General features: G+C 45.7%; 1 long non-coding RNA gene across 1 annotated transcript; it reads left to right on the top strand.

Moving 5' to 3' along the window:
* The first annotated feature begins 33,867 nt into the window (after window positions 1-33,867).
* Window positions 33,868-94,001, top strand: LOC147709527 (uncharacterized). The gene is made up of 2 exons (XR_015296700.1): window positions 33,868-34,095; window positions 92,477-94,001. It is a non-coding gene; the product is annotated as an uncharacterized LOC147709527 (long non-coding RNA).
* The last annotated feature ends 50,178 nt before the right edge of the window (window positions 94,002-144,179 follow it).

Below are 144,179 nucleotides of genomic sequence, written 5' to 3'. Positions count from 1 at the left end.
TCCTGAAAGCGGGACAACCTACTCCAAGCTGAGTCGCTGGGTTTGTGAACTTAAAGGTTGCCCTAACTGTGATCAGCAGTGGCCTGTGGGCCAATTGCTTCTCACTGCGAACAAAAGTTGGAGCTGCCCAATAGGTCACTTAAAGCTACATCACCTTCGGACTTGTATGGATCGTGCAGAGGTGCCTCCTTACTACTGGAGGACTGAGCAGCCTCTCTCCTCAAAGCTAGGTCTAACCACTCTCCACCATCCGCGGGAGCCGTCTAGCCTTCATCACCAGTGTCAGGGGAAAGTAATTTGGATGCTGATGTCTCAGCAATGACAAGCTGCTCACTCTCTCTGGTGACTACAATTACCGCACACTCACTCCCTATTTCCACCCAATGTGGTTCAGAGTGAAAAGAAGCCAGATAAGGATGCTGTGTTGATTCATAACTGGAGAAGCAAACAGTGCCCAGAGAGCAGTTGCCATTCCTTCTGCATATGTCCCTCATCCTCATCCCAGTCATCACTATTGAGGTTTGACACTCTACGGGGTTGGAAACAAATCTGGAAATGTGCTACAACTAATTAATTATCAATTAAATAATTATTATTAACTAAAAACTAAATATTAATTACTTTACTTCCCACCCTATACCCCTATAGACCCCACAACCCCAACCCTAAAATTCTAAATAAAAGAAAATTACACACATAACATAATTATCAATGAAATAATGAATATTAATTAACAACACATTATTTAATTAGAATTAATTTACTTCCACCCTAGTACCCATTCAAACCCCACAACCCGCACCTGAAATAAAAATTAAAAAAATTGCATATGTAACATAATTATTAATTAAATCATTAATATTAACAACTAATTATTAATTAATTTGGATTAATTTACTTCCCACCTTGTACCCCTATAAACCCACAAACTGCACCTCAAATTAAAAGAACGATATTTACACAGTTAACAAAATTAATTATCAATTAAATAAATAATAATTAACAGTGCATTATTAATTAATTAAAATTAAATTACTTAAAATCTATATTCTTGACAACGATATTCTTGCAGACGATATTTCCATATCAAAGACATTTTTGACATGATACTTTGGTAGGCCGATATTTTAATTTTTATATTTTGTCTGAATACCCTTTAAAATGACGTAGTGCAGAGGGACTGGACACTGCTACAGTCATTGTAATCCTGTAGACTCAGCCCCCTCGACCGCTTGTGCCAACTATTGCCCCATATCCTCAACGGTGAGGTCAAAATGTTCGCCCCGGTTCTGGCACCCACCTTAGGCAAGTCCTCCATCTCCTTATACACCCAGATCAATGTGGCCTTATGCCCGTCCGCCTTACGAGACACTGCCTTCGATGCCTCAACGTCACCATGGCACACCATCATCTGTATTCCCTCTAGCCTATCCTTGCTACTCAACGATTTCGAAAAGGCCTTTAAGACTGTGGACTGGGGCTATTTGGAGCTGGTGCTGACCTAAGCTGGGTTTGGACCCCGGTTCTGCAGCTTTGTCTGAGCATTGTACTCTAACCCTACTGTGAGTGTTCAGATCAATGGCATGCTGTCAAACATCTTTCTCATCTATAGGGTAATGAAGCAGGGATGCCCCCTGTCTCCTCTCCTCTCTGCGCTGTTGATCTAAGTGTGGAAGGGTATACTCAGATGTGAGTCCCTTGCTCATTGCACCATCAGGATTCAAGCAAGCCGGACTGAGACGGCTGAAATGCCAGAAACCGGTCCCCGGAAGCTTGTTTCCTTCCCAGTATAAGAATTGGCTTGGTAGTTTGGTCTGCCCTGTTCCCATGATGCACTGGGCCAGGGTCAGACTAATTTGCATGTAGCCAGGTTCTGAGCTGGGATGGTGCAGTGAGCTAAAAAACGGTGATGGGTCTAGCCCTGATCTTTGGACTGGGTAAGAGTGGTCTGCTTAATTCAGACACTCTGTTCATCACCACCCCCTTTTCTGAATCGTTTTTGTCCACCATAAGCGTGGAAGGGTATACTCAGATGAATTGAATCAGGATTCAAGCAAGCCGGGCCGAAGACGGTTGAAATGCCAGCAGCCGGTCCCCGGAAGCTTGATTCCTTCCCAGTATAAGAATTGGCTTGGTAGTTTGGTCTGCCCTGTTCCCATGATGCACTGGGCCAGAGTCAGACTAATTTGCATGTAGCCAGGTTCTGAGCTGGGATGGTGCAGTGAGCTAAAAAACGGTGATGGATTTAGCCCTGATCTTTGGACTGGGTAAGAGTGGTCTGCTTATTTCAGACACTCTGTTCATCACCACCCCCTTTTCTGAATCGTTTTTGTCCACCATAAGCGTGGAAGGGTATACTCAGATGTAAGTCCCTTGCTCATTGCACCATCAGGATTCAAGCAAGCCGGGCCGAAGACGGCTGAAATGCCAGAAACCGGTCCCCGGAGCTTGTTTCCTTCCCAGTATAAGAATTGGCTTGGTAGTTGGTCTGCCCTGTTCCCATGATGCACTGGGCCAGGGTCAGACTAATTTGCATGTAGCCAGGTTCTGAGCTGGGATGGTGCAGTGAGCTAAAAAACGGTGATGGATCTAGCCCTGATCTTTGGACTGGGTAAGAGTGGTCTGCTTAATTCAGACACTCTGTTCATCACCACCCCCTTTTCTCAATCGTTTTTGTCCACCATAAGCGTGGAAGGGTATACTCAGATGTGAGTCCCTTGCTCATTGCATCATCAGGATTCAAGCAAGCCGGGCCGAAGACGGCTGAAATGCCAGAAACCGGTCCCCGGAAGCTTGTTTCCTTCCCAGTATAAGAATTGACTTGGTAGTTTGGTCTGCCCTGTTCCCATGATGCACTGGGCCAGGGTCAGACTAATTTGCATGTAGCCATGTTTTGAGCTGGGATAGTGCAGTGAGCTAAAAAACGGTGATGGATCTAGCCCTGATCTTTGGACTGGGTAAGAGTGGTCTGCTTAATTCAGACACTCTGTTCATCACCACCCCCTTTTCTGAATCGTTTTTGTCCACCATAAGCGTGGAAGGGTATTCTCAGATGTGAGTCCCTTGCTCATTGCACCATCAGGATTCAAGCAAGCCGGGCCGAAGACGGCTGAAATTCCAGAAACCGGTCCCCGGAAGCTTGTTTCCTTCCCAGTATAAGAATTGGCTTGGTAGTTTGGTCTGCCCTGTTCCCATGATGCACTGGGCCAGGGTCAGACTAATTTGCATGTAGCCAGGTTCTGAGCTGGGATGGTGCAGTGAGCTAAAAAACGGTGATGGATCTAGCCCTGATCTTTGGACTGGGTAAGAGTGGTCTGCTTAATTCACACACTCTGTTCATCACCACCCCCTTTTCTGAATCGTTTTTGTCCACCATAAGCGTGGAAGGGTATACTCAGATGTGAGTCCCTTGCTCATTGCCCCATCAGGATTCAAGCAAGCCGGGCCGAAGGCGGCAGAAATGCCAGAAACCGGTCCCCGGAAGCTTGTTTCCTTCCCAGTATAAGAATTGGCTTGGTAGTTTGGTCTGCCCTGTTCCCATGATACACTGGGCCAGGGTCAGACTAATTTGCATGTAGCCAGGTTCTGAGCTGGGATGGTGCAGTGAGCTAAAAAACGGTGATGGATCTAGCCCTGATCTTTGGACTGGGTAAGAGTGGTCTGTTTAATTCAGACACTCTGTTCATCACCACCTCCTTTTCTGAATCGTTGATCTAACCACTGGCATGCCTCCTCCGCAGCGATGCTCGGATGCCATTGGGGTGAGGAACATGAAGACCACATATCCCTCTATGCATACGATGTCCTTCTCTCTCTGGTGGATCCTGTGGTCAGTGGACTTCACTGCTTCTATCTCCTTCAGTGTTTCGGTGAGGCCTCCGGCCTCGGTGTTAATCGATTCAAATCAGTGCTGGTGCACCTGACCCAGTCCCGCAATTGCTTTGATTGGCAAAATAATATCCCTCTACTCCATCTTGCTTTTATAAACCTAGGTTTCTGGGAGGCGCCCACCGTGAGCTTACCTGGTCCCTTAACCTCTGACTCCTGATGTGGAAAGCTAAAGAGTACCTTGCCAAATGGCATCCCTCAGGCTGAATGTGATGGACCGCATTGCATTATATAAAATGATGATCCTGCCGAAGTTTATTTACATCTTCCAGAATCTCCCCATATCTATGCCTATGACCTTGTTCCGCTTTCTGGATAGGGTCATGACATCCTTTTTGTGGTACGGATCCCAATCTTGCCCCACTTTTGCTCACTGCCAGCGGCCCCATATGACGGGGGCTTCGGTATGGCCAATTTATATCTTTATTACCTGGGCTTTCAACTTCTGGTGATACACTACTGGTTTAATGGGTGATGGTCAGACCCTGTCTACAGACTGGAACTCTCTATTTTGGGATTACGCCGGATTTTGGCCCTGCTCTACGGATTCCTGATCCCCTGTGTCGTTCCCGCAGTGACCACAGTGGTCCTTCTGGCATTGTTGGCTGCACTCTGTCATACTCATTGGACTACAATCCTGATGCAGCAAACTCCCTCTGGCACAGCACCTGGTTGCAGGAGGTGGCGGTGCTACAAGACTTTGGGTGGTGGACCTCATTGGTATTTCACAACTGGATGATGTATGGTCGGCATCACACTTGCGATCATTTTAAGTGCTCCAGAGCATTTATGCACTTACCTCCACACAATTTTACAAATATCTCCAGCTGCAGCACACACTCCTCATTCATGTACCTCAAACCGACACGATCTCAGAATTAAGTCCACTACAGGCCAATCTTCTGATGGGGCAACTATGCAGGGGTGGGGTCTCTAAAATCTACTGTACACTGATAATCAATGCCCCAGGTACCCGTGACCATCTGAGGTCTCCCTGGAAAGGCTGCTGGGTCCCTTGAAGATGATGACTGGCAGGACACAATGATGGCACCCTGGAACATCACCATATCCTTTAATTTGAAAGTAATCCAGATATACTATTTACACTGTGCCTACCTTTCCCCAGTTTGGTTGCACAGAGAAGCTCTCCTTCCTGAACCCACTTGCCCCCATTGCGGGACGCCGCTGCTGATTTTTTCCACATGGTGTGGCTGTGCCCCAAGATTCAGGAGTTCTGGACTGTGGTGGTGGGTCACTTGACTGAAGTCCTAGGTTGGGAAGTTGCACTTTCACTTTTGGTTATCTTATAAGGAATTGGAGGGAATCAGAGGCTCATGGGTGGATTGCACATAGGTACTGCCCTCATGGCCATGTCTGAACTGGGGTGGCTTGGTGAACAACATAACGATGGATTAAACCCAGGTCTGTGACTGGGGGTGAATGTTTTGCCATTGTGCAACATTCCGTCCATCATCTTGTGTGTTTTGTTGTTCACTCTATGTGGGAAGGGTATGCCCAAACGTTGGTCCCGTGCTCACTACGACACTGGAGTCAAGCTATCCTGGCTGAAGACGCCTGATAGCCAGAAACCAGTCCTAGGATGCTTGATTCCCGTCCAGGAAAGACATGGCTTGGCAGTTCGGGCTGGACTGTTCCCATGAGGCACAGGGTCAAGACTGATTTGCATATGGCCATGTCTGAACTGGGGTGGCTTGGTGAGAAAAATAACGATGGATTAAGCCCAGATCTGTGACTGGGGTTGAATGTTTTGCATTGTGCAACATTCCGTCCATCATCTTGTGTGTTTTGCTGTTCACCCTATGTGGGAAGGGTATGCCCAGATGTGGGTCCCGTGCTCACTACGCCACTGGAGTCAAGCTATCCTGGCTGAAGACGCCTGATAGCCAGAAACCAGTCCTAGGATGCTTGATTCCCGTCCAGGAAAGACATGGCTTGGCAGTTCGGGCTGGACTGTTCCCATGAGGCACAGGGTCAAGACTGATTTGCATATGGCCATGTCTGAACTGGGGTGGCTTGGTGAGCAAAATAACAATGGATTAAACCCAGATCTGTGACTGGGGGTGAATGTTTTGCCATTGTGCAACATTCCGTCCATCATCTTGTGTGTTTTACTCCCCTCATGGTGGCCAAGCGAGATGTTGAGACCTGCTGGAAGATCCATACCCCCTCCACTCACTCGCATTGGCAACGGGGGGTGGGTGGGGGTGATTGGTGCACGCAGCTGGAGTGCCCTGACTATGAGGCCCGGAGAAGTCCCTTGAAACACAATTGTGTTTAGGGAAATGGCTGGGACAGATTGCCTAGGGCCCTACTTTTGTATGTGTGTTTCAATGCTGAATCTGTTCCCTGTGATAGTACTATTCCTCTGGACTATAGCGTGGTTCACAGCTGCATCATCTCCTACAGTCACAATTATGTGCCTTGTTATTTCCTTTGTGAAAAACCCAATAAAATCTATTTATCAAAAAAAATCATCCTTTTGAATAATCTTTATTCATCACCATGAAACGATGTTACGTTTGAGAAGCCGATGAAGTGCTTTGTTTCTTATTTAGGTATCTGTCGTAGTGATGTGCTTGAGGCTGTGGATATCCTTCCTGCCAGTGTAGCGGCTTCCATCGCCTGATTCATTCTTTTCCAGCTGTTAATAAGCGGGAAACTATTTTTTCGGTTATGCTTGTTCTAGGACTCTTTTACACCCCTTTGCCATTCTTATATCTTCCTGATAATTACTTCCAAAGGGGTCTATTTCCTATTTCAACAGAAGTAGGAATTCTTGTCTGCGTACTACTCCACTTCTTGTCCAGGATGCATGTGAAAAGAGATTAGCTTGGAGGTATTTGCTTCTTTTTCATAAAGATACTCTACTGAAGGTGTTGTGGAATAGTGCACCGCATTCCTTTTCAATTTTTTTCTTTCTCATTACTTGACAGTTATCTCTGTATGGATATTTCTGCAGCCAATCTTTATTAACATATTTTCTTTCAATATCAATTATCCTGCTGCTTCTAAACATGATCTTTTACGTGCTTTCATCACTTTAGTTCTTACAACGTTGTTTTATCTGGTTATCTACTCATTACACAGTGCTCTGACTCTTGGTGCAATAACACTTCTCACTACTTGTCCTTTGCTGTTTTTAATTGCCCCACTCATGGTCTTTGTTAAGTTCCTTGGTACACTGAACCAGCGTCTACACGTTTCAACTGGGTAGTCGTTTGAAGTGTAGGTGACAGCATCAAAGGTACTAGGGAGAAATGCATCTGTTAAGTTTAACGATGTCTTTTCTAACCTAAATGTGTCCTCAACATCCATCTGCCTGTTCTTGCACGGGAGCTAATGTTCATCACCTCCTGGTACATCAGATTTGTGACTCTGCCTTGGCTTGCCTCATGATCACCTCTGCTACATCTGTCATTGGGTTACCCCAACATGGATGACCACAAACATGTTATTGTGTAAAGTCTGAATGTAAAATGGAGAGTGGAACTGCCCATGTAATACAACCGGCTTAGAGCATCCCCACATCTTCCGCTTTCTTCTCCAACAGCTGTCTCAAGAACACACATGTTTTTCTGACAGAGAAGCCCCCTGAATGCATCTTCTCATCAGATGTTGTAAGGTATGCTTGGAACAGGACATGCCTGCTCTGCACAGCAACATATTCACCTTCCTGAAAGTGGGACAACCTACTCCAAGCTGAGTCGCTGGGTTTGTGAACTTAAAGGTTGCCCTAACTGTGATCAGCAGTGGCCTGTGGCCCAATTGCTTCTCACTGGGAACAAAAGTTGGAGCTGACCAGTAGGTCACTTAAAGCCACATTACCTTCGGACTTGTATGGATCGTGCAGAGATGCCTCCTTACTACTGGAGGACTGAGCAGCCTCTCTCCTCAAAGCTAGGTCTAACCACTCTCCCCCATCAGCGGGAGCCGTCTAGCCTTCATCACCAGTGTCAGGGGAGAGTAATTTAGATGCTGATATCAGCAATTACAAGCTGCTCACTCTCTGGTGACTGGTGACTAAAATTACCGCACGCCCACTCCCTTTTTCCACCCAATGTGGTTCAGAGTGAAAAGAAGCCAGATAAAGATGCTGTGTTGATTCATAACTGGAGAGGCAAACAGTGCCCAGAGAGCAGTGGCCATTCCCTCTGCATATGTCCCTCATCCTCATCCTAGTCATCACTATTGAGGTTTGACACTCCACAGGGTTGGAAACAAATCTGGAAATGTGCTACAACTAACTCTACCCACCTTTAGCTGAGAGCTATAAGGCACTGACATTCCCACAGCACTTACTGTTTTGTGTCCTGTCCAGGGCCTGGACCAGAAAGAGGGAGTGCTGAAGGGCTAGCTGGGCTGGCGTCTCTTTCGTGGAGCAATGATTTTTCCATGCTGGGATTGTGGAGAAAGCTTGCTTCCTCAAAGGTAAGCAAGGGAAGATGGGGGAAAGGATTCTCAGCTCAATTTAAAAAATACAGATTATCAGTAATATTGACGGTACTTACTGTATTTTTTGTTCCTGTTGATGTGAGGAGATGCATGTAATAAAGTCTGTGTGCTCCTTTCTGTGTGTGCTATCGCCCCTAGGAGCCCGATAGTGTTTAATTCTGATTGTCCTTTTGCAGGAAGACTTTGTTGGGCTGGTAATTTGCCAAGAGTATTTGCCTATCACTCCTTCTTCAGCGTGGGAAAATGATCTTCAAAAAAGAGACGTCTCCTCTACTTCCTTGTCTTCCTTCATGTTCTCCAAGGGCACCTAGATCACAATCTCCATCTCCTAAGAAATCAAAGAGAGATAACATGGAGGGCAAAAGGATAAAGAGGATTATTATTGAGACTGTAGCTTCTCTAAAAGAATAGAAGTCTAAGGGTAAGGATAATATAGGCCCCGATATATATTCTGAAGTTTCAACATCAAGGGACTCTGTTGATTCATCTACTCCATCACCAGATTGTGAAGTAGAGGCTTTGATGATGAAATGAGGAATCTCAGGCTCAAGTTGTAATCCAAGTAGGAGGTTTATTCCAACAAATCCAGCATCACACGGGTGTGCCACTGGCCATTAGCAAGTACAATATAATTCTGACCAGTAGACATCAGTTTAGGTGAAACAGTATAATAACGGACATTGCATCCTCGAGAGATGCACACCTCAAACATAAACATGTTTGAAAGAACACTCTCTTTCGAGGATGCATATCATGGAACACAGGATGAGGATGTTACATAGCTCGTGAGTTACCACGAGCGGTGACAATGGTAGAAAGGGAAAATGTACAATACCTTACACAGATTTGAAAGGGAAATACTCCACAACACTAGATTCCATATTACCTCATAGAGATGCAGGATGCATTCCAAATGTGGAATGCAGCAACACCACATACTTCTCCAGGGAATTCTTACCACACACTTTTAATCATGTTAAAAACAATATTGGTTTTCCTTTGCAGGAGGCTCCAGGTATGTCTAAGTATACTATGTTTAGACAGTCTAAGAAAACACTATGTGTTGCAATGCCTATTCTTGACCATGTTACGGATGTGACTTTAAATGAGTGAAAAGATCCTGACAAAATTAATCTCCCAAGATTCGTAGCTAAATTATATCCTGTGGATAAAATAGAAGAAACTCTTTCTGACTCTGTACATGTGTATTCTGTGGGGGCAACTTTGATGGGCAGGACTGCAGGACTTTCATGGCGGAAAATATCTTGAAGGACCTTGCAGAAAAGAAAGCTCATGGAACTCTAAAGAAAGTTGATTCTGAGACTCATTGACGGTTGAGAGCTGGGATTCCTAGTGCCTACACCTCACAATCCTTGATATCAGACTTCAAAACTCTTTTAAAAGCTTTCCAAGGGAATCCAGAAGCACTAGATAAGGAAGTCACAGATTTGCTTGAAGAAATTGAACGCCAAATACATTTTTTAGCAGACATTCCCTTTGACACTGTAAGAGCCTCAGCCTTTGCTTGTGGTGCTTCTATGGCAGCTGAAAGATTGAAAACCTGATGCCGTTCAAAGAGCTACAGCATTGAGAATGCCTTTTGAAGGGTAAAGGCTATTCGGCTTATCCCTGGGGAAGGACCTGCATAAGATGCATACCGAGAGAAAGAATTCCTTTTTTTAATGAAAAAGCTATTCAAATCTCCTGATTCCTCTTCTCCCTACAAGAACATTGATCCTGCCGACAACCATCAAGAAGACAAAACTATGGGAGAAAACAGTCCAAAGCTTCTTTGGAAAGATATCCTAAGAAGCAGCGCCAAGACGTGAGTAACAAGGATCAGCGTTCCTGAGTATGAAGAGTGACAGGAAATGGTTGCACAAGTTTGTCATGTGAGAGGATCCACCATTTTCTGGAAGCTTGGAGAATAACAACAACAGATGCTTGGATCATAGACAGTGTGAGTCAAGGTTACCAAATACAGGAATTTCCAATCTGGAGAATTCAGGAACAATTCCAACCCATTATCCTTGGTCTACGGAAATTAAATTGACATTGCAGAAGGGGATTCAGCCACTCCTACGGAAGAAAGCAATTGTGCCAGTTCCTCTGTTCCAGAGAGGGAAAGGTGTATACTGTATAGTTTTCCTTGTGCCCAAACTAACGGGATGATTCTGGATTGTCATCAACCTGAAAGCCCTGAAAGAAGATACCATTCAAAATGGAAGCTCACTTCAAAGAATAGCCCTGTTAGTTCTGAAGGATCATTATATGGTGACAAAAGCCTTGATGGATGCATATTTCCATGTGCCAGAGGTTTTGCATCAACAAGAACCATCGGCAATTCATAGTTGTTCTGTTTTGTCTTTGGTCCGCCCCAAGAGTATTTACAAAGGTCGTAGCTCCATTGGTAGCTCTTTTTCACTTTCAGGGTATTCCAGTCTACCCATACCACGGTGCCTGGTTGATTCATGTTCCAACAGAATCAGAAGGTCTCCAATCATTGCAAACAACCATACATATACTAAATCAGAATGGGGTTCTCCTTAATTATCCCAAAAGACAAACTATTCCAAAGAAGGATCTATAATTAACAGGAGCTGAGTTCCAAAGACATTTGGACATGGTATTTCTACCCAAGGGAAGAATGTTTCGCCTACACCAATTGCTAAATACTCTCTGTTGTCTGAAGAAGGCCTCAGTGAGTTTATTTTCAATGGGCAAGGTACGTCTTTGACCTTTACTGTGGAATCTAAACAGGTACCTTTCACATTGTTGTGAAGACCTGGAGACAATGAGATCTATCACACCAGTGATCAAGGAGAACTTACAATGGTTGATGAATCAGAAACCAATGCATCCAGAGCAGCCAAAGGAGTTAACAATGGATGCAAGCACGATTGGAAGAGGAGCTGCGCTGGTAGGACAATCAGTACAAGCAAATTAGAATCACATGGAAGCTTCAAAATGTTCGAATTGGAGGATTCAGCAGCACCTCTTCAGGTCTAACGTGTTGGTAAAGACCAACAATACAGTGATAGCTGAGTACAACAATTATCAGGGCAGTAAACATTTAAGGTAACACAATGTGGGAGCATGGGCAGAGCAGCATCTACTCTCGATGACAGCAGTTGATATCAAGGGGGAGGACAATGTGGAAGCATTTCACCTAAGCAGAAGGGTCTCCTCATCACAGGAACTCACCTTATCAAAGACCAGTTGTGCAGGAAGTTCGGCACTCTATTCCTTGACCATTTTGGATCCAGAAGGAACCATCAACTTTCAAGATTTTGTACCAGATTTCAGGACGGAGGAGCAATCTGTGGTGGGTACTCTACTGCTGCAATGGCCAAAAAAGCTACTCTGTGCCTTGTCTCCTTTCCCCCTAATTCAGTGACTTATGTCTCTGGATTAGAAAGCAGAAATAATCTGGACTTCTAGGACTTTGTTTTCTCTCCTAAAGAGCATGTCCCTTCAACCTCTTTGGATACTACCTTTACAACTCACCCTTTTGAATCTTGGACACAGTGGACTAGAAATGTATTTGTCTAAAAGTATCTTTTCTTGTGACTATCAGTTCCGCACTGTGCCTGGGTGAGCTTTTAGCTCTTCTGTATTCTCCTACATTATTTACATTTCTAGATTATGCAGTAGGCCTGAAACCCGATCCCACTTTTCTACCTAAACTCAATTCAAAGTTTCTTTCTTGTCAAGCAATCATTCATTCTTCGTTCTTCCCTTCTACTACTTCTGAAAATTAGAAATTGTTACAGTTCCATTGACAGATCCTCCAGTAAGTACAGAAAGTGCAACAATCTGTTCGTCACTTTTGGTTTACGTGTTCAAGGTAAGAAAGCCTAAAAGATTACTCAAAGTTGTTGGTTAAAAGAGAATTTTTTTCTTGCTTATGCCACTCAAGATTTACAAATGCAAAATAACAGTCAGGGACATTCTGCCAGAGGTACAGCAGCTTCTTGGGGAGAATTACAAGGTGTACCACTCGAATAATTTTGTAGAGACAGAACTTGGGCATGCGATCACACATTTGTAAAGCATTATCAACTACAAAACATTTTCCTTGAAGGGAAGAGGCTTGGTGTGGGAGTTTTTCTAGCAGTAAAAGAGAAATAATGTGGCATTTTTGATCTTATAGAGTTTACTTTCAATATTATCCTCCTCCTATTCATCCTCGTCACAGTCATTACATACCCACCCTCCCTTCCTTGGATCAGGCCTTTGACGTTGCTTAGTATTTACAGGAAGTGCCGAGGTCATGCTACCCTCTTATAACCCCCTGCTGAGGGTGGGTCGGATTAGTTATGGAATTTCCTGTTTTGTGTCCTGTCCTGTGGAGGATCAAACTTAAATAGTGATGGCTGCGATAAGATTATCGGTAAGTAATGGGGACATTTGTCATGCCGCCAGGCTCTTCCCCAACACCCAGGGTAATGTGAGCTTCTTTTAACGTTAATTACTCCCAAAAAGCATAAGCTTAGCCTTCATTATCAGCCCTGCTAAGTGCTTTACGTCATGGGTCAGCCTAACACATTTGAGTTTAATCCCTGCTTTAACACAGGTAAACATACTTTTCACGCGTATCAGCTGATGTAAATTGATAACATATTCATTAACAATTCAGTCGTTCCTTCTTGTGGTATGCAAGCACTTTGTCCTGTCTCCAAGCTGCAACATCAGCCTTGCAGACTTTGGCTACCACAGCTGGATTAGCTACAGGTGTCTGACATTTATTACTTACAAGGTTTATGTGGCCACCCCTGGACAGATCAGTGTTTCTGAACCATATTGCCTCCAATCAGACCGAAGAAACAGTGTGTTGTGGCAGACTGAGTGACAGTTCAGGTGAGCTTTGCAGCAGCCCATCTCATCTCATTTTTTTATTTTGTAAATCTGTTTATTTTATTTTTATTTAAAACATGGAAAAAGGTAGTGACTAATACAAACGAACATTCAGAGCGGACCCCAAAACAAGGGGTGATTTAGATTTGTAAGGTATTGTACTTCAAATACAATAAGCAAGAAACAGTAAACCGGTATTACAGCGAGCTATGGATACCAACACCAGTGTATACACCTCTGAGCGTCACATGCATATGCATATAGTACAAGACCACTGTTCAACAAATACTAAACAGGGGAAATGGGGTACAACAAAATGAGGAGAAAGAAAGCAAGGAAAGGGTTACTGACAGTGTTATGCCTCCAACGAGACCCCCCCACACCCGGCACCGGCCATGTTTAATGAATATGTGGTCGCCGACTATGTGTGGGAAAATAAAAAATAATTGTTGAGGGGGCCTCATGATCCACTAGGGACGGATGTATGCCCCCAAACTTATGTTGCCACAATGGTTGGCTCCTTCTCAGTGGGTGCACCTACTGGATCCATGGATTGAACCTCTGTAGTGCCGCTAATATTGCATCCCAACTGGCGGCTAGAGGGAGTTTACGGAGACCTAGCAAATCTTCTCTGTGCAGGGGAATGCTTTCCGCCTTAACCCACGTCAGTAAGGAACAGCGTCACGCCACTACGTGATGGGGCATTAGAGATTTCCATCTCCTAGTAAGAAGGCGCTTAGCGATTGCCAAATCCAAATCCAGGAAGCGAGATGTAACTTCATACTTAATACCTCTCTTAAAGAGATGCAAAATATTGGTCTCCCATAGAAAGGGAATGTCACGCTCAGTGCAGTGAGCAAGGGCGCTAGCTACTGTTTCCCAGTATACATTAAGAGAGGGGCAGTGCCACACCTATGCAAGAGGTCGGTGTTAACCAATTGGCACCTGGGACAGGCGGTGTCAGGGCAATGGAAGTACTCATTGATTTTAGTTGGGGTGAGGTACACTCTGTGCAGTATAAAAAAACTGGATCTGGCGGAAGTGCTGATTACAGGGAATTCACGTGGGGCTCTCTAAGTTCCGAGAAGGAACAATCAAAGTCCTCCCAGTGAATCTTCAAGGGATCTGGCGTAATTGCACCGGGCTGTCTGAGAGAGGCAGCAAGCCACTGCGTCAGGTGACCCCCGGTGCCCATCATGTGTAAATACAGAATCGTGAGGTGTGTGGGAGGTTCTGTGGTCAGATCACCCCAATGGGCCGTTAGGGCTGTTATTAGGGAGCTGTGCAAAAGAAAGTGGCCAGGGTGTAGCCAGGGGCGGCCTCAGGCATGTGCAAGCTGTGCACCTGCACAGGGCCACCAAACCCCAGCGGCCACCACGCCAATATATAACCTTAATATAATAATCCTCTGAGGATGGATACATATTTGCGTGGTGGGCCCTGGCATCAATTTGGTGGCCTCCGGCTCTGTTCCACTTCCAAACACCCTGACCTCCCCCTTCACTGGCCTCCGCGCTCCGCCCCGCCCGGACCCCCTTTTCCGGGGCCCCCTACCTACGCTCCCTGCCCAGGGCCGCCATGAGCCTAGGGCCGCCCCTGGTGTAGCCCCTCCTCAGAGACAAGTGTAGTGAATGGTATGAGGGTCCCGTCCCGGAAAATAGCCCGATGTTATTATGTATGTCAGCCATTCCCCAGCTGTGAAGCTCAGTCGCAACAGTGACCCCCAGTCGCCTGGAGAGGAATAGCCCCGTGCATATGGTATTGTAGAGCGAGTAATAAAAAGGCTTCTGCAGAAGCATTTGTGCGCTACTGCGAGGAATAGTGAGTCCATGATCTTGGGACGTGAACGAAGGTGAAATAAATGGATTAGGGAGTGAAGCGGAAGAGGTGGGTGCAGAGTGGCTGTGTCATTGAGCTGGCGGGCGGGCGGGCAGCCACCGGGCGATTCATTGTAGCTGCGCAGCTAGATAGTAATGCTCTAGGTTTGGGGCAGCTAGACCTCCCTGTTCTGTAGACAGATAACGTTTTTTAATAGAGACACAGTAGCGAGAGATAGCCCAAATAAAATCTCTCACTGTACTCTCCAGTTGCTTAAAGATGGGGGTGGGGTATATAGAGGGGCTGGTTCGTGAAGTAGTAGAGATGCCAGGAAAGGATCACCATTTTGGTAAGGGCAATCCTACCAGTAACAGATAATGGAAGGGTGCCCCAAAAGGAGAGTTGGGAGTGGATTGCAGTCATTGCCCTACCTATGTTGACATCGAAGAGGTCAGGGTCATGCCTATAAATGCGAATGCCAAGATATCGGAAGGAGTAACGCACCACATTACTTGGTTCCTATTAAGGGGATATTTAGGGTCCTGAGTGAATCCCAAACATGGATATTAAGAGGACTTTAACACATTTACACGCAACCCAGCCACATTAGCAAACGACAACAGGGTATGAGCCAGCGAGGAGGGAATGGAATAAACATCTCTTATTTACAATATGATTACATCTGCATACAGCAAAATATTGTGTGTTACCCGTCACCTAGTGGTATGCCCATATCTACATGGCTTTGAACGCATTCTGCCAGCGGCTCCATTGCTGAGAAGAAAAGAAGAGGGGATAAGGGACAGCCCTGTCTAGTCCTGCAGCCCATAGAAATGGGATCAGATATGTAAGGACCTGTTTTCACACCAATAGTGGGATGGATATAAAGCAGTCTGGCTATGTTAGTAAAGATGGCTCCAAAACCAAATTTGGATAATACTGCAAAAAGATAATCCCATTCACGGGCGTCGAAGGCTTTCTCAAGGTCCAAGACCAGGCACCCAAGGTGTGGCCGCGGCCACCCATTTCATGATGCTGTCTTCCTTCAGCCCCAGGCTCTGCCTTTTTCCAGACTTTGGGTTGCCACAGTGTTCTTGGGAATCAGGACCAGCTCACTCAACTCTCTCACAGCAGATTAATTGCCATTACGGGAGAGCTGGGCCACAGCTACCATCACATGGTGGACAAGACAGGTAATAACTAACACAAACCTTTACTATTTTGAAGTACAGGTCTGTGAGGATGTGAGTCAATAGCCAAACCTGTGGAAAAAAGAGCATAGAATAAGTATAATTTAAATTGATCCTGTCATGATGTTGATCTACATAGGTCCTGCTGTTTGTCATACTGTTATTAAAGTGCCAAAGAAGTTCAAAAGCAGCATACACACAACACAAGGGTGATCTGGGCCCAGAGTCCAAGTACATTGCAGCAAAGTTCTGTAATCAGGAAGAAGTGCACTCAAGCAGAACACAGGAGCCAGAATGGTAGGTGTGCTACAAGAGCCTAATCCATAGCTGCCAGTTTACCACAAATAAGGCTATTCTTGAGCAAATACTGCTTTAGTCAACCACACTTGGTATTCTGGGACTTGTAGTTTTAATCTATAAACCACAGTATGCTAAGCGATACTGGCTACGAACAGCACTGGCTGAAATGTATTCTTATAAAACGGGGTCAGCTGACAGCTATAGTGAGCCACGAGAGAGGGATCCCTTATGACTATCGGTGTTTAATGCTGCCAGCACCCAAGTGGGGTGAGTGCTGCAGCGCTATGCATCAAGGTGAAATGTAAGAGTAGATTGAAAGAAGTGCTTGAGTGTTGCAGAAGCAGTGTGGTCTGCATGAGTCTGAAAAGAAGGAATGCTGGGGTAAGATGGAGGGAGAAAAGGAAGCAGTGCTGCAATGTTGCAGGTGTTGGGAGGGGTTTGCTGGTACTGGAGAAATCCTGGGGCTGGAGTTTCAAGAGAGGGAGCGTTGCAGAGAGTTTCACTACCTGGAGCAAAGAGATACAGAAGCCTGGGAGGATGAAGAGCTGCATGTGCTTGGCGAGGGGGGCATTCTGAAGCAGGCTGTGTACCAGCTTGATGGGAGGCTGGGCAGGGCTGCCAGCTAGTTTGTAGTGTAGGGATCGGAAATTTGGTGCAATAATAGCTTTATTGTATTTCGTTTTAGGAGAGTTACACAGCTCTTTTTTTTTAGGTTTCGTCTAAGCAGCGCACATGTGCTGCATAGGAGGAGAACTTTAGCCATCGGTCCCCTTTTTCACCCACAACCGTGCACGCGTTTCATTGCCTTCAATGGCAACGCATGCACGGGTGGAGATTCACTTGCGGGAGCAAGCGGCACCATATGGTAGCAATTATCGCTCCCGCAAGTAAATCGCGCAGGCCCCCCTCATCCCCCCTGCTGCCATGCGAGGCACGCACGCGCCTTCCCCTGCTGCCGGCCGCGCAAGCTTGTTAAATCTGTGATTGAGCTATTCTAATTAAAATGCAACTAAGCAGCTACGTGTTCTGCTGCGGTGGAGTATTTTTAACCATTAACAATTAAAAGCGATAGTGCATGGCAGATTTTGTTTTTTGGCCTGCACTAAAGCCATCCTTGGAGGTGATTCCAAATCCAAAACCTGTATTTCTGGGTACGGACGCTCCCTACATGGGACCAGGAAAGAATGTGTGAACTTTGCTCTCCTGACTCAGCCCTGGGCAGCAACATTGCCTCTATACAAGGCATAGCCACAGAAAAGGGACTCGCAGCTCATGAGCCGGCGCGCTACCTAGATCCTAGCGACAAGCAGTAAAGCCAAACCATTTAATGGTTGCTAACTCAACGCCATCTTAAAATACCTTAGTCTGTATTTATAAATCACGACGTGCCTAACAAAAATGTACTTTTCACCAAAATAAAGGGGTAACTTTTCTTATTTAAAAGTAGCATTTGTTAAGGTCATTGCTAAAACTGTTCAGAAATATTAAAAAAAAATATTTCAATAATAATTTCTTTTGAGAATAATAAATTAATTTGTCATGAGAATATAAAAAAGTAACGGTTGTTTTTGAGGTTAAAGATACACCTGGAGTTTCAGACAAGAATACGGTGTCATAAAAAGGAGATAAAGGGTGCTCCTTTCTTTTCCAACGTGTCGACTATTGAGCTTTTGCGCCCCCTATGTCGGTCGTGTCTTCAGCCGTGAAACTGTACAGCTTTATTAGTCCTTCTGTAGTGAAGTTAATGCTCCGGAGTTTATTGTCCGCCCCTTCCACAGACAGAGAATAGACCAGGGAAAGTAGAGGCAGAGGAGTAACGATCAGAGCAAAGTATCAGCAGCTGCAGTAGTACACCTTCAGGTAAGTGAACATCATATTTTAATGCAATAGCCAGGTACAGGCTACTTAAGGTATTTGCCGACTGACAGCATGCACAACATTGTTGCAAATAATCATGATTTAGTACATGCAAACGTTGAGTAGTATGTAAATAATCAAGGTTTATTACGTGCAAACATTAAGTAGTATGTTTTACAAACGTTTTACACGGCGGCTTAATGCAGGGCTTGTGTTTGCACGATGCAGAACCATCACCAAGGCAGGGAGTGGGTAGATCTGAAGGGTTATATTTATGCATACTTCCAATGCTAGGGTACTTGCAAACCCTCCCGCATGCATTGGTCTTGTGCTTGTGTCCCGCAGGCACCCGGAAAATGGCAGAGGAGGATGTCGAGCCCAGCACCAAAATTCTGCTCGAGATCTTTACCTCACCCCTCAACCTGGCCTGCAGGGCGTCATCCTCTACCTCATCTACAAGATGGTGTGGGGGACTGGCCCCCGAGGGGGAGAAGCAGTTGGCCAAGATGAAGCGGATGGACTTCACCATCGCCAAGCTCACGAGTTCGACGGGACGCGCAACCCCTGCATCCTGATGGCCATCAGCGGCAAGGTCTTCAACGTCACCAAGGGCAAGAAGTTCTACGGGCCGGGTAAGAGCTGAGACGCTGCTCCCCTGACTCACGAACATGACACATTGATCCAAGGGAGTTATGCAATACTTGGATCATCTGGAACCTCATATGACCTACTGCTTGGTGTCTGTCAAACAAGCTGTAGGAGAGTAGGGTCTGCTTCCTATGGTCACCCCCACTTTTTGCTGTGATTTTCTTTAGACTGGCTGTGGCCCTGCTAATCAGGTCCACAGCTTAGCTGTTCTCTCTCTAAATTGATACCATGTACTTTAGGTACATACCAGATTTGTTACTGGGTCACACTTGTGAGTCCCTGTATAGTGTACCCTAGGTACCCAGAGCATAGGCACACCCAAGGCCTACCAGGGGCGGCAGCATGTATTGTGCCACCCCTGGTTGGGCCTCCAAACTGACACCACAGGTCTGTTCATACAGCCTGGGTAAGGTGGTGTAATCACCCCTTACTTAGATATAGTATACCTATATCTACCTTATATATAGACACATAGTAGCCTATAAGTCAGTCCTATGGCACGCCTTAACAATCCTGAAGGCAGAGTGCTTGGTTTTATGTGAGAGGGTGCCCTGGCATTGCTGAGCCCCTCTGCAGCTTTCGGAACCATCTCCTTATAGCTGTTCTATGATATTTCCATACCATATACTCTTAAGTGCATTTAATCCTTGCGGTTAATGCTAACTTTGGTTTGGCTTTATCAAAACATGTCATGTAAGGTGTCAAACACTTTGGAATACTACCCCCCCCCCCCCACCAGTTCTGGTGGCGGGGGTAGCATTCCACTCTTCTGGAGGAAGAAGACATGTAGTTACTGGCACACCTGGTTAAAGTTAAACAGAGCCTCAGCATCAAAAAATGGATGCTGCTGTCACAGACACGAGTCTGACCTCCTGCTGCTGGATCAAACTCCGGCAGGGGAGGCTTGGACAATAGGTTTCCTGTTAGGGGAGGTGCTGGCACCACTCCAGACAGACGTTAGTGTATCGGGGCAAGGAGGGCTGCATTCAGAATGCATTTTCTAGACACTGCCTGGGGCACACAAGGTGCTCCATGCAAAGCCCGGTTCAAACCAGTTGCTGGGGCACTCCAGCCCCACTCTGGCGTGAAACTGGACAAAGGGAAAGGGGTGTAACCACCCCCTCACCAGGTTCACCCATAGGAGGACCTGTCAGGTAGTACAGACCCCAAACTTAGTATAAGTATAGGAGCTGTGTCCCTAGGACTTTAGATTACCCTGGATGAATCTTTGAAAGACATATCCAGGACCTTCGACGTTCCATTTAGACTGGAAGACGGAAGGCATCTCCCTTGTGGTCAAGGAGTGACCACCCTGTTCAAACAGGTCCTTGAAGCAACTTTGCCGGTCTGCATTGTCGAGGCTCCCCCGGATCCCGAAGACTCTGGGACACAGGACACGGACTTCCTGATATCTCTGACCCTGCTCGACGTTTCCAGCAAAGCTGAGACCCGTGGCGGACACGAGAGACGTGGAACCGGAACTCCTGGACATCCATCTTTTTGCAAGCTGCATCTACTTCCCGAGGTATTTGGAAGTTGTGCTTTGGGGTGCTTGAAGCCCCCGTCCCGAGCAACATTTGCACCGACGCTCAGGCCTCCACACTCCATGAGTGTCCCGTGGGGCACGCTCCTGCATTTCAGCTCGACGCGTCTTCCGGGTTCCTTGCCCGTTCGCTAGTGAACCCCTGGAAGACTTTCTTTTGAATTTAACCTGCTTTCCTGGTTGCTCCAGGCTTACTCCAACTTCTCCCCAAAGGAGAAGTCCCTCAGACCTTTCAGGTTTGCACCGAAGCCAATCTTCATCTCCTGCATGGATTGCGTTTGCCAAGGCTTGTTGGGTCCAATCCGGATACCGACCCCGCAGTCAACTAGATCCTTTGTCGGACAGCTTGAATCCAGCTCCTGGTCATTGTCGATGCCTCCTGGACCACGTGGCTGCATAGACAAGCTTCACCTCTCCACCTGAGATCAACGCAACATCGCCTGGTTCCTTCCTGGTCACTGGCCTGTGACCCAGACTTTGTCCCTTCTGCTTTCAGGTTCTTCAGATCTTCGATCCACCCTTGGCTCCACCCGGACACTTTTCCTCTGGTCGCCTGCAGCACTTCTTTGCAGATCTCCGTAGAAAACATCGATGAAACCTGACACCAAAAGGCACCTATGCACCCGGCTTCCCTGGGTGAGGTAACACAAGTACTCCGGTGCTCCCGTGGGTCTTGATGCTTGAAGTGTCCTAGTCTAAAGGGGTTTCATCGTAGTCCATCCGGAAGTGCCCTTAAATTTTAACTTTGTAACTTCTAGGTATCCCATAGAGAGTCATGGGTAACTCGCGGCTGTGTTTAGACACTGCACACGTCTCCCGTGGGCCTCCTACTTCCTAACCTTTGGTTGTTTAGAGTAGCACCGCGATTCCCTAGGCCCTGGGCCTACTTTCTATTTCTGTTGTGATTCTTATACCACTATTTTAGTATATGGTTTGTGAGGCCCCTAGGGCAAAACGTATACTGTGCAACTTATCGTATGCTAATTGAGAACCTTGTAATGTACTTTTGCCTCTGACCTCCTAAAGAGTCCAGAGGGGTTGTGTTTAGAATAAATACATATATATTTGATATATACCTTGTGTGGTGTACTTTCCTTTGGCATTCAAGGGATTATCATTGGTAAAACAACTTGCTTAACATGCTCTCTGAAGTCTTAGACTGATGACTGCTGGTCTATGCTACCACTAGGATAGCATTCTATAAGGTTGACTTTACAACCACCATCAATAAGGTCGTTTAGACTGGTGCAAGGTGACCACTAGACCTAGTGGACATCATATGCCAGGCTAACTTCTCACACAAGCATTGGTAGATGTTGAAGTAAGAATCTTTATAGGAAGCCAAGTTGTATGTTCCAAATGGTAACTTTATTTATAATCCAGTTACAGTAGCTTTAAATGCAGCCAAGATGATAATTGGGCCATAATGTACGCCCCACCAGGAGCAGCCTCCTAGCTGCTCAGCCTGCTGACATCAACTGACCAAGATCATGCACCCAACATTCTATGAAGTCATAACATTCCATACACAACTAGGCTGAACAGCAGGAAAGGAGTAAAGAAAGAGAGAAGATGTGAAATAACATCATGACGGATTGGTGTCAGTACAACGCGATGTATTACAACGCGTTCCGTTACAACGCGATTTTTACATCGCAAATACCATTACAATGCATGCCATTACAACGCATGGCATTACATAGCAGATACTTTTACAACGCATGGCATTACATCGTAAGTATAGGTAAGTATATCTTTTTTTTAAAAAAATGTAATAAAGTTAATTAATTTAATTTAAAAAAATAATATAACATTTTTAAAACAGTAATTAATTTAATTATAGTAATTTAATTAATATTAAAATTGATATTAATTTAATATATTTAAAATAATATAATTAATGAAATATAAAAAATTTATAAATAGTAAATAATATAATGTAATTAATTACAATAAAGATAATTATAATTTAATTAAATTATAAATAATACATAATATAATTATATTTAATATAATTAAAATAATTTAATCAATTAAACATTTTTAAATAATATAATTTAATTATAATCGTTTATTAATACAATTAAATTAATAATTGTAAATATAGTTATAAATGTAATTAAATTAAATAAAATTAATTTAATTAATTTAATTTATATAAAGTCGTAATACCCCTGTACCCCCAAAAACAAACCCAGCCCTAAAACATAAAAACACCCCTGTACCCCAAAACCCAAACCCTGCCCTAAAGCCTAAAAACACCCCTGTACCCCAAAACCCAAACCCTGCCCTAAAACCTAAAAAAACCCCTGTACCCCAAAACCCAAACCCTGCTCTAAAACCTAAAAACACCCCTGTACCCCAAAACTCAAACCCTGCCCTAAAACCTAAAAACACCCCTGTACCCCAAAACCCAAACCCTGCCCTAAAACCTAAAAACACCCCTGTACCCCAAAACCCAAACCCTGCCCTAAAACCTAAAAACACCCCTGTACCCCAAAACCCAAACACTGCCCTAAAACCTAAAAACACCCCTGTACCCCAAAACCCAAACACTGCCCTAAAACCTAAAAACACCCCTGTACCCCAAAACCCAAACACTGCCCTAAAACCTAAAAACACCCCTGTACCCCAAAACCAAACACTGCCCTAAAACCTAAAAACACCCCTGTACCCCAAAACCCAAACACTGCCCTAAAACCTAAAAACACCCCTGTACCCCAAAACCCAAACCCTGCCCTAAAACCTAAAAACACCCCTGTACCCCAAAACTCAAACCCTGCCCTAAAACCTAAAAACACCCCTGTACCCCAAAACCCAAACCCTGCCCTAAAACCTAAAAACACCCCTGTACCCCAAAACCCAAACCCTGCCCTAAAACCTAAAAACACCCCTGTACCCCAAAACCCAAACACTGCCCTAAAACCTAAAAACACCCCTGTACCCCAAAACCCAAACACTGCCCTAAAACCTAAAAACACCCCTGTACCCCAAAACCCAAACACTGCCCTAAAACCAAAAAATACCCAAAAACCCCAAAACATATACATCAGTACCCCAAAACATATACTCCTATACTCTTACTTATTTTAAAAAATACTTAAATTAATATATTTAATTTATATTTAAAAACGAAATAAATATTTTTTTATAATTAATAATAATTAAATCAATTATAAAATATTAAATAAAATAAAAATAAAAATTAAATACTTGCCAATACTTACGATGTAATGGTATGCGTTGTAATAGCATCTGCTATGTAATGCCATGCGTTGTAATGGCATGCATTGTAATGGTATTTGCGATGTAATAGCTGCGTTGTAACAGCATTACGTTGTAAAAGATGCGTTGTAGCAGTAACACACCCATCACAACATATCCTCTTCCCTTACACCAAAAGAATGAATAAAGGAAAGAACAAAACGCCGAATAAACAATGGCGTTACAAAGGAAGATGCGAAGCACCCAATAAACAATGGCATTAAAAGGGAGTTGAGAAATAACAACAGGTATAGCAATGATACAACACAAGTATAGACATGTACACGCACACCATCCCATTTTCTCACAAGGAGAGAACAACAAAAGTAGAGCGCATGCCAAATAAAGGGATCATTTGGTTGGCTAAAAACATACATACAAGGTAATGAGCATGAGAAATAAAAAGAATGCAAACACCGTACCACAACACGGGAAGGGACAAAAGAGTCTCAGGTAAATATGCAGAAAGGAAAAAGGCACACAATGTAAATCCTGCAATTCACAGCAAAACAGGTACGCAGAATCACAATGCAAAAGGATCTGTAACAGAACCCTGAAAGGACAAGGAGTCTCAGGAAGAAAAACAACACGTACAAAACTTGAAAGCCAGACGTCTATGGAAACCCTAGGATGAGTGAATCAAATCGGCCGTATAGCACACAGTGGACCAGCACGGTAAGTATGGCAGGACACCAAACACACAACATAGGAAAAAAAATGTTCGTACGTGATGAGCAATGAATGAAAGTAAACAACAGAATGGTACATAGAATGCACCTGAAAGAAACGTACCAGGATACACTCACCGATCAAGAAAACATTAAATGAGATATACTCACCCACAGGCAATATACAGGGATACACTCATCCATAAAGTAACATACCGGGATGCACTCACCCATCTAGTAAAGAAAACAAAGTGGGACACACTCACCGAAAAGTAAAAATCCGGGATACACTCACCCGTGAACAGGAAGTACAGGGATACACTCACCCATCAGCAAAATAACAACTCTGAAAAACTAGAGTTACACTGTGCGCTTGGCAGAACAAGTAGAATAACAGGAATGCACAGTAAGTATAATGCACAACACACAAAGCATATCATAATCATTACAAATAAAACAAGAATTAATATCACCGGTACTCGACCTAAGTACCCGAGTGTCAGTAAGAAATAAAGTACATGTGAAAATTATGTAGTGCACAGTACCAGAATATGCCAGAAGATGGCGGACTAAGTACAGTTTAAAGTAAATTGGCATCAATAATATTAAAACATACACATTCAAAACAAAATAGGAAAGCACGTAGCACCAGAATTTGAAATATGACTGAATCTTAACTGCGGGAAACAGACACTTGAAGCTGAATACAGAGGCAGAAGAAATGAAGGAAAGAAATGCCAACAGTAACATATTTAAAGAATAATGTCCAATCGTGATAGAACATCTAATCTGTAAAAATAAAAACAATAAACTAAAATAAGTAAGGTAGTGTTAAGTATCACTCACAAGACTTGCGTAGGTTGAAGTTTGCAGGTTTATTCATAAGATTAAATTCCATGCGAAAGCACCCACAACCAGAGCCGTCCAGTCGTGAGGAAGCCAACGTCCAAAGTGACGTGCGAGGACTCCTCACGACTGAAAGGCAGGATTCCAGAACCAACAAGAAGATCTCTCGTGCAGCAGCACGAGAGGGCAACAAAGGAAGAGTAATCACATTATATAACATCTTCCCCACTAAGGAGAGAAACAAAGCAAACATACAAATGCAAACAGGAGAAATTGCAGGAACAATGGAGAGGGGTTGCAGTGTAAAGCTAGATTACTCTAAAACATAGTCTCTCAATCTGCAGGATAACTGTTTTAAACGAAAAGCCCTTTTGGTTGCCACTTCAGGGGTTTCAGGAGTTTCCTGAGAAGTCGAATCATGTGGAAGGGAAGTTTCCTCGGATAAAGAGGACTGAGGGCTGGAGTGCGAAGTTTCAGCAACGGGATTAGAGGAATGTGGTTGGGAGTAAAGAAAATCAAACCAATCACAATGCTCAGAGTCTGAAGTGGCATGCTCCTTGATGACATGGGCTTGAAGTGGAGAGATCTTGACAAGAGCTCGCTTGTTCCACCATCCACTGTCATCAAGAAGGGCTGAGGTTTTACTAACTTGGGTGACCAAATTAGGGGAGGAAAATTTGGACATACCTTTGGAAACTCTTTTGGGATTTCTGACAAGAACCATATCCCCTTTTTGCAAAACGTGATTTCATTAACAGTTGCTTAGCAGACACATGATCTTGAACAGAAAAAGAAGAGTCAGATAAACCAGAATTCTTATGCAACCAACTGGGATTAAGAACGGAATGAACTCTTCTTTTTCTAAGTAAGCTAAAGGGTGAAACCCCGGTGGTCGAATGTGGAGAAGTATTGTAGGCCCACACTTTGTCATGAACAAAGGGTAAAGGGTCGAGTTGAGAAGAAATAGCGGTTTGGACACCTTCCTTAATGATGCGATTGCATCTCTCAACAAGGCCATTTGAAGACGGGGAGTACAAGGCAACTTTGTCATGAAAAATATCGTTACGTTTGAGAAAGGAACACATCTTTTGAGAGACAAAATGAGTTCCGTTGTCGGTAACGATGGATTTGGGAAAACCTTCAATGTCAAAAACAGACTGCAAAAAATTAATGGCGTTGTCAGTAGAAGCAGAATTGCAAAAAGAATAATAAAGCCATTTGGAATAATAGTCAACCAGGAGTATGAGAATCTTGTGTGCAGAGGGTAAAATATCATAGGGACCAGAAAAGTCCAAGGCTACTTTGTCCCACGGGCCAGCCGGTAAAGAGACAGGACATAAAGGAGTGGAAAGAGTCTTCCAATGTTTATCGGAAAGGATACACTGAGTGCAATTGTAAATCATATTTCTAATATGAGAATCCATAGAAGGCCACCAGTAAAATTGTTTGATGCGCTGACAGGTCTTAAATATGCCGAGATGACCCTGATGAGCAGAGCGAATGATATGATCACGAACAGACTGAGGAGGAACAAATAGATCGTTGCGCATGACCATATCATTGACCAAGGAAAGTTCTTCCGAAACATTAGCAAAACCCTTAAGATCAGAGGATAGGGTTCTAGGTTCGGGCCATTTGTTGACAATGAAATTCTTAACTTTACAGAGAACAGGGTCATTGGCATAAGCTGAATTCCATTCTGCTTCAGAAATGGGTTGACATTCGGCAACGGCATCAATGGTGGCAACAACACATTCAACATCATCATTAACAATTGAATCATCAGTAAGAGACATTCTAGATAGGCAATCGGCCCTGAAATTTTTACCTCCGGGAATGTGTTTGATGACAAAGTGAAATTCGTGAAGCTTGGAAAGGAGACGAACAAGTCTAGCAGAAGCTCTATTGGAGGCACTGTCAGAGAGCATGTGCATGAGGGGCTTGTGGTCTGTGTAAATTTCGAACTCGCGACCCCAAATATAGGATTTAAACTTTTGAATAGCCCAGACGCAAGCCAGGGCTTCTCTTTCAATTGTGCTGTACCTGGTTTCAGCAGGAAGAAGGGTTCTGGAAGCGAAAGCAACCGTGTGTTCTTTGCCCTCAACCCACTGACCCAGGACAGCACCCAAACCAGTGAGACTGGCGTCCACAGTGATGAAGCACGTAGAGCCGTCACAGAAGGGGTTCAAAGCAGGTGAATCTTCGATGATCTTTTTGACTTGCTCAAATACTCTTTGCAAGTCTTGGGACCAAACAAATTTTACACCTTTTCTTAAGAGTGTTCTTAAGGGTTCAACGATTTGAGCATAACCATGAACGAATCTGGCGTAATATTCAGATAAGCCAAGGAAGGAGCGAAGTGCGTCGCGATCCTTGGGAGGCTCAGCGTCACGAATTGCTTTAATTAAAGAAAACTTGGGTTTAATGCCATTGGGGGAAAGGGAGTGACCCAAGTAATCCAACTCTTGGACACCAAATTTGCACTTATCGTGTCTAACGGTCATGCCAGCTTTTTCTAGGACTTGTAGAACAGTATTAAGAGTTTGGTTGTGCTGAAAAGAGTCATTGGCGTAGACCAAGATATCGTCTTGGTACGCTTGTACGCCAGGGATACTTTGAAAAAGGTTGTCCATTAGTTTTTGGAAAATGCTGGCAGCAGAGGCCAAACCAAAGGGAAGCCTAAGGTACTTGAACGCACCGAAGGGGGTGACGAAGGTTGTTAACTCCTGAGACCTGAGGGATAAGGGAATTTGGTGATAAGCGGATCTGAGGTCAAGGAGGGAGAAGAATTTAGCCCCACCCAGATTAGCCAAAAGGTCGTGAATTTTGGGAAGGGGGTGGCAATCAACAATGATATTATTATTGAGGGAGCGTAAATCGGCACACAACCTAACCTCACCGGTCTTCTTGCGGACTAGAACAATGGGGGAAACCCATTCGGAAGAATCGCAGGGGGCAATGATTCCTTCGTCACAGAGATTTTTAAGGACGCTTTTGAGTTCATCTCTAGCGCTCAAGGGGAGAGGGCGAACCTTGTGGACAACCGGTTGAGCATTGGATTTGAGACGAATTTCATGTTTGAAACCAATCACAGTGCCAACCTTATTTTGAAATAAGTTTGGGAAAGAACTCAGCAAGGAGTCAATTTTGACAATGGGAAAAGAAAGATCAGAAACGTCAAAGTTCCCAGAATCATGACTGGTATAATAGTCATGAGGGATGTCACCTAAAGCAATGGGTTGGTCAGAACCAGGCTTGAGGATCAAGCCCATTCTGGCTAAGTCAAACCAGCCTACGACGTTCCTGCCCTTAATGGCAACATAGACTTTGGTGAAAGTGTATCTTCCAAGACAAGCAATGTTGGAATAAAAGAACCCCAACATATCAATGTCTTTTTCGCCAAATGCTTTGAGATGGAGATCAGACTTTGACAGAACAACTTTGGGCCAATTAGCAAAAAATGTAAGATCAGACAAAATGGTGATGGGAGAACCAGAATCAGCTTTAACCTGGAGGGTGATTGTACCGACTAGCAATTCACACAAAGGACTCTTAATTTTGGTAAATTCAAGAGAATCACATTCAATTGATAACATAACATCATTGAGTCTGGAAGAACAACAGTCTATATTTTCCTGGATCTCGATATTATTGACTCTAGTGAATCTCTTGCGACCCCTGCAGACAGAAGGAAAATGACCAATTTTCTTGCAGGAGGAGCACTTTTTACCAGAGGCGGGACATGTGGGAGAATTGCCAAGATGGTTCCTGGATCCGCATCTGTAGCAAATGAGGGGTTTTCTATTTGTTTGTCTTGAAGAACTGTTGACAAGGTCAATTGAAGTGAAACCAGAAGATTGTTCAACTAAATGAACAGAAGGTTGAGAAATGCTCTCTTGTAAAATCCTAGAAGAATAAGTTGCACGCTCAATTCCCTTGGCAATATCAATAGTCTCAGTTAAAGAAGGATTTTTGCAACTTAAGAGACGCTCCTGGATTTTTTTTGAATGGCAAGCAAATATGAACTGATCTCTAATAGAGGTATCTGTACTAGCACCAAAGTCACAAGTAGAAGCTAAGATTCTAAGTTGAGCGATGTAGTCCTCTACCGATTCATCAATACTTTGTCTTCGTTTGAAGAAGTTATGGCGTTCTAAAACAATGCTAGGCTCATCATCATATTGTTTATTAAGGCGAGCAATGGCTTCTTGAAAAGCATCCCAGTTGTCACCAGATTCACCAGCGGGAGAAGCAACAAGTGGTAAATTTTCGAAGACTTGTTGGGCAGCAACTCCCAGACAACCATAGAGAATGGCAACTTTGCGAGGAGGATCGTACTTAGTGGCGTCAATGGCTACTAAATAATTTTCAAAACCTTTTAGCCAATTGCGCCAAGCGAGAGTGGGTTTACCAGGAGTTTGTAGGAAAGGAGCTGGTGTTTGAAACTGTTGACCAGAAGCCATCGTTGATGAGATGAGGTTGAGAAGAGTGATAGGCAGAAAGCGTGCCTATCGCTGATGAAAATAAACGTGGCAAAGAGCGTGCCTATCGCTGTGATGGGTAAACTTGGTAGGCAATGAGCGTGCCTATCGCTGATGAAAATGAACGTGGTAGGCAAAGAGCGTGCCTATCGCTGTGATGGGTAAACTTGGTAGGCAATGAGCGTGCCTATCGCTGTGAAATATGAGAATGAAAGGCAATGAGCGTGCCTATCGCTGTGAAATTGATGAAAGTGCAGTAAAATTGATGGAAGCGCAGTGAAATTGAAGAAAGCGCTGTGAAATCGATGAAAGCGCTGTAAAATTGATGGAAGCACAGTGAAATTGAAGAAAGCGCTGTGAAATTGATGAAAGCGCTGTGAAATTGGTGAAAGCGCTGTGAAATTGGTGAAAGCGCTGTGAAGTAAATAAAAGCGCTGTGAAAATAGTGAAAGCGCTGTGAAAATTGTGAAAGCGCTGTGAAAATTGGTGAGAAGCGCTGTAAAATTGAAGGAAGTACAGTGAAATTGATGAAGGCGCAGTGCGTGTGAAACGCAAAGCGGTGGACGAAGGCTTTAAAAGGAGCAGAAAATGGCCGCCGGCGTAGTCGTCTAGGAGACGGGAAGACGTGGTTTTCTAGAAGCAGTGGAGCTTGTTTTGAGGCGTGGCGCGCGTGTGCGCGAGCAGGAAGTCGGAACGTTGCGCGCGTGAATGAGCGCGAGGCAGCAACCGACAGGCAGAAGCAGCGCCAAGGAGCAAGCCCAAAAACCAAATAAATTGAGGCAGGGAGGCAGGAAATGGACAGGAAAGGTGTCCAGAAGCATACGACCTGGTGTAGCAGGAAGCAGACTGGAGGCGAGCTGAGCAGAGAAGGCACAACGAGCAGTGGTCGAGTTCCGGTGAGTAGGCTGGCGGTGGGTGCAGGAAAATCCCGATCGTCGCCAATAATGTTAAGTATCACTCACAAGACTTGCGTAGGTTGAAGTTTGCAGGTTTATTCATAAGATTAAATTCCATGCGAAAGCACCCACAACCAGAGCCGTCCAGTCGTGAAGAAGCCAACGTCCAAAGTGACGTGCGAGGAATCCTCACGACTGAAAGGCAGGATTCCAGAACCAACAAGAAGATCTCTCGTGCAGCAGCACGAGAGGGCAACAAAGGAAGAGTAATCACATTATATAACAGGTAGTCACCGTAGTCAGCGGTGAAAGTATGCTCTTGGCAAGACGAAATTCTTCAAGATACTTCCTCGGAGCTTGTCAGTGGATAAAGTGTTGAGTTGACGTCCGGAGTCCTTGCACATCGGATTGACATGACAAGTGGAATTGCCAAAACAACGTTCAGGATGCTCCGAGATGAAGAGACAGTCAACATTAAAATGGCAGCACATAATTGACGGCGCTCAGAGTGGCTCACGGCACGCAGTGGCAGTAAAGCGTGCATTGAGCAGTAACAGCAACATCACAGAGGGAACCATGAGATGTAAGCACGTCCAGAAGATGAAGAAGGTGAGTGCGCCCTGGAGCTCGAGCCACATCTTTACTTTTTTTGAATTTTGAAATTAACAGTTGGCAATGTATGAGCAACAGATCGCAGCATAGCCACAGTAAAAATTAAAAAAGAAGTTGCACTTTACTTTATGGAAGGTCTGTCTCTCACATCACCAACAGGTACTTAACTTAACTTAACTTTCTTGAAATTTAGAGCGCATGCCCACAGTTGAGGGTAACATTAAAGACACAGCCGGAAAAGCTCACAAAGGCAGAGTTCAATGGGCGCGTAAACAGCATATTAAGTTCTTAAACTGGTTAAGTTAAGTTCATGGAGGAACGTGAAGTGCCCAGGGCAGGATGTCGAGAATGTGCAGTTTAATTCCCCAGAATGGCACACAAGATGCCTACACTGTGCTAGGAACACACCCACGCACACAAAGCGCTCCACAACACGGGCCCCGAATACCTCAACAGCCGCCTCTCGTTCTACACTCCCACCCGCGAGCTCCGCTCCACCAGCCTCGCCCTCGCCAGCGTCCCACGGAATCGCAGAACCACCACCGGAGGAAGATCATTCTCCTACCTAGCAGCCAAGACATGGAACTCCCTCCCCGCACACCTACGACTGACCCAGGACTATCTCACCTTCAGGAAACACCTCAAGACCTGGCTATTCGAACAATAGCAGCAGTGAGTAGCGCGCTTTACAAGTGTATTGATTGATTGATTGACAGAAGCCAGAAGTAGCACAGACACTGGATGAATGTAACATCAAAAGCAGAAACAGAGGGTAACTCACCAAGCTTAAGTGAATAGAAAAACTGGCACGCCCGAGTAGAGGCTGACCAAGGTCTTTATGTCTCTGGTGGGGCTGGGGCTGCCAAGTTCTTAAGACTCTGAAGATGCTGTATGCTGTAAGTTGCTGAAGATGCTGTAGCTTGAGTTTCTTTAAAGTTGCTGAATATTTTAATTCAGATAATTGCAGTGAAGCATTCCTTGAAGATCAAGTAGGTTCATAGTTCAATCATATAGTAGTTTCCAAGGGTTCAAAGACCAGATCCTCGCCAAAATGTTGAAGTAAGAATCTTTACAGGAAGCCAAGTTGTAGGTTCCAAGTTGTAACTTTATTTATAATCCAGTTACAGTAGCTTTAAATACAGCCAAGATGATAATTAGGCCATTATGTATGACCCACCAGGAGCAGCCTCCTACCTGCTCAGCCTGCTGGCATTAACTGATCAAGATCATGCACCCAATATTCTATGAAGTCATAACATTCCATACACAACTAGGCTGAACAGCAGGAAAGGAGTAAAGAAAGAGAGAAGATGTGAAATAATATCACAACAGTAGAACCAACAGGGCTCACCCAATTGACCCATTGGCTTTGCCAATGCTTTTTTGCCGATAATGTGCATTATCAGCAAATAAAAATCAGGCATTTGCATAGGTGATAGGCTGGAGTTTAACTTAGTAACACAAGAAAACGCCATGTGTGCTTACATGTGTGTACATGCTAGCACGTTAAAGTTATATCTTTGACCAATTGGCGCACACACCGTTAAAAACAAGCATTGGCATAGCCAATAGGTCTCGCCATTGGGGCCTTATACGTGTTTAGCCATGCAACAGTTGATGTACCAAGGATATTGTGTCGGATAACTAAACACTTATAAGGTCCCAAAGGCATGGCTATGCCAATGCTTGTTTTTTTTGTTGCCTATTTATATAGGGCGAACTTGACCCGAAGGTATTAGAGCGCTTTATATGAGCGCCATATTTACATTAAACAATAAGTCACAGAGAGATTAAGTGATTTGCCCAGAATCACAGGATGTGGACGCAACCCCGAGGCTCGAACCCTGGTCTCCAGCACCAAAATCAGCAATCAATCCAACGGACCACATCCTCTCAGGGTTATCCTTTCCTCTAGTAGGTAGTGTATCCATTCCATGTTTTTTGATTTCATTATGGTCTATGTAATCCTTATGGCCGCTTTACCTTCTGTTGGGGTAGTATATTACAGCAACTATCAGGGGTGCCGCTGCACCAATGGTAGCGCTGTCCCCGACTACGCTAGCTTCTTGGCACTCTGTCGGGTGTCATTTCACTGATGCTTATGTTGCTGGAACTGTTTGAAGCAATTTTAATTAATTGATATAATTACATGTATACCGTGTGCAGTAGTATACAACTAGTGTTTGTTTCTCTGCTTCAAGTCAGAAAATACCTTTGCAAAGATATGTGCCACTTGTGAAAATGTCACACACAGGCATAATATAAATATATAAATGCGGCTGCCTCCCATTAACAGACAGACAACTTGTAAGTTCTGCATGATTAGAATTTATATTTTACTTACTAGTCGTATTATTCTGCAAAGTTAACCTAAGGTTACCCATTTACTGAGGTCGACATGATTAAGGTTTGACTCGGAATTTGACAAAGGAACCAGTAAACAGCTTTCTGGTGCTATGAGGTGACGGCCCAGCCCCACCTCGCGCCGGGAGGAAGTAAGCACACACTTCCGCTCAAGGAGAGCCTGACGCAGAGGGGCGGAAGCAGCCCTCGCCACCCTGTGCTGACGTCACGAAGACCGAGTCACGTGACCCGAGGAAGTTTCCCTCTCGGATAATGGAAAGTGAAACTACAGCCGGGCCCTGGTCCCACTTCAGGGGCTAGCGGTGCACATCTGGAGGAGAGGAGGCACTCTGTCGTGAACTTGAGAAATATGCAGTCCCCGATCCGAGCAAGCAACTAATCCAAAGGAAGGTGAATTTATGTCAACAATAGGTTAGAATGATCACATTTCCGTTTTTCCCCTCAGTTTGTTTGGGCATGCTCTCGGAGGAATCATTTGATACTTTCATTTGTTCTTTAAGGGACGTAAGGTTGGTGGTAGGATTTCTTTCCTTCCTGGTGCATGCTTTTACTCACCTGACAATGATTGGTAGCTTGCGCTTCTTCCTGCCTATCTGAAATAGGTCTGTGTGAGAGCCAACACAATAATATAAGAGTATATATAATATTAATAATAGATAGAGTATATCCATTATATAGATAGAATACATTGTATAGATAGAATGATAATAGAGTATATCCATTCGTATCCCTTCCCTATGTATATAGAGATAACTCTAATCACTAGTATATGCAGTAGACCTTTATACTATCTACCATTCCTATGTGACTCTTAGAGTATATCCACTTGTATCTCCGCCTTGTGTGACTTTACATCTTGTACATTTGCAATTTTTTCTGGGTGTATCCTTTTTGTAACACATGTAATCCTAAGTCCTTATGTTTTTCAACTGGTGCTTATGTAAAGCGCTTTTACACCTTCGGGTAAAGTTTGCACTATAGAAAAATCGCATGAATAAATAAATAAATAAATAAATAAAATATGGGGACCATGCCTGAGCCGAGGCAACGGTCTGGCTCGGCTCTTTGAGCTTTGCACGAGCCGAGCCCTGAAAAGGTTTGTAATGTAAATCATACACCAAGAAATCACAAAATATGATAAAGCATCGTCCAAATAAAAATAAAAAACGGTGTATTTCTTTAACATGTGGAATCGTAGACATTAATACATCACATTAGAGATAACTTTTAAACACGAACCATCAGTGAACTAAGAGACAAGAGAGTTGTCCTGTAAACCCTCTAACTGGCCCACATTATTCTACCTAGAGCAACATTATAGTCTATCAATGAATGGTATTCTGAACTCAGATATTTGAAAGTGCTTTCTTACCTCATAATGAAGAGGAGGGAGTTTTGTGAGATACACATTTTGCCTAAAAAAAACATTTTAATCATGGAAGCCCCAAATCCAGGTTTTCATTTGTACAAGTCAGACAGTAAATGGGTTTATATAGAACCAGGTCAGCAGAGCCGCTCTAGAGCCAGAGAACCAGGTCAGCAGATCCGCTCTAGAGCCAGAGAACCAGGTCAGCAGAGCTGCTGTAGAGCCAGAGAACCAGGTCAGCAGAGCCGCTTTAGAGCCAGAGAACCCGGTCAGCAGAGCCGCTTTAGAGCCAGAGAACCAGGTCAGCAGAGCTGCTGTAGAGCCAGAGAACCAGGTCAGCAGAGCTGCTCTAGATGGAGAGAACCAGGTCATCAGAGCCACTCTAGAGCCAGAGAACGAGGGAGGCAAAGCTGGTCTAGAGTCAGAGAACCAGGTCAGCAGAGCTGCTCTAGACCCAGAGAACCAGGTCAGCAGAGCTGCTGTAGAGGGAGAGAACCAGGTCAGCAGAGCTGCTGTAGAGGGAGAGAACCAGGTCAGCAGAGCTGCTGTAGAGCCAGAGAACCAGGTCAGCAGAGCCGCTTTAGAGCCAGAGAACCCGGTCAGCAGAGCCGCTTTAGAGCCAGAGAACCAGGTCAGCAGAACTGCTGTAGAGCCAGAGAACCAGGTCAGCAGAGCTGCTCTAGATGGAGAGAACTCGGTCATCAGAGCCGCTCTAGAGCCAGAGAATGAGCGAGGCAAAGCTGGTCTAGAGTCAGAGAACCAGGTCAGCATAGCTGCTCTAGAGTCAGAGAACCAGGTCAGCAGAGCTGCTCTAGACCCAGAGAACCAGGTCAGCAGAGCTGCTCTAGACCCAGAGAACCAGGTCAGGCGAGCTGCTCTAGAGGGAGAGAACTAGGTCAGCAGAGTGACTGTAGAGTCTGAGAATCAGGTCAGCAGAGCTGCTGTAGAACCATAGAACAAGGTCAGCAGAGCCGCTCTAAAGCAAGAGAACTAGGTCAGCCGAGCCACTCGAGACCCAGAAAATCAGGTTAGCAGAGTCGCTCTAGAGCCAGAGAACCTGGCCAGCAGAGCTGCTCTCGAGCCGAGAACCCAGTCAGCAGAGCCGTTTTAGAGCCAGAGAGCCAGGTGGGCAGAGGTGCTGTAGATCCAGAGAACCAGGTCAGCAGAGCTGCTCTAAAGCCGGAGAACCAGGTAAGCAGAGCTGCTCTAGAGCTAGAGAACTGGGTCAGCAGAGCTGTTGTAGTGCCATGGTACCAGGTCAGCAGAGCTGCTCTACAGCCATAGAACCAGGTCAGCAAAGCTGCTCTAGAGCCAGAAAACTAGGTCAGCAGAGCCATTGTAGAGCCTATGACCCAGGTCAGCAGATCATCTGTAAAGCCAGAGAACCAGGTCATCAAGCTGCTGTAGAGCCAGAGAACCAGGTCAGTTGATCTGATCCAGCGAACCAGGCCAGCAGATCTACTCTAGAGCCAGACAACCAGGTCAGAAAGCTGCTGTAGAGCCTGGAACCCAGGTCAGAACAGGTGCTGCTGGGACTAGAGAGGTACAAACGTATTCAGACACAGAAGAGGTGCAATGATGCAGCGTACTGTACAGTGGTACTGTCTGGCCAAACGTTTCTCCTCATTAGCCGCACTCTAACACCTGAATACAGCTGTCAGCAACAAAATGGTGACAGTTAATCTTTGCAAAGCGTCTGTCACCACGGGGGACCACGGCTGATGCTTTATAAAGCCTCTTTTGATACATCTGAGCTAGAATCAATGTTTGCAACTGATACAGAAGATCTGAATCATGCGGCAAGTGTGGAAAATATGTAAATACTCAGAAAAAGCAGCGGCCACAATATTGCGTTATTCCAGTCGCCCTGCCTATGAGCAAAGACTTGTAGTGTAATGGGCTTGATCTACTGACTGTGTTGTAAATCCATGGAACTGTCCCCTATGAGAATATATGGGCAAAAAAGAACCTCAAAGTGCTGATTCTGTTGTACTGATAAAGTAAGGGTAAAAGTGGAGGCCATGCAAGGTCACTGAAGTCAGGAAGGAATCAGCAGTTCTGGACAGCATTGTCATTCTCCAGGTTGGAATTCCCATGCAGGGCACTGCCAAGTAGCTGGGATGAAACAAGCATTTGCAATGCAATAGGTTTCTCATTTACGCGAGTTGAAGCCATTGACATTGTAAATGACAATGTCTTTTATTTATGTTTTTAAAACCAAAAATATAAATAAAATGCATTGTTATTTACAATGCCAATAGCTCAAACTTGCGTAAAGTCCTATTGCATTGCAAATGCTTGTTGTTGACATTGGCCTTGCTATTATGGCTGGAGCAATGTCAACAAAAAATGAATGCTGGCCAGTCTGCCATGGGACCGGTAGTATTTTTTTAATTTTCAAAACTCGAAAGCAAGGCTTGTATTTTGTAGAACAAAAGCAGTGCCCCTGACACACTGGGAACTTTCCTCCCGCTATGATGGCCGCATCACTCAATGTCAGCTGATCACTGATGCTGTTCCATTAATGGGCCTCCATGTAACAGCATTGTGCATTCTGGGTACTGTAGTCTTGATTTGCTTCTATTGATTTAATTAGGCGCCCACCTGAAAACAATGATCAGTAGAATGAAATGCCAGGAATGGAACGGTGTCAGTGATGACATAGAATTAGATAATCACATTGTTTCCAACTTGTCTTTCATTTTTTCCCTCTCTGGTATTGGAAACACAAAACATAACAAGCAGAGGCAAATCCAGTAGGTCTGGTTCTTTTCAGTATACTGAAACCACAAGCAATATGGCTCTCACGCACAAACCTTCGTTACTGTTTTTTTTGTAAACATAATAGTGTCAAGCACTCACATGAGATCATGAAGGTGGTGGTAGTAACGGTCGTAGCAGTGTTGGTGGTGGTAGTAGTAGTGACGATGGCTGCAATAGTGGTAGTATATGGTAGGAGAAGGGGTTGCGGTAGTGGTCCTAGTAGTACTGACCGTGGTAGTAGAGGATTTATTGGTGATATATATTGCTGTGCAGTAGAGATGATGGAGGTTGTTCAAATGGAGATAGTTGGTAAAAGCAGTGCTGGTGAGTGCAATAGTGGTGGTAGTGTAGATGCAGCTAATAGCAGAGGTATTGGTGGTGACAGTAAGGGAGTTAGTAGTGGTAGCAGTCATCTTGGTGGCACTTGTAGTGATGGGGTAGCATGGAGGTACTGATGGTGGTTAGTGGTGTTAGTAGTGCTGATTGTCGTAGTAGTGTGCATTGTGTTAGTGGTGGCAGTAGTAGTAGATGTGCTAGTGTTATTAGGAGTGATGTTGGTGATGGTGGTCTCAGTAGTAGCATTAGCAGCACTTGACACGGTAGTGGTGGTAGTTATCTTAAAAGTGGGAGGATTGGTTATAGTGGTGCAGGTTACTTCTTGGTGGATGATTAGAATGACGTATGAACCCGGAAAGCCTCTTTAGAAGACGTTAAAGATATAATTTTTCAAACTCCACAACCAGCAAATGTACTGCACCGAGGTTTCTGTTATGGCGGGCACCATTGGCAAGTTTGTTGTGGTGATGTGCAAGTCATTCTCTTTCTCGAACACTCTGACCTTATCCCCAACGGGGTGGATAGCTATATCTAAGATGATAGGGCTGCTCTGTTCCAATTCTTTTTTTTCTGTACTGCCACTCATTATACACAGGGAAGTCTTTAAAGAGCTGCAGGCCTTTTTACCAGATTTGGGGGCATATTTACAAGCCCCCATCACCACCGGAGCACAACTTTTTTAGACGCTCCGGTGAGGTAGTGCCATTTTAAGGCACAGCCTAGACAGAGCTTGCACTGTCAGGCAATCTTTTGTACTTTGTGGGGTCTGACTCCTCCCACTGCTTTGAATTGGCTTTTGTCTGTGTCATTCAAAAAGGGTAGCCTGCAAATGACTAATGGTTGGGCAAAGACGTATTTATATGTGCTAGTGTTGCTAGTGAGGGGCACATTGTTTCTTGGCTGGCCACGTGTTGTCTGGTAAAGACGCACTGCAAACGTCCCGTGTCACTGGCAAAAAGCGCGTTAGCAGTGGCACATTACTTGTTCTTTCCTCATTTGGAGAGTCTGATGACTGCAGACTGCCATCTTGGGACGCCACAGCCATAGCTTTCTGCAGCCTCCTCCTAAGTCTGTCTATGCGATGATGTCTGCGCCTTTGTTGGCAAGGTGGACAGTGTCATCTATCCACTTCTGTGTCTCCTCGATAACGCTCAATCCAGTTCCAGCCCTTCCACAGGATCATCAAAAAGAGCGAGCAATCTTCCACTGTCAGTTTAACCCCTTGCCCGCGGCCGGAATTCCGCTCCTGAGCTGGACATTCCGATCAGGGGCGTGGTCATGACGGCTCCCGGCCGTCATCAGCACAGGAGCACTGTGACGCATGACGGACGGGAGCCGTCATCAGCACGCAAGGGATAAGTCGGGCCAAAAACAAAAACATATAGCAAAGACACAAGTCTCTAAGTGCTCTTTTGGCTTCCAAAAATGAGGCATGCCGTTATTGCGCAACCATGGTGTTGTAGTGGAATATGAACACTGGGCTTTTTTCAACCTGCAGCAGACCCATAGAACAAGCCCAATGGAGTAGGGCATCCCTGTCCCTGTAATATAGCCTGGCCACCACTGGCCTCAGGGAGCTTCTAGCTGAAGGGGTTGCACCAGCACTATGTGATCGCTCAAGCTCAGAAGAATGGGAGCGGTCGGGGGGGGGGGTGCACTGTGTCTTGTATCCAGCATTCCAGGTAGGTTACTGTGTCTTTGTCCTATATGCCATCAAGGAGGTCCTCTACCTGCATATTATTGCATGAGTTCCTGACCTCGGCGTCCTCCGCTGTCTTGTCCAGGAAAGTCACTTTATCCGTGAGGGTTGCTACTTGGATTTCAAATCGTCCACCAGTGGTCAAACACTAGTTAAGGTGGTATCGCTGAACTTCACTCCATTTGCCAGCTTCAGATGTTTGTCATTTGCTGCATAGCCTTTCTTTGTTTCCAGGACCTCTCTAGTGGCCTCGATGGCTTTCAGGATATGGTCCAACCTGTCTGGGGCCTCTAATCGGTCTTGCCCACTGCCATTTGTTTGCAGTACCTCATCTGTGTAGGGCCGGGTGGTGGTCTTGGCTAGATTGGGAGCCCCCTACATTGTCCTTCATGGACCTGGTATGGCCCCTTGCTGAGTAACTGCAATGTCACTGGGGAAGAGTTCTGCGTAGCGGAGGGCTGCTCCACTTACGCTCTACGTGCTCCCAGTTGGGAATGATGGCCGCAGCATCCCCTCGGGTGCGAGAAGAAAGGATTAATGGGAAGTGAGGGGCACTTCCCTTCCTTCAGGTGAGAGATATGCAGTTGTATGAGTGCTCCTCTAGGACCCCCAGGGTCCGCTTTTGTGCCCCAATCAGTCAATCTGTGGCTAGGGCTCTCTTCTGTGGGGTCAAGCACTCTCTAGGGTTTACAAGTGCAGTGAATGCCCCTGTTCATCTTTCTGGGTAGCTGGGGCAGCCCACTTTCGATGCAAGCACCGCCAGTGCATCTCCTACCCTGGCGGGTGCTCCAAAGCTTCATTGTCTGCAGTCAGAGCTGGGTGGCCTATGCGGGCCAGACTGCATGCTCGCTTTGGAAAGCGTGCCTCTTCCATCCACAGACGTCCATCGGCAGTGACTCCCGGGGCCCAGCCAACCTCCGTGGGATCAGCAAGACTTGCACTGTCGTCTGCATGCCATACCCTGCGGTCTCGTTTGGCTAGGGGTCCTGCAATTGTCCATAGTGGCCGCAGCTGTGCTCCGGCCCTGCGCATGTAGCCTCTACAGTTGGGGCATTTTTGCCTGCTCTGCCATCCAAGGAGCTAGCAAATGGTCCCACAGGGGCAGTTGGTCACCTGGCCTAAGCTGTGGGCGTTGATGGACCCTGATCACCCCAGGATCTCTGGAGGTGGTATGCTTGCTACCGGAACATTCTAGACCGCAGCCAAATTCCAGAACATCTAAACCCCACCCTCCTGTGTGAGCACATACTCACACATTGACCTTCAGAACCAGGGCAGTGATCGCAAGAAGGGGATGGTTAGGCCCACCGAAGGCAAAGGAAGGAGGCAGTAAGTTTAACAAAGAGGCTCTCTCAGAACCCCAATGAGGGAGTCAAGACCCAGCCCACCTCTTGCAAGGAGAGTAGTGAGGACACATGATTGAAGAAACTCTTGGAAAAAAGGTTGTGTTTTTGACTGTCAGCAGCCAGGACACCGGAAGGGTGATGCAGCATGCCTCAAGAGAAATGTTGACATTCAGGAGGCTAGTGTAGCTTTTTAGTGAGGAGACCTCAGATGAAGAAATCTTTGTAGCTTTTAAATGGGAGAAGGGCCCAGATAGTACGTTGGTGATCCCTGAGAGTGGTAGTAGTCACTTCTACCAGACCAGGTCACAGTGAATTGGAACCTAACCACTGCCCTGAGTCACACTGTAGTGGTGGTTTGGTTAGTGTCCCCAGACTAGTACCTGCCAGTAGCAGTAGTGAGGGTGAAGGCAATCCTAGGGCAAGTCACTGACCGCCTGTGGTCTTAGTGTACATAGAGGTAGGGAGCGCCATTATCCTGCATGTTGATATTCTCCTAGATTGTCTCTTAGGTAATGACCTCTTAGAGGTTGGTTTGGACCCAGAGGGGGTGGCCACCCAGGACGCCGCCAGCCCCAGGGATTCTGGAGGTCTTGTCCCTAAAATTAGGGAATGCAGGTCACAGATAAGAAGTATAGGTAGGAAGGGGAGGCCACCCTTAAGTGGAGACCCAGCGAGCCAGGGACAACCTACCCAGGTAGGGGAGGACCCCAAGAATGGACCTGCTGAGGCCCCTGCTGACCCCAGTGGAGACTGTGTCTCAGTCCTGGAATGTCAAGCTACTGATCAGACTCGTGGTGTCTCCCCTGAACTGACAGAAGGAGGAGTGAAAGAAATGTGTCTGCCACCTGAAGTTGGAGAGGCCTTAAGATTTTACAGTTTCCCCTCAAGTAGCACATCCACCTGTCAGTGGTGCGCGCATAGTGTGGTTCTGGATACTGATAGCTGTCAGTAGCTTCTTTGGGTGGTTGCCTTTGTTGGAACCCTAACCTTGACATGGGGACTATACCCAAGGAAACAACGAAGGCCCCCTGACCCTGTTGGTCATGGTGGGGATACTCCAGTGTTTAGTAACCTCTGTAGGTAAACTAGGTGTAACCCAAGCTAAAGTAGGGATAGGTGAGAGTAGTGCCCCACAGTCCCAAGAAGAAGGCGGAGGAAAGGTTAGCAGAGCCACAGTCTTAGCCAAGGCCATATTTAGGTTGAGGCCTGTCATAGTTGAGGCAGCTCAGCTCCCGTTAGGGAGTGACCCTAGCAGAAGGATGTGAAGCTGATAATGCACTGCAATGGTCAGATAGTTTTCCACATCCTTTCTTGCTGAATAGTCCAGAAGAACTGCCAAATGTCCGGGTAAATTCTTCTGGACATATTAACTGGGGAGGGGTTGTGAGAGGAAACAGGCTTTCACCCCACATTTTGCCCTCATTTTGACTACTCGGTACTAGTGTAATGACTCTGAAATGCCCTGAGCCCTGCTAATCTAGACTCTGCGTGTGCACTGACTCTTAAAAAGGTACTTGGTTGATTGGCTTATACCATATTGGCATAACTTCACTTACTTGTAAGTTCCTAGTGGGCAGGTCTGCTACACAAACTGCACCTGGGGCCTTCCTCAGAGTAATTTGTGGATCCTTTTAATTAGGCTGTATTTTGAAAAATATTCTTTGAAATTGTGTATTCTGTTGATGTGTTATATGCTAACTGAATAGGAGAAAATGAAGTCTGTAGTCCGTTGGGAAACAATTTTTTGGGGAGAACTTGTACTCCCTAGGTGGCCATCTTATTTGGACATTTCAGAAGAGTGGTTATCTCGCTAGCATCTTTCAGCCCTTTTCCTCGTTCCCGGCCTGCCTACCTAATTGTGGCCATGGCGCGGGCGCGCACCAAAGGCAAGCCTGTCTGTGCTCGTCTGCACCTGGATGGTGCCAGGTGCTAGTACCTTACTCCACCCGAATTAAACAGGTTAGTTTATTCCCCTCTTACACTTCACTCACAAAGGAAATCTTTACAGAACAGCTGTTTGCACCTGTGGGCCCCGGAGGAGATTTCTTTTGGATGTAAGACCTGCATATTCAAACCTACCATATTAGGTACTACCATTAAACCTACCTCTCATTCTCAACCACGTTCCACCATGTTTAGGTTATTTAGTATCAGTTGCCGGTCTTCGGTTCATCACCACGCCAACATCTTTCATTTTCTTCAGGACTCGTTACCTGACTTAGGGGCATATGTAGGTAATTCATATTTTGCGATTCTCAAATAGTGATTTTTAAGGAATCGCTATTTGAGAATTGCAAAATGGAATGTAGGTAAAAAATCCATTTTTTTTTTGCGAATCTCAAAAATTCCTTAATTGCGATTAGCAAATTGTGAATCGTAATTAAGGAATGAGTGTCCCATTCATTCCTATGGGCCAAGAGGCCAATAGGAATGAATGGGCATACATTCTCAAATTGCGATTTTCCAAAGGACACCTGTTTCACCCCTGCCCATGATTGCCTTCATTTAGTGTGTTGAATTGTGGGATTTGCAGGCCAATTTCTGTAGTTTGTCCCTCTCATTCCTTGGTGACAAATCTGTTTTCCCTCCAAATTTCTCCTTTGCTCTGTGCTTAGGCCTGTGTGCTGAAACAGTGCAGCCCCAGCCACCATTTTGTGTTCACAAGCCAGTGAGGCCAGCCCCCCTGCCCCCCCTCCCCCAGCAACAGGGATTTTCTACATCAGAGGGTGCTTCTGTGAGCTGTTGAAACTGTATTTACTGGGGCCTGTGCACTTCGTTTTTTGGCCAGCAGGGGGAGTAAAGCTTTATTCAAACAGTATTGTTAGATTTCGAGTTAGTGAAGCCTTTACCTGCTGAAGTCCAAAGTTGTGGATTGAGCCTGTCTGTCTCCTAGGAGATTCTGAACAGGAGCAAGCAGCTGCCCAGGCCCCACCCCCAGGCCAACAGACCATTGGCTATTCAGCTACCAGGCAAGCCTGAGCCCTCCTCTCACATCTGCCCAGGCCCCTGAAGGCCTTGCTGGGTGAACCCCAAATCAGTCTCCTCCATCTTGTGAGTTGCAGCCCACATGTGCCCCAGATTGCTTTGAGCAGAGTCCAGGAAGTGGTAAGGAGACAGACTAGTGCTGTCTCTTCCCAAGACAAAAAGTTATTTAAAAAACGATTTTCACTTTCTGTGTTTACTGTCTATGCCTGTGGTTGTTACAGTTAAAAATTGTAGTTTTAGCCTGCCTGTAATTGCATATTTTATCACCTGTGTTGTGTTTTAAATGTGTGGTTTTCCCTGCCCATGATTGCCTTCATTTAGTGTGTTGAATTGTGGGATTTGCAGTCCAATTTCTGTAGTTTGTCCCTCTCATTCCTTGGTGACAAATCTGTTTTCCCTCCAAATTTCTCCTTTGCTCTGTGCTTAGGCCTGTGTGCTGAAACAGTGCAGCCCCAGCCACCATTTTGTGTTCACAAGCCAGTGAGGCCAGCCCCCCTGCCCCCCCTCCCCCAGCAACAGGGATTTTCTACATCAGAGGGTGCTTCTGTGAGCTGTTGAAACTGTATTTACTGGGGCCTGTGCACTTCGTTTTTTGGCCAGCAGGGGGAGTAAAGCTTTATTCAAACAGTATTGTTAGATTTCGAGTTAGTGAAGCCTTTACCTGCTGAAGTCCAAAGTTGTGGATTGAGCCTGTCTGTCTCCTAGGAGATTCTGAACAGGAGCAAGCAGCTGCCCAGGCCCCACCCCCAGGCCAACAGACCATTGGCTATTCAGCTACCAGGCAAGCCTGAGCCCTCCTCTCACATCTGCCCAGGCCCCTGAAGGCCTTGCTGGGTGAACCCCAAATCAGTCTCCTCCATCTTGTGAGTTGCAGCCCACATGTGCCCCAGATTGCTTTGAGCAGAGTCCAGGAAGTGGTAAGGAGACAGACTAGTGCTGTCTCTTCCCAAGACAAAAAGTTATTTAAAAAACGATTTTCACTTTCTGTGTTTACTGTCTATGCCTGTGGTTGTTACAGTTAAAAATTGTAGTTTTAGCCTGCCTGTAATTGCATATTTTATCACCTGTGTTGTGTTTTAAATGTGTGGTTTTCCCTGCCCATGATTGCCTTCATTTAGTGTGTTGAATTGTGGGATTTGCAGGCCAATTTCTGTAGTTTGTCCCTCTCATTCCTTGGTGACAAATCTGTTTTCCCTCCAAATTTCTCCTTTGCTCTGTGCTTAGGCCTGTGTGCTGAAACAGTGCAGCCCCAGCCACCATTTTGTGTTCACAAGCCAGTGAGGCCAGCCCCCTGCCCCCCCTCCCCCAGCAACAGGGATTTTCTACATCAGAGGGTGCTTCTGTGAGCTGTTGAAACTGTATTTACTGGGGCCTGTGCACTTCGTTTTTTGGCCAGCAGGGGGAGTAAAGCTTTACTCAAACAGTATTGTTAGATTTCGAGTTAGTGAAGCCTTTACCTGCTGAAGTCCAAAGTTGTGGATTGAGCCTGTCTGTCTCCTAGGAGATTCTGAACAGGAGCAAGCAGCTGCCCAGGCCCCACCCCCAGGCCAACAGACCATTGGCTATTCAGCTACCAGGCAAGCCTGAGCCCTCCTCTCACATCTGCCCAGGCCCCTGAAGGCCTTGCTGGGTGAACCCCAAATCAGTCTCCTCCATCTTGTGAGTTGCAGCCCACATGTGCCCCAGATTGCTTTGAGCAGAGTCCAGGAAGTGGTAAGGAGACAGACTAGTGCTGTCTCTTCCCAAGACAAAAAGTTATTTAAAAAACGATTTTCACTTTCTGTGTTTACTGTCTATGCCTGTGGTTGTTACAGTTAAAAATTGTAGTTTTAGCCTGCCTGTAATTGCATATTTTATCACCTGTGTTGTGTTTTAAATGTGTGGTTTTCCCTGCCCATGATTGCCTTCATTTAGTGTGTTGAATTGTGGGATTTGCAGTCCAATTTCTGTAGTTTGTCCCTCTCATTCCTTGGTGACAAATCTGTTTTCCCTCCAAATTTCTCCTTTGCTCTGTGCTTAGGCCTGTGTGCTGAAACAGTGCAGCCCCAGCCACCATTTTGTGTTCACAAGCCAGTGAGGCCAGCCCCCCTGCCCCCCCTCCCCCAGCAACAGGGATTTTCTACATCAGAGGGTGCTTCTGTGAGCTGTTGAAACTGTATTTACTGGGGCCTGTGCACTTCGTTTTTTGGCCAGCAGGGGGAGTAAAGCTTTATTCAAACAGTATTGTTAGATTTCGAGTTAGTGAAGCCTTTACCTGCTGAAGTCCAAAGTTGTGGATTGAGCCTGTCTGTCTCCTAGGAGATTCTGAACAGGAGCAAGCAGCTGCCCAGGCCCCACCCCCAGGCCAACAGACCATTGGCTATTCAGCTACCAGGCAAGCCTGAGCCCTCCTCTCACATCTGCCCAGGCCCCTGAAGGCCTTGCTGGGTGAACCCCAAATCAGTCTCCTCCATCTTGTGAGTTGCAGCCCACATGTGCCCCAGATTGCTTTGAGCAGAGTCCAGGAAGTGGTAAGGAGACAGACTAGTGCTGTCTCTTCCCAAGACAAAAAGTTATTTAAAAAACGATTTTCACTTTCTGTGTTTACTGTCTATGCCTGTGGTTGTTACAGTTAAAAATTGTAGTTTTAGCCTGCCTGTAATTGCATATTTTATCACCTGTGTTGTGTTTTAAATGTGTGGTTTTCCCTGCCCATGATTGCCTTCATTTAGTGTGTTGAATTGTGGGATTTGCAGGCCAATTTCTGTAGTTTGTCCCTCTCATTCCTTGGTGACAAATCTGTTTTCCCTCCAAATTTCTCCTTTGCTCTGTGCTTAGGCCTGTGTGCTGAAACAGTGCAGCCCCAGCCACCATTTTGTGTTCACAAGCCAGTGAGGCCAGCCCCCTGCCCCCCCTCCCCCAGCAACAGGGATTTTCTACATCAGAGGGTGCTTCTGTGAGCTGTTGAAACTGTATTTACTGGGGCCTGTGCACTTCGTTTTTTGGCCAGCAGGGGGAGTAAAGCTTTACTCAAACAGTATTGTTAGATTTCGAGTTAGTGAAGCCTTTACCTGCTGAAGTCCAAAGTTGTGGATTGAGCCTGTCTGTCTCCTAGGAGATTCTGAACAGGAGCAAGCAGCTGCCCAGGCCCCACCCCCAGGCCAACAGACCATTGGCTATTCAGCTACCAGGCAAGCCTGAGCCCTCCTCTCACATCTGCCCAGGCCCCTGAAGGCCTTGCTGGGTGAACCCCAAATCAGTCTCCTCCATCTTGTGAGTTGCAGCCCACATGTGCCCCAGATTGCTTTGAGCAGAGTCCAGGAAGTGGTAAGGAGACAGACTAGTGCTGTCTCTTCCCAAGACAAAAAGTTATTTAAAAAACGATTTTCACTTTCTGTGTTTACTGTCTATGCCTGTGGTTGTTACAGTTAAAAATTGTAGTTTTAGCCTGCCTGTAATTGCATATTTTATCACCTGTGTTGTGTTTTAAATGTGTGGTTTTCCCTGCCCATGATTGCCTTCATTTAGTGTGTTGAATTGTGGGATTTGCAGTCCAATTTCTGTAGTTTGTCCCTCTCATTCCTTGGTGACAAATCTGTTTTCCCTCCAAATTTCTCCTTTGCTCTGTGCTTAGGCCTGTGTGCTGAAACAGTGCAGCCCCAGCCACCATTTTGTGTTCACAAGCCAGTGAGGCCAGCCCCCCTGCCCCCCCTCCCCCAGCAACAGGGATTTTCTACATCAGAGGGTGCTTCTGTGAGCTGTTGAAACTGTATTTACTGGGGCCTGTGCACTTCGTTTTTTGGCCAGCAGGGGGAGTAAAGCTTTATTCAAACAGTATTGTTAGATTTCGAGTTAGTGAAGCCTTTACCTGCTGAAGTCCAAAGTTGTGGATTGAGCCTGTCTGTCTCCTAGGAGATTCTGAACAGGAGCAAGCAGCTTCCAACTCCCTGACCAGCAAACCTTGTCTGAGGTTGCTGGGACCTTATATAGTGTGCTGATGGTTGGCACATATGTACACTGATTGGTGGTTGTATCTGGTGTTTCTATTGGGTTAGGGTTAATGTCCTCATTGGCTGGGTATTTGAGGGTTCTGATTGGTTTCTCGGTCTGTGATTCAATCATTGCAGGGTTGGGACTAGGGCTAGGGTTCGGATTTCTATAGGAAGTAGGGACTAGGGCTTCCAAAGTTATTGGTTGTTGGGAGTAGGGTGGGACTAGGGCTACGGTTAGACCTTTAATGGGAAGTAGCGATTTAGTGCTTCTGGTGTGATTGGTTTTTGGACCAGTTGTGGGACTAAGAGTAGGGTTAGGCTTTCTATTGGAAGTAGGGACTAGGGCTACTTGTACCATTGGCTGTTAGGGCTAGTGTTGTGATTGGATAGTGTTAGGGCTAGGGTTCCCATTGGCTGAAGGGGTCACCTGATTATTAGGGCTACAAAAAGGGCCAGGCTTAGGGCGTCTCAGCCCGGGCGTCATGGCTAAGGGTGGAGAGGACAAGGGTAGTTGCCTGTTTGGGCCTGTTCGAGACTGGTCGGGACTAGGGCCTGAAATGCTGCCCTTTTTCTCTTAAAAAAAAATCCTTCACTCTTTTATCCCTCCACTATCCTTTTTCTATCAAAATTAACAGACTAACATGTTCACTTCTCAAATTCCATGTTCCATATTCAACTATACTAATATACTGCCCAAATAACTGAATAACATATCTACTACTCAAATTAATTCATATTCATACTATACTCATTTTCAACACTAATCCTTTATGGGTTCCGGAGTGGCGTGCTACTCGCCAAAAAAGCGCTTCAACACCCATCAGGGGTAACATGTGCTATATGAATGCAAATCTTTCTTCCCTTTTATCCATCCTCTATCCTTCTCACGCCAAGTAACACACTAATATCCACCACTGAATTTACCTCATATTTCACCATATTAATTCACCACTAATCCTTTATAGGCTCCCTGAATAGCATGCGTCAACAAGCGAGCGATAAATAAATACTAACCTTTGTCCTACTCTATCCTTCTGCTATCATTCCAAATCCAAATAACTGACTAACATATCCACCACTTGCATGTTTCACTATACTAATTCAAAACTAATCCTCTGTGGGTCCCGGAGTAGCGTGCTACCCGCCGAAAAAGCGCTTCGACGCCTCGTCAGGGGTAGTAAGCGCTATATAAATGCAATTACAATACAATACAATGTGGAGCACAGGCATGCCATAAGGGCATGTCTGTGCGCCACATGGAACTTTGAATAAAAAAATATATATTTTTGAAAGGAAATCGCAAAATACCATCTACTTGGAGTAGGTGGTATTTTGCGATTCCTTAAGATATATTTGCAATGTCAAAGGCACTCCTACATAGCATTTAAGGAATCGCAAAATTGCGATTCCTTAAATGCTTGAGCAAAATAAGGAATCGCAATTTTTGCGATTCCTTATTTTGATATGTGGCACCTACATACTAAAAGGCTGTTTGCGATTCGCAAATGCCTACCTACATATGCCCCTAATTGTTTCTAAAGAAAACTTGTCTAGGGCAGTCTACGGAAGCGGAACCTGCTTTAGTGCTCCTCCTTGGTTATTATTTTAAGAACTGCAACAGAGCCAACGGCATAGCCATTGTCTACAAAGACACGCTAGTCTGCAGCATAACCCAGGGAACGATTCAAGATTGCGCTAGCGCCCTTTTTTAAATCTCCCTCACCAACAGTTTCGCCTTCTCTGGGCTGCTGATCTACCGCCCAACCCAGGCCCATCTGAAGTTTTCAAAGAAGCACTTGTCAACTTCATATCCTCGCTAGTCATAAAACATACTCATGTTAATCTCATTGCTGACTGTAACCTTCATTTTGACGCAACCCAAGACGGTGAAATTGGCAGCTTCCTGGATGACCTTTAAGCCAGGCAATTAATCCAATTAGTTACAGGCGCAACACACACTGCTGGTCACCTCCTCAAACTCGTTTTTTCAAACTTAAGCTGTTTACGGGTCTCATACTCTTTGCCTCGGACCTGGATGAACCACTTCATGATCCCTATGTCCATCTGCATATCGTGCCGGAATCCTGTCCTGGCCCTTGACACCACCCTGAAACTTCCCTGGCAAGACTTGCAGGATTTTGGCAATTTCATTCAGGCTAGCCGTCCCCAGATGGCCCCCGTGTGGAGGCTGCTGTTTACGTGCTAAAATGTCTCACCTTTGCTCTTGATGCTTTCATCCACGCCAGCCAGGTCCCGGTCAAAAAGAAACCTTCGGCCCCATGGTTCAGTGAGACCCTTGTTACAGCTAAAACACTGTAAGGTCCTAGAGCGGTCCTCGAGAAAAACCAACCATCCCTCCTCAAAAGCACAATATAGGTCAGCTATCAAAGCTTATCACAAACTAGAACCAAGTCCTCGGCACATGTTTCAGATTGATGGTTTCGGTGTAGAAATCGCTGTACCAGTACTATTTGTACAAATAGTACGCAGGTTGACATCCGGAGAATCTTTGTGAAGATATTTATATATCAAACCAAATCAATATAGAACAGAAAAACCAGCCGACACGTGTTTCATCACAACGCCGTACAATTGTGACTCTTCAGGGCTGACGTGTGGAAAAATCAGTGGTGTTCATGTCGCAATACCGGCTTTGGCCAGACCTCATGTAACAAATTGCCTCTCTCCCTCAGGAATACCCAGAACCATTTGCACTTTAGGAAATCCTACAGGCCTGGCTCTTCTCCAATAAGCCTCTTCTTTCACTCTTTACTCTCTGATGTATGCAGTCTCTGCGGGTTCAGCACTGGTAAGCCCCGTTGCTAGGGCAGCTATGCGCTATACAAGGTCTCTTAACATAACATATATAGTACCAGGAGTACTTAGGGCCTGTAAGTTAAAGTGTCACTCGTGGACTGCAGTACTAGTTGTGCCACCAGGAGTATTACAACTTAAACCTTGTCTCCCAGTCTGCCACTTCAGACTGCAGAGCAGTTTAAACCGCAAACTCGACATTGCCATTGAAAGCAATGGCAAATCCCAAACTTCCCCTTTTAATGTGTATATGTCACCCCTACTGTGTGTAAACAACAAGAGAGAAAGGGCAAAATAAAATACTCTCACACCCCTATGGATAATCAGTTCAAAACAACAGAAGAGTATCTAAAATTATGATCTATACAAAGCTCTAGAAGGGGGAAACGGTGAGACAGCCCGTCCACCACCACCTTTAAGTGCAGTATATCAGAGAGTGAACTGTGTCAAAGGAATAGTGACTTCCCAGTGTGGAACAAAAGGAACCCTCAGGCACCCCACATGCAGTAGGTAGCCCTGTTTCTTCATCGGGTTCCTGTGGTTAGTAGTGTGAGGGTATAATGAACCAAACAGGTGCAGGTTAAAATGGGTGTAGACCACTCCCTCAACCAACACTTTTAATAGAGGGGTGATTCGAACCCAATTAAAAACAGTGTGAATGTAAGGACAACCTGGGGTTAAGTAAATTTGAACCCCCTGTCCTAAGAATAGGTCGACATGTTTCAGCTTTAGGGTCCTGTTCGACCCAGCATTCCTCAGGACCAATGGTAAATTCTCTCCCAAATGGGCACGGCCAACCCTAAGTAGCCTATTCACGTTGGAAGGAAGATAATCAGCTTTACATATGTATTTTTACCAACTTGTAATCGCTGTTTTGATAAAAGCTCAGGTGCTCAACCTCCGTTTTGTAAGGGGTAAGGAATCTGTAATGAGACCAAATAACAAAACACCTAAATACAAAATAAATCAATATTTTTTCAAGAAATTGTATCTTCAATTACAGCTATAATTATGAACTACCCATCACACACCCAGTGACACAGAAAAAATGTGCATTTAATTATTTATATTCAAAACAATACCCTGTCTGTTATGATCCGGGCAAACTCGAAATTATGCTAATAACTACCATTTATGTAGTAGCATTCTCATTTTTGCGTTACATGTAGTCTCGCGCAAAAACCGGGGAACTTCTATATGCCCCGTATATAGAGATTAAGGCTTTATTTCTTTATCCAAAATCTGTTTAAAAACAACAGTATTCCTTCGAAAAAATTACTGTGGACCAAATGTATAAAATATCCTATCACGCTTTTCAATTCAGGAAGACTCTGGTACATGCATTCAATAATATAGATGGACTCACTCAGTATATATTCCGAATGTTTCCCAAATCTGAGTAAAGGCAAATCTTTTGCCCTAGGATCTATTTGGAAAAAAGACCTGAAATCAAGATCTTTATTGGTATTTTCACAATGTAAATAATGTTATTCCAGCCTAAACTTTGCGACTATAGTGTATTCTGAGTAATGTCTAACTCATTAGAATGGTAATGTCATAGTTGACTTACTCGGTTGATCCTAAATATAAGGCTTCATGAGTCCGTGGTGGGGGAATTGTTCACGTCAGCATCTATCAGAATTAATGCAGAAATAAAGTTTATTCCCATTGACCTGTTATATCTGATTCTCCTTATTAGTCTCATTATTTATAAAATTGAGTTATTCTTTTACATGTCAAAACGCTCGTCCATGTTGAAAAATGTCTCATTGCTTAATCCGACACAAAGCTGTCTATCCCAAAACACGGAACAGAGCTGTCACTTTAAGTTTGCACACTGATGTCTTCGCGTTTAGAAACTAACTGGCGACTTGGTGCTATCTTAATGAATGAAACTTTAACGTCACTTCGCCGAAAGCAAAACGACAAAACAGGTCTGTGCAGAAAACAATTTGCGCGCATTTACATTCGTGCCGATTAGTAACTCGTGTTGCACATTGAACCCTCCGTGTGTGTCGAAGGTCTGAAAAAACATATATGGAGAAGTTTATCCCACTTACTCGCTAGCTGGCGGCTCCCCGTGCCGATTAGTGATTGGTGTTGCAACATGAACCCTCCGTGTATATTGAAGGTCTGAAAAAACATCTATGGAGAAGTTTATCCCACTTACTCGCTAGCTGGCGGCTCCCCGCATGGTACCTATTCCGGTCTCTTCCACGGCTCGAAAACAACTCGAGTCCCGGAAGTGACATATCTTTAACTTCCCACCGCCCTACGTGATACCCACGTGATCGGATAGGTCGTGTTGTTTCCAAAGATATTTAAAGTCACAATACTTTTATTTAGCAGGAGATAGGCAATAGCGGTCTCATTTGCCAGTTAATCTGGAGCATAACAGACTAGTGTAATCACAGGTATTTGTATTTAGCTCTCTTTCCAGTGATTTCTCTCAGGAAACATCCTGTTTGGCCATCACACAGTAGAGTGTGTGATGGCCCCTCCTTCTTCCTCCTGTATGGGCATTGCAGCCTGTAAAAATAGTAATAAAAATTAAGATTTGCTGCTCCAAGTTGAGTAAGAGAAGATAAGTTTATTGCAGAGTAAAAGATCTCATCCATCCAGTTCAATAAGTCAGGTGCAACTCTCTCTCTCTAACCACTTCAGAGTATTCCATCTCCATGGAGCTACTCAAAGCACAACAGGTTTATCAGTAACTAATCCTTAAAGGACACACACACCACTATGTACAAGATAAATAAATAAACAAATAAATAAGCGCATTATTACACATCTTCCTTCTTCATGAAACAAAATAAAGGAGAGAAAGAAACATGTACAACGTACTAATCTCTAATATAATCATTGAATTTGGTTGGTGGTCTTACAATCCTTCCACTTTTTCCTTTCAAAGAAATTGAAGGGTATTTAACACCTGGATCAAACCTTTTTTTTCCATGTTAATATTAACCAAAGGATTATCAATGACCACAACTCTATTGAGATTCCATATCCTAGAATCGTCAGCCTTAATGGCATAAGTGAGAACCTTTTTAACTGCATGTACCTTTTTAAAAAGCTCAGAAGACTTGCGACCAAAAGGTGCCCTAATCATTACCAAGTCTACTACCTTAACTTGTGTTTTCTTGACAGCCTTCTTTATGTCGAACCTCACCTTCCATTCAAAAATTTTGTCAGCCTCTTTTTCTTTTCCACAACACATGAGAATGCTTGTCACTATTCTTTTTAGACAATTTTTCATTCACCCAAAAGGGAGTGATGAGCGTATTCGGATGTATGTTTTGAAGAAGAAGAAAAGGAGTGCACCCAGTTGTTGCATGAGGAGTGATTCTATATATTTCAACAATTTTGTTAACACCCTCCTTCCAGTCCACATTATTCTCTTTGGATAATGTTATGGATTCTTTAAGCACCCGTACAAACCTTTCTACCATTCCATTGCTTTCCGGATGATACAAGGAACATCATTTGTGCTTGATAGAACATTTTTCTAAAAACTCCAATTGTACTCCATTAGCTGTAAGAAGGTTCCCTGGAAGACCCTCTCTAGCTAAAACTTCCATTAAAAATGAAATAACATGTTTAGTGTCAATACATTTCATGATCTTAATTTCGGGCGACCTTGAATACAGATCTATAAGGACAAACATGTAAACTTCCCCATCTTTGCATTTCACAGGACCCAATATATCAAGGGCTAATTCTTCCCATGGCACATTTGGCCTATCTCTTATAATCATTGGTTGAACTCTTGGTTTTAAACACTTCTCACTTAACGTGCAAGGAATACACTCTCGCACAAGTCTTTCAATATCTAAGTCCATCCCAGCCCACCAATAGTTCAACCTAACACTTTCTTTGGTTTTAGAAATTCCTTGGTGACCTGATGAGCTAGTTTGTTCAATTCTTCTCGGAAACACCTGGTGGAATTAGTCTAGTTCCGCGAAACATCAAACCATCAGACATAGACAACTCACTAATCACATTCCAGTATTTCTCTGAAACACCTTGACCTTTCTTGAACCACCCATTATTAACAAGAGACGATAATTCTTTGAGTTCTTCATCAATTTCACTTTCTTCTCTCCATTTATCTTCTTTGATGCCTCTACAATCAATGGCACACACCCACTCAAACTCTTCTTCATCCTTTTCCTCAACACCACCATCATCTTGTGTGACCAATCTGGACAGAGCATCTGCAGTGTAATTATGTACTCCAGGTAGATATTTCACATTAAAATTGTAACCTTGCAAATCCACAACCCACCTTGAGATCCTACTCGAGATGGTATCTGTCCCTTTCTTGTTAAAAACTTCAACCAACGGCTTGTGATCAGTTCGAACTACAAACTTGGTTACCCATAATAAGTTCTTCAACTTTTTCAAGGCCCTGTGCACAGCTAAAGCTTCCTTTTCTATCACAGAGTAGCGAAATTTGGCTCCCCTAAGACTCCTAGACAGAAAAAGGATGACATCTACTTTACCATCAGATTCTTGTTGAAGTGCAGCGCCCATACCCTTCATGCTAGCATCGGTAACTAGGACCGACTTAGCCGCTGGATCATAGCTCCTTAATTTGGGTGTACATTTAAGGTATTCTTTAATCTTAACAAATTCCTCTTCACATTCCTTGCTCCACACAAACTCCACACCTTTGCAAAGAAGAGTCCGCATGTGGACACACTTGTCAGCAAATCCTTTAACAAATTTGCTGTAGTATTCAGCCATTCCTAAAAATTTCATAAGGTCTTCCTTGCTTCTAGGAGAGGCTAAATTGTCTATAGACTTAATTAAATCACTCTTAGGTTCGATGCCTTTACCAGATATGGTATGTTCTAGATAGTCGATCGAAGATTTTCTAAATTTGCACTTATCAATCCTAACCGTTAGATTGTGTGAGTTGAACCTCTCCAAAACTTCTCTAACTCTCAAATCATGCTCAACTACATCTTTCCCGTAAATTAGTACATCATCTTGGTAAATCTTTACTCCCTTCTGACTTTTCCAAACCTTTTCAAGTGCCCTCTAAAAAACGGAAGCTGCAGAAACGAGCCCAAATGGTAGACGTTTAAATCGATACGTGCCAAAAGGAGTAATGAAAGAGGTATAGTATTTAGAACAATCTTCTAACTTAATCTGATGGTAAGCCTATTTGAGGTCAACTGTGGAAAATATCTCTGCCCCTTTAAGTAGCATGACCATGTCAGAATTTTTTGGAAGGGGATATTTGTCAACTACTACCTGTTTGTTAAGCTCTCTTAAATCAATGCATAGACGGAGACTGCCGTCCGATTTGCGAGCGGCTACAACCGGAGCCAACCATTGTGTGCCTTCTACTTCCTCTATTATACCTTCCAGTTTGAGTTTTTCCAACTGATTTTTCATCTCTTCCCTTACTGATAAAGGAACACTACAAACTTTACTGGTAAAGGGGATAGCTCCAGCAACTAACTTAATTTGGGGATGTAGTCTTTCAAACAACCCAGTTCATCTCTGAAAACCTTTGGAAAGGATTCCTTTAACTTTGATGTGTACTCTTCCCCACCATCTTTGAGTACAACTTTTATTTATACTAAAGTTCTCTTTCAGTAAAATATGAGGATCACTATTGGGATCCAGCATGACTCCCAAATCCCTCTGATGGAACCAGCTCAATATACTGTCTCCTTTACAGGATACATAGACCTTCCCAGAGATATATATTCCTTTATATTCAATTAATCCATTGAAATAACCCATTAATTTTATAGGCTCCCCACCATAAGAGTAGGGATTGATGTCTGCCTTCAATAATTTAATGGTATTCATTAGAGACTTTTCATAAAATTTTCTTGAAATGATAGTATTTTTCACCCCAGAATCAAAAAGAACACTCGTACTACAATGCTCCACCATTACCTCATCGATCGGATCCTTCTACGCCAATGCCCTGTACAACGGCATTCCAGCTTACAGCTTACGAAAGCTCCAACTGGTTCAAAACCAGGCGGCCCGACTAGTATACGGCCTTTCCCGCTCCCACCACTCAACCCCGCTATTGAAGGCGCTTCACGGGCTACCTGTCAGGGAGCGATCCCTCTTTAAAACTGGCTGCATGGTTTTCCAGGCGCGCCAGGGCTCAGCTCCCGCCTTCATCACCTCCTTGATAAGGGAGTATGTCCCTACCAGATAGCTTCGCTCATCCTCTCATTCTCTTCTGCAGGTACCCCGCTACAAGCGCAAACAGTGGGGAGGAGCCAACTTCGCATTCTTGGCACCCACATTTTGGAATTCCCTTCCCGGCACTATTCTCTCTTTCGTAAAGGCCTCAAAACTTTCTTATTCAAGCAGGCCTTCCCTCTTTAAATCGTCCTCATTTGTTCCTGCTCATTGTATCAGCTTTTTCTGTCTCTCCTCTGCTAATTTTGCATCCACAAGAAACCGTTTGGTGAACGCAGCGCTCTATAAATATTTTAAATTCAAATTCAAATTCATTCTTTTTGTCATCGGAAACTTGAGAGACAATTTGTCCACAATCAAAATCCGACACTCAATCACTTTCATCATTCATGCACACCATGTTGACTTTAGATTTGTCTTTTTTGAACTTACAAGAGTAAGAGTAATGTCCAACCTTTTTACACTAATTACATTTTGCCTTAAGTGCAGGACATTTCTTATCATTGGCAAGGTGACTGGGACTCCCACACCTAAAACATTTAAATTGCAAATCATGACCTTTGACATTACGGGAGAAATGTGGCTTCTTCTCATATTTATCTTTAGAGGGCTTTTTCTCTTTTGTATGTACCTTTACAACACGTATACTCTCACTTTTGTTTTCGTTCTTAGTTATCACATCCACGCACTTAAATGAATGTTCAATCTGTTTTGCGACAACTAATACTTCATCCAGAGTAGGTTCATCTTTTTTGCCATATGTCGTCCCTAACCTTTTGTACATTGCAGCCTAACATAAACTGGCCCCTTATTCTTTTTCCTAAAAGACTACCAAACTTGCAAGAAGATCCCAATTTTCTGAGAGCAGTAATGTAATTCTCTACTGACTCTCCCTCATTTTGGGTGCCTCTACCAAAATGATAACGCTCAAGAATTGTGCTAACTTTAGACAAATAATGGCGATCTAATTTAAGTACACAAATCTCATATTCATTCAAAGTGGAATCATCTATGTCAGGTAGATGATCAAAGATGTCCTGTCCCTCAGAACCTAAACAATGGAGAAGTAAAGCAGTTCTTCTTTAAGCACTCAAATTAGTTCTGCACACTTTGGCATACCTCTCGAATACTTTCTTCCATTTTTGCCACCTAATAGGTGGATCACCAGGGTTAGACAAAAAGAAAGGTGGAGTTGCAACATTCTGCATGTTAGATTCACTAGAATAAGAGTCCTATATAAGAAGAAACAATTAAGGTAAAGGAGAATGATTTATAACAACATCACTCTTATAGTTTTACAGGAGAGTAATTTGAGCAATGCACAGAGCTTTGACAAAAAAATCCTTTTTTCAAAGCTCCTCTAAAAGGCAACAAAATATGTTATACATGATTATTATTATTTTAAACGTGTGAAGAACGACATCAAAATAACACAAATATTTTGAAAAGTAAAACACTCCACATTGAAAAATATATGAAACCGCAGTTATGTTGAAATGTATGAAACAATCCACAAGATGGCGCTGTTGCTCTGTCAAAGTATCAAGAACGGAACTGTGAAGACAAAAAAACGGAACTGTAGGTAATCCTTGTAAAGTCTTACTTGTGCACGCTTTGTAGACCGATGGGTAGTTGAAGTAAACTGTATTAAAGTAGGAGAAATACAAAGAGAAATACAACCACTTGAGGAGATTAAAAAAATGACACCTTGGGAGCCTATTAAACAAAACGCAAAATGGCGTCCACGTTGCGTGACATAACTGCGTTAGGACATCACTTCAAATACCGATGCTTGTGAGGTCCAAACTTGATGTCGAGCAAAGCGTTCTGGAGAAGAATGTTTCCTCAAAGGAAGAGAGATTCCAGTTTCAACTTGCTTGCACGTAGGAGGAAGGCTCGCGGTGAGTTTGAATCCAAGCAACTTTTAAATGATATCATGAATGTCTCCAGCGGTTGCAAATAGCATTTTGTAAATTTCCACTGATCAAATTGAACAAGGTTTTTGAAGGCAATATAAATAACACCAGTTACCGAAAATAAACACCACAGGCTTCGGAATAAGACACAGCGATACAAAAGGGGATGATGGACGGAGCGTTTGAGCAAATCAAACACTCGCCCCCAGTCAACTGATCTGGGTTTAATCCATAACCATTCTTTAGCTCACTCCGCCACCCCAGTTCAGACATGGCCTTATGCAAATCAGTCTGACCCTGTGCCTCATGGGAACAGTCCAGCCCGAACTGCCAAGCCATGTCTTCCCTAGACAGTCCATCATCCCCTTTTGTATCGCTTTGTTCGCCCTAAGTTGGCAGGGTATGCTCAGACGTGAGTCCCTTACTCACTTGGCCACTGGATTCAAGATAGCCTGGCTGATGAGGATTATGAATCCAAAACCGGTCCCAGGATGCTTGTTTCCGGTCCAGGGAAGGCATGGCTTGGCAGTTCGGGCTGGACTGTTCCCATGAGGCGGTATATCACCACCTTCCCGACGCACGTTGGCCACCGTAGGTACAGGAGGCTCAGCTTCGGAGTGTCGTCAGCCACTTAAGTCTTCCAGAATGCCATTCGGGAAGCACTGTCGGGGCTGCAAGGGGTGATCAACCTCAGCGATTGTATCCTTGTGTTCACCAACACTCTCGAGGAACACCACTCTCACCTCCGAGCCACTCTGAAGAGGTTGGCAGACTGTGGGTAACTCTGCACAAATCCAAATGCTCATTTTATCGAGAGAGTGTCGACTTCTTTGGGTACATGTTCACCCGAAAAGGACTCCTGGTGGATCCGAAGAAGGCCGAAGCCATCAGAGCGGCTAGCACACCTCGAAACCCCACCGAAGTGAGGAGTTTCCTCTGCATGGCCATGTACTGTGGACGCTTCATCCCCAATATTGCAGCCATGTTTGAGCCACTGCGCGTCCCTACGCGCCACGATCACAAGTGGGAGTGGACGCTGGCGGCCAACAAAGCGTTCCAAGACATAAAAGCGGGATTGCTGGACAAGACCGTAATGGCCTACTTCCACCCAAGACGACAAGCGGAACTGGTCGTCGATGCCAGCCCCGTGGGCCTAGGAGCGGTCCTCCTTCAAGAACACGGCCCGGAGGTGTGGAAGCCAGTCGCCTATGCCAGCAAAGCTCTCACCGACACCAAGACCAGCCCAAATCGAGAGGGAAGCGTTGGCTATCAAATGGGGGTGCCCGCACTTCCACCTGTATCTGTGCGGCCAGTAGATCCATGCGTGACTGACCACAAACCGCTGCTCCTGCTGTTTGCAGGCTCATCGCGGCTAGCACCCCCGAGGATCGAACGATGGGCGGTGCAGTTGCAAGCCTACACCTTCAAAGTAATCTTCCGCCCGGGGCCCACAACCCTGCCGACTATCTGTCTCGTCACCCGGAATCCACAATGGCATCCGACCCGTTTGCGGATGCCTGCAGCACCGAGGCATTTGTCAACATGGTGTCGCACGGAGCGTGTCCCAAGGCCATGACACTTGAAGAAATTGGCTGAGCCACTCAAGAAGACCGAGGAGCACTGGAGAGCAATGTATGGGCCCACTTCATAGACTGTGCGTGCGTCCTCCGACTGAAGGTCAGCAATGCCCGCCAACAACTGTGGCAAGTTCAGAGCAAACTAAGTGTGGGGGAAGAAGGAGTTGTTTTGAGGGGACACCTGATAGTGGTCCCAGAGAGTCTTCAGAAAAGGTTCCCCGCGTTGGTCCACATTGGTCACCAAGGAATGGCAAAGACCAAAGCCAAGCTATGGGACAAGGTCTGGTTTCCGGCGATGGACTCCATCGTAGAGGAGATGGTAAGGCAATGCTATGCCTGCACGATCACCGGAGGGGACCCAGCACCAGCACCGGGGATCACGGAAGAACCGAGCAAGAATCCTTGGACGCATCGCAGTGTGGATTTTGGGAGCTTTCCAGATGGAGGTCACATGCTGGTCATTGTTGACTCATTCTCGAAATTCTCCATCGTTGAGGTGGTGGTGGCATCGACAGCTTTCCCACACGTGAAGAGAGTCCTGGACAGAGCATTCGCAATTATGGGACTGCCCGAAGAGGTCAAGTCCGACAATGGACGCCTTTATCTGGGGCGAGAGTTCCAGGAGTATCTTGAAAATCTAGCAGTGCACCACAGAAAGATCACCCCGCTATGGCCCCAAACAAATGGGGAAGTAGAACGACTGATGAGAACAATTAACCGTGCGTTGCGCATCGCAGTGGAAAATGGAGAAGACCCTGAAACGGCCCTTGACCAGTTCCTTGGTGCGTACCGACAGACCCCTCCTAGCACCACCAAGTGTGCTCCAGCTCATCTTCTGTTCAAGCGAGCCCCACAAGACAGTATCCCGTCATGATGCAGCCGTCCAGGCGAGGAGGGAGACAACGAATCGGAAGTCTAGTAGGGCCGGAAAAGCCCAAGAACCTCAGCTAAGAGTGGGAGACTGTGTGCTCCAGCTCATCTTCTGTTCAAGCGAGCCCCACGAGACAGTATCCCGTCATGATGCAGCCGTCCAGGCGAGGAGGGAGACAACGAATCGGAAGTCTAGTGAGGCCGGAAGAGCCCAAGAACCTCAGCTAAGAGTGGGAGACTGGGTGGTGATCAAAGACCGACACCCCGGGTGGAAGTTCCGGACGCCCTATGAGCCAGAAGCGTGGGTCGTAATAAGTGTCTGAGGGACCATTGTCCCTGCTCAAAAGGGACAACAATCCATCATGAGGAATCTGTCCAGCTTCAAGTAGACAACTTAGGCGGAAACGGACCCAGAGGCGTCTGGCTACCAGGACTCATTTCCGAACTTCTCTCCCCTTGCCTCGCCCAACATGAGGAACACCCCGCCAGAGACACCCTGGCAAGTCAGCCAAGGCTGTGCTGTTAGTGCCCGGTCGACCTGCCAGAATACCCCCACCGAGGTTGTCCGGTCCAGTGCTTCGGCGGAACCCTGTGCCCGGAGCCAGAAGTATGGTCTCCGGCCGAACCCTGGGCCGAGTCAGCGACTGAAGGACTTTGTATATACGTCCCTTGAATGGGGAGAACTTGATGGTCCTGAACCAAAAGAAAGGAGGAATGTAGAGAGCCATCCGGGCTCTCCACTACAATGTTGCACTTTACACAGATCCATACACCCCTTGGGCGGGCTCGTCCCGAGGGTATAAATAAAAGGCCTGGAGACCGCTCTGGGCCTTCCGGCCACAAGTGAAAAGTAATTGTCTCATGCAAGTCATTTGAGCGCTGCTGCAGCCTACCCTAGCCTAGGCCCCGCCGCGCTACACCAACCAGCAGGGTTTGGCAGGTAAATGTGTGCCTGATTACATGGAGCCCTAATCAGAGCCCTGGCAGTCCAGTCCTCAGAATGACTAACGCAGGGCGGCCTAAGTCTGCTGCATCATGTGGGGTGCAGGCTTATCTGGCTGAGGATCACACATGCACGCTTGTCTGTGGAACGCAAGAACCAGAGGGGCTCAGACGGGAGGCTGGTGACAGGCCCCTGACTCCTGGAAGGTGTGAGTCCTGGGAAAATCCCTCCACCTCCAACACTATCGGCCAGGTATTACTCTAAATAAGCAGCTGTTATAAAAGGCAAACATCAGTACAACTGTCATTAGGATTTTCAGCTCCATTTCTAGCCACCAAACACCTTCTCCAAAGAAGATCTATATAAAAAATGTATGCTTACGACAATTAAATTGAGAGGCTGGCTCAGTGAGCTGAACGCTCACCCCCCACACACGCAGGTGTGAGGGGTGAGGTCATGGATGCAAATCTCGGCATGGTAGACTCACACCTTTCATCATTCAAAGGTTAGTACATTTAGTACCACAAATGGAGGTTATTAGTGTGGTAAATAAGTATTTACCGTCGGAATTTCTATGCAGTAAAGTACAATTAAATAAGTCAATCGGAAATAAAGAGGCAAAATCCGTGATATCTGAGTTTAAAAGGGGTTTTATTCCATAAAATGGAATGGTTCGAACCAGGGATATCATGTTCCTTTCACCATCAAGGATCAGGAAGGGATAGCACATATTTTATTGACAGTGTACATCATTTATAGTAATTCCATATGATGGTGACGGATACAGAAGGCGTAACAGCTGAGAGAAACAAGATAAGAACACATGTGCGTAACAGAAAGGCGTGCACGAGGGCGTACACAGAGGTGTGTGCTAGAAACGTCACTTGAAAGTGTCACAAGTGGGTGTAAACATAGCGGAATCTTGCAGTGTCAGCAGAAATCTGTAGCAAGGATGCGCGCGCAGCAGCATGACGTGTGACTGACGTGAGGCTGGAGGGTGCAGGGGACACATCTCCTACCCTCGAAAGGGCGGTGACTGGACCCCACCTCCTGCGAGCTGTTCAGCCTGTGCATGCTGCCAGGAAGGCTGTAAACCTTTTGCGCTACAGCTCTATGCCATTAATGCTGTATGCTTCCTGTCGCAGGACTGGGGTACTCTAGGGGTCACTGTTTAAGGACCTGATTTAGATCTTACCGGACGGGTTACTCCGTCACAAAGATGACAGCTATCCCATCTGCCGAAATATAAATCCCATATGATGTAATGGGTTTTATATTTCGGCGGACAGGATATCCATCACCTTTGTGACGGAGTTACCTATCCAACAAGATCTAAATAAGGCCCTTAGTTATTTGGTTTCTGTGTACATTTATCGTATCCCTCATTGGGCAGTAGCTCACAATGGTTTAATGATCAGAGTATAGATAGAGTCCCTGGGTCTAAAAGTTCTTTTCACGTTCTAGGCCGAGGCAAGCTAGGCTGTTGTAAGCCTGGGCAGATGTGAAATACTGTTGCAAAATCCCATAATTCTGCAATACAAGAAATTTGTGAAGATTCTCAGATTTTTAATTGCGCAATTTGTGCTGCGGCAGGCTGGTTTGCACAAAAACGGTCTCACCTATTTTTCATGATTTTGCTTATGCTAGTTATGTGCCTGTGTGAAAAAGTCATATGAGATACTTTCAAACTAAAAGTGTGAATTCTAGAGGTGTGCGAGTCAACAAATTAACATTGAGTGCAAAGCCAAAGCTGAGCAAAGGGTTGGCTCTGATATTAGGAGCGCATGTTATGTTATGTTATGTTAATAATCTTTTATAGAGCACACGTACACTCAGAGGTTTCATGACGCTAACTTGCAGATACCAGGGCAGTCGGAAGATTACAAATGGGCCTAAGTGAATAGCCAGGTTTTAAGCTGTCTCCTAAAAATAAGGAGATTACTGCAGCAACGGATTTCCAAAGGGAGGGAATTTCAAAATCGAGAAGCCAGAGTCGCAAACCTGCGTCCGCCCTGGCGTTGGAGCTTAAAAGAAGGAGTGGCCAGTAGATGGAAATTGGCAGACCGGAGGTTGCGAGAGGGGACGTACCTAGGCAAAAATATAATTATTGAAATGGGGACTGCCGGCGTGAAGGGACTTGAAAATGATGCAGGCCGTTTTGAATGAGACTCGTTGGGGGATAGGGAGCCAATGAAGTTTTATTAACAAGGGTCTGGCTGACTGCCAACGTGGCAGTTGATGTCTCAATCTAGCGGCTTGGTTTTGAACCAATTGGAGACGTTTACTGAGAAAAAGAGGAAGGTCTAAATAGATGGAGTTAGCATAATCCAAGTTTAATTAATTAACAGTGCTAAAGCTATCACCACATGGATCAGAGCTGACTGAGTCAGCATCCTACTGATCTTCCTGATCCTACGGAGCTGGAAGAAACAGGAGGACACCACCGTCCCTACTTGAGTTTTTAATGACCGGTCCTTATCGGTAATCACCCCCAGGCTCTTTACCGAGGGGGAGGGAATAGGTGGAGAGCCAAGTTCTGGAGGCCAGTAGTGTGGGCCCCAGAACGTTTTACTTTTGCCGTTAAGGACTAGTTCGGTCTTGCCGGGATTCAGCTTCAGATGGTTAAGATCCATCCATTGGCGGATATGAAGTATGGTGCCCTGAAACTCCCGTATGCATGAGCCGAGCCTTAAAACATTTTATCTTATAAATCATGCAACCAAAATCATGTTGAAAAATATTATAAAGTATCCTCAGAATTCAAAAAAGTTTATCTGTAGAACCAATTCACCTTAGTACTTCAGTTTCTTTTTGTGCTTTGGGAAGTATTATATATAGTGAGAGTTTTTAAACATGCTCTGAGAAACATTCCTTCTCTGCCCTGATGACAACACTAATAGTGAACTAAAACGTAAGTGAGTTGCTCTATGTACCTTACATGCGGGCTAGATTTTTACTATAGATAGAACAACATTACAGGCTACTAAACCAAACACAATAGAGTTTATTTTTTTTGACAGTTCACTTTCATATTATTATTTTTGTTTTTTTGGTAAATCTTTTTATTAGTTTCAAAACAAAGAAAGAAATAGACATATCAGGTGCCATACATTCAGACATAATAATAAGGCGAGCAGACGTAAATACAGGATTGATACTAAGCAATGAAGCAATGGTTGAGACGTCTACGCTAATGTATGAGAAACAGGATGTGCCACAATACAATACACGATTCACATTGAGCGCAAGCCCCCAGAGTGTGCCCACCCATAAAATCTGGACAGTAAAAGAAGCATGAGCACCAGATACTGGAATACCAACCAAGACTTGCGCCACTGTTTCTGTTGAATTGTGTTTCTGAATTGTACTTTGTTGTAAATTGTATATTGTATTCTTTTCCCCCCTTTTTGCCTGCTTGCCTGTTTTTCCTTGTTCGCCCCGTCTCATCCCTCCCCGCTTCCCGCCACCGCCGCTAAACCCCGCCCCTTTCTTCATTCTGTAACCTCCCCGCTCCCGCCTCCCAGCTGCTCCGCCCCCCCTCGCACTTGGCCATATATGGCGACCGTGCGACGCAGGTGAGTGTGACCTAGTTTAGGGCACCCCCCGCGCCGCACGGCCACCAGCTGCTGCGTGTGCCCCCCGACTGCCTGCCTCTCTGCTCCGGCTGCCGCTGCGTGACCATGCCCCCTGCCTCGAGCAGCGTGGTCTGTGCTCGCTATCCTGCCTTGCGCCACTGTTTCTGTTGAATTGTGTTTCTGAATTGTACTTTGTTGTGAATTGTATATTGTATTCTTTTCCCCCCTTTTTGCCTGCTTGCCTGTTTTTCCTTGTTCGCCCCGTCTCATCCCTCCCCGCTCCCCGCTTCCCGCCACCGCCGCTAAACCCCGCCCCTTTCTTCATTCTGTACCCTCCCCTCTCCCGCCTCCCAGCTGCTCCGCCCCCCTCGCACTTCGCCATATATGGCGATGGTGTGAACGCGCAGCGGTCACACGCAGCGGGCGCGCCAAAGGCGCGCCAAAGGTAAGCCGTCTACGCCCGTCCGCGCCTGGACCACGCCCAGTGCCAGGACCCCTGGCCCTCGAGGACCCCTGCCCACCCGCTTGACGTACACCGCCGCCACCCTCAACGCTCTCAACTCCGGCCGAATCCCAGGATGCTACCGAGCCACCCCACGACGCACCCACGGACCCTTCAGCTGCCACGCCTGCAAGTTCACCTGCATCCGGACCTGCCCTACACCAGCACCCGCCAAGCCGAACACCAGCAGCAACCACCTCAAGTGCATCCTGCTCAACACCCGCTCCGTCCACAGACACGCCATCGAACTCTGGAACCTCCTCGACACCACAGCCCCTGACGTTGCCTTCCTCACGGAGACCTGGATGAACGCCTCTTCTGCGCCCGACATCGCCATCCCAGAGGGATACAAGATCACCCGGAGGGACCGCTCCGCCAGCCAGATGGGAGGAGGCATCGCCGTCATCCACAGGAACACCATCCGCATCACGACCGACACCGACGACACCCTGACAACCGCCGAACACCTGCACTTCCAGATCCACACCGACCCGAAGACCACCCTCAGAGGCACCCTGATCTACCGACCCCCGGGACCACGCACACAATTCAGCGAGGACATCGCCGACTTCATCAGCCCGCATGCCCTCCCCTCCGCTGACTACATCCTCCTGGGGGACCTCAACTTCCACCTGGAGAACAGCAGCGACCACAACACCATCACCCTGCTCGACAACCTCGCCAACCTCGGACTCAAGCAGCTGGTGTCCACCCCCACCCACCTCGCCGGACACACACTCGACGCCGTCTTCTCATCCAGCAAAGACATCACCTTCAGCCACGCCACAGGACTCCGCTGGACGGACCACAGCTGCGTCCACTTCACCTTCAAAAGAATGACGATCCACCACCACCAGCAACAGGTTGCCCGAAGAAGCTGGAACAAGATCACAGCTGACCAGCTCGCCGCTTCCCTGAGCCAGCACCCTCCTACCAGCTCAGCGAACCCCAGCCAGGCCGCCGACAACCTCACGAAGTGGATCAGCAACTGCGCGGACGAACTCGCCCCACTGAGGACCCCGCCCAGCAGACCCGGCAGCAAGAAGGCCCCATGGTTCACCGACGAACTCAAGAGCTCCAAGACGAACTGCCGAGCCCTCGAGAAAGCCTGGAGAAGGGAACCAACACCGGACAACATGACCACTCTCAAGCTTGCCACCCGGAAGCACCACCAACTGATCCGCGCCGCCAAGAAAACTGCATTCAAGGACCGGCTGGACAACAACGCACACAACTGCAAGGAACTCTTCAACATCGTGAAAGAGCTCTCCAACCCCAACGCCGGAAACAACGACATCACCCCATCGCAAGACCTCTGCAACTCCCTCGCCTCCTACTTCCACAACAAGATCGCGGACATACACAACAGCTTCAGCATTCAACCGACGCACGCCACGACCACAGCAACGCCGCCCACCACCACCCTCCGCGCCTGGACTCCGATCAGCACCGAAGACACCGTCCGCATGATGAACTCCGTCCACTCCGGATCTCCGACCGACCCCTGCCCTCACCACGTCTTCAACAAGGCCGACGCTGTCATCGCACCCCACCTGCGGGACATTAACAACACCTCCTTCAACACCGCCACCTTCCCTGAGAGCTGGAAGCACGCCAAACTCAGCGCTCTACTCAAGAAACCCACAGCGGACCCCACCGAACTCAAGAACTACCGCCCCATCTCGCTCCTCCCGTTTCCAGCCAAAGTCATCGAGAAGACCGTCAACAAACAGCTGGCCGCCTTCCTCGAGACGAATGGATCCCTCGACCCCTCACAGTCTGGCTTCCGAGCCAACCACAGCACCGAGCCCGCCCTCATCGCCGCCACCGACGACATCCGGGCCCTGATGGACAACGGAGAAACAGCGGCCCTCATCCTCCTAGACCTCTCCGCGGCATTCGACATTGTCTGCCACCGCACCCTAGTGCAGTGCCTCAGCAATGTCGGAATCCAGGAGAAGGCACTGGAATGGATCGTCTCCTTCCTCGACGGAAGAACACAGAGAGTCCGCCTACCACCGTACAAGTCAGAGGCCACCGAAGTCATCTGCGGTGTCCCTCAAGGATCTTCGCTGAGCCCCACCCTCTTCAACGTCTACACGAGCCCCCTCGCGGCCATCGCACGCCAACACAACCTCAACATAATCTCCTACGCCGACGACACCCAGCTGATCCTCTCCCTGACCAACGGCCCCGCCGCCGCCAGAGCCAACCTGAACGAAGGGATGAAAGATGTAGCCGAGTGGATGACGACCAGCCGCCTGAAACTGAACTCAGACAAGACCGAGGTCCTCATCCTGGGCCCCTCGCCCTCCGCCTGGGACGACTCCTGGTGGCCCCCCGCCCTGGGCACCGCACCCAAACCGACGGACCATGCACGCAACCAGGGCTTCATCCTGGACTCCTCCCTCTCCATGACCAGACAAGTCAACGCCGTCTCCTCGTCGTGCTTCAACATCCTGAGCATGCTACGGAAGATCTTCTGGTGGATCCCCACGGAGACCAGGAAGACAGTCACCCAGGCCCTCGTCACCAACCGACTGGACTACGGCAACGCCCTCTACGCCGGAACCACCGCCAAGCTCCAGAAGAGACTCCAGCGGATCCAGAACGCCTCGGCCAGACTCATCCTCGACATCCCACGAAACAGCCACATCTCTGGACACCTGAGAAACCTGCATTGGCTCCCCGTCAACAAAAGAATCACCTTCCGTCTCCTCACCCACGCACACAAAGCCCTACACGATCAAGGCCCGAGGTACCTCAACAACCGAATCAACTTCTACGCTCCCAAACGCCACCTCCGGTCAGCCAGCCACGCCCTCGCCGCCATCCCCCGCATCCGAAGAGCGACAACAGGAGGAAGGTCCTTCTCCTACCTGGCCGCCAAGACCTGGAACTCCCTCCCGACTGACCTGCGCTTGACCCAAGACCACCTCTCCTTCAGGAAGAAGCTCAAGACCTGGCTGTTCGAGCAGTAGCGGCCCCCCTCCCCCCCCAAGCGCCTTGAGACCCTACGGGTAAGTAGTGCGCTCTATAAATGTCATTGATTGATTGATTGATTGGTCAGGATGTTCCACCAACTATATTTATAAAAGGAAAGTGAGAGAGAATGTGAAGAAAAAGAAACCATAAAACAAAAAATGAAGACAAAACAATAAACCCATCCCCCCCCCTGCACCCCTGCATATGGCTACCGCCTAACCCCAATTAGCAGTGTGCCTATCACCCCAACTAACTAAATACTAAAAGTAGAAAATGGAGGAGGGCATCTTCATACATGCCCCCGGTCTCCCCTCCCCTCCGCCAGAGCCAAGAATCCCCAGACTAAGGTCTCGAAATCTATTAAGTTGCAAATACGTAGCGCAACAGGGGAAACGCCAGACACCGCCCAACCTCCCGAAAGCATCATGGTTGCAAACCCTGTGACCAGTAATAACCGATGTCAAACTCAGTCTCACAGTCTCATCCCTGACCCTTCCAATCAGACACGTGAGCCCCTTCCGGATGAACTGTCGTTTCCGCAGGATAGTCAATGCACGAAAAAGCTGTAGCAAAGTTCAAACCGAGACGTAGCAGAGAGATGAAAGTGTTGAGAACTCCGCTAGTTCCAAAGACTCCCCATACCGTCATGGATTCCCAAGGTTGTTTCGTCCGCCATCTTAGCGGTGCCGATGTATAGGGGAGTGACGCAGTTTCAAACCAACAACAGTTCCCATCAAAAGTCTCTGGAAATGGAGCATCAAATAGTCCCTCCATAGTCGGCAGCGATCGTAGGCCTGACAATCCATTTGCGACATCAAGCTTGCTCTCATCCCCAAGAACACTGGTCAGAGGCTCCAATGCCTCCCATAGTACGGGGTCTGTTTCCTCCATCGAAGTGGCCATCTTGGGTATCTCGAGTCGTTTCGTTTCTTGTAGTGGACCAGGGTCCGGTCCCATCTGCCCAATTCCAGACAAAAACGCTATAAGTTTGTGAATGTGGGCTTCAACGCAAATATGAAGTGACCCTATGGCTGCCAACACAGTTCGTAGTAACGGGTCACTCTCGGTCCGCTCCACAACACCTCGCTCAGTGTCGGTCATATTTGCTTCCCCAGAGAGCCCGGTCTCCCCAGGGGGAACAGGAGGATGCGGAACGGACGACTCCAGAAGGGGACTTATCGTTGGGAATAACAATCCGAACTCAGCCACCGCAGGCGGAGATCCCAACCCAGCGAACACCGGCGGGGCCCTACCCGGGCCACCGGGCCAGGGACCCCCATCCACCGCTCCAATTGTGCGTTGTCAGACCTCCTTCGATGTTCACAAATTCAGCCAACCATCGTCAACTTCGGTCCAAGAACATTTTTCCCACCTCGGTAGACCGGACCCTGTCACACAACTACAGCCGATGTTGTTCAACTGAAACCCGGCTGGGCCAGCACTCGAGACCCCGGCTTCCAAGCTGGTCTAGGCTGCAAACTGCCACACAACATATCTTTGTCTACCAAACTGGTAGAAATCTCGGGATTGCACCGTTAAGCTCCAGTCAGGTTCATACACACGGAGGCAGGGCGCAAAAACAGGATAAGTAACAGGATCTTCTGGCAGGAGGCGGAGGTCGGCGGAGCCGGGAGCTTACGCAGCCATCTTGTTTGCTAGCGTAGCTCCTCCTCCTCACTTTCATATTTAAAGGTGCTCTCAAATGTGATAATGAATAAAAAGTAGGCTCAGTGAAATCAAGAATCACACAGTTTGGTCAAGCATGGTAGCTGGGATTGATCCCAGACAGATTTTTCAGTTTTGCACTATGCAATCCTGCTACTAGATGGGTACCTTTTTCTGGCTTCAAAGGGTAATACCTTGTCCATAATTCTTTGAGGATGAGATTAGGACATGGGTGAGCGGACCTTGCTTAAAGATATAACACCACTCCATAATTGACACAGTCTAGGATTAAACCTTTTTTCAGATAGGAATATGCTGCTAAAGTATCAGGGCAGCATCACCTCAGCACAGCACCAGCATCCCTCAGCACCACCTGAGCACGAGCGCAGCACCACAACCTCAGCATGACATGGCACTACTCAGTACCACCTCAGCATGACTCGGCACCACCTCAGTATTCCTCAACATCACCTGAACACCACCCGAGCACCACCTCAGCATCAGCACAGCACCATCTCATCAGTGCATGTTGGACTTGGCCTTTTTGGCAGGTTCACCCCTGAACTTTTTATCTTAAGCTCTGACATAGTGGTAGTGGTTTTAGGCCTCTGGGCACTGTAGCACTGTGGCCCAGTGTAAAGTGCGTGCGCTCTCTGAGTGCGTGTGGTGAGATTAGCCTGCCCTCCCATAGGAATGCATGGGGGATAAGTGTGTCCATGGTAATTCCTGGTATGAGAGGAGTGCAGGGTCGAGTTTAGTATGTATGAACTCGTGAGAATAAGTGCTGAGCATTGGTGTGCGCAGATTTATGGTGACTGGTAGAGAAATGCCACTTTTAGAAGTTGGCATTTCTGTGTGCTATGTGTCTGCCTGCCTGATGTGAATTGCATGTCTGGCTTGTGAGTGACAGGGACAGGAGCTGAGAGGTGTGGATGGCTCCAGGAGGGGCAGGATGAGTCAGAGCTAGGCTGAATGGGACACCTGAGCTGAAAGTGTTGGGAGGAGAAACCCCTGACTCTGAAAAGGATGGTGCTTCCCTAGAACAATGCTGGCTCCGCCCCCTGTGATGTGTCTGATCCCTGAGCTCCCACCTGACAAAGGGAAGAAGAGCTGCGCAAAACAAAGTGCTACAAATCCCCCCATAACCAGTCCTGACTGGTATCGCAAAGCCCTGTGACACAAGGGAAATGGAATATAAATATAGGGGCTGTTACCCCATGAAAGTGTGCTGTATTTGTGCATTTCCTGCCGGGTCGTGCTGCTGCTGGGGCCTGGAGGGGCTGCCATGAGGGCTTGTCTCCATGGGCCCGGCATTGCCCCTTGATGCCTAAAGGACTTTTGGGACCCCTTTTTCTTGTCATCCTCCAGGACCCAGGACCTTGGCTGCATCTTTTGCGCCCTGAGAGCGCTATGCTTTAATTTAATTATTCCCCAAAGGGAGAGCATGAGCTTTGCAGCACTGAGCTGCAGCCCCTTTAAGTGGGAATCCCCAGCGTAGGGATTCCCCCATGATGCTTACAGCGGCGGGTGCCCACCCGGCATTTGTCTTTATTTCGCGGGTGCCCACCCCGCTTTGATGCCGCTTATTTTTTTGTTATGGATATTCAGATTTGCGGGTGCCCACCTGCATTGAGATTGCCTTGTGGCCTTTGTCTGGAGAGCGGGTGCCCACCCCGCTCTCATGTTATTTTGACTGCGGGTGCCCACCCCGCTTGGCTGCTTTACTTAAAGCGGGTGTCCACCCCACATTGCACCGCCAGGAAAGGAGAAGTGCCGCACCTCTGGTGCGACGCGGAAGCCAGGCAACTTTCGTGCCTGACTGTGGGCGAGGTTCCCGAGCGGAAAGGGAAGCCCCCCCCAGTTCCTGGAGACCGGGGAAGCGATGCTGCTGAAACGAGGGGATGAGGAGAAGGTGGTGAGTCCCCCGGGAGCAGTGTCGGTCAGGGCACACTGCCGTGCCCTTCCCAGCAGCCTTCAAAGGAGAGCAGAGCCCCACGGAGAGCCCGGTGACTGGGGGTGTGGGGCCTCTCCATTGACTGTGCCGATCGACGCACAGTGCGTGAGCGGTCTCGCAAGAGAGCGGGCCGCTCTTACGATGGGGACTGACTTGGTCAGAGAGCTCCAGAGCGGGGCCTCTTGGTTTATCTCCATTCCATTTCCAATCTTTATTTCGGCCATTTGGCCATAAAAGATAACAATACACATATACAATCACAATAGATCAATACATTAACAATATAAAACATTGGAAATGCATATGCTAAAAATACTTTAAAAACTATGCATCTAAAAATTAGGAGGAACCCAGCACCTTTAAAATGCGATTACGGGTGTGCCAGACATTAGTGAAAAATGTTGTCAATGCAAACACAGTTGGGCCTGAGACATCAGATTTTAAAATCCTGTACATTGGGGCATATTCTCTACAGCCCATATTTCTAATCAATGGGAGGAGCCAATATTTCCTCGCAACCCTGTAGGCTGGGCAAAAGAGGGCCACATGTAAATCAGTTTCCTCCGTGGCGTCACAGGCCGGACACTGCTTTGTGGTGGGAGGGGCTGACCAGGAGCTGGTAAAGGACCGAAAGGGCAATGTGCCATATCTCCATTGGAGAAACAGCTTTCTGGCAAGCACAGGGGAAATAGCATCCAAAACCCCCTCAAACCTATATAAGTCCTTACTTTGTGAAAATACAGAGGATAAAGACCCTTCAGCCTGCCCATTTTAGGCCCTAGCTAGTTTTTGTTCATGGTATGCATTAGCCAGGGACCTTTTAGAGATGTTTAGTGCGGCACTGGCAGGGTCAGTCCATAAATCCGGGAGCCCTATTTCCATACAAATACATTGGATGTGCTTAATCCAGGGGATCCGGAGCGCTTTTGGGTGGGTCAATAGTTCCACCAATTCCGCCCTATAGGCTGCAAGGTCATTACTGCTCCACAGCCTACGCCAAAAGGCTATGGGTCTCAAACTTATTTCATCGGCTATAGGTCGTAGACCCAGATCAAGCCTCAAGGGGAGGAGCGGGGTGCTGGGCGGAAGTGCGGCTATCTGTCTGATGAACTTATTCTCCGTTAGTGACAGACTACGGCAAGATGTGTGTCCCCACAGTTCCGCCCCGTACATGGTCGCTCCCCTGGTCTGGACCTTGTATATCTGGATGAGCGACCCCAGCGGACGGGATGAGGAGCCTGTCATCATCCGGGCGATGCCCCCAGTAGTTTGTGTCAGTTTGAGGTTCGCCCTGCTCTGATGGGATCCCCAAGACATAGTTTCGTTAAGAGTCACACCGAGGTATTCAAAGGTAGCGACTCTCTCGAGCCGTACTGCTCCCAATTGCGGGTTCGGCCGCAATTTCCGGCTTGGATTCAAAACCATAAACTTGGTTTTGGCCGCGTTTATTTCTAGCCCCCTGTCAGTGCAGAAGGCTACAAATGAATCGAGGATCCTCTGTATCCCCATGGGGGTTTTGGATAGCAGCAGGGTGTCATCTGCAAACATAATTGCAGGCACCCTGCTGCCATTCAATTTGGGGGCGTCGGTGTAGTCAGTGGCATTCAGGTGGGCGATTACCCCGTTAACAAAGAGGCAGAACAGGGTCGGTGCCAACACACAACCCTGTCTTACCCCTCGGTCAACGGGGAATCTTTCAGTGAGTTCCCCGGATCTCCCACACCTCACTCGAGCATAATTATTGTGGTGTAGCCTTTGTAAGATTAATAGGATGTCAGGGGGAATGCCCATCTCTGGTTTATCTACAGCTGCACCTCCGTAGCGGGCAGCTGCAACGTGGGTTGCATTCTGGTGGTCGAGTCCCAGTGAGGACTCATGAGGGTGCCGAAACGCCTGTGCCTAAACTTATTGCTACAGCTGGCCCGCCTGACAGTGGGCAGCTGCAACGCTGGGCCAGACCTGTTATAGAGAGCCCCAGATCAGGGCCTCTTTGCATATTCCTCAGTTGCAACGCCGTAGTGGGCAAATGCAGCGACTGGGCCAATTTGATTTAAAAAAACGAGTGGGGGCCAGAGGGCACAGCAGTGCCAGGGCCCCTTTTCCTATTCACAGCTGTGCCGCACCGTATCGGGCAACTGCAACGTTTTGGGGCATGATTGTTCTCGGGCACAGTCGTTGCCAGTACCCCACACTTGAGATCCACAGCTGCACAGCACTTAGTGCCAGCTGCCACGTTCAGGCTACTGTTCTTTGGGGTACTTTTAAGTTAGGAGTGAGATGCACTCCTTTGCCCCATATTTTCACAGCTGCGCAGCACTTCATGCCAGCTGCTATGTTTAGGCCTGCGCAAAGTGCTCACCCTTGACTTCCGCTGCCGTGGCAGCGCGCCCTGACTTTTGGACATATGGCATTTGAGCCCCTTTTGAGATGGCCAGTGGGACTGTTAGGTTTATAGGGCGCCAGGCCCTAATATGATTTATGTGCTGCTAGGAAATGTAATTTATATAGTATGATTTACACACCCTGATTTATGCCTCTAGATGTGTTTTTATGTATGAGTTTGTTTTGCATATTATGGGTTATGCTAGTGAGATTATGTTCCACTGAGATTATGCCCTTAATGTGAGTATGCTTAGGAGGTTCGGGTCTAATGCGTTTAGACTTATGAGATGAGATGATTGCATAATGTGCATATGCTGGTGAGGTTGGCGCAGAAAGTAATTGGTGCCTAATGTGATACTGTGCATAATGTGGTTTATGTTGCAGGCTGATGCTGAGTACAATGGTTACCAGTGATTACTGGTTGTACATTTATGATATGTTTTACTTTTACTAAGTTTGCTTTGTGATGGTTCGGACAGTGGTCCAGTGGGCCCTGTCAGGTGTAAATAATCCCTTGTAGATATCACCTAGTGCCCGGTGGCACCATGTATATTATGTGAGTACTATTCTAATGTGTTATGAGAATACAAAGGCTATTTTTTATATAACCTTGTGTGGAGTTCATTTTGTGGTGTGCCTGGGATGTTGTTGCTGTGTGCGTGCGCAAGCGCTTTACACATTGTCTCCGGGATAAGCCTAACTGCTCGTACCAAGCTACCAAGGGGGTGAGCAGGGGTTATCTTTGGCGTGTAACTCCCTTGCCCTGACTAGAGTGGTGGTCTCTGCCTGGCTTTGGCGAAAGCCTTAGCCAACCAGAGATCCCATTTCTAACAGTGCACCACCACCAACTCTAAGTGGAATGCATATGTGAACTGACAAGTCTGATTACAGCCTCGTTTTATCTATTAACCCACTTATACAGACTTTCAAATGCACTACTGACTGAGAAAACGAAGTCCTGAAATAATCAGTTTTTTGCCCAATATAATAGCATTTTTCTTTTTTTGAAACCTTATTTATGGTTTTATAGAATAAAACAAAACAGGTGTGCAAACAGTGCCTGTAAAAAGAAGACATATGATCATAAAACATTGAGGTGCAGTTTAAGCTTTAAGCTACGGTCCTCTCATCCAGTGGTGCGGACACACGGTCAGAAGAACTTGCGAAGACCATGTGCAAGAGTAACCCCCTTAGCCTTCAGCCAGGCCTTTATTGCTCCCCCGCTCAATTTGGACGTAGATCCAAATTCTGCATGGGAGGGATTGGTGAGAGCGATTCAGGGAGCCTTAGACATCATAGCCCATCTGAAAAGGGCCACTACTCAGGAGAGGGCAGCTCCTGCCCCCTGGTACTCAGATACCCTCAGAAAGGAAAAGTCCCTGTGTAGGGTCCTCGAGAGGAGATGGAGAAAAACTAAGGAGGAATTAGATAACTCAGCATACCAGAAATCACATAGAGCCCACCTAAACAGCTGTAATACAGCAAGAAGGACATATCTGGGTGCACACATAGTAGAGGCAAAAAATTCCTCTAGGGAACTTTATAGGATCCTAAAGGAATTCACAAATCCTAAGGCGGGCAAGGAAGCTCCCCTCCCCCACTCAGGATCTATGTTAAGATCTAGCTAGGTATTTTACCAGCAAAATTGATCTGATCTACCAGTCTTTTGAGGTGACGTTACAGGATCAGGGGGAGGAACATCTACCTGGAGACAGACCTCATGAAGTGGTTTTGTCCTGTGGGTTGGAGTCCTTCACTAATGTAACGAGAGAGCAAGTTGAGTACCTACTAAGCCGCGTAAAATCAGGCTCGCCACTAGACCCGGCGCCCCCAGCTGTTATGGCAACTCTTAGTACGGTCCTGGCAGACACTCTTGTCAAGATACATAACATCTCACTGGAGAAGGCTATTTTCCCAAATGACTGGAAAAGTGCGCGGGTAAAGCCACTCCTAAAGAAGGTGGCAGCAGACCCTAATGCCTTACAGAACTATAGGCCAATTTCTCTTCTCCCCTGCTGCTCGAAGGTTTTGGAAACTCTGGTGAACCGACAGCTATCTAACTACTTGGAACAACATAGCCTTTTGGATCCCTCACAGTCTGGATTTCGTGCTTCACATAGCAGGGAGGCTGCACTGTTAGAGGTGACGGATACCATAAGGATGACTTTGGATAGCGGGACCCCAGTAATCCTAGTCCTCCTCGACTTGTCAGCAGCGTTTGATAACATCTTGCCCAAAACGCTGCTAGGCAGACTGAGGGGGATTAGGGTGAAGGGTAGGGCCCTCAAGTGGGTTTAAAGTTTTCTTTACGGTCGCACCCAGAGCATCCAGCTAGATACGTTCGTATCACAAACCATCAAGGTAGACACAGGCGTACCACAGGGATCTGTGCTCAGTTCCGACCCTGTTCAATGTGTATGTAACCCCATTGGCCGGCATCATCAGGGGCCATGGCTTTCAGACCATCTCATATGCGGACGACACGCAGCTAATCGTCTCCATTGGGGAGGACATCATATCCACCCAATTGAGGTTCAGAAGCTGCATGTCTAGCATTGCTACTTGGATGAGGAGGAACTTCTTACAGCTTAACTCCTCAAAAACTGAAATTTTTCTGTTTGGGAAGGTGGAAGCCATTTGGTCCCCGGAATGGTGACCCACCAAGTTGGGCGAGGCACCTGCACCTAGGAGCTGTGCGAAGAACCTGGGCATCAAGATAGATAACAAACTATCCATGGAGGAACAGGTCAAGATGGTTTCAGGCTCGTGTTTTGGCACCATGAGGATGCTTAGGTGAGTCGGCTGGACTATGGAAACTCACTACTGGTGGGAGCAAGGGAAGATCTCTTATCTCGACTTCAGGTAGTGCAGAATACGGCGGCCCGCCTGGCCCTCAACAAGCCGGCAAGGACATCATCAGCCCCGCTGCTGCATCAGTTACACTGGCTTCCGGTGAGGAAAAGAGCTATCTTTAAGATGCTCTGTGTAGTCTTTAGATCACTACAGGGGAAAGCCAAGCCTACCTTAGGAATAAACTCAGGTGGTATCAACCGGCCCGACAATTGAGATCCAGCAATTCCAACTTTCTGTGCACCCAGAAAATAGGGAGGGCACGCAATGGCGGTAGAGCCTTTTCCTATCTGGCAGCTAGCTATTGGAATATGCTCCCACAGAACATCAGGTCCTGCGGTGAACTAACCAACTTTAAAAGACTGTTAAAGACATGGCTCTTTTAGATATACATCCTCACTACCTCCCTCTTTGTACAGCGCAGAGAGATCCCCTTGGGGATGATTCGTATGCGCTCAATAAATCCACAAAGTAAAGTAAAGTAAAGAAAATTCACATGCGGATGACATTCACCTGCTTTCTCTGAAGGGGAACCGGTTTGCTTACTTCTTTGTATAGATCAAGCTTTTATCCTGTTGATAACGGTATTAGGTCTCCTCCTACAACTATCGCTCTCTGCAGTATTCATTATTGTTTCAATGGTTTCTCTCAGGAATTTCTTTTGACCTCTATTTCGGGCATAAAAAACCCAATTTTATAGCTTGTTGAGCCCACCTTTACCACTATTGAAATTGCTCAGCCAACTTGTCCTGCTGTACATGCACCACTTTTTCTGTATATGGGCACCCAAGAATTATCCCCACATTTTTGCTGTTATCTGAAAAGTAATACTGCCTAGGAAACCATATGTTCCCTTTGTTCTATAGACAATTTAATACTACTATTTATTTTGCAGGGGAATAGGAGTCCCCACACATTGTGTATACCTCTCTGTTTGCGATCTTCACTTCTTGTGCTTTTAAGATATGATAAGTCTCCTTATCTCAATCCATATTGGAGTGTCCTTAACCCCTCGTATAAAGTAGCCAAGTTTAAAACTAAATTCAAAACTACCAACACTCTCTTCTCCAATATTTTACCTTCTTTGTGTTCTCCAGGCCTTTTTGTCTAATTTTTGCATTCTGCCCATCATACAACTTGACATTTCCCTTATATAGCCCACTGTTCGTGTTATTCGTCCTTGCATTCCACTTCCCCTCTTGGCCAAATACAGGACATTTGGGGCCAGATGTACGACCATTTTTTGTGGTCACATAGGGGTTTAGGCCCGTTTATGATCACAAAAAAACGTGTGGCCCATGTACCAACCCTATTTTGTGAGTCGCTAATCAATTAGAGACTTCAAAATAGGGTTAGCAACTCTCTATTAGGAAGGGGTGTTCCATGGGTGTCCCTTCCTAATAGCAACTCCAAAGCCTATGTATGAATGTTTTGCGACCACATCTCTTTGGAACTCTATTCCTGTTCACCTTCAGAAGGCCGAGACAGAACCAACATTCAGGAAGGCTCTTAAGAAATGGCTTTTTAGCCAATAAAGGTCCCCTCTCGCACTGCTGTGCTGCTAGCACCGGGACACCTCAGTTGGATGTATCTGTGCGCTCAACAAATGCCATTGAATTGAATTGAATTGAGTTGCGGTCACGAAACACTCGCAGTTTACCAACCTTCTCTGAAAAGTGGTAAGGCACTCGCAAACTGGAAGGGGTCCCAAGGGGGCCCCTTCCTCTTTGTGAATGCATGCACAATTATTTTTTAAGGGCAGGCAGTGACTATGACTTATTTTTTTTCTTTCATCACTGCATCCTGGGTGGGACCCAGCCTCTTATCCCTTATTGACTTCCATCTCTCTCTTTGTTGCATTCTGAAATTGCCTTGTGAAGTTAAGTCTCACTCTTTGTTCTTTTCATTTGTGGTTAACTGTTTAACTTATTTCACTGATTTTAAATTGCTGTTTGTTCCGAGACGAGATCAATGGGAAATGTTGTTCCGCTCTTTTTGCTGCTTGCTGAGATTTTAAGAAATCCATTATTGTAGAAATTAATGTCTTTTTAGGGCTCGGGCCTTCGTCTCCAGGAAGTGGGGGCGGAGCTTCCGAGCTCTTTTGTATTCGGAAAAAAAAAGAATTTTGAAAGGGGTCCAGGCTGGCACATTCCTTAGTGCGCGCCGCGTTTTTTATGGCATCTACCTAGTGATTCGTCTTCGCTGTGCTGTCTATTTAGTAGCCTTGACGTGAGAGGCTATATTTACTTTTCGTCCGTCATTTATTTCAGTTTCATGGCATAAAGTGTGCGGTTACGTGCACGGAAGACTTATTAATCTTAATTAGGAGCTGTCAGGGTGGCCGTGTAATGCATTCCAGATGGTGTGCGCGCGTTCACCATAGAGCAGTGAGTTTGTCGGGCGCGCGTCCTCCTCACGTGCACACAGGCATAGCGAATCAGTGTCATAGCGAAAAGACAACATTTTGTCCCGTCTGTTATGAATTTATGACTTGTAATTTCAGGTAGGTTACATCAGCTCGATTAATGTTTCAACCACGGCCTGTTTCGAATACAAGTTCAGTTGTTATATAGTCCCAAATTCAAAATGGTCTCTCGCAGTAAAGTTTTCTACGAGTTGAATTTAATTCTGACAGGGTCCGTTTTGCATGCATGTGTTTAAATCACAAAGGCGACATGCAAGCGAAGTGTACAATTGATGTGTTTTTTTTTTCGGTTTGTGTTTATTAAATGAGTGCAGTTGGAGGCATGAAAGGGCTCTTGGCAACAGGCGGTGAAAGCTGGGAGGCGTGTGTGGCCTCTTTGTTTCCGTAGTGCTGGTCGGTGACAGCGCGCTATTCTTCTGCTGCGGTTGATGGATGACCTGCTCAGAGGAGGGCAGATCTGAGGGAATGGCCTGCCGACAACGAAACCTCATCTGTGTGACTGGAGGGTTTTTAAATACTAAAGTTGTGGCCACCAACGAGACTTGCCTCTTCTTGATAGTTCAAGAACTTTTCTTAAACAAAAACGTCACCGCTTAATAAATCATTATCTCGCTTAAGACCGCTAGCACGCTTTTTAGAAGCAGTTTGCACCCGCACACAAGTTTGAGGAAAGTTCTTAACACGCTCCACCCCTTGAAGGTGACCGTGACTTATTATGCTTCGTTTTTCGGTCATCTTTTTTATTTCGGTTAATGGGGAAATATGATCTAGGAACCTACCAATTGGGTAAAGGCGATTGTCAGAAGGCGGTACCATGAGCAGAAGACTTCAGGACAGGCAGGCTACGTATTGCAGTAATACCCTCAGCTGTAAAAAAAAAAAAAAATCAGACAAAATGTAAAGTTGTCCGGGGCTTACGGTAATTGTTACAGACTACATTAAATGTTCTTTCGGGATAAACCAGCTGCTGCAAACAACTGTCTGACTTGCAAGTCTTGGGGTATAATAGTGGTAAGTTGCAACCTGTGGTTATTGTGCTCGAGAGATCTGTGTGTAACCTCTGGCCGTTTGTTTGAATGTTAAAATAGTTCAAATGATTAATATGCCTATTTCAGAATATAGCGTATATTTGTAGATCACATATTTATGTGTAACATAGACTAGTGGGATAGCGAGTTTGTTGCTTAGAGCCTTGTACAACCTGCATGTTTTAGACTACAGGTGAAATAGCTCAGGGAATTATGTCCTAGCTGCAAACTGCAGCATAAAAACAAGAATAACAGGGGAGATAAATAAATACACCTTCTCTTTTTAGGTTTCGCCTATTACCATTCGCTTGCGAATGGAATAGGCGAAAATTCAAGGGCTTGATCGACTAGTGAAACTACTGCAGTTTCTTCACAGTGCATGTGAGGTCACGTGACCACAAAAGCGGGTCACGTGACCACACAAGCACGAGCATCTCCCTAATCCGCCTGCCTCCCCTCGCTCACATTCACGCCCCCCACAGGCTCTCCCGCCCCCATCAGGCTTCCCTCCTAATCCGCCTGCCTCCCCTCACGCATTCACGCCCCCCCACCAGGCTCTCCCGTCCCCATCCGGCTTCCCTCCTAATCTGCCTGCCTCCCCTCGCTCGCATTCCCGCCCCAGGCTCTCCCACCGTGGAAAATAAAACCTGAAAACTTTAATTGTTTCTTAGTTAACACTTCATAGACTGGCCCTGCTATTCATTTTGTAATTCATGTCCTTATTACTTTGACAGACGCCAGCTGCTGACCTGCCGTTTCAGACGCTCCTCCTGCCTTCTCCCCCTGACCTCATGCTGTGTTGGCTTTTCACTTAATAAACAAGTGAATACTGCAACCTCTTCTCCGTTAGTTCTTTACAATCCGCTCAGAGCGTCGCTGCGAGGCCTCCATGTCAAGTTCCCTGCAGCCCCCCGCCCCCCCACCCACGTTTGTAGTGCTGGAGGAAATGCTTACGGACCCCTCCCCCTACAAGTTCATCCCGCACATCTATGCTGGTATGCAGCTGACTGCACCTATCCGCTCTCCCTCTGCCCAACAGACCTGGTCGGACGACCTGTGATTGCATTGTACCATTCTGTCCCCTTTCACTCTCCATACCCGTCACCAGCTGAGCATTCTGAAATGTTGACAGACGCCAGCTGCTGACCTGCCGTTTCAGATGCTCCTCCTGCCTTCTCCCCCTGACCTCATGCTGTGTTGGGTTTCCACTTAATAAACAAGTGAATACTGCAACCTTTTCTCCGTTACAATCCGCTCAGAGCATCGCTGCGAGGCCTCCATGTCAAGTTCCCTGCAGCCCCTCCCCCACGTTTGTAGTGCTGGAGGAAATGCTTACGGACCCCTCCCCCACACTTCTCCTCCCCTCGCTTGCATTCCCGCCCCCCCCCCCCCTCCCACCCAAACAGGCTCTCCCGCCCCCATTAGGCTTCCCTCCGGCCTCTCTCCAGGCCATGTTCCCTCCCCTGCCAGAGTCCACCCCTCCCCTAATTTATCTCTCACATGAAAGCCAGGACCCCCTCCCCCGCTCCTGATCATCTCAGACCCCCACCAACCCCCCGTCATCCACATCCTCGCGTTGCAGCTCTCTTGTCCCGGGCTGCTCGCCCTCTCTTTTGGTCCTTGCAGACCCCCTTACTGTCCGCCACATCCCCTCATCCCGACCACCACAGAACTCCGACGTTTCTTCATGGACCCTTCGAAACACCAGATGCCATCGCCCTATAACCCTAGGAAACTACCCAGATCCCCCTCTAACTACCCAGACTCAGTCATAACCCTTCCCCTCTGCCCTCGCTCACCCCCGCCAGACCTCCAGCTCACGGTGCCCCCCCTGCAGACTCCTGCAGTTTCTTAAAACCCCCCTCCGCGCATCAAGGAACACTACGTTTCATTGCCAATACTACACCTGCCTTAGAGCCGATTAATTGTAAATAGAATGTTTCTCCCGCACTGGCGGTGCTCCTAATAACGATGCCATCTTATTTGACAAATCATTAATAAAAACAGTTTTCTTCCCAATACACAAATATTTAGTGTAAATTTAGTCCGCCGGTGAGTCAGCCCGGATCGGCTGCCCTCCCCCACCTGTGTGTCTGGCACTGACCCGGGCGTAGACTGTGGTCGAGGTGCAGTAACAACGCACGGGCAGAACCACGCACGATCACCCTCTTCTCCGCATAGGAAACTTCATTGCTGCAGCACAGTCTGCCCTGTCCGGATATGGATGTTGGAGCGTGAAGCCACCATCGTGGTCATATCATATAATCTGTTTAGGTGTAATTGCAAAGGGGCGCATAACCTGCGGCTGTTCGTGAATATTTTTTAGGCTTTATTGTATTTATTGTAATTATTTGGAGTTGTTCTCCATTTATTTGTTTTTTAACACAAATTATTTTGATTGCGACACCACTTATGTAGCCTGAGTGACAAACTCCCTCATTGGAATTTTATCGGATGTTCCCGATTTCCCTGCGTTTGGAAAATATACAGCTGTGTTTGAGGATGTCTTTCGCTTTATCTCCGTGATTTATTTATGACCTAGTCTTATTTTTCGGATATGAGAACATTAAGATTTACTTTTCGTCACTTTAAAACCAAAGCTCCCTTTAATCGTTTGGAATATTGGCATTTAATGCGACACAGTGAGAATAATCCCTAGCCGTTCTCCTCCCCTGCACTGTCCCCCCCAGCGTCTGCGCTGTAATCTCACACCAACCTCTGGCTACCTCCCCATAGTCACTGAACCTCCGCAGCCCTGTCTTCCGCCGGCTTCCAACTGGCCTCCAATTTGTCCCAAGATCGTATTGGCAGCAGGATCTCGTGTGTGTAAGGAATATCTTAACGCATGGACACGCAGTTGCCCCGGGGCGCGTGGGCCAGACATGCGATGTCGCCCTTCCCTCCTGTTGTTTTGTATCCACAAGCGCTATGGGAGTCTGTGGGCAGCAGTTTGGACTGTGTTGATGCATATTTAGAAAGCCTGTTGCTCCCTGACTTTGCTGCTGTAGGTGAGCAGTCCCAAGTCCATTTAACCCACTATCTGCTATATTCCAGCAACTAAAAGCTACACATTTCCTGTGAGGAACAGAGACCACAGAGCGGAAACGGATTATACTGATGAATGCACCTCACTTTTATTTGTAAAATAGTTTTTTCCTGCCCTTGGTATATTTGAGAGGTTAGGGCCTGGATCCCCCATCCACCCCCTCCCCCCACATTACCTTGAATTCGGACCGTTTACACCATGTTAATTGCACGCGGGTTTTTATTGATAGGGTGACAGAGGCAGGCAGGCCTATTACGTGTACTCCTATGACAGCTTTTCAGTACTGCTGCGCTGCACTCCGACCCCTTCATGTCTCTTCTTGACTCAGCACTACTTGATTCTGGGCGAGTCACTTTATGCGTCAAGCTGGGGTTCTTATAGCTCGTCCCCACTCACACGTGATGTGCAAATCTGCTCTACTTCATGCCCATGCAGACAGCTCCCCCAGAATGCAATCCCCTGAAGGGTCTTTTTTAAAGCTGCAGGTTTCAAAATCATTCCCAGGAATGACGTGAAATGATATGGTTTTATAAAGCACACTAAAACCCAAGATACCTATGCGCTATTGCGAGACAGACTAATCTACAGAGTCAAACCAACCAAGAAGTAAGGGAACTGTAGTGAGAAAACCAAGTTTCCAAATGCGTTTTAAGGGAGTCCTGCTTCAGAATTGTGAGTGGGCTCTGCCTTTCATCCTTCTGAAGTAGATAAAGCAAGCAGCATGCATTAGAGCCACACCTCCCTCATTTACTGATCTGATTGTTCCCAAACCAGGTTTCTTTCGCTTTGCCAACACACGCCACAATGTTTGGAGCAGGTCTTCGAACCGCATGCACAGAAGACCTCTCTCCCATCCGTCCAGTACATTACAGATGGGACACAATATTTCACGTCCCTTCAGCACCCTCTCGCACCATCTCGTACCCTCTCATACCCTCACCCACTCTCACACACCCCCACTCACCCTCACACACCCTCACACCCCCTCACCCCCCCTCTCCCCACCTCTCCCCACTCACACCCCCCTACCCCTCACTCCCCCGTCACCCTCACCCTCCCACACCCTCACACCCTCACCACCCCACACCCTCTCCCTCACACCCCCCACACCCCTCACCCTCACACACACCCTCACAATCCCTCACCCCCCACTCCCCTCACATCCCCTCAGCCTCACACACCCTCACTCCCCCTCACCTTCACACCCCCTCACACCCCCTCACCCACCCTCCCTTTCACCCTCACTCCCCCTCACCCTCACACACCCCCTCACCCATCCTCTCACCCCCTCACACACCCTCTTGCCCCCTCACACACCCTCTTGCCCCCTCACACACCCTCTTGCCCCCTCACACACCCTCTTGCCCCCTCTCACACCCCCTCACCCTCACTCACCCCCACACACCCTCACCCCCTCTCACAATCACACACCCTCACTCACCCTCCCACCCTCACCCTCACGTGACCACACAAGCACGCGCATCTCCCTATTCCGCCTGCCACACTTCTCCTCCCCTCGCTTGCATTCCCGCCCCCCCCCAACAGGCTCTCCCGCCCCCATCCGGCTTCCCTCCGGCCTCTCTCCAGGCCATGTTCCCTCCCCTGCCAGAGTCCACCCCGCCCCTAATTTATCTCTCACATCAAAGCCCCCAGGACCCACTCCCCCGCTCCTGATCATCTCAGACCCCCACCAACCCCCCGTCACCCACATCCTCGCGTTGCAGCTCTCTCGTCCCGGGCTGCTCGCCCTCTCCTTCGGTCCTTGCGGACCTCCTTACTGTCCGCCACATCCCCTCACCCGGACCACCACAGAACTCCGCCGTTTCTTCATGGACCCTTCAAAACACCAGATGCCATCGCCCTATAACCCTAGGAAACTACCCAGATCCCCCTCTATTTACCCAGACTCAGTCATAACCCTTCCCCTCAGCCCTCGCTCACCCCCGCCAGACCTCCAGCTCACGGCGCCCCCCTGCAGACTCCTGCAGTATCTTAAAACCCCCCTCCGCGCATGAACCGAGACCCGATGAGGCTCCGCTCCAGCCTGCCCTCTTACATCCGCCTCCTCTCCCCCTCAGCGCTTGGCGCGCTTCAGGCGCTACACAAATGGTTAACCTACATATCTTCTCAGAACCAATCAGATCTTTTCCGATCAACTCGGCTCCTCCATACTCCCCCTGTCCGCTCTCTTACAGACTCCTCAGGATAAGTCTATCTACAAACCCTCTCAGGCTCCTTCAAACCAGCTCCAGTCTCACACAGACGCCACGCACCACCGAGCGCTCAGGTCTCTGAATCCACAGACCAGTCACGCAAACCTCCTCACCTAAGACGCTTCGGACAGTCTTAACGTTGACGCCAGACCCCCTCAAACCATATCCGCTCTCATAAACTCCATACAACTCAGACCCCCTCAAACGATATCCACTATACAAACCCCGCCCCAGACCCCCTCAAACCATATCCGCTATCATAAACTCCATACATCTCAGACCCCCTCACTCTTCAGCCCCCTCCAGACTCTCATGCGTCACAGCTCTCTCTCAGACCCCCTCACCCCAGAGTCCTAGGCCCTTCCGACTACAAATCCATCTTCCAACCCTCAGAAGTACTTAAACCCATGCCCTCGGGCACTCTTGATCTGCACCCCACCCCGTGTACACCTCCACAGACACCCCGAGCTCTCCTTCCCTCCACTCTGCCGCCCCCCCCGGGGCTGGGATCCGGTCATGGGCTCTGCTCCCTCGGAGTCCCCCCTTCACAATCCTGTAACCCCTGTTATTTAGACTGACGCTAATTACACATTGGATTACATATGTGGCAGCAACAGCACAACACTTTCTTTCCCTTGTAGCGCAGCGTAAACTTTTTCGTGCACTTGAGGGGGCTCTGTACCATCGGATGGTTCTCTAGGTTCGGAATTCAACACATGATAAATGGCACCTATCACAGGTTTTCTATTTCCAAATGGGGGATAGCATGCCCATTTGGTGCTTTGGATACCAGAATCTGTATGTCCTGGGGGTAAACGACTTTTTTATTTACAATGACATTACTTGATTAATGCTTCACGAAGGGAAACAAAAAAACAATAACATTTAAGGATTTAAGTATTAATTATTTAAAAAAATTAAAAGCCATTGTTAATTGTAATATCAATACATCTAAGTCACGTCAATACAAAACATGTGACATTACAAATACTAAAAGTGTCACATATGCTAAAGTTAAAAGTATTGGCATTGTCAATAACAATATATATATATAATATGTCATTTACAAAACCAATAGCTCCAACTTTCCAAATGCGAAACCTATTGGCAACGCCAGTGCTTGTTTTCAAATGGATATCCGCTTCAAAGTCACTACATTATGTATGTTGATGACCTTGGTCTTCGTCAACCACATCTTTAATAATATGGTGAATTTACCTTGCTAGACGTGCACCTTCCAGCGAACCATGAAACCCGGGCTTTTCACACCTTGCTTTTGCCAGCTGCAGGCACTCACTAGGAGAGAACACAGTCTCCCTGCAGAGTGCAGAGTGGTAGTGCAGAGCGCAGAGTGGTAGTGCAGAGCGCAGAGTGGTAGTGCAGAGCGCAGAGTGGTAGTGCAGAGTGCAGATTGAGAGTGCGAGTGATAGTGCAGAGTGCAGATTGAGAGTGCAGAGTGCAGATTGAGAGTGCAGAGTGCAGATTGAGAGTGCAGAGTGGTAGTGCAGAGTGCAGAGTGGTAGTGCAGAGTGGTAGTGCAGAGTGGTAGTGCAGAGTGGTAGTGCAGAGTGGCAGTGCAGAGTGGCAGTGCAGAGTGGCAGTGCAGAGTGGCCGTGCAGAGTGGCCGTGCAGAGTGGCCGTGCAGAGTGGCCGTGCAGAGTGGCCGTGCAGAGTGGTAGTGCAGAGTGCAGAGTGGTAGTGCAGAGTGGTAGTGCAGAGTGGTAGTGCAGAGTGGTAGTGCAGAGTGGTAGTGCAGAGTGGTAGTGCAGAGTGCAGAATGGCCGTGCAGAGTGGCCGTGCAGAGTGGCCGTGCAGAGTGGTCGTGCAGAGTGGCCGTGCAGAGTGGCCGTGCAGAGTGGTCGTGCAGAGTGGTCGTGCAGAGTGGCCGTGCAGAGTGGCCGTGCAGAGTGGCAGTGCAGAGTGGCAGTGCAGAGTGGCAGTGCAGAGTGGCAGTGCAGAGTGGCAGTGCAGAGTGGTAGTGCAGAGTGGTAGTGCAGAGTGGTAGTGCAGAGTGGTAGTGCAGAGTGGTAGTGCAGAGTGGTAGTGCAGAGTGGTAGTGCAGAGTGGTAGTGCAGAGTGGTAGTGCAGAGTGCAGAGTGGCCGTGCAGAGTGGCCGTGCAGAGTGGTCGTGCAGAGTGGTCGTGCAGAGTGGTCGTGCAGAGTGGTCGTGCAGAGTGCAGAGTGGCCGTGCAGAGTGGCCGTGCAGAGTGGTCGTGCAGAGTGGTCGTGCAGAGTGGTCGTGCAGAGTGGTCGTGCAGAGTGGTAGTGCAGAGTGGTCGTGCAGAGTGCAGAGTGGTAGTGCAGAGTGGTAGTGCAGAGTGGTAGTGCAGAGTGCGAGTGTGAGTGGTAGTGCAGAGTGCAGATTGAGAGTGGGAGTGGTAGTGCAGAGTGCAGATTGAGAGTGAGAGTGGTAGTGCAGAGTGCAGATTGAGAGTGAGAGTGGTAGTGCAGAGTGCAGATTGAGAGTGCAGATTGAGAGTGCAGAGTGCAGATTGGTAGTGCAGAGTGCAGATTGGTAGTGCAGAGTGGTAGTGCAGAGTGCAGATTGAGAGTGGTATTGCAGAGTGCAGAGTGGTAGTGCAGAGTGGTAGTGCAGAGCGCAGAGTGGTAGTGCAGAGTGCAGATTGAGAGTGCGAGTGGTAGTGCAGATTGAGAGTGCAGAGTGCAGAGTGCAGATTGAGAGTGCAGAGTGCAGATTGAGAGTGCAGAGTGGTAGTGCAGAGTGGTAGTGCAGAGTGGTAGTGCAGAGTGGTAGTGCAGAGTGGTAGTGCAGAGTGGTAGTGCAGAGTGGTAGTGCAGAGTGGTAGTGCAGAGTGGTAGTGCAGAGTGGTAGTGCAGAGTGGCCGTGCAGAGTGGCCGTGCAGAGTGGTCGTGCAGAGTGGTCGTGCAGAGTGGTCGTGCAGAGTGGTAGTGCAGAGTGGTAGTGCAGAGTGGTCGTGCAGAGTGGTCGTGCAGAGTGGTCGTGCAGAGTGGTCGTGCAGAGTGGTCGTGCAGAGTGGTAGTGCAGAGTGCAGAGTGGTAGTGCAGAGTGGTAGTGCAGAGTGCAGAGTGGTAGTGCAGAGTGGTAGTGCAGAGTGCAGAGTGCGAGTGTGAGTGGTAGTGCAGAGTGGTAGTGCAGAGTGGTAGTGCAGAGTGGTAGTGCAGAGTGGTAGTGCAGAGTGGTAGTGCAGAGTGGTAGTGCAGAGTGGTAGTGCAGAGTGGTAGTGCAGAGTGGTCGTGCAGAGTGGTCGTGCAGAGTGGTCGTGCAGAGTGGTAGTGCAGAGTGCAGAGTGGTAGTGCAGAGTGGTAGTGCAGAGTGCAGAGTGGTAGTGCAGAGTGCAGAGTGGTAGTGCAGAGTGGTAGTGCAGAGTGCAGAGTGCGAGTGTGAGTGGTAGTGCAGAGTGCGAGTGTGAGTGGTAGTGCAGAGTGGTAGTGCAGAGTGCAGAGTGCGAGTGTGAGTGGTAGTGCAGAGTGCGAGTGTGAGTGGTAGTGCAGAGTGCAGATTGAGAGTGAGAGTGGTAGTGCAGAGTGCAGATTGAGAGTGCAGATTGAGAGTGCAGAGTGCAGATTGGTAGTGCAGAGTGCAGATTGGTAGTGCAGAGTGGTAGTGCAGAGTGCAGATTGGTAGTGCAGAGTGGTAGTGCAGAGTGCAGATTGGTAGTGCAGAGTGGTAGTGCAGAGTGCAGATTGAGAGTGGTATTGCAGAGTGCAGAATGGTAGTGCAGAGCGGTAGTGCAGAGTGCAGATTGAGAGTGCAGAGTGCAAATTGGTAGTGCAGAGTGGGAGTGCAGAGTGGTAGTGCAGAGCGCAGAGTGGTAGTGCAGAGCGCAGAGTGGTAGTGCAGAGTGCAGATTGAGAGTGCGAGTGGTAGTGCAGAGTGCAGATTGAGAGTGCAGAGTGCAGATTGAGAGTGCAGAGTGCAGATTGGTAGTGCAGAGTGCAGATTGGTAGTGCAGAGTGCAGAGTGATAGTGCAGAGTGCAGAGTGGTAGTGCAGAGTGGTAGTGCAGAGTGGCGGTGAGTGCAGAGTGGCGGTGAGTGCAGAGTGGCCAGTACTATCAGTACTACCACCATCAGTACTACCAGTACTACCACCACCAGTACTAACACTACTACAGCCACCAGTACTAACACTACTACAGCCACCAGTACTACCAGTACTACAGCCACCAGTACTACCAGTACTACAGCCACCAGTACTACCAGTACCACCACCAACAGTACTACCACCACCACCAGTACTACCAGTAGCAGTACTACCACAACCAGTACCACTACCACCACCAGTACTACCACCACCAGTACCACTACCACCACCAGTACTACCACTAACAGTATTACGGGCAGCAGTAACACCACCACCAATACTACTGCTACCAGTACCACCACCACCAGTACTCCCGCTACCAGTACCACCACCACCAGTACCACCACTACCAGTACTACCAGTACTAACACCAACAGTACTACCATTACCAGTACCACCACCTCCAGTACTACCACTACTACCACTACCAGTACCACCACCAGTACTACCAGTACCACCACCACCAGTACTACCAATACCAGTACCACCACCATCACCAGTACTACCACCATCAGTACTACCACCACCAGTACTACCACTACTACAGCCACCAGTACTACCACTACTACACCCACCAGTACTACCACTACCACCACCAACAGTACTACCACCACCGCCAGTACTACTAATACCACCACCACCAGTACTACCACTACCACCACCACCACATTAACACACTCCATAACACTTAGCAAAAATACATTACCATTTACAATGCCATTAGCTCAAACTCAAATAAATCCGAGCCCGATTGCATTTCTAATGCTTGTTTTGTAAGGTTACTGCAAAGAAATCTTGAACCAGCAAGCGCGTATTTCCTTCCAATATGATATGTTCTTTCTTCTTTGTTATTGCCATGGTTTTCTTTTTAAGTTTGTATTTCTTTACTGTTGTATTTCTTTACTGTTGTCAGTGTCTGTGGTCTTTGTTCTCGTTGTGATAAGTGCTGTCTTTCTGTCGGGTCTATTCACCTATTTTTCACCATGTTCTTCCAGTTCGCGGATAAAGTGGAACTCTTTTTGTAAGTATCTTTCCAGATATCTGCCTTTCACTTCTCGTGGCAGTCCCTGGGAGGTTCTGTTCTTTTTTCTCATCCTGTTTTCTAAGTCTTTCAGCATTCTGATGGAATCAAAGGCCTGTCTGTCCCTGCTTGTTCTACATTGGTACCTCTGGTTCAATAAGATCAACGAGCCACTAATCTGTTTGTAATAAAGCATTGCCACAATGGTCAAAATCTGCCATGTTATCCTCATTAAGGCTTTACAAAATGTTGTAGAGTTTCCTATGGTGACCCTCTTAATTTATTTTCTGACAGAAATGCACCTTTGTGGACGAAGCTGAAATAAGCGCAAGAAAGGCAACCCATCACATATATTAACATTAAGACAATCAAACAAAATGGCAGATGCCAAGCTGGACATTGCTATCACTGGAGAGGCAGGCTCCGGGAAATCCACATTGGTCAATTGCCTCCGCGGTCTGATGGATGAGGATCTCAATTCAGCCAAGACTGGTGTGGTGGAAATGACTGCTCATCCAACACCGTACCAACATCCTAGGTACCCAAATGTAACTCTGTGGGATCTTCCGGGGATTGGTACACCAACTTTTCTACCAGAGACGTACTTTGAGCAAGTGAATTTCAAAAAGTATGACTTTTTCATTATTGTCACGTCTGAGCGTTTCAGATGCAACCATGCCCTGCTTGCACGTCGCATACAAGATATGAGGAAGAGGTTTTATTTTGTGCGCACAAAAGTGGATTTGGATTTGTACACTGCAAAAAAGAAACGTAAATCTGTGTACAACAAAGATCAAATCCTTTGGAAAATTAAGGAAAATACCATGCAGTGTCTAGCAGTTGAAGGATTGAACCCATCTCATGTTTTTCTGACCTCCAACTTTGAGTTGGATGAGTATGATTTCCCAGTGCTACTAAAAACCTTGGAAGACGATATCCTCCGTTACATTCAGCCTAATTCCAGACCATCCCAGCGGAGAACCGGCTGTTCACTTCAATAGCTATATGAAAATAACTCTACTTCTTCTTGTAACATACAAAGCTACATGTGCCATAAAGTGTCCATATACTTTTTTCAATGTATCAAGAGATCACAACTCTTGTAGTTGATGATATTTTGGGGAACAGTTCAGTGTTAACACTCATTGCCAATGTGTCCTCCAGGAGTAGATTGTTCTTATTATACCACTTGAAACACATTCAAAGCAAGCACTCTTTTTATCTGTGTGTAATCCATCTCAGAAAATGTTAAACACATTTTGCAATTTAAGTGATGCAAGATATTCTTGACTAGTTTTTAGATATCATAAAATGTATGGAACAAAGGTGAGTTAGTGCATTGTCTTAAAATTATAAGAAAAAATACATTTTCAAATACATTTTATTTCATGTGCCATGTGAGAATAACATCTAAATGAGTGCATTGTACTCAGCAATGTTCCTGGGTTCAGAAGAAACGTTTGCTTAAGATTATTTGTTTTACTGTAAAAAGTAAAAAAAGAACCCTCATTTTTCCATGTATGCACCATTAATAACGTATGTTTCATTCAAATCAAACAATACTGAAGCACCAGGATTAAACGAAAAAAAGGAATCTGAAAACTACTTAAGAAACACTCTTCAGCGCTACATACCATACTACTCTGCATCTTCCTTACTTAAAGTGTCAACATTTGATCCGTCTTAGTTACAGTGTTGTCCAGTTTTTATCCAGTTATTATTAATTTACTTTTTATTTAAAGTTTTGCATGCATATTCTTTGTGCATAGTACAATATTTTGTTTATTTAGAAATGTGAATAAAGTAATTTTTAGCCTTATTGACTATGGTTTGAATATTTGCTTCCTGTGCCAAAAACAGGAGTGGGTTAAGGCCTTTTTCATTCTGTGCCCCTTCACAGCATTATCTGTATATGAGTTCCTGTAAGATGGAATGCCTGGTGTGACTGGTTGCTGTTGTTTAGAATATTACTCAGTGGGCAGGATCCAGAGTTTTAGCCTGACCCTAGGTAGCCAGCAGGAGCAATAGACGAAGCCTATTATGGTCTCCATTCTGTGATAAATCCACAAGAATGAAATGAGTTCTGGTCCCACTACTTTTCTAACCTTAAGGTCCATGCCTTCAGGTCCTGCATGTGTTGGCTGATGTGTGTGTGAACTGCCTCCCATATTAAGGCCCAGGTTTCCTAAAGGATTGCGCTTGGACTTGCATGACGTAAAGAGCAACGACAATCAACTTCAATGCATAAAAAGTAGTTTGTTCCGAAAATTGACCCTTGTGCATACCAAAAGTGTTTTGTACCAACCTGCTGTTAAGTCATGCAAAGGATGTTGTCTGAGGTGGACTAGTGCAAAATTCCAAGGCTTTGGCGCAATGACAAATCAACTTCAGTAGAATGTTCTTGTTTTTGTAGCAAATCATAACGCTAAGTAATGCCATGCACAACGGGTAAACCAGTATATTGTCCGATAAACTTACATGCAAATTGTGCTTAGTATACATCTTACATGTAGGAGCCTTGTGCTCTTTTCTATGTGTATGATTTTGTATTTAGGAGTGTACCTCAAGAAGAAAGACTATGCTAGACAGGGTTAGTTTGCTTCTGCTTTATAGTAAAAGGCCATGTTCAGAGAACAGCCATTTTTGGTGCGATCGCTGCCAATGACATCAGTGGGAGACACTTAATAAATGCAGTGCTGGACTTTTTTTGTCTCTCAGACAGCACAATGCTGAAGCTGTTCACACTGTACTCCACTGTTGGAAATCTATTGGTGAGGACGAAGGGCAATAGATGGATTCTGACTTGTTCGTCTATGCGTTGCCACTTGTAGAGCAGTGCACTGCTCCAACTCCTAAATTCGTCAGTGAGTTCTGGTCAGATATTGATTCCTTGCGGTTTGTTTTGACTTGCGAGAATGATGGTGAATGAATCTTATCAACTTCTCTTTCCCCATACAATTTCATGTGTTGGGATGAGATACCACTGTTTGAGTCAAGGCAATGAAGGCTTATTCATATAGAGAAGTCCTATTTTTACGTTGAGCCTGGGCAGCGCATGCGCTGCTCTGCAAGGTATGCTGTATTGAGTTAGGGATTTGAATCTCCACCCATATTTTTTATTGGCTTGTGTCATTGTCCTTTGTAAATGCTGACTTCTGATTCCTTAATCGCCTTGTTAGTCCCTCCTTAGCCTTGTCTTCATTTGAAACCTCCCTTGAAGACTGGCCCTTTTACTTCTGTTGCTGCACGGTATGTTTTATTTTGTCTATAAGCACTATTTTCTTTAATGGGTTTCGCTCTACTGCAGGCACAACTTGCTTTCCTTACATTCAGCCCGCCATGCATGCTTTCACTTTCTAAGCAGCGGGGACAATGGCGGCTGCTTCTTTGCAATGCCATAGGTCTCGCATTTAGGAGAGTTTGAGCTATTGGCATTGTAAATGTAAACCTTTGAGCCGCTATAACTACCAAACATGTAGAATGAGATATGTATGTGCCTTTTTTGTTGTTTGAAGTGTATAATATTGTATTCTGTACTTGTATTTCATCATCATTGATTGTCCCTTCGGATGAATAAAATTCCACTAACAATACAAATGTAAAAGTCGCCTTTACACATTAAAAAAAATTGAAAACAGATGAAATTGACATGAAACATTGATTAAAATACAGCTCAAATTAACCAATCCCTGTACTGTTAAGTTAAAAATGTCTCATTTTGTCCTGTATTCTGTTCTTAATTTAAATGGCTTTGGCTTGGCCTTCTTCAGCTATTGACTTATTTTGCCCCAGAACGTTTAGCCATTGGCTTGAGCCATTTGCAAGCACATCTTGAATAATTCTGCAGGCATATTTCAGTCTCAAAGTTTTTCTGTTGGCTGGTGGGTGTCTCTTTCAGTTTCCATTGTATTGTATGATGGACTATTTTACATCTAAAATCAATCAACCAGAAGCCCTGGTAACAATAGCATCTAAAAATATAAGCTACAGAAATAGGGTTCTTTTATTATCTGTAGATATCAATTTTTCAGATGCTTTTGTCTCTGTTCACTCTCTGGTTCTACTAGGCATTGTTAAAGCCAATAGGCTTTACATTTGTATAATGGACAAATGCTTGATCCACAAGCCATATGGACATCAAACCTGTTGGCGCTGCTTGTGCTTATTCAGGGTTACTACAAAAAGGTGATGGAAAAATTACTTGAATTATTCTCAGGCATGTGTAATTACTAGGGGCCTTATACAAGTCCACTGCTTTTTGCTCACTAGACCACTCTAGAGGTAGATTAGTCATATACAAATCGTTCTAGGTCCCTCTCCACAGGAACAATCTTGCCAGGACCCCTCCAGACAGGAAGGTAAACAACCACAGGCCTGTTTTCGTCTCCAAAGGCACTGTTTGTTAGGTATAACCTGAGTCCTGTAGCAAAGTAAGCACGGGACCTATATCTGGGCATAACCGTTCATTCCGTCCATCACTTTTTTGTTTTGCTCCAAGTTTTCATGCTAGTAATGTATCAATGTTGATGTTTTTTCTTGGCCAATATTTCAGCTTAGTTATTGGCATATTTGCTGAAAAAACGTAATTTGCAACTAATGTGTTGTTGAATATACTGAGAACGTAATCTAAAGAAGAAAGAATGTTCATTTGGATTGGAAAATACCACCTCTTTGAACACTGAAGAATGAAGTGGGGGTCAAGTGTAATAGGATCCTGGTGAAAAGCTGCTGGTGACCTAGACTGAATAAAATATAAAGGCAAGTTCTGATTGCTTGCAGAACAAAAAATGTTCTATATGGCTTGCATGCAGGCGGTGAACGTTTGCTTGGATTCAGTTTAGCGTTAATAACAAATAGGAGTATTTTCATTGATATAGAAGGCACTTTGCTGTGGTCTAGGGTACTTAGTTATGTAATGGTACTGTATAGGAATGTTAGGGACACTATAGTTGCTGTTCAAATGGAAATGCATGTACATTATTCACACAACCTCAGTATTAAGTAGGGGGACTATTTGTGTAATCGCACACAGCGCAATACAACTAAGCCACTTGCTGGCCCTCGCTGCCTGAAAGAGTGAGTGTAGGAAAGGGCCACATTTAACTTATTACAGTGCATTTCTGCTTTCTGCCTGCACAGATGAAAAACGTGCTTCTTGACACCCCTGCTGAGACCACTGCACCATGTAGCAAGTGTGCCTGCATTTGCGGTAGCCAACTGTTGGTGCCCCTGCAATAGCCAAGATAAGTCATACTTTGTTATCTATCTTACAGTCCTACACTCTGCCTTTCACACAGCACACTAAGCTGCCTTGCTGTACTGTCTTGCGTGCAATTTGTGAAATAATGTGCCATAGGGTCACATTTGACACACATTCACAAAACTCTATGCAACCTTCCTGCAATGCATGAAACGGGAATGGCATGTGTATGCCATAATTAAAAAAATTCAGGGAATGCTGTAGTTTCCTAGCACACACAGTCATCTAGCACACACAGAGTCATCTTCAGACTCTGCAACAGTAGAAACTGAGAACCATCTCTGAACTGGATAGCCACCATCACACTTGGAAGTATGCAACATCTAAAGCTGTCTCCATTTCCTCAGAACCCAAGGAGCTCAGCTGGAGAGTCCCAAGAATCTCTTCACACAGGCCCAATCCCTTAAACTTGTACATGACTCTGGTGGGGAGGTCATCATTCAAACACAGGGACTATACATAATCTCTTACACTGGTGACATCTGTAGTGAGCTGGACCTCTCTTTCTTTATTTCCTCTAAAACAAAATCCTTAATTGTAACCCAATTGTTAAGGACTTTAGCATACTAAAGAGGGTCCCAATGGGTTGCAGCATGTATTATGGCCCCCCAAAAGGACCCACACAAAAACTGCATTTCGAGTGGCATTTCAGGATGCGTTAAAGTGTGCAAGCCCTTCTGAAAACCCAACATTGCACACTCCCTGTGTGCAATGCTCAATCTCACTGCATGTCTCATATGTAAGTCACCCTTACAGCAGGCCTTAAGAGCCCTACGACAATGTGCATTATAATACATGTGAGGGCATATATGCATGAGAAGATATGGCCCTGTAATGCTTAGTTCCGGTACAAGGACATTACTAGTGATCAGGCAGCCATGTTATAGGTATGTACTGGGCTCTGGTCATTACGCGTTATCCAGCTTCATAATGGCTGCGCTGAAAATGATGGTGTATGGTATCAAACACCTTGTCTCAAATTCATCCTGATGCCAGTATCAGATATATGTTGGCATGCCCCCAGAGGTCCCTCCAGGAGCCGCCAAGCACCAATACCGAAGCAGATGCCACATCCAAGGCTTGTTGTGTGTCAAGTCCAGGCACTGCTGACACTGACTTGCTGTTGAGGGACTTTAGGATCCATGGGGTCATTGTTTAGAGTGGCCATGATGCCCTGTTTTCTTTCCCTCTCTAGGCACCAAAGCCAAATGGGAGCCTCAAACTTCAGCCAACCACTGGACAAAACACCCCTGCACCTGAGCTCCCCAGCCCACGTTCCCGTATTTCCTGCTTTTAGTTACTAGTCAGCTCTATGGGAGAATTACAATCTGGATACAATATCTTATAATTTTGCAGTAGAAATGGAGCTTATATGTTATGGTCGCACAATGTTATATATGCATGGATGAAACGTATCAATCATTCCCACAAAGCAGAAGGTTAGTTCTGAAGACCGTCTGATCTATTAGCTGTTTTCTGTCTGCAGTGAACAGCCCAATTATACATTTCAATATTTTTAAACAAATTAACACAGGGTGCATCCTGGCTCTGGCACAGCCTTGGATGACACTTGCAGTTGCATACTCAAAGCATTCATTGAGCCACAGCTCTGCAAACTTAAAAACATATTTTCCATGCTATGGGACAGACAGGTGTAGTAATTAAATATAAGAATGTGAATGGGATTAATAAATTGAAGAATGTTTCTCTGCAATTGATACAAGAATATTGCGAATAGCAGGGTTGCTAATACGATGCAATAAGCACGGCTCGGAGGTAATCCGGAGTTGTGAGCATCTGCATTGGCTGGAAGAGCAGGCCCCCTCCATTGCTGTACACTAGTGGGGGAATCGCAAGGCTGACACCCGGCTGGATCTCCTCACTGGGGGGAAGAGGAGGACTGTCCCCTTGTCGAGAGCGCTCCACATGAACCCCCCATTACAAGACAGATTCAGTATTTGACAAGCCTGCCCCGGTGGGAAGCCATCCCCTGCCCCGCGACCAGACAGCAAGCCATGGGCAACCGAAGATCTCCTTCAAGCAACGTAAAACCACCAGTGGAGGAACAGGCAGAACCAAATATGAATCCCACATCAACCCCCAAGCTAAATATCCGTAACATGTTCACAGACCTGAACCAGTCCCTACCGTAAACAACCTTTACATCGCGTTCATTAGAACCCGATGCCTTTACAACGCAGTTGTTACAACGACTGCGTTGTTACAACGCGATGCCGTTACTACGCAAGTCATTACATCGACTTGCAGTAGATAGCGCTCCAACATAAAGAATAGTACAATTTACTATTCCAACACCTTCCCTACTGTTGCATAGGCTGGAGTGGGAATAGTAAATTATACATTCCTAATGTTACAGTGGCATCTACTGCAAGTCGATGTAATGACTTGCATAGTAATGGCATTGCGTTGTACCAACGCGGTCGTGGTAACGACTGCGTTGTTACCCAGCACTTTGTAAAAGCACGTGTTGTAACGTGCAATATTCGTGCCTGTAAGCGATCGATCTTAAAATTGACTAGATGTCAGACCGCTTGGACCGGTTGAGGGATAATGCATCGAACCATGATGAGCGCATTGCGGAGGTGAAACAACGGACCTCTGTGCTAGAAGATGAGGGGATGGTGACTCATGTGAAATTGCTCTGCATGGAGAAGGTGCTGGAGGTTATAACAAATAAAAATGAAGATCTCAAAGCCAGTTCCTGGCGCAACAATCTGTGCATTCTTGGAATCCCATAAACCACAGCAATGACGTGAGTACAGGACTATGTAGAAGAAATGCTAGGTCTCTCTTCGGCGAGGCCTTGTCAGCAATGCGCATCATCCAGCGTGCTCACAGATTCCTGGGTCCGAGACCTCCTCCATAGAGCTCCTGCCAAGAAGATCATAGCGAGACTCTTAAACTACCGGGATCGCGACGTGCTGCTGTGTAAGGCCTGTCATCTACAGGAAACCAGATATCAGGGCGACATGATCTTTTTTTCCTCGATTTCACCCTCTCTGTCCAGGCAGCCCAACGAGAAATTGTGCTGGCTAAAAGACTGCTACAGCAACAGGACATTAATTATTCTTTGCTTTACCCGGTGAAGCTTTGCATCTTTCACTCCGGCAAGACTTCCTTTTTCATGGACCCCAAGCTTGCCACCAAGTTTGCACGAAGTCTCAAGCGCTCCAAACCAGCAACCTCCGCAGAGAAGGACCCATTAGCTGTGGACCCCCTCAAGTGAAAATGACTGACTCTGATTCAACCCTAGGAGGCATGCTGGTCTGGTGAACCCTCTTTGCCTGGAAGGGACTGATCTCTCTTTGCGCACCTCTACAGGTGACACATTTATCACACATTAGGCACGCAGGGACCAACCATGGTTATCCGACCAAATAAGTGACCACCCTTTGTGGGTGTCGCCTGTCCAGCCACCCAGCATCCAAGAGCTGGGAAATGCCGTGCCCTCTGGTGCACCTCCTGGAATGAGTCCCATGTTTTATCTTTGCTGGGAAGCCTTAGGGCAGCCATGCGCTCTATAAATCCCCCATAATAATAATCTTGTTGTTGGCCTGCTGCAGCCTATTTTGTGTAGGGGACATAATCTTCAGCCAATATAAGTGGCTGTAGTGGGTGGAGGGTTGGCTGTTTGGGTAATGGGTGAGTTAAACTGGTTACATCGCTTTTTCTTTTCTCTTTTCATCCCTTCCCCCTCTCCTTCTCCTCTCTGGTCTCATATCCAATGTTAATGGGCTTTGCCCCTGCACTGGCGCGCATGGATACATGAAAATGCATGCATGGATGGGTGAGAATGCTGATGGAATGCACACACTAAAAGGGGTAACTTGGAATGTGCATGGCTTGAATGATAGCAGAAAGGTGTTCCTAGTGGCAGCACTACTCAATCGTCATAGTGCAGATATTTGTTTCTTACAGGAAATTCTCCTGATGGGGCTCCAGCTGTTTGCACTTGCGAGCTGGATGGATGAGTGAAAAATGTATTGCAGGATACTCCAACCATACTAGGGGCACAGCCATCATTCTTAGAAAAGGTCTCCTGTGGCACACGCGCACCTCAATATGTGACCCCCAAGGGCGATATGTTATAGTGGCTGGGGTACCGGGACCTTGCACCATTATGCTTTTATTGGTTTATGGCCCCAATATAAATGACACCCTATTTTTTGGTGAGGTGTGGCGACTGGCGAGTCTATGGGCTCTGGGGCAATCTTCTGGAGAGGGGACTTCAATGTAATTCTTGACCTGGAGAGAGATAGATCCGTTGAGTCCCGCCGACCCCACCCGCACGCTGCACCGCTGCTACTGGCCCTCATGGAAGATCATGAACTAGTTGACATTTGGCACTGCTGAAACTAGTCTACATCTGGCCCCTCCTGGTCTAGGATTGATTACTGGCTCACATTGCACAATGTAGATGCTTGTGTAAGTAACATCGCTCACCTTGCCAGAACCCTTGCAGACCACGCCCCGGTTTTGCTTGAATTTGGGCTGCCTGATGTACCAAGCAGGGCCTTGGGCTGCAGGCTTCCGGCTGGTGCCCTCCGGGGCCAAGTATACAGGCGGGAGATTGGGTCTGCCATAGAGGAATATTTTGAGATATATGCGGGTTTAGTGAACTCCCCCATCCATGTTATGGGAATAATTTAAAATTGGGTTTCCCCAACAAGCGGGAGTCTTGCGCTCACTTAGAAGAGATATTGTGCGCCTTGAGAGGGAGATTCGGGCGCTTGAATCGTAATATTTTGGAAATGGCTGGCGACTCTCAGACAGATTAAGGCAAAGATAGCAGATTTTGAGGAGGCAGCGCATAGAGAGACACATTTCCCGGGAGGGAGGCCCGGGCCCGCCAATACGGTGAGAGGGACCGAGTGGGGAAAACTCTTGCGGGCCTGCTAAAAAAGCCATGGGCAAATGAAGTGAGCGGCGCGGCGACGATGAAGGAATCGCTGTTGGTCAGCAAGCTGTACAAGCAGAATGTTTGCATATTACTCCTCCTTATATACCTCGAGCCATTCGGAGGTGCTTCCCGACTTGCTTCTCTTCCTTGACTTGATAGAACTGGTATGGTTGAGTGATGCGCATTGTAAATATTTGGATGCACCATTCTTGGAGGAATAGGTGGTCTGGGGACAAAGCACTAGGACTAGGTGGACTTGCATCTGCCTTCTAAAACAAATTTGCACGGCTAATGGCAGCCCACCTGCAGAACATGTATGAGGAATCACTTGAGCGTTGTGCCTAAGCATGGGCGGAAAATCTGTTCCGCTCGCGGATTTTGCGGATTTTCGGGAAATTCGCAATCCGCGAGATTCGCGAATCTCCCGCAAAATCCGCAAATCCGCGAGCAGCGGATTTTGCTCGCACTGCTCGCACTGTTCGCGTGAGTTTGCGCCCCGCGAATAAGTGCAAAATTGCAGAAATACGCTCTTAGCAAAACTGAAAGTAACTACTTACCAGGTTCAAAAGTTCAGGCTCATCATTAGTAGCCATTTCCTGTAGTGCTTCCTGAGGGGCCCCTCCAGAGTTCAGTTGCCAGTTGAAACTATTATGTGACCCTGCTCTGACCTCAGAATAGTTACACATATGCCACAAAGGTCCTGAATTACAGCTAAGGGAGACAAGCAGGAGCCAGGCTGGAAGTTAAAATCCATTAATCAGCCCCTAATTCATTATTGTCAGTTGGGGCAGGGCAGGTGTTGTAACTAATTTTGCAACAATGAAAGCACTTAGCAAGTGCAAAAGATCACTAATCAGGGCGCACTAAGGAAGCAGGTGCCAGCTAAAAAAATATTCTGTGACACATTAATCAGCCCCAAATTAATTCAGGTCACTTGAGGCAGGGAAGGTGTGCTTTGCTTTGCCGAAAATAATGTACACTGGACAACCAGAGGGTGTGGTGATGAAACAGAGGGTGGCATGGGTGGGCCAGAGGGTGGCATGAGTAGTCAGAGAGTGGCAGTGGTGACAGAGAGTGGCAGTGATGAAGAAGAGTGTCCCAAACAGGCTGGACACGTAGAAACAACAAGTTCGCAAAACTTGCGACCCGACAGGTAAGTTCGCAAATTGCGAAATTGTAAAAACCCTCGCGAACTGGCAGAAACACGGGCGAACACAAAAAAAAAAAATTCGCGGATTTTGCGGATTGCCAATCCGCAAATCCGCTAAATTCGCGAACGCGAGATCCGCAAAATTCGCCCATGCTTAGTTGTGCCCTACCCCCTTCTCTCTGGGAGGAACTAATAGTGACCATTCTCAAACCAGACAAGGACCCACAGCTGTGTGACTCCTATCGGCCACTATCCATGATTAATCTTGATAACAAAATCTTAGCAAAACTGTTAGCCACTCAAATGCTCCCGCTGCTCCCCACACTACTTAGACCTGATCAATGTGGCTTTGTCCCCGGCAGGGGCCCTTCTCATAACCTCTGTACCCTTTTTGCGGTCATGCAGTAGGTGGATCCCTCTCTCCCCGTGGCTGCCGTTTTCTTGGATGCTCCTAAGGCGTTCGACACGCTAGAGTGGCCATATCTGTTCACACTTCTCGCCCGCATTGGTCTAAGCCCCATTTTCCTTAAAAAGTTTGACTCACTGTTCTCCACCCTGACAGCCAGTTTACAGATCAATTAAGTGATTTCATCCCCAGTCGAGGTGGCTCCCGGTATGAGGCAGGGGAGCCCCTTGTTGCCCGTCCTCTTTGCAACAGCCATGGAGCTTCTCGTGGCTCGGCTGCGGCAGCATCCTGCGCAGCGAGACCTTGACTTCACCCTCCGGGTAATCTTGGTGTCTATGTATGCAGGCGATGTGACTCTATATGTTCAACATCCAGCGACCAATCGACCCTCTCATCCACGAAATCACGAGATTCGGTGGCCTTTCGGGCATCACAATAACTTATGGGAAATTCATGATTTTCCCTCTCACGGCTGCCACGGACATATTCCATTCAGAATTTCCACTCAAGTGGGTAGAATCCCTAGTGAAATACCCGGACATCTGGCTCAGTCTGGATCACGAAGAGCTGTGGCGTTACAATCATGGCAGGCTCAAGGAGTGGCTGGAAAGTCACTTGGTCCGTTGGAAATCGCACCCCCTGTCTCTGGCTGGCCAGATTGTCTTCGCAAAATAGTAGTATTAGCCAAGTTTCTCTTTGTCTTTGTTAATCTCCCCTTCCCTCTTACATCGGAATTTAAGAGGAGGCTTTGCTCAAACTTAATATCCCTTGCCTGTGTGGGCGGGCAGCGTTGAGTGGCATGGGAGATTCTCAAGCTTCTGTTTGATCAGGGAGGGGGTCTGCATGCTCCGGATAAGGAGCTGTACCATCGCTGTGCACAGGCTCAATTTGGATTCCATTGAATATATCTGACTCCATTCATGGTGCACACAGCCCTGAAGATCGATCAGGCGGACCCGATCCCGCTGCATATGGTGATGTTCCGACCTCAAAGCCGCCCACAGGTGGAGATCAATACAGTGGGCTGCAAAGAATGGGCATGACAGCAACTATGATGGAGGGCACGTTTTGACGCACTCTTTGCAATGCCCGTGCCGCTCACTAGACACCCAGCACTACCCTTCACCGCTGAGGCAGGGTGCATCATAATATGACTCGTTCCCGATTGCGTCACCAACTTTCCATGTTCTGGAGGCATTTTTTACTAGCCCCTCACCCTGTAAACTCATAACTAGCTTATATTCCGGTATGCAGTTTGCACCTTCAGTTTGTGCCCCCCCTGTGCAGCACGAGTGGGAGGAGAGCCTGGGAGCTCCATTAAAGGAGGTTGTGTGGTCCTACTGCTGTGCGCAGGCTAGGGAACAATCACCCAACTATAGGCTGCTGCCAATATGTTGGACTCTGCCCTTTTTGCAGGGCCATCCCTGAACTTTTTGCCTTCCTCCTGTATTTTGTCTGACCTGTTTTTGTTGGTTTTATGACTCTGGGTACTTTGCCACTTCTGATCAGTGCTAAAGTGTTTATGCTCTCTCTATGGTAAATTGATGTATGGATTAGTGCCTCCATGATTGGCTGATTCGGTTTACTTGTCAGACCCTAGTACAGTGCACTGAGTGTGCCCAGGGCTTGTAAATCAAATGTTGCTAGTGGGCTTGCAGCACTGTTTGTGCCACTCACAGAAGCAGCCTGTAAAAGTGTGTCTCGGGTCTGCCATTGTAGAAACTGTGTGCAGTCTGGTACTGCCATGTTGACTGGGCAAGTGCACCCACTTGCCAGTCCCTAAACCTTCCCATTTCTGCATATTAGTCACCCCTATTGTAGGCCCTATGGCAAGGTGCATTGTAGGTAAAAGGTAGGCCATGCCCTGGTGTGTGTGGCATGTCCTAATAGTGAATTACAGCCATTTTATTTTTCACTATTGCAAGGCTACCTGTTACCCCTAGGCCAGAATGGGCAGTTTGATTATTACATCTTATAATCCTAACTGACTCGGGGAACTAGGTAGAAATTCGAGTTAAGGATGCCTGAACTAAGAGTTATAAAATGCACCTTGTAATGAAGTTGGTTTTAACATTCTGTGTTTTAAAATACCACTTTTAGAAAGTGGGTATTTTCTTGTCTAACTATCCAAGCCTGCCTCTGCTAGGTTGGGTGTCCCTTGTCTGGAGTTTGAGTGACAGGGGCTGGGGATTCCAGAAGACAGGGTGAGTCAGCACAGGGCTGACTAGAGACAACTGCATGCAGATGGGTGGAAGGAGTTGCACTTGGGACCTGAATAGGGCTGTGCCTGCCCTCCACAATGCTGGCTCCACCTCCTGTGGCGCGTCTGATGTCCCTGCCTTGCACTGTGAAAGGAAAGAAGAGGTCTTGTCAACAAAGTGCTCCAGGACTGACCAGAACTGGTTTAGACTAGGCAAAGGCCCCTCTGCCTTCAGAGAACAAAGATAAACTGTGTATAAAAGAGGGGATCCAGACCCCAGAACTATAGATCACTTTTGGGAAACAAGAAGAAAACTTTGCTGATGAGAGGAACCAGAGAGACTCTGGGGGGGGGGGGATTGGCCTGCAGTGGTTGCCTGACTGCCAAAGAAAGGAGAGAGGAACTTTGTGTGTACTTTCATCAACTTGTGAAGGCTCTCCAAGGTCTTGAGAAAGAGCTTGCCTCCTGCTGAAGTTTCAGGGACAACAGACGTCACTTACCAGCTCCCCAAGAGTTCTTTGGTTGTGCCTGCAGTTGTGTTGGGCTTTCTGAGGGACTGCGTGTCGCAAGGAGCTGGATGCACGACTCACGAAGGAGAAGCTTGTTGCCGGACTGCCGAAGTCGCTTCACAACGTGAAAGCGCCTCACATCGCCGGAGAAGAGGATCGACGTTGCACCAAGGCCGTCGGGCGTGCATGCATCATTTTTGCATCAAGAAGAAGATGCCATTTCGTTTCATTGCACTGGATCTTCATCGCATCACGGCACTGCTGGTTCCATCGCCACGGAAGTGCAGTAAGAAACAGATGCATCAACTCCCCACATGGAGAAGAACCGACACATCCCCTACGCAGCAGAAGTGACCCGATGCATCACCGTTCCTGCGTGTAAGGAACTGACGCATCACCTTCCCTGCAAAACTTTTGTTGTATAGCGTTACGCATCCAAAGGTACATGGAACTCGAAGTTTCGCATTTTACATCTAAAGAGAACTAAGCTATTTTTACTATTATTAAAGTACAGTATTGTGGATTTTTGTCGTTTGTGGTCTTGTGTTAAGTCAATATAAAAATACTTATTTTTATACTACAACTTGTGTGGCATCCATCTGTAGTGTTGTCACTGGGTTACTGTATGTGTTCACAAATGCTTTACACACTGCCTCTGAGATAAGCCTGTCTGCTCATGCCAAGCTACCAAGGGGGTGAGCAGGGGTTATTTTATGAGTGTACTCCCTTACCCTGACTAGACGCAGGGGTCCCTATTTGGTCAAAGGTACCCACCTCTGCCAACTAGAGACCCCCAAATCTAACACTATATATTTTAAATGTATCCACAGGTTGTATAGGACGCTAGTGTGGCTGCTCAGAGCCGGTCTAAGTGTGGATGCAAGGTGCACATGTTGTAGACTGCCGGAGGCCTCCTTCCTGCACCTGGCGTGGGAGTGCCCGAATGTGGCGGGGTACTGGGTGTGCGTTTTTGATATGCTGGATGAAATGCTAAGCAAGAGGTTGGAGCTCTCCCTGCTGGATGCCCTACTGGGATATATGAGAAACGTACCGACAGATAACAGAAAGCTGGCAGATATGATGATGTTATTAGATAAATGTCGGGTAGCGATCTGCTGGGACCAGAAATGCAAACCGCGCAGAAACGATGGCTTAGGGATGCAGCGTTCTACCATAACCAACTAGCTGAATTCTGTGAATTAATGCCTGCGCAGTCGCACCCTCCGAAAATATATGGGAAACACTGCAGAGATTCCTCAGAACGTATCCTCTTGAACAAGTTCGAGGCCCTGACACACCTGCGTAGGTGGAGTGACGGAAGTGTGTGAGTATATGTTTGAAGATACCTTCTGCACCAACATGCTATCTCATTGGGCCAGAGAGACCCTCTCCATCCCCCCCTTTACTCCCTTCCTCTCTTTCACCCTATCTTTTTTCTCCTTTTCATTTACCTAGCTGCTGTCACCTCTCTGAGGACAGGTGGACTGATAATTCACCATAGGGTCAATGGGACAATGTATGCATTATTGGATTTACACTGCCATTGCCACGACAAATAGGTTCATGAATGTAAACATGTACTGAGCATGCAACATGCCCCTCCTTGCCATCCACCACTGTGTAGCTTGCTGTTGCTTGTATTGATGAAAAACTATAAAGGTTAAAGAATAAGTGGTAATATAGTGTACTATAGTTTATTTTCACCTTTGTAGCATATATTGTTTTTTTTTTTAAATTTCTGTAACTACCACAGTACTTTCTAGGTAGTAGCGCAGTACTCCGTTAACTATTTTTTAAATATATGAATTAATAAAACTTCTTTTCCGTACGTTTACAGACTGGCCTAAACTGCTACATTCCTTCCACTCCACTTACAATAGGGTACTACAATACATTTCCACTTAAAACCCAACATGCAGACTAAATGTGGCCTAAACAATACAGCTACCCTTTAATGTTGCAAGGGCTATCATTACCCAATCATATGCTGTTTTGTCATCATGATGTACCACAGTATACCATCAAGTTACTGTGGTACACTGCAGCACAATATAGAACTACGTTTTTGTGCTTTAGAACTTAAACACTACTGAACCTATTTAGATCTACTAATAAAAAGGACTCTTTCCACCCCAAAATCTATATTCCAATTCCAATTTTCATCTACTTCTGTTCAGCCATTTTTCCGCTCTCTGTTTAAAGAACACTCTGTCACATGGCACTCCTCTCCACTGTATGACAGACCACTCAACTCTATCACAAATCGCATCACTCTACTGTACGACACGCCACACAGTCCATTTCACTCTCTTGACACTCCATGTCAGTTAACTCTATGAGATGCAACTCCGCTCTACAAGATGACACACCACTCTATGCCACTCCATACAATAATCACATAGCATGGGGAAAGATGACATTACCAGATACAGTGAAGTTCTAACGCAGACACAGAGAGGTTTGTTCATATTCATTAGTCTGGGTCTAATCCGCCCCTCAGTGCCCTGTATTTCATCCACGGTCCGCAGACCTTCTTCCATTTCTTTACACAACACCTGGATTTGTAGATAGTTTATTTGTGCCGCTCTCACCAGTCCAGGTCCCGCATCCACTGGTCCCACTGTGGGGGCGCCTGCACCCCCCAGCCTCTAGCTATGTTCCGTTTTGCCACACCTTCTGTCATTGCTAGCCAGGTCTCGTTGCATCTGGACCAGTCCATGGCCACTTTGATCATCAGTAGTAACCACCTAGGCTCCATCAGGACCGGGGTACCCACCACCACTGTCATTGTGTCCACTACTTTACTGAAGAACGGTACAATCTCCGGACAATCCCATAAGATGTGATAGAACGTGCCTTCTTCCCTGCACACCCTAGCAAAGAGGGCCGAATGACTTCTTCCCCAGGCATATAAGTGTGTTCGGGGTAATAAAACCGGTGGAGAATTTTTAACTGTACCAGCCTGAACCTAGCGCGAATTACTATTTCGCAGGGACTCTGCAGCGCATCCTGCCAGTCGTCGTCCTCCAGGGCACTTACGTCACCCTCCCATTTTTCCCGCAAGGACACTAGGGGATCAGGCATGTTGTTGATGAGTTTACGATAAATTGTGGACATGGGTTTTTCCGCTATGGGGTCCCCGAGGAGCCTGTCCTCCAGAGGGGAGTAGTCCGGGAGCGATGTAACCCCCACATATGTGAATGTAGGGCATGAGTAAGCTGTATGTAGTCGTAGTGCTGTGTGTCGTGTAGGTCATATTCCTTTTGGAAATAGTCAAAGGGTCCGGCGTCTCTTTTCCATACATCCCCTAAATACTCGATGCCTATTAGATTCCACCCCCTGAAGCCGGTCACTCTGGTCACTTCTGGTAGCTGATCCCCATACCATAAGGGGGTTTTACCCGTTGGGGAGCCCTTCCAGCCCAGGAACTGATTTGCCCTCCTCCAGCACTGAATCACTACACCGGTGTGCAATGGCAAGTCCCTTTTCGGCCTCTTTGCATACACGAGTGGCTCGTGGTTCCCCCAAGGCATGACCCATCTGTCCACCCTAAAGGCCGGTTCTGAACCCGCCGCATACACCCAATCATTGACCAGATGCAGCTGTGACGCCCAGTAGTATAATTGTATGTCTGGGAGGGACAGCCCCCCATCATACACTCCCCTCATTAACTTACGCAGTGCAATCCGTGGGTTGACCCCCCTCCCACTGCAATGTCCGCACTGCCTGCGAAATCCGCTGAAATACCCCACCCGGAACCTGATATGGCGTGTTTTGTAAGACATACAAGAGCCGCTGCAATGCCAGCGTTTTAAACATTGCGGCCTGCCCCATAAGCACCAGCAGTAGCGACTTCCAGTGGCTCACATCTATTTCCAAGTGCAGCCGTTGGGGTTCCAAATTCCTGGCGAAGAACTCTGCTCTGTCTCTGGTGAAATAAATCCCCAGGTACTTAAATCCGCTCGCCACAATCGAGGTCGGGCATCTAGACAGGATCCGCGTGGGGGACCCAAGAGCGGGAAGATCAGTGACTTTGCCCAATTGATCGTGTAGCCTGAGTAGCTACCGAATAATTCAAAAAGATGGAGCGCCTGCGCTATCGAATGGTGCAGTCTGGCCATATGGTGGACAATATTGTCCACATACAGGGAAATACGCTCTTCCCACTCCTCAGATACCGCCAGGCCCTAAAGCGACCTGTCCATCTGGATCCAGTGCGCCAGCAGCTCAAGGGCTAAGGCGAACAAAAGGGGTGACAGAGGACACCCCTGCCTGGTTCCCCTATACAGTGAAAAGCCCGGGACTCTACCCTGTTAACTCTGACCCTCTCCATCGGCCGCTCGTACAGAAGTCGCACCAAACTGCAGAATACCGGTCCCAGGCCCAGTGGACGGAGAACCATAAACAAATGTGACCATTCAATGCTGTCAAAGGCCATTGAGGCGTCCAGCGCCATCAATGCTGTCTGAGTGTTACCTATGTCTTCCGTCATATATAGGACCCCATATAGGCGTCGGAGATTATGACGAGTGCTTGTGTGTGGCATGAATCTGGACTGATCCACATGCATGAAATCAGGCACAACCCAGAGCAGCTGCGTCGCCAGTGCCTTGGCTAGGAATTTACCCTCATCATTTTTACCGTCATCGGCTGGTATGAGAAGCACTGATTGGCCGGCTTCCCCGATTTGTGGCTTACGACTATGGTGGCCTCTCTTTGATCCGCCGGCAGTCTCCCCACCTCACGTGCCTCTAAATACACTTGCAGGAGCGGGTCAATGATAATATTTGCCTATCTCTTGTATATCTCCAATGAGAGCCCATTCGGCCCATGCGCCTTACCCGACTGAAGCGTGTTGAGAGATGCTCCGATCTCCAATCCTGCTAATCCACTCTATGCCCACTCCCTATACGCCACTCTATTCTACAAGAAAGCCCTCTATGCCACTGCACTGTATGCTATTCCCCTCAATGCCACAGCACTGTACACTATACCACTCCACTATCCTATTCCACTCCACGCCTCCCCAATCTACGCAACTACACCCTATGCCACTCCACTGTACGGTACTCAACTCTACACCACTCCTCTGAACACCCGTTCACTCTATACAACTCCGACCCTATCGACTCTACCCCACTCTATCACACTCCACTATACACTATGTGACTCAGTGTCACTGATGACATCATCTACATAATCTCTGATGCACCTACTCACACCCCAATATAACCTATAAAACACCCACTCAAAATTCCAGACTACCATTCTTGAAATTATTGACACACCAATACCAGTACGTACATACCCACTCACTGATTCATAGGTCTAGATACACATCTACTCACTCACCCATACACGCACTCATAAAGCCATTCACACCAATACAGCTGCGAAGATAGTCACTCCTACATTCATTCAGCCACTCATACACGATCAGCCACCCATAGAGCTACACACACACCTTCTCACTCACCCAAACACACTGTCACATAGCCGCTTACTCACCTAAACAAACACACACACACTCACTCCTCATACAGATACTAGCAAATACTTACTCTCCTTATAGTCGCTGTCACTTATATACCACAACATATAATGCCTTTCACATATGCAGTTACTCACCCAAATACCACTGAGACATCCCTTTACTCACTGACACAGCCATACGAACACTCACTCGCACATACAGTCCTTCAAAGACGAAACCATACACTCTGGGATTCACCCACTCATACATCCATGTAGAGAGTCACACACCACTTCACACACCCACACAGATACTCAGGCACCCATACAGGCACGCAGACAACTAATCAAAAACCCATATAGTAACTCATGTACCTACTCATCAACTTATGCAGCCACTCAAACACCAACTGACAGACTGATACACACATTCACACAGGCAGTTTGCAATGACAGGGTGGGAGCTGCGAGGCTCCCGCCCTGTCATTGCAAACAGCATTGTCCCGTGGGGTGTCGGTCCCCAAGGCCATGAAAAGGCTCCAGGAGGGGGGGCTGCGCTGCCCCCCTCCCAACATCTTCAAAGCCCCGGGGAGGTGGTGGTCCCCGGGGTTTGGGGGTTCATCACGGACCTGCTCATTTTATTATTTATTATTTAGAGCCCGAGGAGGTGGTGGTCTCCTGGGCGTGTGGGGAGCAGTATGCCCCCCCAAAACTCAATGAAGTCAAGCCTCAGACACCGCCCATGGGGCTCGACTTCATTGAGTTTCTGGGGGGCACACTGAGTATGATGAACTGCTAACATCCTGAAATGGTGGAAAACACTTTGACATACTTTTTTAGAAACACAAGGTAGAGAATGACCTTGTAAACCAGTATTTTCTCTCACTCTGCAAGGGTCTAGTCCTTGTAACATCTTAATCTTTTGTTTAACACTTTTCTTGGTGTAACTACGTAAGAAATTGCGTCAAAAATCAATAGATTCTTGCCGGACACTGCAAATACTACTACAATTCCAAGTGTACACTGGAGCTTTAGGACGTCTCCCTAAAACTTCAGCTAACATCTCTCCTGCATTTCTAGGAGCAATTTTCCCTTTCTCAATAGGACAACCATTTCTAACCTCATAAGCACGACCAGTAGTGTCAACTGCATGCAACAAATCATTACTCTGAAGATAACTTTCTTAAAAAAAGGCTCAGAAGTTGAAGTATGTTTCCATTCACCCCAAAAAAAACTCACAAACATTACTTCTGTTAATTAGTCTTCTCCACCTACTTTTGCTCTTCATTAAATGGATTGGTTTATCTAGTGATCTAATTCTGTTGATCACTAATATAAACAGTTTTCTTTTCAATTCCAAAGCTTTCTCAACTACATTTTCTATAGCTTTCTTCTTCTTATAAAATACTGTTTTTTTCTTATGTACCTTCATTTCTTTCATTAAATTTGATACCAATCTACTATAAAACATTTTTTCCTAATTTCTATTAATTGATTTTTTCTCCTTGTACTATACAGTTTTGTCTGCACTTGATTTTCCATTATTCTTTTATTAGTAGTTTTTTTTTTGATGCTGATACACTAAGGACATTTTTTTGTTTCTGAACACTATTCTTAGTCTTTAGTATTATCCTCAAAAAAGTGCTCCTTCTCTTACCAAGAGTTTCTTACTGTTTAAGACATCTCTCTTCATGTAAATCTTCTTGGTAAGTTCTCTTCAAATACAGACTTTTCTTTCGTTGCTTCGTTTGTTGGTACTTCGTTGGCATGATGCAGTACTTTTAGTATCGATAAACACAAGCTATAATAAAAAAATATATTTAACATTACATTCCAAAGCTTTCGAACTAATAGAACTTTCAACCCTTCCCCCGTTCCACAATCTGCCAGTTACCATAGAAACACTTCAGGGAACACCTAACTCAGCACACAGGTGAAAAGTTCATCATACACTGTTGCAAATTAAAACAGCAAGTGTGCTTGACTGGAGAATATACCAGCTTATCTTATGCAATGTTCTTTTCTATCACTTTCTCTTAAACAATAAAAATATGGCTTTTAAATAAGAGGAACATGGAACCTAGTTCTCTGTAAAATGTTGTCAAACAACCAATCATGTCTTTTCTTTTTTCAAAACTGCATGTTATCCACCATTTTAGAAAAATCTTACTTCTAAAACTGGCATTTCATTTACAGACGCCATCAGAGTGCATCCAGACCTCTCTTCAAAATGCTTACAGTGTGGATTGTGGGACACAGCTATACTTTCTGGAGTCAAAGGTACGCAGAACGGAAAAGAATTCACAAGGACTTAGGTTTACCAAATGTAGACATTAAATGGATTGGACAGAGAGGATTAAAGTTGCACCAATTGATGCCATTGGTGAAATCCTTTATGCATCTCCAACACCCTGCCCTCATAATTGTGCACTGTGGTGGCAATGACATAGGCACTTTGACTGGAGTAGCTCTGGAAATGCTCATGAAGGACACCTTTGCCCAATTGATGACACTGTTCCCAAAAACTGTCTTTGTTTATTCTAATATATGCCAAAGGCAGAATGGAAGCGGTCCAGCCACTATTGTCCACAGTTTGAAAAAGCTAGGAAACGTGTGAATAAATCTGTTTCTGCCTTTCTCCGAGACTACCGAATGGGGTCAGTTTACAACAATAATCTGCGTTTCAATATGTATGGCATCTATAGGAGAGATGGTGTACATTTTACAGATGAGGAGAACAGAGTGTTCCTCATAAACATAAGAGACTGCATTGGTACTTACTTGTCGGTACTACAATCTCGCAATAAACACAATGGCTATTTTTAGAGCCACACAACACAGAAACAAATACATTTCATAAATATCTAAAATTATTTTTAGTTTTCTTGGCTATGTATGAGTACGTGACAAGTTCCAACATTACAGCTGTACGTCGTCCATACGTGGTTGGTACGCGTACAATAAATGTACCACCCCCTGAGCAACACTATAGGTTGAGAATGTCTCTATCATGCTCTCTTTTCTTATTTGTCAACTTTGTTTAACTGTTTCCTTGTGACTCGGCTGGCTTGACAAATAAGAGGGCTTTCAACACTTCCTGGTTTGGAGTATTGACAGCCAATCAGCATACAGCTCCTGCTCGTAATTGTACATATTTCTGTACGCGTGCATTGCAATAAAAAAAAAAAAATAGAGCCTAAACATGCATGTACGACCCCTAACCACACGTGATCATCACCACGAAGCCATTAGCATGCATTTCGGGTCATATTATCAACAAAACGAGAAGGAATATCGCTGCTTTATCGATACTTTCCTGCTGATAAAAGCGGGGATAATATATTGCCTTTTGTTGATATTGCATTGGTTGTATGATTAAATAACTACTTCCTGAACCACGACTGCCTGAACCACGACCTCCTAAACCACTAAAGTTCAAACAACGATCTTTTCTTTACAACGACTTCTTTTTCAACGACTTCCTGTACAACAAAATTCCTTTCATTACTCTTTATTTTTTGGGGGGGAACCCCCCCACAACCCCCAATAATCTCTTATTAGCGTGTTTATATGTTAAAGTGTTTTTACTTCAAATCAAATACAAATGTTAAACATCTCCATTTTTAAATAATACTCTTAAACTTAATTATAAGTATTTTAAAAATCATTTATTCAAACAAATGACCTACCTTTTAATGTTAGAGAATTCCATGCTTGCTTTTCCTTGATGCCATTTCAAATGTGTCAGCCATAGAGTTTTTACTCGGGTCGAGAAGAGAAAGGCTTTACCATAGTGAAATGCTAACCAACAGTGCCATCTACTGGTTTTAAAAGGTAAATTCATTCTGAACATTTGAAATGTTTTAAGTCGTTGTTCCGCAAAGTCGTGGTTCTGGACTTCGTGGTATGCGATTCTTCGTTGTTCAGGTAAGTAATTTTTTGATCTTCGTTGTTTAGGATGTTTCCCATTGCATTTTGTTGACAATATGGCCCAAAATTAGTTTTATTAATGTAATTGTTTATTTACCTGCAATCAGCCAGATTCCGTTGTTTATCACCCCTCACCCTGCCCCTCCCCCATCCCCCTGCCTGCCTCATCGCAACTCCCTCCACGGGCCACGGCTGCAAGACTTGGTTGCGATCTAGTCATTTACCATAGAGTTGTGGGGAATCCTTGGTGAGGCGCGCGCTCACTAACGAGTGCGCACTTCACCGAAGACGTTCCGGAGTTCAGACCCATTTTTAATTGCTCCTTAGACATACTTGAAGAGAAAGTGGAAATATTTCTGTAACAGTTAAAGATCGTTGTTTGACAAGTTAGTGAGTAAGTAAACTTACCTGACATTATAGACAATATTGAATATAGTCAGTCGATGTATTTTCTCTAACTTAAAAGAAGAATCGATAAAATTTGTGATAAGCAAGGTCTTAAGGGAAAAGAACACATTGAGTTAGGAATAGAAGAAAGACTTTTGAATTAAGAAGGAACATTAATGAAAAATACAAGATATTGAAGGATTGACAGAATAGATAACAAGCAACTGCATAAACAAAAGTTAGTAGAAGAACACAAGGACATTTATAATATAAAAATTAGACAGTAAAGTGAGAGGCCTAGGTTAATTAAGGTTACGTAAATATAGGTTAAAAGCAGTGAGAAAAATAAAGAACCGTAAGCTACAAGGTTGCAGATAAATACTAGAGGAGAGGCTAGTTCGAAATTGGAAGGGGTAGGTAATTAGTAGGGTTAGTCTAAGTTATAGATGAGAAATGGCGATCGAGTAAACACATGAAGTATTCAAAAAGTAGTGTGATAATGATGTCTAAATATACACAGTGTTGTTCACGACAATGAATACTATCTTTTCCATTATAGTAAAACACATTTACTATTTTGGAAAAGGTAAGGGGAATAGACATATTCTAGATTTTTTTGTAGTGTATTTTACTATACCAGCCTGAGTCTTTTCCTATAGTCATAAGGAGTGATTGCTTTCAAAATTTAAGAAAAGCTAAGTAATTATAGTTGTATAATTTTGCAAAGGAGTACAACTGTACTAATGGAATGTTATTAGATAATTGTATTTATATAGTATTTTTTGTAGGCCAAAATAGGTGAAAACTGTAGTTTTGTATTGTATATTACAAATAGTGAGAAAGTTAACTGTTTATATTTTTATACAAGGAGCAAGAACATAAAGGAAAAATGATGGAAAGAGAACAGCCTCATACTCAGGAGATTTTGGATAATATTTTGAGTATAATTGAAGAACTAATCATATCTGTCACAGGCAATGAGAGTGAAGAAGGGGAAATTAGTGCTGCAGACATCAATTGTGATTTTGAAGACGAAAGCTGTGATGCAGATTTTGTTGAAGGTTTTAAATTATGTTGAAATTTTAGAACACATTAAATCAGAATCTGCTGACGAGGAAATGGATCTGAATTACATTGCTGATTAAGTTGTATTGGAATGTCTGTTAAATTATGAGATGTTACATGAATAAATTTATTGTTGAAAAATAATAAAGGTTTGAGCACTATCTACTAATGTATTTATTGTAGTAAAAGTGAAGCAGTTATAGATTCAGTTATATATTATTTTAATGTTTGTATTGATTTAATATATGCAAAGTGAGTTTGAGGGTATCGATTGCTTGAAATCCGTATGGAGTATAGATGTAGTCTTGTATGCAGGTGCAAACTTGTGTTTTATGCCTTCAATTCCCCAGTCTGTATCCTTAGACTTCCACCAAAGACCCTGACACTGCTGTTTTAGTATTGTAGTGAGCTACTCAGCAGTATGTTCTTTTTGATTGTACGGGGGTTTCTTTGCAGAAGTGTAATGATGCAGTCAATATCTAGATACTCATGGATTAAAAGAGGCCTTAGTGTATAGGTTGTTTCAAAGCTCTATGGACTGTGGAAGCACTGTTCTGTGTACCAGCAAACTTATGTTTTATACGTTCAATTCCACAATGTGTATCCTAATACTTCCAACAAACATTCTCACACTATTGTTTCAATATTGTAGTGAGCCATTCAGCAGTATGTGTTTATCTGTATACTGTGGTACAACTGAGGCTGTTATACATTCAATCAGGTTCTTTCCTTGCAGTTTTGTAATCATTTACTCACTATCTAAGTACTCATGCTTTAAAATAGGCTTTTAGGCATAGACTACTTCAAAACCCTTATAGATGATGTATGTAGTCTTCTATGTACTTCCAAATTTGTGTTTTATATGTTTAATATACTAGTTTGTATTGTTACAGTTCCAGCAAACACTCTGTCACTGTTGTTTTAGTTTTGTAGTGACTCATTTATCGGTATGTAGTAATCCTATCATTACAATAAAACACTAATGGGCACATATACAACAACTGGCATATCCCCAGGAATATGTCAGTTATTGTGCTCCGTGACACCACCACCATGGATGCTCCGTATTTACAATGCGGTGTACCATGGGACAAAAATGGCGCATATATGTGATGTATCTGTGCAGTAAAGGTGGTGCATTGTTTGAGTTATGTTGGAAGTGCAATGTATATCCAGCAATGGTCTGGGGTCCCTATGCTCAGACTGCTGTGTCAATCTTTACACCTGCTTCAAGGTAGTGCAGGGTTTAGACACAGCATTAGCACAAAAGTGACAACGTGAAATTTTGTATATTGTAGTCAGCCACTTTTAGGAGGTGTTTCTGCACAGGAACGCCCCCCCCCCCTATGTAGAAATGTGTCCTTCTGGTACAGGGATTTACAATGTGACGTAGTTCCCAGGTACGTCACATTGTAAATACCACATATTGTGGTGCATCTTTTGCACCAGTGCTTCATCAGAAAAGTGATGCAACAGTGGTGTGAAAGAGGCACAAGGGTGTTGTAAATCTGCCCCTAACAAACACTTACAAATTCACTGAGGCAGTTTCACTAGCAGTGCATTCTTTTTTTAATTTACTTTTGTTATTATTTTACATTAAAAATATGAAATGTAACTTTAAAAATAAAATAAATATAAGTATTTCTAATAAAAATGTAGGAAATTACTATAAAAAGAAAGAAATATAATAATTAGTATATTTCAAAATTATCATTTACAAAACCTTTGAAATTCACTGAAAAAACCATAGGTTTCACACACGTTATAGTTAGGAATTAGCATTTAAAAAACCTTAGAAATTCACTGAAAAAACCATAGGTTTCACACACGTTATAGTTAGGAATTAGCATTTAAAAAAACCTTAGAAATTCACTGAAAAAAACCATAGGTTTCACCCATGTTATAGTGAGCTGGACATTTTTCTCATACAAAACCATTGAAATTCCCTCGTTATAGTTAGTTCAGCTAACTATAACTTGCACGCCCGCAATTCACTGCTGATGACGTCACATACTACATCACTCATGACATGGTCAGTGACATCACTCATGACATCACTCATGACATCTCAAATGACATAACTGATGACATCATCCTTGTGAAAGAGTGGCACACCTCCTCTTACCCTAAGTTAACCTTTGATCCACACATTCAAAAATAGAAACTAAAATGTTCAAAATAATGGAGATAACAATACAAGTAAGAACAACCTATTCAGTAATTCTATATAGTCACTCATACATGTACTAACTCATCATGTGTACTCATACATCTATACATCCTGTTACTCACCTACACTCATACATAGAGTTACTGACACACATACTCACACATGCAAATAAACTTTCAAACATCCATTTGCTTGCATATATAGTTATACACATACCAGTGCACTTATTAGTACAGAAATGTACATATACTTACTCTCTTAAACACTCACTTATAGAAACACATACTTAGTTATACAGGAAGTCTTTTAATATCTCACCCTTGTATGTACACACCTATATACACCAATACTCACATATAGTGGTGAAAAGCATATGTACTTAGTCATAAAGACAGTATTGAGACAGTCATTCACTCACTAACACACCTATACACACACACTCATCCACCCATTCAGTCCTGCACACATGCTGTCTTCAAAACACATACAGTGAGTCACTCATTCATGCATCTATGCGCTAAGTAATATCGCCCACCGAACCATAGAGACACTCGGACACTCCTACTGATACTCAAAAAAACAACTAATAACCTATACAGACACTCATGTAGCTACTCACCAACCCATGCAGTCACTTATTCAAAAAATGTGAGACTGATACAGATATTTACATATTTAAACATTACTCACTAACCCATGTATTCACTAAGATGCACTTAATCAGTCAGTTATACAATCAATTTTACAAAACAAATCATCCATTTAGATCACTTTTAAATTGTTTCCTTGCCTCCAAGTGCTCGCTGGATGGAAGCGACCCCCCAGAGGGAATTCTGAAGTTTTAACCTCCCCAGGACTCTGACGACCTCGCCGGACCCGCTTCGCGGGTCCCGCAGCGCCTCGTGTCTTTGAGGCAGCAGCTTCAGTGGGAGCCAGTATCGAGGAGCGGGCAGGTTGAAGAGCCGGCGGGGCTGCGAGCGCAGGCAGGGACTCCAGTCTCCAGGAGCCCCTGCGCGCCCATTTCACACACCTGGGCTGCTCTCCCCGCTGGCCACGCCCCCCGCTTCCTCGCTGTAAAGCCGGCTGTCTGCACGGAACCCTCGGATCACTTTTAAATTGTTTCCTTGCCGCCAAGTGCTCGCTGGATGGAAGCAACCCCCCCAGAGGGAATTCTGAAGTTTTAACCTCCCCAGGACTCTGACGACCTCGCCGGACCCGCTTCGCGGGTCCCGCAGCGCCTCGTGTCTTTGAGGCAGCAGCTTCAGTGGGAGCCAATATCGAGGAGCGGGCAGGTTGAAGAGCCGGCGGGGCTGCTCCAGTCTCCAGGAGCCCCTGCGCGCCCATTTCACACACCTGGGCTGCTCTCCCCGCTGGCCACACCCCCCTGTCCACCAACCAATGACAGGCACTGACAGTGAATATAACTGATCATAATTCCCGCTTCGCGGGAGCGCGCGGGAGGGCGCCGGGAGAAGCCCGGGACAAGGGCGGGACCGTCTGTGGCCGTCCGGGGCCGCTGGAGGCCGGGCTGGGCCAGGTCATTTTCATCTTGTTTTTTGCATACTGTGTCATTGACTATCACTTTGTTTTTTGCTAGTAGTGTCTTAAGCTTGTATCATTGACTTGTGAGAGCCTAACCTGTCCTCTTTTGATATGAGTCACTCTGCTCCCCCAGGTGTTGGTACCTCTGTTCTTGGCCCATTGGATACATTTTTTAAGAAACCCACCAAGGAGGTAGATATGGATCTACTCCTCGCAGAGAGAAGAGCAGAGCGACGTCGCTCAATTGAGCAGTTAAAGAAAATTCCACTGCCCACACAGTCAGCTTCAAATTATACCCATGAAATGGTTGCCCAAGGGTTGAGCTCTATTGAGGACGATGCTACTGACATCATCCAAACCCCCAGTATATTTAGGTTCCCAATTATCTCCCCTCCTTGTGCTAGTGCTACCAGTGGAGGCCATTTAGTTTGTCCCCCTATTGATCATTCTAGTTTTGTTGAAACAAACATTCCCGACATCCATATTACGGTATCGGAACCTCGTCCCATGTTGCCCAACCTGTCACTGGTTTGTATAGACCCAGATGAGAGTATACCATCAACGAGTGTATGTAACTCTAAAACCAAGCCGGACAAAGCCAAGAGGGTTGTGCATTCTCCACCTAGGAAAAAAAGGAGAAAGAGCGGGGTAAAAAGGAAAGGCCAAAGTTGCCAGTCACCATCACCATCTCTACCCAAACCAAACAATGAGCTAGTGATCCCACCTAATGCAGAGCTACTACCATCAGATATACAGGATTTTGTAACTCCTGAGTTAGCTATCGAAGGGGTTAATGAGGTGTCCTATGTTGTTATAGAGAAGCTTATTAAATCATATATGCTACCCCTGCTGGAGCGTGTTAGGACAATGGGCGATAAACTGGACCGCCTACTGGCGACCATTGAGCCCACACATTCCTCCAGCCTGGATAAGGCCAAGGGTCCATCCATTAAACCTCACGGTTCATCTCATGTTGCTGGCAACTTAACTACTTCCGTCAGCCAACAACCTAATAGTGCAACCAATGCAGCCACTAATACTAATAAAGCTTCGGTTTTGGCTGCTAAATCTCCTAGAGCAACCACTAATGCCAAAGCAAATCCTAGGGTGGTAGCCAACAAACCACCTGCTAAGGGAGTAGCCCCACAGACTAAGAATGGGATGGGTAAACCCGCTAACTTCGTTGGTAAAACTAATAAACCCCAACCACAGAAGAAAAATGTAGATCTGCCCCCGGATTCCATGAACTATGTTATTGTTATGACGGGTGTGCCACCAATTGCGGAAGGGGATAGGGAAAATAATGGAAGCCTAAAAAACAAAGTCATCTTTTGGCTGAAAACAAATAGACCCCTTCCTCTTCATCTAAATGGGGATATTGTTACGGTCAGAAGATGTCAGTGGGTAGGGGTTCGCCCTAAGGATATAGAGGGGGATATAGTGATTATTAATTTTAGGGACCATAGAGTAGTATCTCATCTCACAGATTGGTATGTAGGAAGTAATGAGGGAGGGATCTCCACGAGGAACCTTAGTTATTTTTATCCGGAGACCATGATCAACCCAACAGATCATCCTCCTGCTAAAAACAACAAAAACACCAAAAGCCTCCTCAAATGGTCCAATTTTACACCTAGCTTCCATGGACCCCAATTTAATCCTGAGGTGCAGTATCGCTCCTACATCCAATCTAGCTACAATTGTCCTGTACAAACGCCGGGTTGGGCCAAGATCAATACCCAGCCCATAGGTCCTCCAGCCTTATTGGATCTGCCATTCCCCAATAAGCCCCTGTATCCTATGGTTCCCACAACACCTGCTTTCACACAGATACAACAGCCCCCAAGTCTTACCCAGCACACCTCTATCCCAATAGGTTTACCCAGCGTAAAGAGTTTTGGAATATTCCACTGAGAAACCTATACGACCCACTATCAGGACTGTCGACTAATGATTGACCAGCACTTTTGACAAGGGATGATGAACCTAACTCTGAATGTCTGAGTGTGGGAGATGACCTTAGTATCCTATTAAGTATTGTTGATAGGCTTGAAGACCAACCCCATCATTGCGTGGATGGATGTATGGTTTACTCAGGAGAGCTTGATACACCAACTTTGTACTCACCTCTATGTCTCCCATCGATGTTTTCAGTATGGGCGCAAACCCTGAGTCAACTACACAGGCTGGGTCAATATGTTTGCCAAGGGAGGGTTTGATTACAGATGCACCTGCGCTTGTAGAATCCTCTCTCCAGTCCAACGCCGTAACAAAAATGGGTGATCAAGTATGTGAAAAGGGTACCACCTTGGGATGTTGGAACGTTGCAGGAATTGAATCCTGTTTAAGCAATCCTGATTGGGCTGATTTCATTCGACAAGGTGATGTTTGGTCTTTTCAGGAGACCTGGGCAACCCAACCAGTATATCTTCCAGGCTTCTTGAACTTTAATAAACTAGCAATTAGAGGCCAAAGAGGTAGGGCCATGGGTGGCCTCACTACCTGGGTTCGTCAAGTTGCAGGTGTATCTGTTAAGGAAATCTTTATCGATTGCCCTGATATATTGATAATTAGCATGAAAACTAATAGTGGGCTGGATTTACTGTTGATTAATGTTTACGCTAGAGGAATTGCGGGTGGCCGAGTTTCAACCACCCTCACATGTTTGGATGATTTCTTAGGTTCTTCTCAAATAACAGGTCATGTGGTTGTTATGGGTGATCTTAATACTTGTTTTGAACCTCTAAGTAAAGAGGATGGGCTACTAACTGAGGCAGAGGATCTGACCTGGGGGATTCCACAACTTGAGTTACCCCCGATCACCAAATGGTCCCAAGCAGCCACATTCATCAAAGGTCTTTGTCTAAACTGGGGGTTGCGTGCCCTAAACGGACGCGTAAGCTCGGATAGGATGGGCAACTACACTTTTTTCAATGGCAGACATACCAGTCGCATTGATTACATCCTAGTTGACATCAAAATGTGGCCCATAGTATTGGACATGATAGTTAAGCCACGACCAGAAAGTGACCACGAACCAATCATAGCGGAACTGAAAGATTCTAGCTTTGCTGGGCCGATTGTACGACAGCCTAACCCTGTACAGGAGGCCGTGGTACTAGCTAATGACATGAGGAGGGTTCGGTGGCCAAAGGTTTCTGTAGATGTGGAGGCACGCGCAAAGATCAGAACCCTGGTTTAAAATACTTTAATGGAAATTGACAAGTGTGAAAACCTGGAAAAGACGATCTCAAATATCACAGACATTCATGCTAGCCTGTTTCTGTCCCTAAAATCACTGTTCGTTAAATTTGTTACCAACAAGGGTAGAGGGAAGGTTAAGAAACCCGCAAACTGGTACAACGAAGCATGTCGAGAGTCCCATTCGTGTCTGTTTAAGGCTTTAAAATTAAAGAACCCAGCCCTAATTAAAACCAGTAGGAAGGCGTATAATGAAGCCAAATGCCGGGCCAAAGCCGCATGGGATGACGAGCGCTGGACATTATTAGCCGAGGCCTGTGGCTCCAGGAACCTACAACAGTTCTGGCACCTCCTTAGGTGGGGTCAGTCACAGGACGATCGCCCAAGCCCCGCATCCGTTGAACAACAGAAATGGGTGTCCCACTTTGAGGAACAATTTAGATGCCATAGCACCACGCAAGATCCTATTAGTTGGCCAATAACATTTGATACACTTGTGTTCTCGCCAAAGAAGTTGAAACAGTCCTGAATGCCATCCCTAGGGGTAAAGCGCCTGGTCCGGATTGTATCCCAGCAGATATATTCCAGCAGGAACAAGATCTATGGGTACCGTACCTAGTGCGACTGGTAAATGCGCTGGCCATGGGTGCCAGGGTACCGGACTCTTGGGCTGGCGCTGAAATATTGCCCATATTTAAGAAGGGTGACCGGTCGGTTCAATCGAACTACCGGCCGATCAGTCTAATTGACGCGGTCCAGAAGATCATAACCCGTCTTGTTCTATCAAGGGTTCAGGCTTGGATAGAGGAACATAACATTCTTACTCCTCTCCAAGCTGGGTTTAGACCTCATGTGAGCACCCTGGATCAGGCATTTCGTTTCATGCTTTTGCATTGGAAGACGGTCACCTTGGGTAAAGGCAACTTATATGCGGCCTTCGTGGACCTAAGGTCTGCGTTTGATCTTGTCCCGAGGGCCGGGCTTTGGAAATGCCTATTAGATCTGGGCATGCCTCCCGTTTTGGTACGTCTTATAGTGAACCTTCATGCACAGACATATGCATTTGTACGATGGGGTAAACCGGGTGAGGTGACGGAGAACTTTCCAGTGGCTAAAGGTGTCAGGCAAGGTTGTGTTTTGGCCCCTACCTTGTTTTCTCTATATATCAATAGAGTTACCAAGTACTATGACAACTTTTCCACGGATGCTCCAAGTTTGGCTGGCATGAAAATCCCCCTGCTCATGTTCGCTGACGATACTCTCCTGGTTTCACAAACCAGACAGGGTTTGCAGAACGCACTGTCAAGGTTCGAGAGTTTCTGCAGCGAACATGAGCTCGAGGTGAACGTGTCCAAAACCAAATTCATGGTTTTAAGGGGGCACAAACAAATAAATGCCAGGGTTTCCATGGGGGATACCCCCCTGGAGCAGACAAGGCATTTCACCTACCTGGGAGTTACCTTTAGTGACACCTTGAGCTGGACCCATCAGATTATGCTTATGACCATGAAACACCAACAGTTGGGCGGTGCACTGATCAAGGAACATAAAGGGTCATTTACGAGGCCAATGTCTCCGCTTATTAAAATCTACGGTGGTAAGGTTCTATCAGCAGTCCTGTATGGTGCGGAACTCTGGGGTGGTAGCAATTTGGATCCGCTAAAACATGCCCAAAATAAATTTTTAAGAATGGCCACAGGTCTGCCACAGTCGACACCACTAAACCCCCTTCTTTACGACCTAGGGTGCCACTCGGTGGAGGACCAAGCAAGACTCCGCCCACTAACATTCTGGCGCCATCTGTGGACAACGCCAGAACTCCATCATTATGCAGAAGCTTGCTTGGAGGTAAAAAATAGCTCAGGTGCCGCAAATATTGGATGGTTTAGAGACCTTAAGGCTACCTTATTGGCTTTGGGTTATGGCGATCTGTGGTCCTCGCCTGATTCAGCCAATTTTCCCTCAAAAAAGGAACTTAAAAAATGTTATTGGGAATGGGTGACTCACAACATGTATTCGAAAACAAGCTCGAGCAGCCTCACTGGACTGTTTATTGTACATAAGGACACGCCCACGTTAGAAGGGTATTGGGATACTATAACTAAACCCTTGGACCGCAAACTATTTTTTCAATTTAGATGCGGTTCACTTCCCATTGGGGACTTCACTAAAAAGTGGGGAAGAGATAGGTCGGGGTTTTGTCTTAAGTGTCAAGGTATTGGGGAAAGCTTGAATCACTTTTTGTATGTGTGTCCACTATACTCCCCCCCCAGAGCCAAATGGCTAAGACCGGTATGTAGACATCTTGGCACCAGATCGGCTGTGGAAGCAACTAGATTGTTAAAAACCAACCTGGAACCCCTTATTGTTGTGGGGGTTGCTAAATTCTTAGGGTGGGCTTGGGTGCTTAGAAGAAGGCTCATTAAAAACAACCAAATGGTGACTGCCTAATATCCTGTATCCTGTGGAACTATGGTTATACTCGAGACACTCTGTAAAGTTTTGTATATCTGTACAAGAAGCTGATTAGCTTGTCAGTGATTTAATACTTGTTTTAACTGTTTTATATGTATATATTGTATATTATGTCTTTGTTGATGAACTAATCGAATAAAGACTTCTTGAACTGAACTGAACTGACACGTATGTACCAATCTATTCTTCCATCAACCTTGAGATATACATATATAAAACATAATTCACTGGATGATGTCATCAGTGATTTTATTTCAGATGTCATCAGTGATGTCATGAGTGTTGTCACTAACCATGTCATGAGTGATGTAGTATGTGACGTCATCAGCAGTGCATTGCTGGCCCGCGAGTTATAGTTAGCTGAACTAACTATAACGAGGGAATTTCAATAGTTTTGTATGACAGAAATGTCCAGCTAACTATAACATGGGTGAAAGCTATGGTTTTTTCAGTGAATATATATATATATATATATATATATATATATATATATATATATATATATATATATATATATATATACTAACTTGCACTAAATAAAGAAAACAGCACCTTAATCTGGTCCGTGTCTGCGTGATCTGTGGTGTGGAGGATTCCTGGTACACGGAAAAGAAACGCTGATACTTGGATATATATATATATATATATATGTACTTATCAAAGGTATGCATGGTAAAGGTATATGTGATGAAGGGCATCGATTAAGGACGTTATGGTAAAATAATTTTTTGTGACGACTGCCTGGTAAAGGATGTTTTCGCAACAATATAATTAAAAACAATATTTTATGCAAACAAAATTACATTCCTGAATACAATATTCTGTACACAATATTTTTGTAGTAGCAAACTTTTGTGAAAAATATTCAGGTAACACAATAATGTTAATCGATATTTGTGTCATTCACCACAGAGAAAGAGGAAATTGCTGGTCCATATAGACTGACACCTCACTGCTGGCAGATAGTCTTTCAGATTTCTGATCCACAGGTACAAGGAAAAAGGTTGTAGATGCTCGTAGAACTCTGCTCCACCCACCTGCCAGCTTGCAGATACCCCGTTGCCTTCAGTATTAGATCCATCTCCCTAACTACAACTCCAGTCTTCTCTTTGTCTTCTCACTGAGAGGATGCCCCCGGTAAGGCACAGCTCTCTCTCTCATTGAATAATCTCCACACCACAGCCTCTCAGGTGTCAACCCTCAATGTTGGAGGAGAGGGGATTGAAATGGGCAAGAGCTACCCTCTGAAAGGATACATTTTTAGGACAACTGTCATGTATGAAGTGTGAGCCACATGAAATGGAGACGGTGGCAGCAATGTGGAAATTTTAAAGGGCTTACTACCACCCCACCAACTAACGTGCTTACAGTGCACAGCCTGATCCTTTTCCCAATGAAGGCCAAGTGTTCTATAGCTGGGAATGTGGACAATGCCTGCCAATGTAGTAAGCAACTATCATCCCATTAACACTGCTGTCATCAATCACTCCCCCAACTTCACACATCACCAACCTACATACGTATGAATCCATCCCGCCACTTTAATTGTCTATTGCTAACTTCTTTAATTCAGTTGGAAACAAGCCTTGGCAAAAGCAATAGTACTCTGCTCTAAATAGCTGTGCTATTGGCTTTGCCAGTGCTTGTTATTGGCATTGAAACTTGAATACGTGCATCATTACGCATGTATTGGCATTTGCTTGCAGGCATACTGCTGGAAATTTTGCAAAGGTGTTTTTAAAGAAACCAATTCCAACCTGTCTGATGAAGGGTATGCATGTTTCATGATGGATGCACATACATGTGGTGACGCATGACAGTAATATTTACTTTCCTCTTTTAACATGGCAGACAGCCATTATCTAAAGTGTAAAGCACATAAAGGTAGTAATAGGTTTATAGACCTCGCCTTAATACTGATCAAAAGACGCATATGTATGCACTGGAAAGCAGATGGGATACCAGCGTTAGTTCGATGAAATCAATAGGTGGTGATAAACCATAAGTTGACAAAATGTAAGTGTGATTTATTATGTGTGAATGGAGCAAATTGGTGGAGGGAAGCAATTATGTGAGGACAGTGGCCGAACCCTAGTTTAGTTGTAAGGCAAAAAATTATTTAATTGAAAAAAAAGAATTGCATGTCAAAATGTGAAAAAGAAAAAAACATAAAAAAGTAAATAATTATTAAACATGTATGAAGCAAGCAGTGATATGATAGTTAATGTAGTAACAATTGAAATCATTCAAATGATGTAGACATGTTAAGAAATGGGGATATATAAAATGTAACAATCAGATCAAAAACAGTCCAGAATCAAAATCAATCTAAATCAGATGTCCAGAGTTGTCCAAATCAAAGTGAAAGTCATGACCCCATCCCAGATATGTCCTGGGTTGAGGACACAAATTCCTGATCATTCTCTGTGTCCCATTTTATAGCCACCTTAACTACTTCCTCAGTTGCAGCAGTTTTGACTGGCAGGCAGGACCAAGCACCACCTGGGTAAACTAGGAAACTTAAAACACAGTAAACAATAATTTCTTGGATCCTCTCTTGGAACATTGCTTCATTACCATCCTTTTGATGGATGGCCTATTTCTTTCCATTGCACACATTCAGGGAACTACTTTTTTTCTCTCAGTACTCTATGGGAATGCATATGTTTTCTTGCTGCTTGCACCCTAAACACCGCTCCCCTGAACTCTCTGTTTTACATCCTCCTTCTTCATTCCCAGCACATTTTTTGCTTCCTCACCCATTTCTTTTTTGTTGATTTTTCTTCTCCCATTTCAAGCTCCTCTGCTGCTAACCCCTCATTGACTTGTCTTCCACCCTCTCCTCCATTGCTCCCCTCTCCTCACTTTGTGGTCTCTAAAAAAATCACTTTTTGGGGGGTAGTCCATGTTGGAGATCGTGTTTCTGATTGAGGGCGTTGAAACCCGGCTTAGGCACCAGCCACAATTTCTATCAGGGTGAAGTCACAAGCAAACCCCAAATTACCCTGTACTTAACCCTCTGGTAGTTTTGCACAAAAGCAGTCAGTCTAGGCATAGAGGCAATATGTAAAGTATTCAGCACTTCAAATAGTAGTACAGTAAAAATACATCACAAAACAATTCCACATTAATTTAGAAAAGTAGGGAAAATGTAACAACATTTTTTACACCAAACAACATAAATCAAAATAGTAAAACCAGAGTTATGAATTTTTCAAATTATTAATCAAATCTAGTGCCTAAAAGATCAAACCTTCAACGGAGTTACACAGGACCAGGTCAAAGTAAAAAAATATGTCCAGCCGTGAGGGAGCGTGGGTTGAATTCACAAAGTTGATTGGGCCCAACCAGTGCCCACCTTCAGACTTCGAAGACATTTTGAAGAAACATTTCTTAGAAGGTAAAGTTTAGTGAGGCAAGGCTGCAGGCAGTGTCCCAGGAAGGAGTATAGTTTTGGGGAAGCCACTGGACGAAGTTGTGGTGAAGATTTCTACATTCTGACTTAGTCTCTTTTTTGTCAAACATTTTCAGCAGGACAAAGCTTGAGGCTGTAGCTCGAGAAGGTTCCAGGAGACCGGATACCCCTTTGCTGAGGGACATCTGAACAGGATTTGATGCTGCGGAGGAGAACAAAGTGGGAGCGGCCAAAGTCAGGCCAACCAGTGATAAAACTGGGGCAGATAGATAAGTAGGTTGGTCTTCCTTCGGTCGCGAAGCAGTTTTTAGCCAAAAATGTCCCATGTCCCAAGCTTTGGGTTTAGTCTATCTGGGTACCTTTAGCACCACTACAAAACGACCAGGACTGGAGGGGCAGGCACCACTTGGGGGTTAGGGCTCAATTAGGCTGGGTCTCGGTGCGGGTTTAAGCTGGTAAGAGCCTTTTTTGGCCCAAAGGCTCTGAACAGGTGGCCAGCTAACTAGCCTTCGTAGTCACTCTGGTAGTCCTGGATTTAGGGGATGAAGCAGGGCTCTAACAGCAGGGCCGGCCATTAAAGTTAAAAGACAGCCTCCAGCAAAGCAGTTCCTCAAGTAAGTGCAGTAAAGCAGTCTTACGGAGTGCACCACAGATCACAGCAGCAGGCAGTCCTCTGAGAGTCCTTTCTCACACCCAGAAAGTGAACTGAAGAGTGGGTCTGAGGGTCCCCTTTTTAGGTCTCGCGCATGCGCTGTCTCAGCGAGACCTAAAGTAATCTGTAAGTTGGGTGAAACTCCATGTAATTTGTCATACCGCTTGCGATTCGTTTAACTTTCGCATTGCTGTTCTTATCTTGCTTTCTGTTGGCTGTTGATCCAATGGTAACTTTTGTGTAGTCCAGAAGCAGCGGCTCCAACTACTTCCGCTTGCACCTGTTAACTTGGGTATGGACCATAGGATAGTCCTACCTCTATCTCTGTAGCCTCCAGCACACGAGTGACTATTCAAACCACACCGGACTCAGCTTTTCTGGTCCATTCTTGTTTTTTGATGTTGAGCCTATCGTCAACCAATATTTCCCCGTCCTTGCTGTGAAACCTCTCTCTGCTGTCACTCACGGGTAAGATTCCACCTAGGATATATTTTAGACATGAAAGAATGTCCCAATGCAGCCAGCAGGTTTTGGGAGGTATATTAAATACTGACGGGTTTTGTGCTCTGGGGAGACAGAGAGCACGTTTTTAAGAATCTCTTGCCAGTTCACATGTGCCCCACAATCATAAATTAAACTTTATAACAGTAAAGGACCGCGGCGTTAGTAATAATTGCACATTCTTTATTAACTTGTTTTATGTAGGCATTAAGTGTTTTGGGTAGGTTCTTGTACCTGGTCCCCGCAGCAGGGCAGTAAAATGGAGGAGAGCAGCACCGCAGAGTTCTTCATTATCAGTCCTGGTGATCTCGCACAGCCGTGGACTGATGAGGGTGGGGTGGGTTTGGACACGAGGTAGTGTTGGAGAGCCAAGGACTGCAAAATCCCCATGTGCCCTTAGTTCAGTGGGTTATTTTGGTAGCTGCTCAGCTTTAGTTTCACGCCGGCCATGCCTTTAAGTGGGATTTTCATCAGCCTGGCCAGCCCACCTTGAATCGCAATGGGTTTCACTGCTCTGTGCATGGCAGTGACCTGGTTAAGGTAGTCTGTGCAGAAGGCTGAAGCTTTGTGATGCTGTGGGTGCTGTGCAGCCAGCTCTTCCGAGGCTGCAGTTAATAGAGGCAGGTCTGCTCTCGCTGCCGGAGAGAGAGACACTTGCTAGATTAGAGTTTGGTGCTGAGCAATGCTCACCTCCCCTGACACCGAAGGGCATAGGGACTCCTGGAGATTAAACAGTGACAGTCGCATGAACCTGTGCACCAGCATTGTTCTGAGTTACACATCTGCACTTGTCTGATTGTTGAATTGTAGGTGATACAAAGCGCCAGTGCGGCTGGTTTCAGATTACAATAATTTTATGGCGGTGGCATTTGGCATGTGGAGATTTTTTAATTGGTTCATTACCTGGTTTAAGTAGATCTCAAAATTCCATTTTTTTGTGGTGTTTGTTTTGCTTTCTGGTACTGTAGCAATTCATTTGTTTGGTAAACTTCACATTAAACACGCAGCAATGCAACAACACTGTAGGGCAACATACTTACCCCCTCCCTAAACGGAACAAGTTGGGGGATTTGAACGAGTGCCCTATGTTCATCATGAAGTAGCTCCATATTGAGCTGCTACCCAGTCAGCATCTTTTCCAGGATTCGTGTATCGATCCTCTAAAAACATGCACTGTACTTCCAGGAGGACTGTGTCAACAACATTTAACATAGCATATTTTTAATGCAGCATCAGAGACGCTGTGCCGTTATAGCTGCCTCTGACAATATTCAACGGGGCAATGTCAGTCAATGAATGCATTTTCTTCCTATATGATCACAGTTATTTTACAGACCGCCTAGTACCTCGGTTAGTAAGGCAATACTACGTGTATAAAGAGCAAGGAAATAGTACCCAGAAGTTTCGAAGTGTAACTGAATCCATACTGAATCTTGATGAGTAAGCATCTATCGCATAGCTTCCACCATCAGACTGACTTGGAAGGCAAACACAAGGTCTGGCTAAGTTTACAAGTTTTAATAGCCAATCCAATCCAAAAATTCTTTATTTTGGCCGTTTAGGCCATAAAGGATACATGTAAAAACTTACATTACAAAAGATACAAAGTCAAAGTCAAGATTTTTTATTTGTATAGGTACTCAACAGATACATATTGAATTAAGACGTTGAATTAAAACATACTTTGGAAGGGTGAATACAAACAACAATCAATTCCCAAATGGTAGTCAAAAGATACATTGGCAGTACTGTTATGTAGCAGTACCATCCTTTGGTAATCAGGCTTTTAGTAGTTTCCTCCTGATGTGCCACATGGCCATTAGAAATTTTGCAACTGCAAATACTATATGAGGGGAAGTATTAGTTTTCAATATTCTGTACGAAATCACATAATTTCTTACGCCCAAGTTCCTGCACAGAGGCACTAGCCAGTGTTTCCTAGGTCTGTCGTAGGCTGGGCAGAAGAACAGGACATGAATTTCCTCCTCATCATAGCGGCTACAACCGGGGCATATTTTGTCTTCCCCCTTAGCCCATTTACACGTGAAGGATTTAATGGGCAAAGTGCCAAGCCTCCATTGGATGAATAGCTTTCTTGCCAGTATCGGGAAGATGATATCCATAAAACTTTCAAAGTAGTAAGAATTTTTGGAGTCCAGGAAACGTTCAGTTAAAATCCCATTGTGGGGTGCAAGCACAAGGGAAGCAAGACTTCTTTCCTTATGAACTTCTACAAGTCTTTTCTGGGAAACTTTTTGACAACCTATCTCCCAAAGCTCATGGAGACTCAACCGATACAGTTCTTTCTTTACAAAAGCTAACCACGGAATTTTGTCCTTTGGTTTAGGTTCATTACATGGATAAGATTTTGCCTGTAATGTTTAAGCTCAGTGGTAGTCCAAAGCCTGTGCCAAAATTTTAATGGCTTTGATTCAAGATCCTCCCCTATGGGGGAAAGGCCCATGTCTAATCTTAAAGGAAACAGGGGTGAGCCACGGGGAAGGGCCAGCAGGCGTCTCAGAAAATTGTTTTCTACACTCGTCAGCGCTTTCCCAGCTTTATGCCCCAACAACTCGCTGCCATATAATGCAGCCGCCTTAGCTTGTGTTTTGTACATTTCAACTGCCGGGGCAATAGGTTTGGAAGTAGAAGTGTTCGTAACCTTCAAGATAGCCCCAGACAGTTGAGACAGCCTTATCCGAGATCTTGCTATCTGTGGTTCCCATGATAAATTCTCATGCAGGGCTACCCCCAGATACTGGAATGTTTTTACCCTCTCCAGACTTACGGAGCTCAGTAAAGGGTTTGGTCTTGTCTTGGGGGAGGGGTTGAATATCATGAATTTGGTCTTCCCTGTATTGATCTCTAGACCGTACAGTCTACAGAAAAGACCAAATCCATCCAGGGTCCGCTGTATACCCATCGGAGATTTGGAGAGCAGGAGGGTATCGTCAGCAAACATGAAGGCCGGCACCCTCCTGCCAAAAATGGGGCATCATTGTCCCTTACGTTGCTAAGATGGGATAAAACGTTATTAACATAAAGGCAAAACAGGGTTGGTGCCAAAACGCAACCCTGCCTTACCCCCCTAAGGACTGGGAACCTTTTTGACAAAACTCCACCCCTCCCACACCGGACCTGAGCAAAATTACCTTCATGGAGTTGAATTATGGCCTGTAAGAGAAATATAGGGACTCCCATCTCATTTAAAACCTCCCAGAGTTTTTTTCGGGGGACCAGATCAAATGCTGACCTCAGGTCCACGAACACCATACACAACCTCCCCCCCCTCAATCCTCACAGTTTTCCAGTGGAGGAGTACAAGGCGGAAGATCTGGTGGACGTGTTTTTCCTGAAGCCAGCCTGAAGGGGGCTTAGAATATCTCTATCCTCCATCCAGTCCAGGAGATGGTCCAGTATAAGGCGGGAAAAGAGTTTTTGGGGCACGTCTATAAGGCTGATCGGCCTGTAATTGGCTGGGAGGAGAGGACAGCCCTTCTTGGAAATGGGTACTATCTCCGCCCCCAGCCAAGTACAGGGGATCTCCATGCCTCCTGCAATGGAAATAAAAAGAATATGGAGGTACGGGCCCAGATCTCAGGATGGGACCTAAAAAGGTCACCAGGCAGTTTGTCGAGTCCCAGTGCTTTACCCAACACCAGTCTCTCTATTGCACTGACCACCTCCCCAAGACTAAATTCCAATCTGTCGCCAGATTGGGATGGGAAGGCAGCAGTCACATCATTGGTACCATCAAAACTATCTTCGTAGAGTTTACCAAAGTGGGCATCCCAAACAGAAGCTGCAATGTTGGGCTCTACTGCAGCTTTTGGTTCGCCTGAGCCGATGTTTACCAATGACCAGAATCTCCTAGAGTCCCTCGTTTCAAGGGCGAGAGAGAGATCCTGCCATCTGTCCCAGTCCCATTCTGACCTTGCCCGTGCCATTACATCCTTATATTCGCGCCTAAGCTCGGCCACCCTCGTCCTGTCTGTACCTGCTTTTACTGGTGTTATTAATTCAGTCTTGGCCTTTTTACAGGATGAGCTGTACCAGGTAGAGGTTCGGGTCTTTTGCTTGCACTGCGCTACCTCCGGGTAGAGGACCTCACCCAGAACACCCACTAACTCTTTATGGATAAGAGCTAAACTCTTGTTAAAGTCTTGAGGTCTGGGTTGATTAATTAAATTGTCCAAGTCCTCTAACTTGGGGAGTGCTAGCTCATACAATTTCCTGGTACTTTCTTTCGAGTTTGCCAGTTTCTCCCATTTAACCCTACGCCTATTGGAGGTGAGTACCAGATTACATGGGTCCTCCCTAGTCTCAGCGGGCTGCGGACCAGGTACTATTACAGAATGCACCAAGTGTAGTGAAAGTGCATTATGGTCGCTATCCGTACGTGCGACTACTTTAAAGTCCTTGACCTTGGACCACAAGCTAATGTCTACAAAGATGTAGTCCAGCCGCGATTCGTGGTCCTTCCTATTGAAGGTACATTGTGAGGGGGTATCTGAAATTGTTTTAATAGCAGTTACTGAGCAGTAACTTTCATAATACTAAGAATGTGCATATACTTTCAAATCTGGAAAGTCAACATATGCACATTGTCATTTAGTGCTAAGAAGGAAATTGCAATACATTGACAGTATTTAAATGTGCAGACAGGGTGAGCACAAGACTGTCGCAGTAGTTGTACACTGATGGGGTTATATGGGAATGCTCCAGAGCTCCACAATATTGAATGTCACTAAAACAAGATGCTGCAAAATTGGCACAAAAATGAAATTATTATTAATATTATTATGAGCTTATAAAGCGTACTTATACCCAAGGGCGTCCTGGCGCTACATACTGACTCCCGCGAGAACATACGAGGATCTAATCCCTGAATAACCAGGTCTTAAGCCCCTTTCTGAAAGAGAGGAGCATTCCTGAGATGCGCCGGTAGGCTATTCCAGGCTATTGCTGCACAGTAGAGAAGCTGTTTCCTCGCCAACTGACCTTTTTTATTCGTGGCACGACAACTAGTTTGCCTTCAGCCGAGCAAAGCGCTCTCCCCGGCACATACCACTTAAAACACCTACTCAAAAACTCTGGGCCACTGCCCATCAAAGCTTTGACGACAGTGCACAGGGCTTTGAATTGAGCATGTCTTGTTACAGGCAGCCAATGTAGTTGCCAGAGACCCTCTTGAACTGAGGCAAACCTGGGGTCCCAGTCAGCAGTCTCGCTGCCGCGTGTTGAACCAACTGCAGTCAGTTTGTTTTTCAAAGTCAGGTACAGACTATTACAGTAGTCCAAGCACGACAAAATGAAGGCTGAGACTGCTGTCCTGAATCCATCAGCAGAAAGACAAAATTTTATTTTTCTTAATATCCTAAGGATATGGAAGCAGGTCGAAACCACTCCACTAACCTGATCCCCGAAATCAAGATTTTGGTCCATAATAACACCCAGATTTTTAGCCTTCCCCATAGGGACTGGCAGCTTTCCAAAGGCCTCAGGCCACATATCAGGGGTCCAAATGTTGGGGTTGTTCCCAAATATGATGAGCTCGGTCTCCCCTGCATTCAGTTTAAAGCAGTTGGAGGTTATCCAGCCAGCAATGTTTTTCAGACAGTCATGGCATCTCGCTGCCATATCCCCTTGTGACCCTCGTTGTATGGATAACACAATTTGCGTATCATCTGCATAAGATGTAAGTTGCAGACCAAAAGATCTTATTTAGGCCGCCAGTGGGCTGACATAGATATTGAAGAGCGTTGGACTTAGGGATGACCCCTGCGGCTCCCCGCAAAGGAGGGCAAAAGGTTTAGATTTGTCCAGCCCCAGGTCAACTGTTTGTATGCTGTTGGCCAAAAAGAATTTCAGGTGGCTCGAGGTCGAGCCATCCACCCCCGCCCCGACAACCGGTCCATCAACACCCCATGGTGGACCGTGTCGAATGCTGCCAACAAATCCAACAGAATAAAAACAGCCACCCCTACTTGGTCAACCGCCGCTCTAACCTCCTCAGTGGCCTTGATAAGGGCCAGCTCCGTGCTGTGACCTGCACAAAACCCAAATTGCGTGGGGTCGAGTGCCTTAGTCCTCTGAAAGAAAGCGCTTAGTTGCCGATTTATAGCCTTCTCCAGCAACTTGGCCGGAAGCGGGAGTCGTGATATTGGTCTGTAACTATTAGGATAGTTTTCAAACAAACTAGATTTTTTTATTAGGGGAAGTATCGAGGCATATTTCCACCTTCTAGGATACTCACCCATGTCAAGGATCGTGTTAAACACGGGGGTAAGTGTGGATGCGATGACCTCAGGGCAAATTTTAAGTACAGCATCCGGGCAAGGATCATTGGGGGATTCCGACCGAGCCGCACGCAGTAGGTTTAAGACCTCCGTGGTCTGTAGGGGACTAAAACCCTCTAATCTGTCCAAAGACATCATCTGCCTTGATTCAAGGCTATAAGCTGCTTCCTCCGCCACCCCTTGGGCATTGGAGAAGGAGAAAAAGATCCCTTCCACCTTATTCCTAAAGAAGGCGGCTAATGATTCACACAAGGCCGAGCTAATACGAGGGCTGGGTTTAGAAGGGATAGTTAGTTTTGAGATGGTCCTGAACAGTTCTCTGGAGGATGAGTTGGCCTTCTGAATCTGCTCAACTAAATAAGCTCTCAAGCCTCTTACAATCTGTTTTGTGCTTTTGCAGCGAGTCAGAGAACCAAGGTGCCGAGGGCTGGGCTCGCCTGGGAGTGAAAAGTTTTACCGGCGCAAACTTATCACACGCACTCTCAATCCACCTTGAGTACATCTCCTCTGCCTTATCTACATTTACTGGAAAGCTAGGAATATTCAATGTCAGGAAATGACCCATCTCAGCACCATTTATATTTTTCCATGCTCGGACAGAAATCTTTTCCCTAGGCTTGGGCATAGCTGGATTCTGAGGCAGCTGGGAAAGCGTGAAAATGATAGCTGCGTGATCTGACCACGGAAGGTGTAGAATTCCCAGTATATCCAGGCCAGAAATAGTGAGCTGTAACATTCCCTAACTCAAGCTGCAATATTCTGGAGTGTCTGATGAATGAGTAATGTAACTGGTGCTCATGTAAAGAGTTTGCACTGTGTAAAACTGCAAAAACCAAATTGCATTAGATCGACACTTTCATGTTTTTACCGGGTTAAAACTGGCTCTGCTACTGACCAAGGATTACATATTTTACAGAGGGCTATTGCTTTCCACCATTATCTGTGTGGCAATCTCATTTTTCGGTCAATGCGCTTGTTTGGTACAGCGAGCACTTATTTTCTAAATGAATACTCCACAGCAAACAAAAAAGATAAGTAAAAAACATTACCAATTACAACACCAATAGCTCTAACTTTCCAAAATGCAAGACCGATTGCATTGCAAATGCTTGTTATACACGGTGTCTTCCTTGAAGTAGATGACGTTTCTTAAGAATTACCTTTGAAGGGCTTGAAGTTTCCTGACTTCCCTGCCCTTGCTCAAACCTGACTGCATGAACAATGCAGGGGTGACCAGTACTTTGTGCGAAGGCAAAGCATAGCCTATTCAGTTGCAAGTGGGGCTGTGGCCAGCTCGGTCCCCCCATCCTGCAAGTTGATGGCCCATACAGGCAAACATAACCCATCTATTGGCTGTCTAGGAGGAATACACTAAGTCCAACTGCCAGCTACACCCTCTCATGTGACTTAGACCAGGATGCAGCCACCAAACAGAAAGAGCAGAAAAATGTCATCTTTATAAAAGTGGGATTTTCAAAACTGTAATTTAAAATCTGAAATAAGATTTTTAAATAGGATTTCACAGACACCAAACATGAAATGCTTACCTGTTTCCAATCACATGTTAGCACTTAATAAATGTAAAAATGCAACACAGTGTCCAGTAGGACAGGTAGGCCTCACAGTCGTGAAAAACGAGTTTACCAACCTTTTAACTCCAATGCATCCTGCCCTATGGGCTACCTAAGACCTACATTAGAGGTGACCTATATATAGTGAAAGGGGAGTTTAAGGCTTGGCAACAGGGTCATATTGGCAAGTTGAATTGGCAGTTGTTTAAAACTACATGCAGGCTGCAATGGCAGGAATGGGAACGGTTTGAAGGGGCTGCTTAATTAGGTGATGCAGGCCTTTTAGTAGCATTTAATATACAAGCCCTGGGTATATGGCATACCACTGTACAAGGGACATATTACTAAATTAAGTATTCCATTCAGGTGTTACCGAATTTCACAGTGTTTTAGGGAGTGAGCACAATCACATTAGCACTGGTTAGCGGCCGCTCCCTAAAGTCAACAAAAACGAAGTCAGAAAAAATAGTATGGGTGAAGGCAAAAAGGTTGGGGGAGACCCTGCAGAGAGGCAAATGACCAACAGTCCATCAGCTACCAGTTTCTGCCAAACCTCTCCTTCTTTTCAGGAGCTCCTTTGCATACAATTACGTTCATTTTTGCAAAGACTCATTTTCATGTAATTGTTTTTTTTCCTACTGAGTTTTATATAGCACGAACTTGACCCAAAGGTATCTGAGTTCTTTACATGAGCATCAGTTGTGTTACACAAAGACACATTCATTTTGTTAGGCACAGAAAGAGATTTGCCCAGAATCACAGAATGTTGAGCGTCATTGCCGAGATCGAACCCGGTTCACCAGATTTGAGATTGACCACGCTGGCTGTTAGACCACATCCTGTCCCCAATTGTTAAAGCTATTTTAATGTAGTGGGTTAATTTTGCACCACATACATATATTCTGCCTATATAAACTTTGGGTTTTGAAGATTCTAAGGGAAACAATGTATTGGTGGTTTGTTTGGCCATGTTTAGCCCTTGGAGTGCACAACTGAATTCAGATATAACTGCATGCATCCATGCTTTGAGCCTGGTTTATATTAATTGAATTATGCTGCTAATTTTGTTTTTAGAAGTATTTATAATTAAGGTTAGTGAGAGATATTCTCGTCCCTGTTCTTCATTGCTAGTTCAGAATATATTTGGTGGTAGCATTTATAGTCTTTTCCCCCCTTATCTAATAAAAAGGAATTCTTTTTACAAGCAACCCTTTATTGAGAAGGTTGGGTTTATTTTTGAAAGAAAAATATGTTAAACTATTGATTTTGTACCAGAAGCATACTTTATTGTCCTTTCCTTACTGTTGTACAGCTAATATAGAAGTTAGCATGTATAAATATTTGATTATTCATTAGAATGAAGATATGATTAAAAGGTGGGCCTGGGTGGTCCTTCTAAGTTTTTCATATGGAAGTCAAAGAGGGATTGCATCATTCAACTTCTTTGCCAGTCTTCACCTTGGCATACAAATTTTGCAGCTGCAAATTCCAAAATTCAATGGGTTTTGTTTGAAAACCACCTGCTGGACTGTTTTTGAGAAGCGAACAATGGACATCCTATTTATTTAGGCAAACGTTTTTCTCTTCACGGCTTTGTATTCTGACTGGTCAAGTTCATTATTAGCAGCAGGTGCGTGGACTGTTCTAGGTAGAAAAGCTATACTGTAAGCGAGGAGAGAATCATGTGTTCCTAAGGCTGGTCTGTTGACTGGATGTTGGAATATGGGGCCTGGAGACAAAGATTCCAACTGATATCTCCACTCCAGTTACTGGTCATTCTAAATTATCAGGCTCAAATTGGGAAATAACATGACGGAACCCAAATTCCAAGGTTCTAAATCTGTGTGCGGTTCTTGATTCCTGGCCTGTTTTTTCTGCATGTTTTGTTTTACTGAGTTATTGGTATCATTTCCATACCCCTGGATGTAAAACTGGGATCTATCCAACTCATAATGAGAGCCTTAGTAACTATTAGCATAATGATTTATCACAACACAAAAAGATGATGGAGGGAATGCTGAAAATAGCAACACGTTCACCCCCAGTCACAGAGCAGGGTAAATCCATTGTTTCTTTGTTGATTTTGATTTGATTTGAATTAAATTTATAAAGCGCAGCGAATGCCCTGAGGTGTCTTGGCGCTGGGAATTAGTCATATATAGAACTAGCATGTGTGTGTGAGCCTAGAGGTCAGACTGAAACAACCATGTTTTTACCACCTTCCTAAAGGTTTTTAGATCTGCACTGTTTTTTATTGCTAAAGGAAGAAGATTCCAAGATTTGGCAGCTCTTATCAGGAAACTCCTGCCTCCCCAACATGCTTGTTTGAACCTGGGGATTTGCAGCAATTTTTGTTGTGCAGATCTGAGGTTCCTGGATGGAGCGTAAAATTTTATATGCGCTCTCAGATATGAGAGGCCATTTCCCTGAAGTGCCTTAAAGATGATACACAAGGCTTTAAAGACTATTCTTTTCCTGACTGAGAACCAGTGCAGTGTATCCAATTGCCGGGACACAGGCTCGAATTTGGGTATGTTCAAAATCAACCTAGCTGCAGCGTTCTGCAGTCGCTGCAGCTTTTTCATGAATTGAGCTTGAATCCCCTAATACAGAGCGTTGCCATAATCCAGCCTGGAGATGGCAAAGGCCGTTACAACTGTTTTTAAAGCCTCAGGCGGAATAAAGGCACGGATCTTCCTAATCATTCTCAGGATGGCCCAGAAGCTAGATGAAAGGCAGGTAATTTCGCTATCAAAGGTCAACTTGTGGTCGAAAATAAACCCCAAGTTTTTTGCCTTGAGAACTGGTGTGGGACATTCACCCAACTCTGACGGCCACCACTTCGGTGACCAGGCCAAGGGGTCGGTGCCCAACAGCAGTATCTCTGTCTTATTGCCATTTAGCTTAAGACAGTTGGATTGCATCCAGGCATTAACATGGCGCATACAGTTATTAAAAAGATCTGCAGTTTCGTCCACATTATTAGTTGCTGCTACGACTACCTGAGTGTCGTCCGCATAGGATATAACAGAGAACTCATATTGCCTTATTAGTGCTGCCAATGGGGAGACATACATGTTAAATAGAGTAGGGCTAAGTGAAGAGCCCTTGGGCACTCCACATTGCAGATTGTAGCTATGGGAACTGGATTCATTGAGTTCGACCCTAAAAGATCTCTCAGTGAGATAGGATTTTAGTAAGGTTGTGGCAGAGTCTTGAACACCAACTTCAGCCAATCTGGAAATTAAGATGTTATGATTGACGGTGTTGAAGGCCGCCGATAGATCTAATAATATCAAGGCGGCCTTCCCGCCTTCATCCAGTGACGTTCTAAGCTCCTCGCTAGCTGTAATTAGGGCAGTCTCAGTTCCATGGCCTTCTCTGAAACCAAATTGTGAGTGATCAAGTATGTTGTTAGTGGAGATGTATGCTGAAAGTTTGGTATTCATCAATTTTTCCAGAACCTTAGAACAAAAAGGAATTCTGGAAATTGGTCGATAATTGCTAGATTCGGCAGAATCCAGATGAGGTTTTTTCAGCAGTGGGAGTACCAACGCTATTTTCCATGCTTCAGGAAAATGCTCCTTGAAGTATAATCTCAGAGAACAGTAGGGTTAGCTGCTAGCTGAGAATGTCAGAGAAGAGATGAAAAATTTTAGGGGGACAAGGATCGGATGGTGCCCCAGATGTAATGCTTAATATAGTATCCGTAATCTGGTCTCTAGTTGGGGGCGTAAAAGAAAAGCCAGTTAGCTTAGGGGCAGGGTTACTCCTATCAAGAGATAAGTCTTTAGCTAAATTGGAAAACGTTCTGTAAACCAGCTCCACTTTGTCCACAAAAGCTTGGCCAAGAATGTTGCAGAACTCTGGCGTATTATCCATTTTGGGTTTGGACTGGAGTTTTGCAAGATTTCTGACAGTGGCAAATAGCTCTTTGTTAGAGTTTTTAGAGGCTAGAATTTTTGAGGTAAAGAAAATGCTTTTTTCCTCAATAATCAGTTTTTTATAGGTGGCCAGTGTCAGTTTTGTCTCCATTCTTTTTCTGTTCTCCTTCAGAGCTGTTTTTGTATTCGTAGTTTATCAGAGAACCATTGTTCCGATGGTGCATTCCTTTTCGAAACAAGGGTTTTTTGGGGGGCTGTGATATTAGCTGCGTTAGTAATCCAGGTTGTTAAATTTTGTACTGCCAGGTCAGTTTTAACTTTTAGATTTGGTTTATTAGTTGATAATGTCTGCAGGTACTTCGCATCAATATTTGCCCATACACGATAGGTATGTGTCGCGGCTGGATTGCCATTTATTGTCAGTTGAGGTGTGGCCTTGATGGTAAATATGATGGCTTTATGGTCTGACCATACTACTGGTAGAACTTCCTTAGTTTTAATGTAGGGATTCGAGGTAAATAGGCCATCCAGTATGTTTCCAGCAGCATGAGTGCTCTCTTTGATAATTTGTTCCAGCCCTAGACTGGACAAGGTGTAAAAAGCTCAGCATCCTTTGAGTCATGGATATTCTCTAAATTATGGTTAAAATCGCCTAGAATGGTAAAATCTGGATAATTAATGCTTGTTTTCAGATAGGGGGAGAGTATATCCACCAGGGATGTTTGGGCTCTAGGTGGATAGTAGACTAATATGCCATTCCAAGAATCATTGGGGCTAAGTTGTATCAGAAAGAATAGCAGTTCACAATTCAGTGTGGAGCCAAGAGAGAAAGTTGTTAAAGATAAGCCATCTTTAACAATGATGGCTAATCCTCCTCCTCTTTTATTCTTTCTGTCTGCTCTGTTGATTTGATAGCCAATGGGGAGTGCATGTAGTAGGTCTGAGTCAGATGCATCATTGGCCCAGGTCTCTGTTATAAAGACTATA

Source organism: Lissotriton vulgaris, chromosome 6, assembly GCF_964263255.1.
Source record: "Lissotriton vulgaris chromosome 6, aLisVul1.2, whole genome shotgun sequence".
In the NCBI taxonomy this organism is placed as follows: domain Eukaryota; kingdom Metazoa; phylum Chordata; class Amphibia; order Caudata; family Salamandridae; genus Lissotriton; species Lissotriton vulgaris.
Note: the sequence above shows the minus strand (reverse complement) of the source record. Positions and strands in the feature narration are given on the sequence as shown.